The following is a 135,929-nucleotide window of genomic DNA, read 5'->3' as shown; positions in this document are numbered from 1 at the left end:
GTGACATGTTCCTGATTCTCTCCTCTAAATCCTTGATTCTTCTGTTCTTTTCCTCCAGTTCTGATTGGTGTTTAGCCTCCATGTACATGTACAGAGTGTAGCAGGTTCTGTTCTGATCCATCATTTTGACTATTTCTGCTACAAGTTCTGTCGTCTGCTTGGCGTTATCAATTTTCAAAGCATCATAGATTTTATACCGCCCTCCGCATATCTTGATCAGTTGCTTTGTGTCTGCATTTTGTTCCACAAAGTCAACTGCAGTTTTATCAACTGGAATGTTATCCTGTCTAAACAGGACCATGAAAAAGTAATTGACTCGTGAGCTGAGAATCTTCTGGATGGCCTCCAACTCTCCTTTGTCTTCATCAGTGAGTGGACCCAAAGGTACGACCAGGAGGAAAGCATGGACTCCAGAGTCACAGAGAGAGACACAGTGGAAAGTCTCACGCATCACTTCCTCCTGAGTGAGATGTGTTCCATACAGAGCAGGCAGCTCGATGAGGGTGACAGGCCGACCACACACCTCTCCTTCTCTCTTCACACACACTGAGGAGGAGCTGGACTTTGGACTGGACTCTGTCTGACCCAGTATGGCATTGGCTATAGAAGTCTTCCCGGCTCCTCTTCTGCCACACAGAACCACGTTCAGTCTCTGAGCCTTTGGTGTCATGGTATCATGTGTTGTCTCTTCATTGGAGGTGAGGTATCTCCATTCATTCTCCTCTACCATCTTTTCTATCTTTTCAGTTAACTCTTTGTGGTCACTTCCTTGTTTGTACATTTCATGATGCCTTCCTCCACATTCTTCGATCATTTGTCTCAGATGAGGATTTCTTGTGACTCCCTTGCGGTGAGTAATGATCACCATTGAGTACTTGAAGGTTTCTTTACCAAATATGCTCAGGATCAACTTGAATGTGTTTCTGTTCTCCTCTGTGAACCCCTCAGGCTTCAACACCAGCAGGACCCCATGAGGCCCAGGAGCAGAGAGGGACTTACATTTCTCCATCTCCTCCATCAGGGACTGCACAGTCAGACGTGGAGCAAAGAAGTCTGGAGTCTTTACAACAGTAACAGACTTGCCATTCACCTCCCCACTGGCTGAATCACATGGCTGTTTATAGTTGAAGAAATGAGCAGGCCTAAAAGCCTCTTTCTGTAGGATCATGTTACCCACTGTACTCTTCTTGTCGTCATTCTTCCCCAGAAGCACAATCCTGAGTGAAGACACTGTAAAACACATGTACACATTGATTAGTATAAGGATATACATATGAAACATAATGTAGTTGACCTGTTAACCAAATGTTTATACTGGAGGATTGTCCCTGTTGCGAATTAACAAAGCTTGACTCCCAATACTTGTTGTAAAAAAGCTTGACAGTAGTAGTCAGTAATATTGAGCCAGTACAGTTCCAGAATGTTATTTTGCTCAGTGATTTCCGTGGAATCCCTCACATTGTACTCCATTGCGTCACGTTTAATGGCCACAATACGGCAAATCTCTGCACTAAGCATGTTGAGCATCATTTCTTTTTGTATCCACCAGAGGGAGCAATGACCTCAAATTGATAGATACTGTTGGTTTATGAACTGTGAACTCATACCACATTCTAATCGATAAAAGTATTAAAACAAAACAATGACATGAGCATTATACTATAAAGTACAGTAGGACCTCAGAGATACAAACACGTTGGGAATGGAGGTCGGCAGAATATTGAAATGGTGAATAAGTCATTAAGAAACCTTTTCTATATTTTCTTTCAACGTCACGTCTACTTACACAGATTTTGTACCATCTGTCCATTTTGAAAAACAAAAATAATGAAAGTAATGAAAATGTGTCCTAATGACAAATCCTTCTGAGCTGTAGCTCTCCCTCTTAATTAACAAATAGTTGTATTATGGTGTTTAACTACTACATTTTACCCACATTTGTCATGTCTGCTTAATGGCTTCAGTCTTTCTTCCTTAAGTGATACCAGTCCTGAAAAAAAGTTGACATAATCAATTTCAGTGACTTCCTCTTCGCAGTCAATTTAAACCAGTCATAATGAAACAGAAGTTAATTGTCAGTTGTATTCAATGCTCATCTCATTATAACTTATGTCAGTGTTCTGTATACTTACCAATTTCTCTAATTTTCTCCCATTTGTCCAATTGTGCTGATTCACCTTGTTCCAAAATATCCTTTCCAAGTTCTTCCTCAGAGGAAGATTTGAGGCTTCCATCAGTTTTACTCCTGTTGATTTCCTCTTTCCCTTGTAACATGCCACTTGAACTATCTTCAAATATCTCACAGGTGAGATAGTCTCCTCCATTCTCCTTTACAATCTTGTCAATATCTGCCATAAGTTGAGTGTGGTCACTGAGGTGCATGAGGTGCTGCCTCCCTCTACAGGCTCTGACCATCTGATTCAGAGGGTGATCCTCATCCATGTGTCCCCTCTTGTCTTCATGAGTTGTCAGTACCATTGAGTAGTCAAAGGACCGGTCACTGAGGGTGTCTAGGATTGTCCTGATTCTGTCTCCCTCTTCCTGTGTGAACTCCTCAGGCTGCAGCACCAACAGGAACACATGAGGTCCCGGTTTAGACAGAGTGACACAGCAACGCAGTTCCTCTGAGAGTTTGTCATGTGAGATGTGAGGGTCTAACAGGTCTGGAGTGTTGATTACAGCTATGTGTCTTCCCTCCACCTGACCCCTGGCTCTCTCACAGTGGTTTTGTACAAAGTTGGGATCAAATGCCACTGTGTTCAGGATGAAGTTCCCAACAGCACTCTTCTCAGAGCCATTCTTGCCGAGCAGCACAATCCTTAGCTCTGTAGGACTTTCAGACACTGTAACATAAACACCACCACAACCTTATTTAAAATGTCTGCTGGAAAACATTGTTGAAAATGTTGACACTAACATTTTTGTTTGCTTATCTTTCAGTATAACACCATGAACATTACGCACCATATTACAACATAACAACATCAATCCACAACTACAATCTAGAGAAATCAAAAATCAGTTGAAATAAATCAGGTTGATATTTTATTGATCACTCACTCTTTGGGGGTAATTCCATACTGTTGCGTTTCTGGGCCCCTGGATTTGAGACTGAAAACACATCAAATTAACACAAGCATCAGTATTTTGTAAAGTTGTTAATGTTGATTGTTGCTTGAATTGAATATGTGGAACTCAGGGTAGTATTAAATGAGTGATTTAAAGACTAACTGAAAAAAATTTTTTAAAGAAAAATGGAACAATTACAACCACAAATAGGTGCTAAGTTGCATTTTAAAAAATCAGTCCAGGTACTCGTGAGGGTTTGAAAGTTAAAATGTATGGGCTAAAACATTATTCAAATACACCAACGCATATCAGCTTCATCAGGTCAGACACCCTGATTCCCCTCCAAGAACACCTGTGGTTCTTGTAGAATACCTGAAGTGCTCCTGCTACTTATTTTCTTCTGAAATCATTTTTTATTGAGTAGCTGTGTAGGTTATCGTTAAGCTAACTTTATGTCATATAAACATTCTTGTGAAGACAACATTTGTAATAAGAAATAAATATTTTTTTGTAAAAATGTAACCTTAAATTAACTAGGCAAGTCAGTTAAAATCTAATTCTTATTTACAATGACGGCCTACCGGGGAACTGTGGGTTAACTGCCTTGTTCAGGGGCAGAACAACTGATTTTTGCCTTGTCAGCTCAGGGATTTGATCCAGCAACCTTTCAATTACTGGCCCAACTCTCTAACCACTAGGCTACCTGCCACCCCATTATAAAATCCATGTACACAAACAACAAGTGTGTGGTTAGAATTGGCAAAAAACACACATTTCTTTCCACAGGGCCGTGGGGTGAGACAGGGATGCAGCTTGACCCCCACCTTCTTCAACATATATATCAACAAATTGGCGAGGGCACTAGAACAGTCTGCAACACCCGGCCTGACCCTACAAGAATCTGAAGTCAAATGTCTACTGTTTGCTGATGATCTGGTTCTTCTGTCCCCAACCAAGGAGGGCCTACAGCAACACCTAGATCTTCTGCACAGATTCTGTCAGACCTGGGCCCTGACAGTAAATCTCAGTAAGACAAACACAATGGTGTTCCAAAAAATGTCCAGTTGCCAGGACCACAAATACAAATTCCATCTAGACACTGTTGGCCTAAAGCACACAAAAAAACGATACATACCTCGGCCTAAACATCAGCGCCACAGGTAACTTCCACAAAGCTGTAAACTGTTAGGATTTATGTTTATGCACTATAGCCTGCTAGCATATTGTTTGAAGATGAATATTGTTTTGTTACACACACACACACACACACAAACAATACAGATGTAGGTGTGTAGACTGACCAACATTGAGTGACAGGCCATAAAAGCTGTGGTCAAGCTGGAGAGGGGAGGGGTGCATCTCTCTAGGCCAACCAGGGAGTTAGGACACTGATCAGTACCATATTAGGAATTGTTTGAGTGAAGAGTCAAGGGGGAGACACAAGACGGAGCTAATCTACCCAGCAACCAGATGTGGACAAAGGAAAGGGGCTTGGACAAATCCGGGTGCCCCCAAAGGCGGAGTTTTAAACCGTGCTCAGCCTCTACTATGATAGGCCAACAGACGCGTTGGAACTACGTCATCACGGTATAAGAACAGCTGTTTACGTACTTCCTGCCAGTTCTCTGATCTACCCTGCGCGGAGATACAGTGAACCCGTATATACGAAAATTGCATTTGCCATTCATTGTTTGCGGTAATTAAACATAATTAAAGAAAGTTAGCAGACCTTGCTTTTTATTTATCCTGACACCGGATGTGTTACACGCAGCGTTCACAAAACGAGCTGAGAGACAAGGCAAGAAGGGCCTTGTATGCCATCAAAAGGAACATCAAATTCAACATACCAATTAGGATCTGGCTAAAAATACTTGAATCAGTTATAGAACCCATTGCCCTTTATGGTTGTGAGGTCTGGGGTCCGCTCACCAACCAAGAATTCACAAAATGGAACAAACACCAAATTGAGACTCTGCATGCAGAAATCTGCAAAAATATCCTCCGGGTACAACGTAAAACACCAAATAATGCATGCAGAGCAGAATTAAGCCGATACCTGCTAATTATCAAAATCCAGAAAAGAGCAGTTAAATTCTACAACCACCTAAAAGGAAGTGATTCCCAAACCTTCCATAACAAAGCCATCACCTACAGAGAGATGAACCTGGAAAAGAGTCCCCTAAGCAAGCTGGTCCTGGGGCTCTGTTCACAAACACAAACAGACCCCACAGAGCCCCAGGACAGCAACACAATTGGACCTAACCAAATCATGAGAAAACAAAAAGATAATTACTTGACACATTGGAAATAATTAACCCCCAAAAAAACAAAGCAATGTAGAATGCTATTTGGCCCTAAACAGAGAGTACAAAGTGGCTGAATACCTGACCACTGTGACTGACCCAAACTTAAGGAAAGCTTTGACTATGTACAGACTCAGTGAGCATAGCCTTGCTATTGAGAAAGGCCGCCGTAGGCAGACCTGGCTTTCAAGAGATGACAGGCTATGTGCACACTGCCCACAAAATGAGGTGGAAACTGAGCTGCACTTCCTAACCTCCTACCAAATGTATATTAGAGACACATATTTCCCTCAGATTGCACAGACCCACAAAGAATTAGAAAACAAAGCATATTTTATTAAACTCCCTATTGGGTGAAATACCACAGCGTGCCATCACAGCATCAAGATTTATGACCTGTTGCCACAAGAAAAGGGCAACCAGTGAAGAACAAACACAATTGTAAATACAACCCATATTTATGTTTATTTATTTTCCCTTTTGTACTTTAACTATTTGCACATCGTTACAACACTGTATATATACATAATATGACATTTGAAATGTCTTTATTCTTTGGAACTTCTGTGAGTGTAATGTTCACTGTTCATTTTTATTGTTTATTTCACTATTGTTTATTATCTGCTTCACTTGCTTTAGTAATGTTAACGTATGTTTCCCATGTCAATAAAGCCATTAAATTGAAATTGAGTGATGCAGCACAGGCAGCTGAGTCACGTTGACAGAGCAGCACGGGTGCACGTCGTGACAACTTTTTTACTTCGCAAAGCTTGCGAAGCAGACTAAGTAGATCAAGCCGGGGTATGGGGTTAAAGAAGTCAATGAGAGAAGTGAAAAATGATTCCTTAGCTGTTCCTTTTCTCGAAATCTAAAGGCACAACGTAGATTCGAGCCGATGTCTTAATAAGTATTTGAACATGTATTTACTCCAACTTCGTGAAAGTGACAATCTGGCAAGTTTTTATTTTTGTCAAAACTACTTTATATCAAAGGAGTGCCTTTGAGTTGACGTCCTGCACATGCGCACAGACGACCTTTAGCCCCAATGACTTGTTTCTGCGCACGAGCTTAGCTTGCAAACGTTGCCATGAAATCGCCTACAAGTGTGATCAGGTATTTCTATTGGATAAGGAGTTTTAGCCTATCTTGATACTATGCTGTCTTAGGCGGTACAGTGAGCTGGTGACACCGGGAGTTACTCAACTGAATCCATTCAACCGAAATGTGTCTTCCGCATTTTAACCCAACCCATCTGAATAAGAGGTGCGGGGGCTGCCTTACCGACATTCGTCATTTTAATTCCATTTTACATTTATTCTATATCTCCTAACTTTTGCCACACGCGGAGGCTCTATGACTGTAGCCTGTTGCCGCTTTGATGTGTAATTGGCAGCATAAATTAAAAAATTCTCTCTCTACTGCAGCAGTCGCGTTCGGATCTGTACGGGCGCTTCCGGACAAATCAGTTAAAATTACACCTACAGAACCGTGACAATCTTATCAGTTCCGACACAGACCCGTGCCATTTAGATTATTAACATTCAGGTATTACATTTTTATAAATAAACTGTAAAACAATAATATGGTGCCTGCCTGATGATGGCCTTCTCCAGAACCCCTTGTTTGAGATATTTCCGGTAAATGATTTTCCAAAGATACAGCATAGAGTGTTGTAGGCCATACTAGACGAAGAGCAGTTGCCCAATATGCGCCCCAAAAAATAATATTTTGCCAGTTTGGCAAATTCAGTTAGAAATGTAGGCCAACAATATGAATGATACGTTACAAGATTTGATGAACATCAGGCCAATATATATATATATATTGTTGAGGTTTTACTGCTCTTACCTTCGTCTCTGAATGATGCAGAGTCCGCCATTTCATAGTTAAAATGTCTGCACTGTGACAGATAAATGTGAAAGTGAAAGTTGCAGGAAAACATGTGCCTCCTACGTGTTAAAATGACAATTTGTGGAGAGACTTCAATCTACGTGTTGAATATGTTTACAAACCATTAACTTGCGCATTTGTAACCAGAATACCAATAAGACTGAATGTTCTCCACCTGGCAGACAGTGCATTCGGAAGGTTTTCAGACCCCTTGACTTTTTCCACATTTTGTTACGTTACAGCCTTATTCTAAAATGGATTAAATCGTTGCCTCCTCATCAATCTACACACAATACCCCATAATGAGAAAGCAAAAACAAGTTTTTCTACATTTGAGCAAATTTATCAAATAAAAAAACCTTAAATATCACATTCACATAAGTATTCAGACCCTTTACTCAGTACTTTATTGAAGCACCTTTGGAAGCGATTACAGCCTCAAGTCTTGGGAATGATGCTACAAGCTGGCATACGTGTATTTGGGGAGTTTCTCCCATTCTTCTCTGATCCTCTCAAGCTCTGTCCGGTTGGATGGTGAGCATCACTCTAGGAAGAGTCTTGGTGGTTCCAAACTTCTATTTAAGAATAATGGAGGCCACTGTTTTCTCTGGGACCTTCAATGTTGCAAAAGAAATGTGGCACCCTTCCCCTGATCTGTGCCTCGACACAATCCTGTCTCGCCGCTCTACGGACAATTCCTTCGACCTTATGGCTTGGTTTTTGCTCTGACATGCACTGTCAACTACGGGACTTTATGTAGGCAGGTGTGTGCCTTTCCAAATCATGTCCAATCAATTGAATTTACCACAGGTGGAATCCAATTAAGCTGTAGAAACATCTCTTTAGCCGGAGCTAAATTTCGAGTCTCATAGCAAATGGTCTGAATACCATTGGTCTGAATACCACAGTAAATGTGTTATTTCAGTTTAATATTTTTTAAATAAATTTGCACACATTTCTAAAAAACAGTTTCTGTTTTGTCATTATGGGATATTGTGTGTAGATTGATGAGGGAAAAAAACGATTTAATCCATTTTAGAAGAAGGTTGTAACGTAACAAAATGTGGAAAAAGTCAAAGGGTCTGAATACTTTCCAAATGCACTGTACTTTAAATTGCATACCCAAGTCATCTAAGTGAATTAAACCCAGCTCATTTAGCCAGCTTGCAGTTGAAAAAAAACACATACAAACATTCTGCCTCTTTCCAGTTGAAGCTTTTGAGAGTGTTTTGGCAAACATTGTTCAACAAACAAAAACAGTTTTTATTGTACAATTCAAATAAATGTTATATTTGATTGATATTGGGCCTATACTGTGCACATCCCCAATCCCACATCAAAGTAATAAGCTAAATTACTTGATTTGATGTTACTCTGAAGTGATTTGAGTTGGTCAGGTAGATCAGGCTAGGCAAAACAAAAAACTGTAAAGACAGAATGATAAAATCTCCAATCTACAGTACCAGAACCTAGAGTACAGTATATAGTGTTATTATAAAATGGTCCATCGCTACCATGGCGGACCCGAGAACCCACGCCACAACGCCACCAACTCCAGGAACACTGTCAATACCACTGATCCAGAAAACACAAGGCATTTCTAGGTCAGGACTGACAGTAGCCTACAGAATACAGGAAGGCAGTACTGATTCTAACCAAACCATCTACTACAGTATTTCAATTATAAAAGTTGAATGTTATGGATAGACATTATACATTGAGAATGATATGGAGATAGTAACCATAGTTACATATGAAAGGGTCAGGGGAGGTTGTTACTGTCACGCCCTGACCTGAGATCTATGTTTTCTTTATATTTTGGTTAGATCAGGGTGTGACTAGGGTGGCTACATTAGTTTTTGTATTGTCTAGGGTTTTTTGTAAGTCTAGGTTTTTGTAGGTCTAGGTATATGTATGTCTATGGTGGCCTGATATGGTTCCCAATCAGAGGCAGCTGTTTATCGTTGTCTCTGATTGGGGATCATATTTAGGTAGACATTTTCCTTTTGGTGTGCGTGGGTTCTCGTCTATGTGTAGTTGCCTGTCAGCACTCGTTTGTATAGCTTCACGTTTCGTTTTGTTATTTTGTACAGGTATCCTCTTAAGCTCTGTCAGGTTGGATGGGTAGGGTTGCTGCACAGGTTCTCTTTTGAGGTATCTCTCTTCCGGGCTCTGGCTGGGCTACTCAAAGAAATTCAGAGACTTGTCACAAAGCCACACCTGCGTTGTCTTGGCTGTATGCTTAGGGTCGTTGTCCTGTTGGAAGGCGAACCTTTCTCCCCAGTCTGAGGTACTAAGCACTCTGGAGCAGGTTTTCCTCAAGGATTTCTCTGTACTTTGCTCCGTTCATCTTTCCCTCGATCCTGACATCCCCACAGCATGATGCTGCCACCACCATGCTTCACCGTAGGGATGGTGCCAGGTTTCCAGCACGTGGCGCTTGGCATTCAGGCCAAAAAGGTCAATCTTGGTTTCATCAGACCAGAGAATCTTGTTTCTCATGGTCAGAGTACTAAGGTGCCTTTTGGCAAACTCCAAGTGCTGTCATGTGCCATGTGCCTTTTACTAAAGAGTGGCTTCCGTCTGGCCCATCCACCATAAAGGCCTGATTGGTGGAGTGCTGCAGAGATGGTTGTCCTTCTGGAAGGTTCTCCCATCTCCACAGAGGAACTCTGGAGCTCTGTCAGAGTGACCATCGGGTTCTTGGTCACCTCCCTGACCAAGGCCCTTCTCCCCCTGATTGCTGGCCAGCTCTAGGAAGAGTATTAGTGGTTCCAAACTTCTTCCATTTAAGAATGATGGAGGCCACAGTATTCTTGGGGACCTTCAATGCTGCAGACATTTTTTGGTACCCTTCCCCAGATCTGTGCCTCGACACCATCCCATCTCGGAGCTCTACGGACAATTCCTTTGCCCTCATGGCTTGATTTTTGCTCTGACATGCACTGTCAACTGTGGGACCTTATATAGACAAGTGTTTGCCTTTCCAAATAATGTCCAATCAATTGAATTTACCACAGGTGGACTCCAATAGAGTTGTAGAAACATCTCAAGGATGATCAATGGAAACAGGATGCACCTGTGCTCAATTTCGAGTCTCATAGCAACAGTCTGAATACTTGTAAATGTAAATACTTTTTTTTTTTTTTTTTTTTTTTTACATTTGCAAAAATGTCTAAAGACCAGTTTTCACTTTTTCATTACAGGTTATTATGTGTAGATTGATGAGGGGGAAACAATAATTTAATCCATTTTAGAATACGTCTGTAATGTAACAAAATGTGGAAAAGGTCAATGGGTCTGAATACTTTTAGAATGCATACATTGCCCATTCTCATATTGCTCATTCTGACATTTTGTAATTTCTAGTTTTTAAAACTTTTTGGATTATGTGTGTATTCTTATTGTATTGCGATGACCTAAGGGCTACATTTCAATTACATGGTGCGTCTTTTGTCCTTATTCTACGTTTAAGGTCAATTTATTTGGTTTTTCCACAATTCATTACATTTTAAAATGTAAAATCAATTTAATCTACATTTAAGATCAGTATGTGGGTGGGCATATGGCCTCTATCGTGGATCATCGCTACCACAACAAACTGCATAGAATATTAGACAGACATGGTTACTCAAAGGGTTTGGTCACTGATCTTTATCATTAAAGAATCTAGGGATAAGAGAGCTATCAGTCGATTATGATATTTGCTCTGATCAGTTCTTAATTTGAGCCGAATCCTGCCGGAACAGGATCTGAAACTTCTCCGTTTTGGAATTCCGGCACCTATTTGCCTAGATCCGGGTACCTCTCTGGCATGACAAATAATTGTCACTGTTTGCAATGTAAAAATTCAAATGAAATCGATCAGAGTTGGGCTATATCAAGTTGCCTCCTTGTTAATTATCATGCCCACTAAAAACCATATTTTAAAAATGTAGATTTTCAGCCAACGCTTGGATATTGTGGGAATTCATTCAGGTTGGGCAGGGCCTGGGTTTAAGTTTGTGCAACATGGTAGCCCATGTTTGACTGACGTATGACCATTGTTATGGTGAGAGAGGTGTGCCATGTAGAGGCCATCTCTGTAACAAATGCGCTGAGAGTCGGGAAGCAAGTACAGGGAGTGAATCTTTAATAAATTAACAGAACACAACACAACACAACACAACACAACACAAGGAACACGATCATAGCACTGACATGAAACAGAGTCAATAACACCTGAGGAGAGAACCAAGGGGAGTGACAGATATAGGGAAGATAATCAAGGAGGTGATGGAGTCCAGGTGAGTGTCATGAAACAGAGTCAATAACACCTGAGGAGAGAACCCAAAGGGAGGGACAGATATAGGGAAGATAATCAAGGAGGTGATGGAGTCCAGGTGAGTGTCATGAAGCGCTGGTGCACGTGATGATGGTGACAGGTGATAATCAGCAGCCTGGTGACCTAGAGGCCGGAGAGGGAGTATATGTGACAGAACTAGTATTAGATTCTATTATGATCGCTCTCTGCTCCGAAAGAGATGAGCCTGAAACTCTTTCTCCATCTCTCCAGAATTGCACTTCATCATTTATTTAAATTAATTAAATATGAACACTGTGAAAAAGTACATAAACAATCCCCAGACAGCACCTCCCGGAGTCAACTTAAAGCAGCCAAAACCAAACTGAATTTGGACTATACTCGGGAGATAAAAAAAAAAAGGTTTTCCTTACTAAACAGAAATACCATGAGTATAGCAATAGGCCTAGTAGATTGCTTGCTTATCAATTTAAAAAAAGAGCAGTCAGAGCGTACACTCATAGCTATCCGAACAGCAGAGGACGAGGTCACATATGACCCAAAAAAGATCAATTGAACTTTTCATGATTTTTACTGCAAACTATATATCTCTGAGAGAAAACATACGGCGGCAGAACTCCATTCCTTCCTAGAGGGAATCTCGCTACCTAAACTATCAGAGACCAACCAAGAAGATCTCAACTCCCCCTTCACTCCTGAGGAGGTCCTGAAGGTAATTACGGAGTTCTCCCAGACTCAATGCACACAGCTCGCATTACAGTATTGCTCAAAAAGACAAGGACCCTCTATCCTTCTCGTCCTTCCGGCCCATTAGCTTGTTGGATTTCGACTACAAAATAATTACCAAATTGCTCGCCGAAAGACTCTCTTCATCCCCAAATAATAAAAGCGGACCAAACGGAATTTATTAGAGACAAGTGCTCTTCTGATAACATTCGCCGTCTTTTTGATATTATTGATCAAGTAAACGCACAGAAGACCCCTGTCCTGCTGCCTTCACTAGATGCTGAGAAGGCGTTCGACAGGATGGAGTGGAGCTTTCTGTTCTCAGTCTTAGAAAAGTTCAATATGGGCCCAAACTTTATTAAATGGATTAAGTCCCTATACTCTCATCCAAATGCCACGTTGACTACTAATGGGCTGAACTCTGACAGATTCCCTTTGGGACGGGGCACAAGACAAGTATGCTCGCTGTCCCCCCTGCTCTACTTGTTGGGGGCGGAACCTCTGGCAGAGTTGATAAGGAACAATCCAAGTATTATGGGTGTTTCTGCAGGCGGCCCGCAGCTCTACATATCCAACCCTGAGAAATCCCTCCCATTTTAGACACAATTGCTCAGTATGGCAAGTTTTCAGGATATAAGATACATTTTTAACAAATCCACTGTTTGCCCTCTCAATCTTACACTCACCAGCTCTATGAAGACACTCTGTCCGTTCCAGTGGAAGACACAGGGGTTTCAATACCTTGGGTTCTTTGTAACACTAGATCTGAATAGCCTTTTCAAGGAAAATTAACTTCCACTCCTGGATCGAATCAAGAACGATCTCCAAACCTGGATCTCCCTCCCAATTAGCTTAGTCGGAAGAATTAATGTCATCCGTATGAACATCCTCCCTAGACTGAACTATTTATTTCAGATGCTCCCATGCTATCTCCCAGTTTCCTTTTTCAAAACAACCAACCAAAGCATCACCAAATTTATATGGGGCAATAAAAAACCTAGGATCAAGTTCTCCACTCTATCGAAACCTGAATCTAAGGGTGGTCTTGCCCTTCCCTCACTTCGATTGTACTACTGGTCTGCCCAAATCCACAACATGCTAACATGGATCCCAAACAGACAAGAGTCAACGTTTTTTTTTTTTTTTTATATCTTCAAATTAGACATGTCATTTCCTCATTTACTTCCAAGAAGAGGTTTAGAGCTCAGCTGAATGAAGTTGAAACCCTTGTTGTCACAGCACAATCCATTAAATGCAAAATATCTTATATCTATAGACTCCTTTCTGAGAAAGGAGCCTCCTAATCTGGGAAAAGGACCTTGGTCTGACTATCAGTGATGAGTTATGGGCGGAGGTTTGCGACAGGGTATACTGCTCCTCTACTAATATAAAAATGAAAGAATCTAATTACAATTTCTGTACAAATTTTATTACACTCCAATGAGACTCCATAGAATGAAAACAGACATTTCTCCTAACTGTAAAATATGTACCTCTGAAAGTGGAACCTATATGCATGTATTTTGGAGCTGTAGAGAGATTGCCAGATTTTGGCAATCTATACATACTGCTGCACAGAAAATACTAGATGTACAGTTTGATATGACCCCGTGTCTCTATCTTCTTAATGCCCAGCAGGACTTTGTTCTTGACCCTGACAGAGAAAATGTGTTTATGACTATTACATACTTTGCTAAGAAATGTATTCTTCTATTGTGGGCTTCTAATACTTCTCCTACATTTAAAATGTGGATTGACCAGATTGTTGACTTTCTCCCTCTTGAAAAGCTCACTTATGACCTCCACAAGAGACAGCCCAAGTTTGATAGACTCTGGTCTCCACTACTCAACTATATTTCAAATTGGACGGAGTGAATGGGGTGCTTAGGGAAATGAGCAGATACATGTGTGTAAGGTGCTGTAAAATCGAATTATTTGCTTGTCATCTCAGCTACGGCTGGAAATAGCTAATGAGAACCTTGATGGTGCTGCTGCAAGTTTTTAGATATATATATATATATAAAAAAAAAAATTTGTCGTCATTTTTATTATCATTGTTAGTTATTATTATAAAAAAAATTTGTCTGTCTCTTCTGTGAATGTGGAATGTGTTTTGTTGGTTGATTGAAAAACAAGAAAACTTAAATAAAAATGAAATATGCCCATTTGTTTTGTTTATTTTCCTTGTTATAGAATTGCACTGTTATGTTATATATAGCAAATAATGTTGCATATCTATGACACATTGTAGGCGGTAGAGCGAAGGCAGGAACACATCTGCTTTTTGAACAGACAGTAGACCTAGCCCACTTCACCCACAATATCTAAAACCAACCAAATCTGTTCGGGAACATCGATATTGACATGTTTTCACAACTAACCTTATTTCATTAAACTGTTGAGAGCCCCTCTCTCTGCACGTCTCTACCCGCTGGAGAAAGTTATAAAGCAGAGCGAGAGAGAACGCGATGGAAGTGGTGAGATATTCTATAAGGTCAGCCTATTAATTATTCAAAACTAAAAATATGCCCTATTATAACTGTATACTAACCATGTACTTTCTCTCATTTGTGTGGTATTTAAAAATATTTTGCTAATGTCGCCAGTCATGTAAAAGGAAGTAGAATTGCCTAACCCATGCAATGTTTATTAGCTGGTTATCTGCAGCCATAGCTGCAGGAAGTAGGGGTGCTGAAGGTTCTCCCGCACCCCCTGAAAAATCAGAATACAAATGTTTTTTTATAAACAACCATTTCTTTATTTTTTGTAGTGCACTGGACCTTTAATAATCATTTCACATAGTCTACTATACATTTCACATAGTCTACTATACATTTCACATAGTCTACTATACATTTCACATAGTCTACTATACATTTCACATAGTCTACTATACATTTCACATAGTCTACTATACATTTCACATAGTCTACTATACATTTCACATAGTCTACTATACATTTCACATAGTCTACTATACATTTCACATAGTCTACTATACATTTCACATAGTCTACTATACATTTCACATAGTCTACTATAAAACATTCTATTTTCACACACCCAATCAGAGTACTATTTAGAATGCAAGAACCGGTATTCAGACATGCCCCTGGACTACAAGAAATTGAGATTTGGGAACAGTTGTTAACTGAATGAAATAAATCAATAATTAACAGATGTGTTATGTCTCTTTTGTCTTTTATTCTCTGGTTTGAACAGCACAGAAACAGATATAGCATCAGGATATATAAAGCACAGTCACGGATATAAAAGTTAAACATATGAAATCAACAAATAAAAGCAAGACAGTGGCTGCTAGTACAGACCAGGAAGGCAATGAGTGTGTATGAAATCTGTAATCATACTAAATACTATTTATAATGGTCTGTTAAGTAAAAAATGAATGCAGTAAGCAACAAATATAAACATACTAGGATCATACATACTAGGCTCATACATACTAGGCTCATACATACTAGGATCATACATACTAGGATCATACATACTAGGATCATACATTCTAGGATCATACATTCTAGGATCATACATTCTAGGATCATACATTCTAGGATCATACATTCTAGGATCATACATTCTAGGATCATACATACTAGGCTCAAACATACTAGGCTCATACATACTAGGATCATACATTCTAGGATCATACATTCTAGGATCATACATTCTAGGATCATACATACTGAGAATGTGTTATCTAATGCAGTGGTTCCCAATTCCGGTCCTCAAGTACAACCAGAAGTAGGACCATATTTCTGTGGCCCACAGACAAGTACACCTTATTCTACTTGTCATCTTATCACCAAGCACTTGACAGGTGTTAATCAGGTGTTTTTGTCCGGGGCTACAACAAAAATGTGTACTGGGGGTACTGGGGTTGGGAAACTGATAGAATGCCCAATTGTGTTGTTTACTGCCATTCATTCTGGTACAACACGTCCCCTAATCTTATTTGCAGCTGTTGTCAAACACACCAGGGTCTGAAAAGATGATTCCCTTCTTCAATATCATGCAGTGAATTCTTAGCCGACATGTGAATGACATCCTAGCATTTAAAACATTTGCCGTGACCAAATACCCACACTTGCGTTCTACATAGTAGGCTTTTAGTGTATGTAAAGAGAGTTTTATAGTATGTTGTAATTTCAAACATCGAGTATGCTTAAATGCCAGGATGTCATACTCATTTGGCCTTTTCATCTAGTAGAATTCACTGCACCCTATTGAGGAAGAGAATCGTCTTCTCACAAGTGTGTTTGACAACAGCTGATAATCAGAATAGGGGACGACCTCTTCAAAAATAAACCAAGGGAGGGGAACAATCGCGATTGTCCATTAGATGAAGCCTTCTCAGTATGTATAAGTATGTTGATATTTGTTGCTTTCTGAATGTGTTTTTACTAAACAGCACGTTCTATCTAGTATGTAGTATGATTAGTACACAGCATATCGTTTTAGTAATTAGTAGGCAAGACATTTCACATAGGCTACTATATTAATTTCTATTTTTGCATACCCAAACAGCCTACTATTTAGGATGCAGGTACAGGTGTCCGGACTCTGACAATTTCTCTGGGAAAGTACAGGTGAACATTCTGCACATTTGTAGTTATCGTTCTATAGCTGTAGCAGTTTAAACATGTGATTGTTAAAGGAATGTGGAGCAAAGATCTTAATATTATACTATTTCAGCTTTTACACCATCGTCATCCTCCTCCTCATCATCATCATTACTGTCCAGTAGGTAATGACATTTTATGTACTATGTTGTATTTACATACAGTATATTCATTTCCGTCAGTAATGTTGTTAGGGGGTGCATGTTATTACTATCTTCAAAACTAATCTATGTTTTAGGGCAGGAAATATCATAGGAGAAACCCTTCAATATCAAAGGGTTAAGCCTTATTTGAATGGGTAGTTAAGACTCTCACAGTATACTACATTTGCTTGATGGATTTCCCAAGTTTTCCATCTCTGCTTTCTGTTTTGTCTCCAATTCCTCCATTTTATCAGTCAGTGCTTTTTCATTATGACCATATTGACCCTTTAATTTATCAGTCTCCTTTTTGTGCTTTTGCATAAGTTCCTCCTTCTCTTTTTTATATTTCTCAAACTTTTCACTTTTGTAATTTTTTCTAAAGAAGTTTAATTCCTCTGCTTGTCTTCTGGCCTCTTGTTCATATTTATCCTTCTTTTCTTTGGTTTCCCTTTCGTGCTCTGCCTCAATTTCCTTCCATTTCTTCTCTTCTTGTTCTCTCCTGACTTTATCTTCCTTCTCCTTCCTCCTGTTTTCTTCTTCACGTTCTTGTTGAAATGTTTCCTCCAGTTTTCTTAGTCTTAGTCTCTCCTCCACTCTTTGATTTACATCCTCTTGAAATCTTCTTTCCTGTTCCTCTCTACATTCTCTCTCCCACTGCTCTTGTTGCGTTGTCATTTTGTCTGTCAACTCTCTCCTCTTTTCTTTAAAGTCTTGTTCAATTCGGTCTCTTTCTTTCTGCTCTATTTCTCTCCTCTGCTCTTCTGATTCTTTCATGTTTATTCTCTCTTGTTCCCTCTCTCTTTCAAATTGCTCTCTCAATCTCCTCTGTTTTTTCTCTTGTTCTACAAGAGTTTCTACCTCCTTCTGTCTCAGCCTTTCTTCTTCCTGTTGTCTGTCTCTTTCTTTCTTCAACTGTTCCTCCCATTCCTCTTTTTCTCTACACATGACCTCTTGGAGTTCTGTTTGACCTTTCTCTGCTTCCTCTATTTTGCTTTGCCACTCTTGTCTTACTTTCTCTTCCTTCTTTCTCGTCTCATCCTCTTCTTTCTCTCTCCTTCTAATTTCTTCCTCCTGTTCCCTTTTTAGTTTAGCAAACTTCCTTTCTTGATTTTGAAGCTGTTCTTCTCTGTCTTTCTCTTCTATTCTCAGTTTATCCATCCTCATTTTATATTCTTCTTCCTTTTCTCTTTGGAGGTTTTTCAACTTTATTTCCATCTTCTCTTTTTCTGAGTCCCATATTTCTTTTTTCAACTTTTCATCTTCTTTCCTTTTTTTGTCCTCCAATTCTCTTTCTTCCTTCTCTGCTTTCTCCTTGTCCTCATGTTCTTTTCTAATAGCTTCCTCTCTCTCTCTCAACAGTTTTTCTCTCAGCTGTCTTTCCTCCTGAACTTTCAATCTCTCCTCGTCCAACTTTGACTTCATCTTTTCCATGTCTGTTTCATGGCTAACCTTCAGTTTCTCCATGTCAGCCTTTATCTCCATCTCTCTCTCCTTCAGTATTGCTTCCTGTTTTTGTTTAATGGCTGCCTCTGCCTCCTGGAACATCTCATTGGTGTAGAAACTGCCCTTGTTCATGGACACCATTTTGTTAATCTTCTTAAGAAGCTCAGTGACCTGTGTGCGATTCTTGTCTCTGTTGTTGAAGACATGGAATCTGTCTCCACAATCTCTGATCAGTTTTTTCAGTTTGGCATTCTTGCTGTTCCCAATGTAATCTTGAATTGATTCATTTTCCAAGTCATCTCCTCTAGTAAACAGAACTAAGCAAAACATTCCTGCCCGTGGACCAAAGGTTTTCTCTATGAGGTCCAAAGTGTCCAGCTCCTCTTGTGTGATTCTCCCAATACTCAACACTATGATAAACACATGGGGTCCAGGAGCTGACAGGGAAACACATTTCACTATCTCTTGCTGAACATCTTTATTAGACAATGTTGTGTCAAAAAGTCCAGGTGTGTCCACCACAGAAACTGTTATTCCATCAACTTTGCCGACTGCCTTCTTGCAAACTGTTGTCACAGAATCAGTGCTGGATTTAGACGCAAATTCTTTTCTGCCCAGGATAGTGTTTGCAGAGGCGCTCTTCCCATTTCCAGTTTTCCCAATCAGCACCACCCTTATGTACTCTGTGCTGGAACACTCAATTTCAGCACCTACAAATTAAACAATAAATTATAATAAATTAATGTTAATTACTGCATAAATGTATACTCAAATCAAAACAGAATGGTCATACTGTAAAATCATTGTTTTCCCAATCACTGCCCAATATTTGTTCCTCCCTGTGTTCAACAATCTCACCTTGTGACATGTTCCTGATTCTCTCCTCTAAATCCTTGATTCTTCTGTTTTTGTCCAGTTCTGATTGGTGTTTAGCCTCCATGTACATGTACAGAGTGTAGCAGGTTCTGTTCTGATCCATCATTTTGACTATTTCTGCTACAAGTTCTGTCGTCTGCTTGGCCTTATCAATTTTCAAAGCATCAAAGATTTTATACCGCCCTCCGCATATCTTGATCAGTTGCTTTGTGTCTGCATTTTTTTCCACAAAGTCAACTGCAATGTTATCCTGTCTAAACAGGACCATGATAAAGTCATTGACTCGTGAGCTGAGAATCTTCTGGATGGTCTCCAACTCTCCTCTGTCTTCATCAGTGAGGGGTCCCAAAGGTACAACCAGGAGGAAAGCATGGACTCCAGAGTCACAGAGAGAGACACAGTGGAAAGTCTCACGCATCACTTCCTCCTGAGTGAGATGTGTTCCATACAGAGCAGGCAGCTCGATGAGGGTGACAGACCGACCACACACCTCTCCTTCTCTCTTCACACACACTGAGGAGGAGCTGGACTTTGGACTGGACTCTGTCTGACCCAGTATCACATTGGCTATAGAAGTCTTCCCAGCTCCTATTCTGCCACACAGCACCACGTTCAGTCTCTGAGCCTTTGGTGTCATGGTGTCATGTGTCGTCTCTTCATTGTAGGTGAGGTATCTCCATTCATTCTCCTCTACCATCTCTTCTATCTTTATAGTTAACTCTTTTCCTTGTGTGTACATTTTGTGATGCCTTCCTCTACATTCTTCAATCATTTGTCTCAGATGAGGATTTACTGTGGCTCCCTTAGAGTGAGTAATGATCACCATTGAGTGCTTGAAGGACTCTTTACCAAATATGCTCAGGATCAACTTGAAAGTGTTTCTGTTCTCCTCTGTGAACCCCTCAGGCTTCAACACCAGTAGGACCCCATGAGGCCCAGGAGCAGAGAGGGACTTACAATTCTCCATCTCTTCCATCAGGGACTCCGCAGTCAGACGTGGAGCAAAGAAGTCTGGAGTCTTTACAACAGTAACAGACTTGCCATTCACCTTCCCACTGGCTGACTCCCATTGCTGTTTATAGTTGAAAAAAGCCTTTCTCTGTAGGATCATGTTACCCACTGTAGTTTTCTTGTCATCACTCTTCCCCAGAAGCACAATCCTGAGTGAAGACACTGTAAAACACATGTACACATTGTTTCATATGCATATCCTTATATTAATCAATGTAGTTTACCTTTTTACCAAATGTTTACACTGGAGGATTGTCCCTGTTGTGAATTAAACAAAGCTTTTCTCCCAATTCTTGTTGTCAAAAAGCTTGACAGTAGTAGTCAGTAATATTGAGACAGTACAGTTCCAGAATGTTATTTAGCTCAGTGATTCCTGTGGAATCCCTCACATTGATAGATACTGTTGGTTTATGAACTGTGAACTCATACCACTTTCTAATGGGTAAAAGTATTCAAACAAAACAATGACATGAGCATGATACTATAAAGTACAGTAGGACCTCAGAGATACAAACACGTTGGGAATGGAGCTCAGCAGAATATTATAATGGTGAATAAGAAACCTTTTATATATTTTCTTTCATAGGTCACGTCTACTTACACAGGTTTTGTACCATCAGGATAGACATTTTGAAAACAAAATAATGAAAACGTGCCCCATGATAAATCCTTCTGAGCCGTAGCTCTCCCTCTTAAATACCAAATAGTTGCATTATGGTGTATAACTACTGAATTTACCCACATTTGTCATGTCTGCTTGATGGCTTCCGTCTTTCTTCCTTAAGTGATACCAGTCCTGGAAAAAAAGTTGACATAATCAAATTCAGTGACTTCCTCTTTGCAGTCAATTTAAACCAGTCATAATGAAACAAAGTTAATTGTCAGTTGTATTCAATGCTCATCTCATTATAGATTATGTCAGTGTGCTGTATACTGATACATTTCTCTCATTTTCTCCCAATTGTTAAATGTTGCTGATTCACCTTGTTCTTTTCCAAGTTTTTCCTCAGAGGAAGATTTGAGGCTTCCATCAGTTTTACTCCTGTGGATTTCCTCTTTCCCTTGTACCATGCCACTTGTATTTTCAAATACATCACAGGTGAGATGGTCTCCTCCATTTTCCTTTACAATCTTGTCAACATCTGCCATAAGTTGAGTGTGGTCACTGAGGTGCTGCCTCCCTCTACAGGCTCTGACCATCTGATTCAGAGGGTGATCCTCATCCATGTGTCCCCTCTTGTCTTCATGAGTTGTCAGTACCATTGAGTAGTCAAAGGACCGGTCACTGAGGGTGTCTAGGATTGTCCTGATTCTGTCTCCCTCTTCCTGTGTGAACTCCTCAGGCTGCAGCACCAACAGGAACACATGAGGTCCCGGTTTAGACAGAGTGACACACCAACGCAGTTCCTCTGAGAGTTTGTCATGTGAGATGTGAGGGTCTAACAGGTCTGGAGTGTTGATCACAGCTATGTGTCTTCCCTCCACCTGACCCCTGGCTCTCTCACAGTGGTTTTGTACACAGTTAAGGTCAAATGCCTCTCTTTCCAGGATCAAGTTCCCAACAGCACTCTTCTCAGAGCCATTCTTTCCAAGCAGCACAATCCTTAGCTCTGTAGGACTTTCAGACACTAACATAAACACCACCACAACCTCAGGGCCTTTGGATTTGAGACTGAAAACACATCCAATTAAATCAGTATTACATGAGCGATTTGAAGACAAACTGAAATCATTTTTTGAAAAGCAAATGGGAACAATTATAACCCCAAATAGGTGCTAAGTGGCATAAAAAAGTCAAAGTCCAGGCACTCGTGAGAGTTTGAAAGTTAAAAACCCACTAATGTATGGGCAAAACCGTAATTAAAATACATCATCAGGTCACCCTGATTCCCCTTTAAGAGCAGCTGTGGTTCTTGTGGAATACTTGAAGTGCTCCTGCTACTTTCTTCTGAAATCATTTTTTTGTTGAGTAGCTATGTAGGTTTTCGCTAAGCTAATTTAATGTCATGTCAACGTTATTGTGAACAATTGATCAAATAATAAATAAAATATTGTGCTGGTTCCAATTCAAAATCAAATTGCAACTATTTTTTGCATCAGCTTTTTGGGTACACTCAAGATTATGTATTTTTATGTATAATATATTTTACTTTTAATGTTTCTCAAACACTAATATATTAAGTCCAGCATAAAACAATGGCTAAGATCCAACTTAATTGTATCAAATCCAGAACTGTTATTGTACATTAGATCTACTTAATCTTTCCCAGTGGTTTTGCTATCCGTTCATCATGATCCATTACAACTCATAGCACAACAAACTGTTTGATACTAATATACAAATGTGCTTTTGTTTCTTCAAACATGCAACATTGTTTAAAAGTATTGTAATGTAAAAAAAAATATATATTACCCACAATCCTCTGAAAACAGTTTTTACAGTTTACAATTCCCACCAAGTGGACTAACCCTATAGGCGCAATGCAGAATGTTGGCCTTTCACGCCAGTGACCCAGGTTCACTTCCTTCCCCTCCCTGTCGTTCGCTACATTGGTGTCAGAAGTGGAATGACAGCCGTAACATGTGCGGGGACTGACTAGTCAAAGCACGGGAACATGCCTTCCCATTTGAAGGGGGCAGTTTCGCGAGTCTTGATAAATGAGCCGCATTAAAATCCCCACATCTGTCTGACAGTTATCAGGAATGATCACAAAGCAATACTTCTTTATGATCTTCTATGTAGGATGTCAGAGTACAAAAATCGGTTAACCACCTAACTGAGGAACTAAATTTAACCTTGCGCAATACCCTAGATGCAGTTGCACCCCTAAAAACTAAAAACATTTGTCATAAGAAACTAGCTCCCTGGTATACAGAAAATACCCGAGCTCTGAAGCAAGTTTCCAGAAAATTGGAACGGAAATGGCGCCACACCAAACTGGAAGTCTTCCGACTAGCTTGGAAAGACAGTACCGTGCAGTATCGAAGAGCCCTCACTGCTGCTCGATCATCCTATTTTTCCAACTTAATTGAGGAAAATAAGAACAATCCCAAATTTATTTTTGATACTGTCACAAAGCTAACTAAAAAGCAGCATTCCCCAAGAGAGGATGGCTTTCACTTCAGCAGTAATAAATTCATGAACTTCTTTGAGGAAAAGATCATGATCATTAGAAAGCAAATTACGGACTCCTCTTTAAATCTGTGTATTCCTCCAAAGCTCAGTTGTCCTGAGTCTGCACAACTCTGCCAGGACCTAGGATCAAGAGAGACATTCAAGTGTTTTAGTACTATATCTCTTGACACAATGATGAAAATAATCATGGCCTCTAAACCTTCAAGCTGCATACTGGACGCTATTCCAACTAAACTACTGAAAGATCTGCTTCCTGTGCTTGGCCCTCCTATGTTGAACATAATAAACGGCTCTCTATCCACCGGATGTGTACCAAACTCACTAAAAGTGGCAGTAATAAAGCCTCTCTTGAAAAAGCAAAAACCTTGACCCAGAAAATATAAAAAACGATCGGCCTATATCGAATCTTCCATTCCTCTCAAAACATTTTGAAAAAGCTGTTGCGCGGCAACTCACTGCCTTCCTAAAGACAAACAATGTATACGAAAAGCTTCATTCTGGTTTTAGACCCCATCATAGCACTGATGGGGTCTAAAAGGCCACAAATGTGCATGTGTCTGCTCAAACGGTCAGGAACAGACTCCATGAGGGTGGTATGAGGGCCCGACGTCCACAGGTGGGGGTTGTGCTTACAGCCCAACACCGTGCAGGACGTTTGGCATTTGCCAGAGAACACCAAGATTGGCAAATTCGCCACTGGCGCCCTGTGCTCTTCACAGATGAAAGCAGGTTCACACTAAGCACATGAGCACATGTGACAGACGTGACAGAGTCTGGAGACGCCGTGGAGAACGTTCTGCTGCCTGCAACATCCTCCAGCATGACCGGTTTGGCGATGGGTCAGTCATGGTGTGGGGTGGCATTTCTTTGTGTGGCCGAACAGCCCTCCATGTGCTCGCCAGAGGTAGCCTGACTGCCATTAGGTACCGAGATGAGATCCTCAGACCCCTTGTGAGACCATATGCTGACACATGCACATTTGTGGCCTGCTGGAGGTCATTTTGCAGGGCTCTGGCAGTGCACCTCCTTGCACAAAGGCGGAGGTAGCGGTCCTGCTGCTGGGTTGTTGCCCTCCTACGGCCTCCTCCACGTCTCCTGATGTACTGGCCTGTCTCCTGGTAGCGCCTCCATGCTCTGGACACTACACTGACAGACACAGCAAACCTTTTTGCCACAGCTCGCATTGATGTGCCATCCTGGATGAACTGCACTACCTGAGCCACTTGTGTGGGTTGTAGACTCCGTCTCATGCTACCACTAGAGTGAGAGCACCGCCAGCATTCAAAAGTGACCAAAACATCAGCCAGGAAGCATAGGAACTGAGAAGTGGTCTGTGGTCACCACCTGCAGAATCACTCCTTTTTTGGGGGTGTCTTGCTAATTGCCTATAATTTCCACCTTTTGTCTATTCCATTTGCACAACAGCATGTGAAACTTATTGTCAATCAGTGTTGCTTCCTAAGTGGACAGTTTGATTTCACAGAAGTGTGATTGACTTGGAGTTACATTGTGTTGTTTCAGTGTTCCCTTTATTTTTTTGAGCAATGTATTTTACTGGTGCACAAAATGAACCGTTCATCAACATCAACACTGAGTGTTCAAAGAACAAAATCATCAAAACATGATTTTCACACAAAAACAAAAACATAATAATGAATATTTACTGCAAATCAGTGTGACTTCTGCTGTTGCCTTTCAGAGACCAGTTCAGAAATGCGCGGCTTCACCTTGGCAAGTGCCACTCTCATGTCATTTTCGCAACAAAGTCTGTTCCTTTTCTTCGTTTTTATGTCCAGCATCCTCGAAAAGGATTGCTCGCAAAGATATGTTGTAACAAACGGTATGAAAATCTCCAGAGCTTTCTTAGCAATAACAGGGTACGTTACCATTTGTTGACACCAAAACGTTGAACGCGTTGTTGTTCTGAAGAGTTGCTGTTGAACCTGGCTCTGCTGAATTTCAATGATTTCATCGAGGTATTCATCATCGACATCTGTTGTCTCAACACTAAACGTGAACGGCTGTCTCACCCATGCTGGATATGACTCTCTTGTAGGGAAGTATCCGTCGAGAGACTTTGCAAGCTCATCTAAGTGCGTGGCAATTGCTTGCTTCAGTTCCGCGGGTACAGAAATGTCTCCGATTCCAGATACATCTTCGATCTTACTTACACAGTCGTCCAGCAGGGGAAAGTTTGCGAAGTTATCGATCTCTGTTCGTCGTTTCCATAACGGTAGATTTTTTTGAAAAGCCTTCAGGTTTTCCTCCGCTTCGATGATGTTGACTCCACCGCCCTGCATCTTTTGATTGAGATGATTGAGAGCTGCGAAGATATCAGCCATGTACGCTAAAATGAGAATGAACTCAGAATTTTTGAAGCAATCTGCATGACAATGTTGGTGCTCTTGCAAAAACAGGGCTAATTCCACACGCACGGCAAAAACACGATTCAGCACCTGTCCCCGGGATAACCACCGAACGTTAGAATGGTACAGAAGTACCTCGAATTCAGAGCCCATTTCTTTACACAGCTCACTGAAGATGCGGTGCCTCAGAGCACTAGTTCGCACATAGTTCACGCATTCCACTACAATTTTTAATACTTCTGCCAGTTTTGGAGGCAAGGTTTTTGTTGCCAACGCATGCCTGTGCAGAATACAATGCGTAACAATGATGTGTGGCGCATCGGCTTTCACTAGCGCACCAAAACCAGACTTTCTTCCCAGCATGACTGGAGCTCCGTCCGAACAAACTGCAGAAACCATATCCCATGAAAGATTGTTGTCTTTGAAGAAGTCATCCACAAGTTTCTTCACATCGGCTGCCTTAGTTGTTGTTGTAAGAGGCTTACAAAATAAAAAATCTTCCTTTATCACGTCGTCTTTCACATAGAGCACGAATACAGCAAGCTGGCTTAGATTGGAAACGTCTGTGGTCTCGTCGAGTTGAAGGCTGAATTTTGCCGGGCTTGAAATCAGATCTGCAACTACTTGAGCCAAGATGTATTTGCTCATGTCCTCTATTCTGTCGCTGATGGTGTCATTTGAAAGAGGAATGTGGGATAACTTAAATTCAGCCTCTTTTTCCAGCATGATATTCGCTATCTTCAACACAGCTGGTTTTATGAGTGTTTCACCAATGGTGTGTGGTTTGTTATTTTAGTTAGGTCAGGGTGTGACATGGGGAATGGTTGTGTTTTGTTGGTTTTGGGTGTTTTTTATGGTAAAGGGGTTGTTGTATAGTATATGGGTTTGTGTGGAGTACATGTGTCTAGTGTTGTCTATGTATGTTTAGTGGTCTAGGAGAGTCTATGGTTACCTGAATGAGTTCCCAATTAGAGACAGCTGATTTCGGTTGTCTCTGATTGGGAGCCTTATTTAGGGTAGCCATAGGCTCTCATTGGTTGTGGGTAATTGTCTATGTCAGAACGTTTGTAGCCAGTGTGTGTAAGTGCACAACGTTATTTAGCTTCACGGTCGTTTGTTGTTTTGTTCGTTTTGTTAAAGTGTTTCGTGTCGTGTTTATTTTCGTCATCTTTAAAAATAAAAGAAGATGGCTTACTTTCCAAAAGCTGCGTTTTGGTCCATCAATCCGCCACACGATCGTGACAGAATTACCCACCATCGGACCAAGCAGCGGAAAACAAAGCAACAGCAGCAATGTCAAGACTCCTGGACGTGGGAGGAAATTCTAGACGGGAGAGGACCCTGGTCACAGCCAGGGGAATATCACTGCCCCAAGGCAGAGATGGAGGCAGCACGGCGACACGGGAGGAAGCCCAAGAGACAGCACAAAATTTTTTTTGGAGGGGGGCACTTGGAGCAGTCGGCGAAGTTGAGGGGTGAGTCTGAGTGGGTCGAGGAGTTATTGGACAGATTGGAGGAGAGTGAACGAAGGGGAGATTATGAGACATTCGAAGAGTTGTTGACGAAATTGGAGGAGAGTGAAGAGAGAGAGCTGTTGGTTTGGCAGAGTATGCAATGCATTCTCCCTGAGGAGCGTATTAGCTGTCCGATGCCACCTGTGTCAGTTCCTCGTACTCAGCCTGAAACTTGTGTTAAAGTTCCGGAACATTTGATGCCGGCTATACACACCAGGTCTCCAGTACACCTTCACAACCCGGTGTGTCCTGTTCCTACTTTTTGCACTCATCCTGAGATGCATGTCCCCAGCCCTGTACCACTAGTTCCGGCACCAAGCACTAGGTCTAAGGTGCGTCTCCAGAGCCCTTTACGCACTGTTCCTGCTCCCCGCACTAGCTTTGAGGTGCGTGTTTCCAGCCCATTACCACCAGTGCCTACACCACGCATCAAGCTTCCTGGGTGTCTCCAGAGCCCTGTTCTTCCTCCACGTACTAGCCCTGTGGTGCGTGTCTCCAGCACATTACCACCAGTGCCTACACCACGCACCAAGCCCTCTGTGTGTCTCCAGAGTCCTGTACGCACTGTTCCTTCTCCCCGTACTCGCCCTGATGTGCGGGTCCTCAGCCCGGTACCACCAGTACCGGTACCACGCACAAGGCCTATAGTACGCCTTGAGAGTCCAGTGTGCCCTGTTGTTGCTCCCCGCACTAGCCCTGAGATGCGTGTCCCTAGCCCGGTACCACCAGTTCCGGCACCACGCACTAGGCCTAATGTGCGTCTCCAGGGTCCAGTATGCCCTGTTCCTTCTCCCCGCACTAGCCCTGAGATGCGTGTTCCCAGCCCGATACCACCAGTGCCGGCACCACGCACTAGGCCTAATGTGCGTCTCCAGGGTCCAGTATGCCCTGTTCCTTCTCCCCGCACTAGCCCTGAGATGCGTGTCCCCAGCCCGGTGCCACCAGTCCCGGCACCACGCACCAGGCCTACAGTGCGCCTCAGCCGGCAGGAGTCTGCCGTCTGCACAGCGATGACTGAACTGCCCGTCTCCCCAGCGCCATCTGAGCCATCCGTCTCCCCAGCGCCATCTGAGCCATCCGTCTCCCCAGCGCCATCTGAGCCATCCGTCTCCCCAGCGCCATCTGAGCCATCCGTCTGCAATGAGCCTGCAAAGCCGCCCGTCTGCCATGAGCCTGAAAAGCCGCCCGTCTGCCATGAGCCTACTGAGCCGTCCGCCAGACAGGAGCCGCTAGAGCCGCCAGCCAGACAGGAGCCGCTAGAGCCGTCCGTCAGACAGGAGCTGCCAGAGCCGCCAACCAGACAGGATCTGCCAGAGCCGCCAACCAGACAGGATCTGCCAGAGCCGCCAACCAGACAGGATCTGCCAGATCAGTCAGCCAGCCATGAGCAGCCAGATCCGTCAGCTAGCCATGAGCAGCCAGATCCGTCAGCTAGCCATGAGCAGCCAGATCCGTCAGCTAGCCATGAGCAGCCAGATCCGTCAGCTAGCCATGAGCAGCCAGATCCGTCAGCCAGCCATGAGCAGCCAGATCCGTCAGCCAGCCATGAGCAGCCAGATCCGTCAGCCAGCCATGAGCAGCCAGATCCGTCAGCCAGCCATGAGCAGCCAGATCCGTCAGCTAGCCATGAGCAGCCAGATCCGTCAGCTAGCCATGAGCAGCCAGATCCGTCAGCTAGCCATGAGCAGCCAGATCCGTCAGCTAGCCTTGAGCAGCCAGATCCGTCAGCTAGCCATGAGCAGCCAGATCCGTCAGCTAGCCATGAGCAGCCAGATCCGTCAGCTAGCCATGAGCAGCCAGATCCGTCAGCCAGCCATCGGCCGTCCCTCAGTCCGGAGCTGCAGTCCCTCAGTCCGGAGCTGCAGTCCCTCAGTCCGGAGCTGCAGTCCCTCAGTCCGGAGCTGCCGTTCCTCAGTCCGGAGCTGCCCCTTATCCTGGTGCTGCCCCTTATCCTGGGGCTGTCTCTTACCCTGGTACTGCCCCTTAGTTCGGAACTGCCCCTTACCCTGGTACTGCCCCTTACCCTGGTACTGCCCCTTAGTCCGGAGCTGCCCCTTAGTCCGGAACTGCCCCTTAATGCAATGGGGTTAATGTGGAGAGGGGTCATTTTGAGGAAGCTAAGGAGGTGGTTAGGGATTGTGGTGACGTGGGGACCACGACCAGAGCCGGACTCGCCACCGTGGATGGAAGCCCACCCAGACCCTCCCCTAGACTGTGTAATGGTGCGCCCGGAGTTCGCACCTTAAGGGGGGGGTTATGTCACGCCCTGGCCTTAGTATTCTTTGTTTTCTTTATTATTTTAGTTAGGTCAGGGTGTGACATGGGGAATGGTTGTGTTTTGTTGGTTTTGGGTGTTTTTTATGGTAAAGGGGTTGTTGTATAGTATATGGGTTTGTGTGGAGTACATGTGTCTAGTGTTGTCTATGTATGTTTAGTGGTCTAGGAGAGTCTATGGTTACCTGAATGAGTTCCCAATTAGAGACAGCTGATTTCGGTTGTCTCTGATTGGGAGCCTTATTTAGGGTAGCCATAGGCTCTCATTGGTTGTGGGTAATTGTCTATGTCAGAACGTTTGTAGCCAGTGTGTGTAAGTGCACAACGTTATTTAGCTTCACGGTCGTTTGTTGTTTTGTTCGTTTTGTTAAAGTGTTTCGTGTCGTGTTTATTTTCGTCATCTTTAAAAATAAAAGAAGATGGCTTACTTTCCAAAAGCTGCGTTTTGGTCCATCAATCCGCCACACGATCGTGACACTCTCTCTAATTATCTCTTTCTCTCTTTCTTCTTTCTCTCTCTCGGAGGACCTGAGCCCTAGGACCATGCCTCAGGACTACCTGGCATGATGACTCCTTGCTGTCCCCAGTCCACCTGGCCGTGCTGCTGCTCCAGTTTGAACTGTTCTGCCTGCGGCCATGGAACCCTGACCTGTTCACCGGACGTGCTAACTGTCCCAGACCTGCTGTTTTCAACTCTCTAAAGACAACAGGAGCAGTAGAGATACTCTTAATGATCGGCTATGAAAAGCCAACTGACATTTACTCCTGAGGTGCTGACTTGCTGCACCCTCGACAACCACTGTGATTATTATTATTTGACCATGCCGGTCATTTATGAACATTTGAACACCTTGGCCATGTTCTGTTATAATCTCCACCCGGCACAGCCAGAAGAGAACTGGCCACCCCTCATAGCCTGGTTCCTCTCTAGGTTTCTTTCTAGGTTTTGGCCTTTCTAGGGAGTTTTTCCTAGCCACCGTGCTTCTACACCTGCATTGCTTGCTGTTTGGGGTTTTAGGTTGGGTTTCTGTACAGCACTTTGAGATATCAGCTGATGTAAGAAGGGCTATATAAATACATTTGATTTGATATGTGTTGATATATCTCAGATACTTGTGTTGTCCTCTGTGTTTGTTTGTTGCTTGTGTTGGTGAAGTGATGATGTCAGACAACACTGTGCCACAGAGCGAGTCACAAAAAAACACTTCAGGGCAAATAAATCTGATCTCACCATTCTGACCGTTTTTACCTGATTTCAAAACATCTCTGAATGTGATAGAAATCGTATTTGAGCACATGCTGTTTGGCTTTTAAGACCGAGGGGAAAAGGTTGAATTTGTATCACATTCATAGATGTTTTGAATTCAGGTAAAAAAATATTTGGGTCACTTCCAACTGATAGTCTGAGCAAGGCAACAGTTAAAGCCTTTGCTAAACTGGTTAGACAGCTAGTGTAATGACTGGATGCATATCTATGTTGCTTACAGAATCTGATGAAAATGGAAACGCCACCCTGATCTTATGGGCAGGGCGCAGCTTGTGAGCCTCCTCCACATTCCAGACCCTTCTATGACAGGCTCTGGAACATTCAAGCGCTGCAGCCACAGTCAACTAGCAAGGCTGCGGTTATTGCCACCTGGCAATGTTGAAAACACAAAAATGCTACAGGCATTTTAGAAAACAAATAATAAATAAATAGCTAGCAACATTACGACTCCAGTAAATTAGTTAATGATGGATCTTTAACAGTGATTATGCAACAAAGTAAATTTAGCCACTGTCACGAACGTGAGGAGAGACAGACCAAGGTGTAGCGTGCTCTGAGTTCCACATATTTTATTTTGTGAAACTTTGAACAAAACAAATAAAGCAACAACAAAACATAACATAAGTGGTGCAACTAGCACACACACAAACAATATCCCACAAAACACAGGTGGGAAAAAGGCTACCTAAATATGATCCTCAATTAGAGGCAACGATTACCAGCTGCCTCTAATTGGGAACCATACTAGGCCCAACACATAGAAATCTAACAACAGAACAAAATATAGAAAAACAACATTGAATGCCCACCCCAACTCATGCCCTGACCAAACTAAAATAAAGACATAACAAAGGAACTAAGGTCAGAACGTGACAGCCACCAATTTAACCCCTAACTATGTTGCAAATGTAAAGTACAAGGCATACCTATTGATCATTATCACATGTGGATACTCAGAGACATTAAAATATGTATATTTTTATGAATAAATAGGAAGTTGCATCATAATTCTGGTATTAGGTAATGGGCTATAGATTGTGTTTTTATGTATATATCAATATTTCCCCAGCTATTTATATGGTCTTTGAAGCATTACTGGTTCATCGACTGACGTCAAATTCCATTGTTGCTTAATAGAATGTTGAAAGTAATTTTCAAACCTAAGTATATTTTTTTAGGTGTTACATTTTTATAAATATAAAGTGGAAAACAATAATATGGTGCCTGCCTGGTGAAGGCATTTCTCCAGAACCCCTTGTTTCAGATATTTCCTGTAAATGTATTTTCCAAAGATAGAGCACTGAAGCATAGAGATTGAGGTAGACCATACTCGACGAAGAGCAGTTACCCAAGATGATCCCCCAAAATATATATATTTGCCTGTTTGGCATATTGAGTTAGACATGTAGGCCAACCCTATGAATAATACATTACAAGCATTTATGAACATCAAGCCAACAGATATATTTCTAAGGTTTTACTGCTCTTACCTTTGTCTCTGAATGATGCAGCGTCCGCCATGTCATTCTTCAAATGTCTGTACTGGGCCAGATAAATGAAAGTGAAAGTTGCAGTAAAACCTGTTCCTACCTGTTAAAGGGGGTTGTGGAGAGACTGAAATCTACATGTTGAATTTGTTTGCAAACCACTAACTTGAGCATTTGTAATCAGAATAACAATAAGACTGAATGTTCTTCTCCTGGCATACTTTAACTTGCATGCCCAAGTCATCTCAGTGAACTAAACCCAGCTCATTTATCCATTAACAAGTAATCTCATTGAATTAAACCCAGCCCATTTAGCCATTAACAAGTCATCTCAGTGAATTAAACCCAGCCCATTTAGCCATTAACAAGTCATCTCAGTGAATTAAACCCAGCCCATTTAGCCATTAACAAGTCATCTCAGTGAATTAAACCCAGCTCATTTAGCCATTAACAAGTCATCTCAGTGAATTAAACCCAGCCCATTTAGCCATTAACAAGTCATTTCAGTGAATTAAACCCAGCTCATTTAGCCATTAACAAGTCATCTCAGTGAATTAAACCCAGCCCATTTAGCCATTAACAAGTCATCTCAGTGAATTAAACCCAGCCCATTTAGCCATTAACAAGTCATTTCAATGAATTAAACCCAGCTCATTTAGCCATTAACAAGTCATCTCAGTGAATTAAACCCAGCCCATTTAGCCATTAACAAGTCATTTCAGTGAATTAAACCCAGCTCATTTAGCCATTAACAAGTCATCTCAGTGAATTAAACCCAGCTCATTTAGCCATTAACAAGTCATCTCAGTGAATTAAACCCAGCCCATTTAGCCATTAACAAGTCATTTCAGTGAATTAAACCCAGCCCATTTAGCCATTAACAAGTAATTTCAGTGATTTAAACCCAGCTCATTTAGCCATTAACAAGTCATTTCAGTGAATTAAACCCAGCTCATTTAGCCATTAACAAGTCATCTCATTGAATTAAATCCAGCTTTTGGCAAACATTGTTAAACAAACAAAAAATGTAATTGTAAAACTCAAATAGTTTTTGAATTATAGTTCAAATAAATGTTATATTCAATTGATATTGGGCATATACTGTACACATCTCCAATCCCACATCAAAGTAATTAGCTAAATTACTTGGTTTGATGATACTCTGAAGTGATTTGAGTTGGTCAGGTAGATCAGGCTTGGCAAAACAAAACTGTAAAGACAGAATGACAAAACGTCTCCAGGTATATCAAGACTGTAAACTCACCTTCACAATGAGAAGCTTCCTCCACACGGTGGCACCAGTAACCAGAGAAACCTGGGTGGTGTGCTGAAAGTTTTGAGTGCCAAAATAACTGTTTCTTGCATAAAAGGGGATACCTTTTGTATAATAAACAATACCTCTCTGTGGCTTTATCTGGAAAACAACTGTATGTTTTTAAATATATTTTTAAATGGTGTCATTTACATTTTGGAGTAAAAGGTTGTGACTATTGACTCCTAAAGAATGCTTACATTGCCTCAGACACCAACCAGTTTAGTCATCTACCAAATTCAATATATTGGTGCCTGCATTTTGTCAAATCTGAGAAAAAGTTGAAAGAACAATATTTTCTTTCGAGGAAAGGAGATAAAATACTACGAATAGAGCAGAGAATATTTGGAATCAATTTCACACTTCTGTGAAGACTAAATGCTCTGAATTATGTTATTACGATATTATTATGATAAGTTTCTAGCAGCATCTCACAATGAAAAACATTTGTAATTAATCATCATGGTTGTTGTATTTTGTAGTAATTATTGTCTGGTATTGAATTGTCGTCTTAAAATACAGCCGCATGGGAAATGCTTGAAGCTGGAAATACAGCTATTTGTCAGGGTGTGTTACCACATAGGAATTCCAGTGCCAGAGAAGAAGTAGAACAGAGATCATTCCTTTGTGACATCACACCAGAGACAGAGCAATAGAGATAATGATGCTTCCTCTCTGCTGTAATGTCAAGTTGGAATGTGTCACATTGATCATTCAGTGTGTTTTTCCTCTGTTGAGATGATTGAAATTGCCTTCATATGTGTGTCATTCAGTTAAACGCCCCAAACAAGGTGGGGCCTAGTTTTGCTAGAGCTGTAACTATAACCAGTGTGTGTGTGTGTGTGTGCGTGTGTATTTGTGCAGGTGTGCGTCCGTGTACACCATATAAAGAGGAGATATGACCACAGTGACACACAGTTGGCAGACAATACTTCTGATTAGCCCTACACCAGCCAAACACAATATGTGCCTTAAAAAAATAAAACTATTCTAGGTATCTTGTAGAACATTAGTAAATACTGCATGTTGGATATACCTCTATGTAGTGTTATTATAAAATTGTCCATCGCTACCATGGCGGACCCGAGATTCAAACCCAGACCGCAACCTACTCCAGGAACACTGTCAATACCACTGATCCAGAAAACACAAGGCATTTCTAGGTCAGGACTGACAGTAGCCTACAGATTTCAGGAAGGCAGTACTGATACTAACCAAACCATCTGCTACAGTATTTCAATGATAAAAGTTGAATGTTATGGATAGACATTATACATTGAGGATGATATGTAGATAATAACCATAGTTACATATGAAAGAGCCAGGGGAGGTTGTTACACATAGTGGCTTTGTTAATGTGAATAGGAGAGAGAGAGGAGAAAGTATAGAAGAATGTGATGTCATGCGATTGAAGAAGAGTTGTGAGTTAGGCCGTGGGTTGTAGAAGAGTTGTGAGTTAGGCCGTGGGTTGTAGAAGAGTTGTGAGTTAGGCCGTGGGTTGTAGAAGAGTTGTGAGTTAGGCCGTGGGTTGTAGAAGAGTTGTGAGTTAGGCCGTGGGTTGTAAAAGAGTTGTGAGTTAGGCCGGGGGTTGTAGAGGAGTTGTGAGTTAGGCCGTGGGTTGTAGAAGAGTTGTGGGTTGTAAGAAGAGTTGTGCAGGGCTCTGAATACTTATGCAAATAAGGTATTTCTGTTTTATTTGCACTGTGATGGTGCCGTCTTGTGAAGGTGCCGAGGATCGCTGCCGTCTTTTCGGCTTTTAACCAACCGTGCTATTTTGTTACTTTTTTCGCATTGTTTGTAACTTATTTTGTACATAATGTTGCTGCTACCGTCTCTTATGACCGGAAAGAACATCAGAACAGCGATTACTCACCTCGAATTGGCACTCACCAGTGTGTGTGCTCAGTCTGCTGACAGTTTTAAACGCAGGTAGCAAGCAGTGGAGAATGTAATGACTACCTGAACCCAGTGTTTGTGCTCCGTCTGGTGACAGTTTTAAAAACAGGTAGCAAGCAGTGGAGAATGTAATGACTACCTGAACCCAGTGTTTGTGCTCCGTCTGGTGACAGTTTTAAAAACAGGTAGAATGCAGTGGAGAATGTAATGACAACCTGAACCCAGTGTTTGTGCTCCGTCTGGTGACAGTTTTAAAAACAGGTAGAATGCAGTGGAGAATGTAATGACTACCTGAACCCAAAGTGTGCTTCTGGAAACCTGTGGAAATATGCCCTACATTGCAGGTGTCGTCTTGTAAACGTTTGGTTTCTGGTGTGTTTCTGCTGGTTAAAAGAGTTAGTAGTCCAATCTTAACGGAGATGACTCTAAGGCTACTATAAATTTACTGCTCACTGAAAGCATGGCCATGTCCGATTACCCCTACTTGTATTCTAAATAGTAGACTGACTGGGTGTGTGAAAATACAACGTTTTATAGTATGTTCATTTGTTTGTATGTCCTGGATATTACGAAAGTTGATTCTGGGTCCTGTACTTTTTACTGTTTACATTAACAATAACAACATTAACTAAATTGTAACCTGCACTAGTACAGTGCATTTGGAAAGTATTCAGACCCATTGACCTTTTCCACATTTTGTTACGTTACAGCCTTATTCTAAAATGGATTCAATTGTTTTTTTTACTAATCAATCTACACACAATGCCCCATCATGACAAAGCAAAAACCGTTTTTTAGAAATATCACATGTACATAGGCATTCAGACCCTTTACTCAGTACTTTATTGAAGCACCTGTGGCAGAGATTACAGCCTCCAGTCTTCTTGGGTATGACGGTACAAGATTGGCACACCTGTATTTGGGGAGGTTCTTCTCTGCAGATCCTCTCAAGCTCTGTCAGGTTGGATGGGGAGGGTTGCTGCACAGGTTCTCTTTTCAGGTCTCTCTCTTCCGGGCTCTGGCTGGGCTACTAAAAGAAATTCAGAGACTTGTCACAAAGCCACACCTGCGTTGTCTTGGCTGTATGCTTAGGGTTGTTGTCCTGTTGGAAGGCGAACCTTCACCCCAGTCTGAGGTCCTAAGCACTCTGGAGCAGATTTTCATCAAGGATCTCTCTGTACTTTGCTCGGTTCATCTTTCCCTCGATCCTGCCACTGAAAAACATCCCCCCAGTATGATGCTGCCACCACCATGCTTCACTGTAAGGATGGTGCCAGGTTTCCTCCAGACGCGACGCTTGGCATTCAGGCCAAAAAGTTAAATCTTGGTTTCATCAGAACAGAGGATCTTGTTTCTCATGGTCTGAGAGTCCTTAGGTTCCGTCTGGCCCATCTCCATAAAGGCCTGATTGGTGGAGTGCTGAAGCGATAGTTGTCCTTCTGGAAGGTTCTCCCATCTCCACAGAGGAACTCAGGAGCTCTGTCAGAGTGACCATCAGGTTCTTGGTCACCTCCCTGACCAAGGCCCTTCTCCCCGATTGCTGGCCAGCTCTAGGAAGAGTATTAGTGGTTCCAAACTTCTTCCATTTAAGAATGATGGAGGCCCCGTTATTTCTTGGAGACCTTCAATGCTCCAGACATTTTTTGGTACCCTTCCCCAGATCTGTGCCTCGACACCATCCCATCTCGGAGCTCTATGGACAATTCCTTTGACCTCATGGCTTGATTTTTGCTCTGACATGCACTGTCAACTGTGGGAACTTATATAGACAAGTGTTTGCCTTTCCAAATCATGTCCAATCAATTGAATTTACCACAGGTGGACTCTTATAGAGTTGTAGAAACATCTCAAGGATGATCAATGGAAACAGGAGGCACCTGTGCTCAATTTCGAGTCTCATAGCAACAGTCTGAATACTTGTAAATGTAAATAAGTTTATTTAAAAAAAAAAAATACATTTGCAAAAATGTCTAAAGACCAGTTTTCACTTTTTCATTACGGGGTATTATGTGTAGATTGATGAGGCTGTAATTTAGAATAAGGCTGTAATGTAACAAATGTGGAAAAGGTCAATGGGTCTGAATACTTTTAGAATGCATACATTGCTCATTCTCATATTGCTCATTCTGACATTTTGTCATTTCTAGTTTTTTTTAAACTTTTTGGATTATGTGTGTATTCTTATTGTATTGCGATGACCTAAGGGCTACATTTCAATTACATCGTGCGTCTATTGTTCTTAATCTACGTTTAAAGTCAATTTATTTGGTTTTTCCAAAATTCATTACATGTTAAAATGTAAAATCAATTTAATCTACATTTAAGATCAGCATGTGGGTGGGCATATGGCCTCTATCGTGGATCATCGCTACCACAACAAACTGCATAGAATATTAGACAGACATGGTTACTCAAAGGGTTTGGTCACTGATCTTTATCATTAAGGAATCTAGGGATAAGAGAGCTATCAGTCGATTATGATATTTGCTGGGATCAGTTCTTAATTTGAGCCGAATCCTGCCGGAACAGGATCTGAAACCTCTCAGTTTTGGAATTTTTGGAGTTTTGCCTGGATCCGGTACCTCTCTGGCATGACAAATAATTGTCACTGTTTGCAATGTAAAAATTCAAATAAAAGCGATCAGAGTTGGGCTATATCAAGTTGCCTCCTTGTTAATTATCATGCCCACTAAAAAACATATTTTAAAAATGTAGATTTTCAGCCAACGCTTGATATTGTGATAATTCAGGTTGGGCAGGGCCTGGGTTTAAGTTTGTGCAACATGGTAGCCCATGTTTGACCGACGTATGACCATTGTTATGGTGAGAGAGAGAAACGTGACATGTAGAGGCCATCTCTGTAACGAATGCGCTGAGTCAGGAAGCAAGTACAGGGAGTGAGTCTTTAATAAATTAACAGAACACAACACAACACAAGGAACACGAACAACGCACTGACATGAAACAGAGTCAATAACACCTGAGGAGAGAACCCAAGGGGAGGGACAGATATAGGGAAGATAATCAAGGAGGTGATGGAGTCCAGGTGAGTGTCATGAAGCGCTGGTGCACGTGATGATGGTGACAGGTGATATCAGCAGCCTGGTGACCTAGAGGCCGGAGAGGGAGTATATGTGACACTCTCTCTCACAGAACTAGTATTAGATTCTATTATGATCGCTCTCCTTCTCTCTGCTCCGAAAGAGATAAACCTGAAACTCTTTCTCTAGCATTGCACTTGTTAGGATTTATGTTTATGCATAATAGCCTGTTAGCATATTGGTTGAAGAGGAATATTGTTTTGTTACACACATACACAAACTATACAGAGGGGGGGGTGTGTGTAGGTGTAAGGACTGACCAACACAGGCCATAAAAGTTGTGGACAGTCTGGAGAGGGGAGGGGTGCATCTCTCTAGACCAACCAGGAGTTTAGAATACTGGACAATACCATATTAGGAACTGTTTTAGTGTAGAATCGACAGACCCAAGACGGAGCTAATCTACCCAGCAACCAGATGTGGACAAAGGAACGCGCCAAGGGGCTTGGACAAAGGGCCAGCAAAGGGGGACAAAGGGCCAGCAAAGGGGAGGAAAGTCTAAACCAAGCCCAGCCTCTACTGTGATAGGCTAACAGACGCGTTGAAACTACGTCATCACAGTATAAGAACAGCTGTTTACGTACTTCTTGCCAGTTCCCTGTTCATCCTGCGCGGTGATACAGCGAACCCGGATATACGAAAATTGCATTTGCCATTCATTGTTTGCGGTAATTAAACATAATTAAAGAAAGTTAGCAGACCTTGCTTTTTATTTATCCTGATACCGGATGTGTAACACGCAGCCTTCACACACTTCATCATTTATTTAAATTAATTAAATATGCCCATTTGTTTGATTTATTTTCCTTGTTATAGAATTGCCCTGTTATGTTAGATATATTTAGCAAATAATGTTGCATATGACACGTTGTAGGCGGTAGAGCACAGGCAGGAACACATCTGCTTTTTCAACAGACAGTAGACCTAGCCCACTTAAGCCACAATATCTAAAACCAACCAAATCTGTTCGGGAACATCGATATTGACATGTTTTCACAACTAACCTGATTTCATTAAACTGTTGAGAGCCCCTCTCTCTGCACATCTCTACCCGCTGGAGAAAGTTATAAAGCAGAGCGAGAGAGAACGCGATGGAAGTGGTGAGATATTCTATAAGGTCAGCCTATTAATTATTCAAAATATAAAATATGCCCTATTATAACTATATACTAACCATGTACATTCTCTCATTTGTGTGGTATTTAAAAATATTTTGCTAATGTCGCCAGTCATTTAAAAGGAAGTAGAATTGCCTAACCCATGCAATGCTTTATTAGCTGGTTATCTGCAGCCATAGCTGCAGGAAGTAGGGGTGCTGAGGGTGTTGCAGCACCCCCTGAAAAATCAGAAAACAAATGTTTTTTTATTTTATAAACAACCATTTCTTTATTTTTTTTGTAGTGCACTGGACCTTTAATAATCATTTCACTTAGTCTACTATACATTTCACATAGTCTACTATAAAACATTCTATTTTCACACACCCAATCAGAGTACTATTTAGAATGCAAGAACGGGTATTCAGACATGCCCCTGGACTACAAGAAATGGAGATTTGGGAACTGATGTGTTGATATTTGTCTCTTGTGTCTTTTATTCTCTGGTTTGAACAGCACAAAGACAGAAATAGCATCAGGATATATAAAGCACAATCACGGATATAAAAGATAAACATATGAAATCAACAAATAAAAGCAAGGCAGTGGCTGCTAGTACAGACCAGGAAGGCAATGGGTGTGTATGAAATATGTAATACTAAATACTATTTAGAATGTACTGTTAAGTAAAAAATGAATGCAGTAAGCAACACATATTAACATACTAGGATCATACATTCTAGGATCATACATACTAGGATGATACATTCTAGGCTCATACATACTAGGATCATACATTCTAGGATCATACATACTAGGATCATACATACTAGGATCATACATACTAGGATGATACATACTAGGCTCATACATTCTAGGCTCATACATACTAGGCTCATACATTCTAGGATCATACATTCTAGGATCATACATTCTAGGATCATACATACTAGGATCATACATACTAGGCTCATACATTCTAGGCTCATACATACTAGGCTCATACATACTAGGCTCATACATACTAGGCTCATACATACTAGGATCATACATTCTAGGATCATACATTCTAGGCTCATACATACTGAGAATGTGTCATCTAATGCAGTGTTTCCCAATTCCGGTCCTCAAGTACAACCAGAAGTAGGACCATATTTCTGTGGCCCACAGACAAGTACACCTTATTCTACTTCTCATCTAAATCACCAAGCCCTTGACAGGTGTTAATCAGGTGTTGTTGTCCGGGGCTACAACAAAAACGTGTGCTGTTGGGGGTACTGGGGTTGGGAAACTGATCGAATGCCCAATTGCGTTTACTGCCATACGTTCATTCTGGTACAACACGTCCCCTAATCTTAATTGCATCTGTTGTCAAACACACCAATGGCTGAAAAGATGATTGTCTTCCTCAATAGCATGCAGTGAATTCTTAGCCGACATGTGAATGACATCCTAGCATTTAAAACATTTGCCGTGACCAAATACCCACACTTGCGTTCAACATAGTAGGCTTTTTGAGTATGTAAAGAGAGTTTTATAATATGTTGTGATTTCAAACATCGAGTGTGCTTAAATGCCAGGATGTCATACTCATTTGGCCTTTTCATCTAGTAGAATTCACTGCACCCTATTGAGGAAGAGAATCGGCTTCTCACAAGTGTGTTTGCCAACAGTTGATAATCAGAATAGGGGACACACTCTAATAAACCAAGGGAGGGGAACAATCACGATTGTCCATTAGATGAAGCATTCTCAGTATGTATAAGTATGTTGATATTTGTTGCTTTCTGAATGTGTTTTTACTAAACAGTACGTTCTATCCAGTATGTAGTATGATTAGTACACAGAATGTTGTTTTAGTACTTTCACATAGGCTACTATATTAATTTCTATTTTTGCATACCCAAACAGCCTACTATTTAGGAAGCAGGTACAGGTGTCCGGACTCTGACAATTTCTCTGCGAAAGTACAGGTGAACATTCTGCACATTTGTAGTTATCGTTCTATATCTATAGCAGTATAAACATCTGATTTACATGTCAGGACCCGGTGCGAGAAACAGTCACTAATAATCGTCAGAACCCAGAAGATGAGGCAGACACAGCAGTACTAGAGATGGTGGTTTAATAAAAGAACAAAATCTTCAGGCAAATAAACTAAATCCACAATGTCCAAAAATAAAGCCAAGAGGCACAAAATGGAAATCCTCCAAAATACAAAAGAAACTCCACAAAGTGGTAAAAAACAGCAGGGAAAAACAAACCTCAAAAGACTACTCAAATAATACACAAGAACTAAACCAGAGAACCTCTGGAAAATCCAACAAGAGAAATATCTGTATAAAACAAGGCTGGGGCTGGGTGCTAACTTACAAACACTGAGCAAGGAACTGAGGAACACACAGGGTTTAAATACTAACAAGGGAATGACCTACAGGTGCAAACAATAATTAGAGCAAGAAAAACAAAAGGTACAAAAAAGGTGCAATGGGGACATCTAGTGACCAAAACACGAACAGTCTTGGCCAAAACCTGACAGCACTGTTGTTAAAGAAATGTGGAGCAAAGATCTTAATATTATACTATTTCAGCTTTTACACCATCTTCATCCTCCTCATCATCATTACTGTCCAGTAAGTAATGACATTTTATGTACTATGTTGTATTTACATACAGTATTTACATATTCATGTCCGTCAGTAATGTTGTTAGGGGGTGCATGTTATTACTATCTTCAAACTAATCTATGTTTTTGTGCAGTAAATATCATAGGGAAAACCCTTCAATCTCAGAGGGTTAAGCCTTATTTGAATGGGACAAGTATAACTAATGCACATTGTCATGTAGTTAAGACTCTCACTGCGTAGTACATCTGTTTACCACTTGTTTAGTGATTCCCATTACCATTGTCATGTTTTCTATCTCTACTTTCTGTTTCTCCTCGAATTCCTTCAATTTATCAGTCAGTGCTTTTTCATTATGACTATATTCACCCTTTAATTTATCAGTCTCCTCTTTGTGCGTTTGTATTAGTTTCTCCTTCTCTTCTTCATGTTGATCCAATAGTTTTTGGAAGTCATTTTTATATTTCTCTTTAAAGTTATTCATTTCCTCTGCATGTCTTCTGGCCTCTTGTTCATATTTATCCATCATTTCTTTTGTTTCCCTTTCATGCTCTTCCCGCATTTCTTTACATTTCTTCTCTTCTTGTTCTCTCCTGACTGTATCTTCCTTCTCCTTCCTCATGTTTTCTTCTTCACGTTCTTGTTGAAATGTTTCCTCCAGTTTTCTTAGTTTTAGTCTCTCCTCCACTCCTCGATTTACATCCTCTTGACATTTTTTTTCCTGTTCCTCTCTACGTTCTCTCTCCCACTGCTCTTGTTGCATTGTCATTTTGTCTGTCAACTCTCTCCTCTTTTCCTCAAAGTCTTGTTCTATTCGGTCTCTTTCTTTCTGCTCTATTTCTCTCCTCTGCTCTTTTGATTCCTTCATGTTTATTCTATCTTGTTCCCTCTCTCTTTCAAACTGCTCTCTCAATCTCTTCTGTTTTTCCCCTTGTTCTACAAGAGTTTCTACCTCCTTCTGTCTCCTTAGCCTTTCTTCTTCCTGTTGTCTGTCTCTTTCTTTCTTCAATTGTTCCTCCCATTCCTCTTTTTCTCTACACATGACCTCTTGGAGTTCTGTTTGACCTTTCTCTGCTTCCTCTATTTTGCTTTGCCACTCTTGTCTTACTTTCTCGTCCTTCTTTCTCCTCTCATCCTCTTCTTTCTCTCTCCTTTTAATTTCTTCCTCCTGTTCCCTTTTTAGTTTATCAAACTTCCTTTCTTGATTTTGAAGCTGTTCTTCTCTGTCCTTCTCTTCTTTTCTCAGTTTTTCCATCCTCATGTTATATTCTTCTTCCTTTTCTCTTTGGAGGTTTTTCAACTTTATTTCCTGAGTTTTTATCTCTTTTTCCATCTTCTCTTTTTCTGTGTCCCATATTTGTTTTTTCAACTTTTCATCTTCTTTCCTTTTTTTGTCCTCCAACTCTCTTTCTTCCTTCTCTGCTTTCTCCTTGTCTTCGTGCTCTTTTCTAATAGCTTCCTCTCTCTCTCTCAACATGTTTATCTCTCAGCTGTCTTTCCTCCTGAACTTTCAATCTCTCTTCCAACATTGACTTCATCTTTTCCATGTTTGTTTCATGTCTGACCTTCAGTTTCTCCATGTCAGCCTTTATCTCCGTCTCTCTCTCCTTCAGTATTGCTTCCTGTTTTTGTTTAATGGCTGCCTCTGCCTCCTGGAACATCTCATCGGTGTAGAAACTGCCCTTGTTCATGGACACCATTTTGTTAAACTTCTTAAGAAGCTCAGTGACCTGTGTGCGGTTATTGCCTTTGTTGTTGAGGACATGGAGTCTGTCTCCACAATCTCTGATCAGTTTTTTCAGTTTGGCATTTGTGCTTTTCTCAATGTAATCTTGAATTGATTCATTTTCCAAGTCATCTCCTCTAGTAAACAGAACTAAGCAGAACATTCCTGCCCGTGGACCAAAGGTTTTCTCTATGAGGTCCAAAGTGTCCAGCTCTTCTTGTGTGATTCTCCCGATACTCAACACTATGATAAACACATGGGGTCCAGGAGCTGACAGGGAAACACATTTCACTATCTCTTGCTGAACATCTTTATTAGAGAGTGTTGTGTCAAAAAGTCCAGGTGTGTCCACCACAGCAACTGTTATTCCATCAACTCTGCCGACTGCCTTCTTGCAAACTGTTGTCACAGAATCAGTGCTGGATTCAGAATCAAATTCATCTCTGCCCAGGATAGTGTTTGCAGAGGCGCTCTTCCCATTTCCAGTTTTCCCAATCAGCACCACCCTTATGCACTCTGTGCTGGAGCACTCCATTTCAGCACCTAGAAATTAAACAATAAATTAATGTTAATTACTGCAGAAATGTATACTCAAATCAACACAGAAGGTTCATAGTGTTAAATCATTGCTTTCCAATCACCCCCCAATATTTGTTCCTCCCTGTGTTCAACAAACTCACCTTGTGACATGTTCCTGATTCTCTCCTCTAAATCCTTGATTCTTCTGTTCTTTTCCTCCAGTTCTGATTGGTGTTTAGCCTCCATGTACATGTACAGAGTGTAGCAGGTTCTGTTCTGATCCATCATTTTGACTATTTCTGCTACAAGTTCTGCCGTCTGCTTGGCGTTCTCAATCTTCAAAGCATCAAAGATTTTATACCGCCCTCCGTATATCTTGATCAGTTGCTTTGTGTCTGCATCTTGCTCCACAAAGGTAACTGCAGTTTTATCAACTGGAATGTTATCCTATCTAAACAGGACCATGATAAAGTCATTGACTCGTGAGCTGAGAATCTTCTGGATGGTCTCCAACTCTCCTTTGTCTTCATCAGTGATTGGACCCAAAGGTACAACCAGGAGGAAAGCATGGACTCCAGAGTCACAGAGAGAGACACAGTGGAAAGTCTCACGCATCACTTCCTCCTGAGTGAGATGTGTTCCATACAGAGCAGGCAGCTCGATGAGGGTGATAGGCCGACCACACACCTCTCCTTCTCTCTTCACACACACTGAGGAGGAGCTGAACTTTGGACTGGACTCTGTCTGACCCAGTATGGCATTGGCTATAGAAGTCTTCCCAGCTCCTCTTCTGCCACACAGCACCACGTTCAGTCTCTGAGCCTTTGGTGTCATGGTATCATGTGTCGTCTCTTCATTGGAGGAGAGGTATCTCCATTCATTCTCCTCTACCATCTCTTCTATCTTTATAGTTAACTCCTTGTGTGTACATTTTGTGATGCCTTCCTCCACATTCTTTGATAATTTGTCTCAGATGAGGATTTCCTGCGACTCCCTTGTGGTGAGTAATGATCACCATTGAGTACTTGAAGGCCTCTTTACCAAATATGTTCAGGATCAACTTGAATGTGTTTCTGTTCTCCTCTGTGAACTCATCAGGTTTCAACACCAGCAGGACCCCATGAGGCCCAGGAGCAGAGAGGGACTTACATTTCTCCATCTCCTCCATCAGGGACTGCACAGTCAGACGTGGAGCAAAGAAGTCTGGAGTCTTTACAACAGTAACAGACTTGCCATTCACCTTCCCACTGGCTGACTCACATTGCTGTTTATAGTTGAAAAAAGCCTTTCTCCGTAGGATCATGTTACCCACTGTAGTCCTCTTATCATCACTCTTCCCCAGAAGCACAATCCTGAGTGAAGACACTGTAAAACACATGTACACATTGATTAATATAAGGATATGCTTATGAAACAATGTAGTTGACCTTTTTACAAAATGTTTACACTGGATGATTGTCCCTGTTGTGAATTAACAAAGCTTGACTCCCAATACTTGTTGTCAAAAAGCTTGACAGTAGTAGTCAGTAATTTTGAGCCAGTACAGTTCCACAATGTTATTTAGCTCAGTGATTCCCGTGGAATCCCTCACATTGATAGATACTGTTGGTTTATGAACTGTGAACTCATACCACATTCTAAAATAATAGGTAAAAGTGATAAAACAAAACAATGACATGAGCATGATACTATAAAGTACAGTAGGACCTCAGAGATACAAACACGTTGGGAATGGAGCTCAGCAGAATATTATAATGGTGAATAAGAAACCTTTTATATATTTTCTTTCATAGGTCACGTCTACTTACACAGGTTTTGTACCATCAGGATAGACATTTTGAAAACAAAATAATGAAAACGTGCCCCATGATAAATCCGTCTGAGCCGTAGCTCTCCCTCTTAAATACCAAATAGTTGCATTATGGTGTATAACTACTGAATTTACCCACATTTGTCATGTCTACTTGATGGCTTCCGTCTTTCTTCCTTAAGTGATACCAGTCCTGAAAAAAAAGTTGACATAATCAAATTCAGTGACTTCCTCTTTGCAGTCAATTTAAACCAGTCATAATGAAACAAAAGTTAATTGTCAGTTGTATTCAATGCTCATCTCATTATAAATTATGTCAGTGTGCTGTATACTGATACATTTCTCTCATTTTCTCCCAATTATTAAATGTTGCTGATTCACCTTGTTCTTTTCCAAGTTCTTCCTCAGAGGGAGATTTGAGGCTTCCATCAGTTTTACTCCTGTGGATTTCCTCTTTCCCTTGTACCATGCCACTTGTATCTTCAAATACATCACAGGTGAGATGGTCTCCTCCATTCTCCTTTACAATCTTGTAAACATCTGCCATAAGTTGAGTGTGGTCACTGAGGTGCTGCCTCCCTCTACAGGCTCTGACCATCTGATTCAGAGGGTGATCCTCATCCAAGTGTCCCCTCTTGTCTTCATGAGTTGTCAGTACCATTGAGTAGTCAAAGGACCGGTCACTGAGGGTGTCTAGGATTGTCCTGATTCTGTCTCCCTCTTCCTGTGTGAACTCATCAGGCTGCAGCACCAACAGGAACACATGAGGTCCCGGTTTAGACAGAGTGACACACCAACGTAGATCCTCTGAGAGTTTGTCATGTGAGATGTGAGGGTCTAACAGGTCTGGAGTGTTGATTACAGCTATGTGTCTTCCCTCCACCTGACCCCTGGCTCTCTCACAGTGACTTTGTACACAGTTAAGGTCAAATGCCCCTCTTTCCAGGATCAAGTTCCCAACAGCACTCTTCTCAGAGCCATTCTTGCCGAGCAGCACAATCCTTCGCTCTGTAGGACTTTCAGACACTGTAACATAAACACCACCTCAACCTTATTTAAAATGTCTGCTGGAAAACATTGTTGAAAATGTTGACACTAACATTTTGTTTGCTTTTCTTTCAGTATAACACCATGAACATTACACACCATATTACAACAAAACAACATCTATTCTATTCTCTACACAGAGAAATACAAACTCAGTTGAAAAAAGTCTGATATTTTATTGGTCACTCACCCTTTCCGGGCAATAATTCCACACTTTTGCATCTCTGGGCCCCTGGATTCGAGACTGAAAACATCAAACGTACACAATCATCAGTATTTTGTAAAGTTCTTAAAATTGATTGTTTACTTATTTTCTTCTGAAGTATTTTTTTGTTGAGTAGCTATGTATGTTATTTTTAAGCTAATTTAATGTCATATCAATGTTATTGTGAGAAAAAAAATCGAATAAGTATTGTTATAAACAGCTTTGATGAATATGTCAGGGTTTCTAAACTTTGAAGGTACAGGATTGACGGGCGTGAATTAATATAATTCAGGTTGACTGACAACCCATTTCCTGTACAGCTGCTGCTAACGTTAGCTACTGTTCAAGACGACAAGAGCAGTTTTCACTGGTCAGCCCATACCTTTAGCTGTTGTCAACAATAAAACTTCATACCTGATATTGATCTGGTAAAAAGTGCCTTTGTACTAGGATTCTGAAGAGAAATTCTAACAGGAGGGAGGTGGATGCTAACTATGTAGCTAGATAGATAGTGTAGCGATCCGCGCTATATGAGCCACATTACACTGTAAAATATATTATGCTAGTTCCACATAAAAATAATTTGGCAACTATTTGCATCAGCTTTTTGAGAATTTCCAACATTATGAATTTTTTAAATATAATATACTTACCTTTTAGTGTTTGACAAACACTAATATTTTAGTTAAGTCCAGCATAAAAAATGGCTCAGATCCAACTTAATTGTATCAAATCCAGAACTGTTATTGTACATTAGATCTACTTCATCTTTCTGATTAGTTACTTTCATTGATAGTGTTTTAGTGTTTAACATTACTTTATGTACACTATGTCATCGCTTGACTTTTTTATCCACTTCAGCAGGAATTGTTGAGCACAGTGCTCATTCCACTAACAGGAGGTAAAGCAGTGTAGCTTGACCTATTTGCCTCTGTCAAGAGTGGAGCACATGACCTTACTAATGGTGAGAATGGGTGGTCTCATCACTGAATGTCAATTTGTTCGACAGTTTTGATATCCATTCATCATGATCCATTATACCTCATAGCACAACAAACTGTTTGATACTAATATACAAATGTGCTTTTGGTTCTTCAAACATGCATACAACATTGTGTAAAAGTATCGTATAGTTAAAATAAAAATCTCCACAATCCTCTGAAAACAGAGCCACATGGCAAGTTGTTGAAATAACTTAAAATTCTTAAGTTTAAAGGAAACATTAGGAATATTGAGTAAGTTAAACACTATTTACCTTGTAGTTGTTTAAATTATGAATTCATCTTATGTGGAATTATTATTTGTATTTATTTGGTTGGTGAATTGAAGTAAAGTACTAATTATATTCAAGTAAAAATGACAACTACATTTTTTTATGTCAAAACATTTTCAAGTATAATTTACTAACCACCTGAATCCTTTTTTTACACTGTACAATTCCCACCAAGTGGATTAACCCTATTGGCGCAATGCATAGTGTGTTGGCCTTCCACGCGAGAAACCAAGGTTCACTTACCCCAAATAAGGCAAATGACACATCCAGGAAGTCTGTAGCTCAAAACCAATTACTATATACAGTACCAGTCAAAAGTTTGGACACACCTTCTCCTTCCAGGGTTTTCTTTGTTTTTACTATTTCCTACATTGTAGAATAATAGTGAAGACATCAAAACTACAAAATAACACATATGGAATCATGTAGTAACCAAAAAAGTGTTAAACAAATCAAAATATATTTTATATTTGAGATTCTTCAAAGTAGCCACCCTTTGCCTTGATGACAGCTTTGCACACTCTTGGAATTCTCTAAACCAGCTTCATGAGGTAGTCACCTGGAATGCATTTCAATTAACAGGTGTGCCTTGTTCAAAGTTAATTTGTGGAATTTCTTCCCAAATTGCGTTTGAGCCAATCAGTTGTCTTTTGACAAGGTAGGGGTGTTACGGATACAAGTATTCTGTTTATCCTGTGTGTATTTATTTTCTCTCCTTCTCCCCTACTCACAGGTAACAATCATCATTCCCCAATCAGTCATCAATCAGTCGCTAATCAGAAGACACCTGCACCTTTTCTCCTACCCAATCACAGTTCCTTTCCCTTGGGTTAAAAACCCTGTCAGTTGTTTTCTCTGGAGCTCGATCTCTTTGTGTAGCAATCTCTCTGTAAATGCCATATGTCTGTAGAGCTCGTGTGTGGTTTAGCACCTACATGTCACTTTGTCCCCACCTGTGAGTATTGCGTTTGTTATGGTGTTTGAGTGTTTGTTTGATAGTGGGAAAAGGGGGTAACTAGACAGTTCGCCCATGGGCATACACTACCCGTAGGTAAACTTTGTTAAATACACTAGTTAGAACTGGGTGGACCACCCACTGTATTTTTGGTTAGTTAGTTAGCTGTTGTTGAAATAGGCTAGTCTAGCTTAGGGGTGTTTTTGGATGCTCATTTCTTTCCTTGGGTCCAGCTCAGCCCCTTTTCCTGCCCCCCCCCCCCTCCCCCCTCCCCTTTTCCGTGTGTTTACTAATAAACCCGGAGTTTGACGGTAGATTTAAGTTGTCGTGGTTATTTGTTCTCACTTATGTTTTCACTATTATAATTTGCACAAGTTGTGTTACGGGTCCCATTACCCCCCCTAGACTGTCGGGCCAAAGGGATTCGTAACAAGGGGTGTTATATAGAAGATAGCCCTATTTGGTAAAAGACCAAGTTCATATTATGGCCAGAACAGCTCAAATAAGCAGAGAAATAACTGACCGTCCATCATTACTTTAAGACATGAAGGTCAGTCAATTCTGAAAATTTCAAGAACTTTTAAAGTTTATTCAAGTGCAGTCGCAAAAACCATCAAGCGCTATGAAGAAACTGGCTCATGAGGACCGCCACAGGAAAGGAAGACCCAGAGTTACCTTTGCTGAAGAGGACATTAGAGTTACCAGCCTCAGAAATTGCAGACAAATAAATGCTTCACAGAGTTCAAGTAAAAGACATCTAAACATCAACTGTTCAGAGGAGACTGTGTGAATCAGGCCTTCGTGGTCGAATTGCTTTAAAACCTCTTGGCGCACGAATCCCTTTAACGGGATCATTTTCCTAAACAACCGCTGAATTGCAGAGCGCCAAATTCAAAAAAAAATTGGCCAACAGAAACCTTTTTTATTGTAAATCTCAAATTGCTATGATGTATATTGCAAATACTGTACACATCTCCAATCCCACATCAAAGTAATTAGCTAAATTACTTGTTTTGATGTTACTCTGAAGTGATTTGAGATGGCTAGGTAGACCAGGCTTGGCAAAACAAAACTGTAAGGACAGAATACCAAAATGTCTCCAGGTATAGTATATCAAGACAGTAAACTCACCTTCGCAATGAAAAGTTTCCTCCACAAGGTGGCACCAGTAACCAGAGAAACCTGGGTGGTGTGCTGAAAGTTCTGAGTGCCAAAATAACTGTTTCTTGCATGAAAGGGGATACCTCTTGTATAATAAACAATACCTTTCTGTGGAAAACGGTATGTTTTAAAATATATATTTTTTAAATTGTCTATACATCCTTGGAGTAAAAGGATGTGACTATTGGCTCCCAAAGAATGCGTAAAAGTGTGTGTGTGTATTCGTGCAGGTGTGTGTCCATGTACACCATATAAAGAGGAGATATGACCACAGTGACACACAGTTGGCAGACAATACTTCTGATTAGCCCTACACCAGCCAAACACTATGTGCCTTAAAAAATATATATATATTCTAGGTATCTTGTAGAACATTAGTAAATACTGCATGTTGGATATACCTCTATGTAGTGTTATTATAAAATGGTCCATCGCTACCATGGCGGACCCAAGAACCCAGGCCACAACGCCACCTACTCCAGGAACAATGTCAATACCACTGATCCAGAAAACACAAGGCATTTCTAGGTCAGGACTGACAGTAGCCTACAGAATACAGGAAGGCAGTACTGATTCTAACCAAACCATCTACTACAGTATTTCAATTATAAAAGTTGAATGTTATGGATAGACATTATACATTGAGAATGATATGGAGATAGTAACCATAGTTACATATGAAAGAGTCAGGGGAGGTTGTTACACATAGTGGCTCTGTTAATGAGAATAGGAGAGAGAGGAGGAAGTAGAGAAGAAGTCATGTGATTGAAGAAGTGTTGTGCGTTAGGCCGTGGGTTGTAGAAGGGTTTTGCGTTAGGCCGTGGGTTGAAGGGTTGTGGGTTAGGCCGTGGGTTGTAGAAGGGTTTTGCATTAGGCCGTGGGTTGATGAAGTGTTGTGCGTTAGACCGTGGGTTGATGAAGATTTTTCATTAGGCCGTGGGTTGAAGAAGGGTTGTGAGTTAGGCCATGGGTTGTAGAAGGGTTTTGCATTAGGCCGTGGGTTGATGAAGTGTTGTGCGTTAGACCGTGGGTTGATGAAGATTTTTCATTAGGCCGTGGGTTGAAGAAGGGTTGTGAGTTAGGCCGTGGGTTGAAGAAGGGTTGTGCTTTAGGACGTGGGTTGAAGAAGGGTTGTGCTTTAGGAGGTGGGTTGAAGAAGGGTTGTGCTTTAGAACATGGGTTGAAGAAGGGTTGTATATTAGGACGTGGGTTGAACAAGGGTTGTGCTTTAGGACGTGGGTTGAAGAAGGGTTGTGCTTTAGGACGTGGGTTGAAGAAGGGTTGTGCTTTAGGACGTGTGTTGAAGAAGGGTTGTGCTTTAGGACGTGGGTTGAAGAAGGGTTGTGCTTTAGGAGGTGGGTTGAAGAAGGGTTGTGATTTAGGACGTGGGTTGAAGAAGGGTTGTGCTTTAGGACGTGTGTTGAAGAAGGGTTGTGCTTTAGGACGTGGGTTGAAGAAGGGTTGTGCTTTAGGACGTGGGTTGAAGAAGCGTTGTGCTTTAGGAGGTGGGTTGAAGAAGGGTTGTGCTTTAGAACGTGGGTTGATGAAGGGTTGTGCTTTAGGAGGTGTGTTGAAGAAGGGTTGTGCTTTAGAACGTGGGTTGAAGAAGGGTTGTGCTTTAGGAGGTGGGTTGAAGAAGGCTTGTGCTTTAGAACGTGGGTTGAAGAAGGGTTGTACTTTAGGATGTGGGTTGTAGAAGGGTTGTGCTTTAGGATGTGGGTTGTAGAAGGGTTGTGCTTTAGGACGTGGGTTGAAGAAGGGTTGTGCTTTAGGACGTGGGTTGAAGAAGGGTTGTGCTTTAGAACGTGGGTTGAAGAAGGGTTGTGATTTAGGACGTGTCTTGAAGAAGGGTTGTGCGTTAGGCCGTGGGTTGAAGAAGGGTTGTGAGTTAGGCTGTGGGTTGTAGAAGGGTTTTGTGTTAGGCCGTGGGTTGAAGAAGGGTTGTGCTTTAGGACGTGGGTTGAAGAAGGGTTGTGCTTTAGGACGTGGGTTGAAGAAGGGTTGTGCTTTAGGACGTGGGTTGAAGAAGGGTTGTCCTTTAGGACGTGGGTTGAAGAAGGGTTGTGCTTTAGGACGTGGGTTGAAGAACGGTTGGCCTTTTAGGACGTGGGTTGAAGAAGGGTTGTGCTTTAGGACGTGGGTTGAAGGGTTGTGCTTTAGGATGTGGGTTGAAGACGGGTTGTGCTTTAGGATGTGGGTTGAAGAAGGGTTGTGCTTTAGGATGTGGGTTGAAGAAGGGTTGTGCTTTAGGCCGTGGGTTGAAGAAGGGTTGTGCTTTAGAACGTGGGTTGAAGAAGGGTTGTGCTTTAGGACGTGGGTTGAAGAAGGGTTGTGCTTTAGAACGTGGGTTGAAGAAGGGTTGTGCTTTAGGACGTGGGTTGAAGAAGGGTTGTGCTTTAGGACGTGGGTTGAAGAAGGGTTGTATATTAGGACGTGGGTTGAAGAAGGGTTGTGCTTTAGGACGTGGGTTGAAGAAGGGTTGTGCTTTAGAACGTGGTTTGAAGAAGGGTTGTGCTTTAGGACGTGGGTTGAAGAAGGGTTGTGCTTTAGGACGTGGGTTGAAGAAGGGTTGTGCTTTAGGACGTGGGTTGAAGAAGGGTTGTGCTTTAGGACGTGGGTTGAAGAAGGGTTGTGCTTTAGGACGTGGGTTGAAGAAGGGTTGTGCTTTAGGACGTGGGTTGAAGAAGGGTTGTGCTTTAGGATGTGGGTTGAAGAAGGGTTGTGCTTTAGGCCGTGTGAGAAGGGAGACAAGTCAGCAATTAAGTTATGAAGTCACATCCATATTCATGTGAAATGTTTTCCTCTGAGTTTTCTCTAGTGTTCGATACTAAACATTGTGGTGCCTCACAGCAGGCTAGCAAACACATAAGTGTCGGAAGGTCCTGTGGAGATTTTCCCATATTATTGCTAGTGCTTTTCAAATCTATTTCCACTCATAAACATTCGCTGCAGCAGTGAAGAGGGGGAAAGCAGCCTAATTGGTTTTGCTGGTGTTTTTTTTCAGTGCACTTTGCTTCAGTGTTTTGAGGCCATTAAAGGGATAGTGTTCTCCAAAATCAAAGTTTATCCAATGTTTTCAGATCAAAATAGTAACCTAATGGTGAGATGAGTCTCGTGTCCCCACACAATATGTTGTGTAGGTCCAACTCCAAATGAATGAGAAAGATATGCGCCATCTTAAACAGGGGTGGGCAACTCCAGTCCTCGGGGGCCTGATTGGTGTCCCACTTGTTCTCCATCCCTAGAAAACACAGCTGATTAATCAATTAATTGGAGTCAGGTGTGTTAGCTGGGGCAAAACTGTGACACCAGTCAGGCCCTCAAGGACTGGAGTTGCCCACCTCTGGTCTAAAATGGCCACCTTTCAGCTATTTTCTTTCTTTATGTATCAAGGTAAAACGAATAATGCCAATAACCTCTAGTAACATCAACCATGTCCACTGTGCTGATTGGCGGAGGATCCGACCAGTTCTGAAGATGGGGGTGTGTATCTACCTATTTTTCATGACTCACCCGTCACATTGTCCAATGGAGCGCCCCTGTTCTAACAGACAGTATTGATGATGGCTGTCAGGAGAACTGATCAGACTTGACTGTGCACTTCTTTCAATCATTAGCTGCGTGGCACAGAGTCTTTCAAACACAATCAAGCTTTGAGGAACATTGAGGCGCTCTGACAGCCCTCGTCATCGATCCTATCCCACTTCGGTACGCCTGTCTGCCAACGATGGGCAACTTAGGGGTAACAGTAACACTATCAGATAGTGTAGAGAGCAGATGAGAACGAGGGAAAGAAAGTGTGTGTGTGTGTCAAGTCAAATCAAATGGTATTGGTCACATACACATGTTCAGCAGATGTTATTGGTCACATACACATGTTCAGCAGATGTTATTGGTCACATACACATGTTCAGCAGATGTTATTGCAGGTGTCGTGAAATGCTTGTGTTTCTAGCTCCAACAGTGCAGTAATATCTAACAATTTCACAACAATACACACAAATCTAAAAGTAAAAGAATGGAATTAAGAAATATATAAATAAATATTAAGACGAGCATGTGTTGGTGCACTTGCGTGCATGTGTAACCAAGAATTTAGCTTGTTATTCACTTGCCAACTCCACTCAAGTATTGTGGTGCAGATTCTAGCTGACTTGCATTGGTCGTTCCTCCCTAAGTCATGGCCTTGGAGGCCGGAGAAGACCTAGCGTTAGCTTGAGTCAGCATTGGGGCTTCGTTTGTGCTGACTTTACCTCTGCAAGTCCTCAGCACCCCATGAGACCTTATAGGAATATAATTAGCTCAAACAGGGCTAGCTAGGTTTGGTAATGAGGCTAAACACAGGCAGTTCAAAGGCTTCAGCTCAGAGAGATAACACAGTGTTTTAAACCCCAGGATACCTGGGTTTCAAACCCTGGTCGGTCACATTAACCAATTGAAATTAGCCTTTGTATACGTTCATCAAAAGGCAATATTAACTTGAACGGAACAGTGTCTGTCTGAATGTTTCTGCAGTTTGAGATGCAGTACTGTACATTTACATTCAGTACACGAATGAGTAGAGAGTAGCGGACAGCGAGAAATCTATTCATCAAAGTTTAATACAAGATAAAATCCCATAGCCTCAACAAGAGAATGTGAACAAAGTTTCTTGGTTCACTTGTCAAGATGCTGATTCAATCTCAAACGTTTACATTTTTGGGGCGAAGGATCCCAACAGATACAGAACAAGAATGTCAATGTGGACAGAGATGAGAGTTTTCTCGGTGCTTCACAGTAGCTGTCTGTCTCAGCCTGTCAACAACACAGCTACAGTCTGACAGCAGACATTAGACTGCTGAACTATCTGTCTCCTAAAGCTCCATCTAAAGTAACATAAGTGGGCCTCCCGAGTGGCACAGCGGTCTAAGGCACTGCATCGCAGTGTTGCGGCGTCACTACAGCCTGGGGTTCGATCCCAGGCCGGGGGTGCTTTACTTGGCTCATCACGCACTACTGACTCCTTGTGGTGAACTGTTTATCTGCAGGCTGACATCTGTCGTCAGTTGAACAGTGTTTCCTCTGACACATTGGTGCAGCTGGCTTCTGGATTAACTCCCATTGGGGAGTTGCAGTGATGGGACAAAATCGTAATCATGAAAAAGGGGGTAAAATTACAACAACAAAAATTATAATAATAACAAAAGTGTCGGGGTAGGTGGAATCTGCTCTGAAGACTACCATTAATTTGTGTTGACTCATGTTCCATTTGTTCATGTGCATTTAGCTACTCACCAAAAAAATAAGAAAAAATGCAGAGCAATGTTTTTTATTTTTTTATTTTTTTTATTTTTTTTTATTTCACCTTTATTTAACCAGGTAGGCTAGTTGAGAACAAGTTCTCATTTGCAACTGCGACCTGGCCAAGATAAAGCATAGCAGTGTGAACAGACAACACAGAGTTACACATGGAGTAAACAATAAACAAGTCAATAACATGGTAGAAAAAAAGAGAATCTATATACAATGTGTGCAAAAGGCATGAGGTAGGCAATAAATCGAATAATTACAATTTAGCAGATTAACACTGGAGTGATAAATCATCAGATGATCATGTGCAAGAAGAGATACTGGTGTGCAAAAGAGCAGAAAAGTAAATAAATAAAAGCAGTATGGGGGGTGAGGTAGGTAAATTGGGTGGGTAGTTTACAGATGGACTATGTACAGCTGCAGCGATCGGTTAGCTGCTCGGATAGCAGATTTTTAAAGTTGTTGAGGGAGATAAAAGTCTCCAACTTCAGAGATTTCTGCAATTCGTTCCAGTCGCAGGCAGCAGAGAACTGGAAGGAAAGGCGTCCAAATTAGGTTTTAGCTTTAGGGATGATCAGTGAGATACACCTGCTGGAGCGCGTGCTGCGGGTGGGTGTAGCCATCGTGACCAGTGAACTGAGATAAGGCGGCACTTTACCTAGCATAGCCTTGTAGATGACCTGGAGCCAGTGGGTCTGACGACGAACATGTAGCGAGGGCCAGCCGACTAGGGCATACAGGTCGCAGTGGTGGGTCGTATAAGGTGCTTTAGTAACAAAACGAATGGCACTGTGATAAACTGCATCCAGTTTGCTGAGTAGAGTGTTGGAAGCTATTTTGTAGATGACATCGCCGAAGTCGAGGATCGGTGGGATAGTCAGTTTTACTAGGGTAAGTTTGGCGGCGTGAGTGAAGGAGGCTTTGTTGCGGAATAGAAAGCCGATTCTTGATTTGATTTTGGATTGGAGATGTTTGATATGAGTCTGGAAGGAGAGTTTGCAGTCTAGCCAGACACCTAGGTACTTATAGATGTCCACATATTCTAGGTCGGAACCGTCCAGGGTGGTGATGCTAGTCGGGCGTGCGGGTGCAGGCAGCGAACGGTTGAAAAGCATGCATTTGGTTTTACTGTGAGCAATCCGAGTTGTAAACTGTGAAACAGGAATACACCGATGGGGGGAGGCAAACTGATCCCTACTGTGCACGTATTCAAAAGTATTCAGAACAGTTATTTTGCTTGTTTCTGTGTTTTTATAGTCTGTTCAGAAACATATTACCCAGCGCAAAGGCTCAGCACCAGATGTCATGATCGACTACCAGATGGTTGCCAGATGTCCTGCTAACAACATTCTTGACGTTGACCAACTGTCGGAGGAATTCTCTTTCTTTTTAACACGTTTAAAACGTTCATGCAATTGTGACCCCTGCCCCTAGCGTTTTGTTTGGGAGACGCCCCCCCCCCCCCCCACCACCACCACTACTGCGTACACACACTCAAACAGGTACTCAAACCTCTGTGTGTGTGTGTGTGTGTGTGTAATTTGCATATAGCCTGCAACGTGGCAGCAAAAACTACATTTCCATTCAACAATGGGAAAGAAAATGATATTCAATGTTATACTGTATAGCAGTTCTGAACTTAGCGTGGGGTTTGAGGTTTGATAAAACAGTGTGTGACAGGTCTCAAGAGAATGGTGACAGAACATGAATCAGCCTGCCCTGAATGGAGGAACACTCTGAAACGATCAACATCTCAACTTCCATTGAGCCAGCTGCCAAGAAGATGATTATTTTCAAGATTCGATTTAAGATGGAGCTCCAGCTCGCTGCTTTTTGAAATCTATAAAAGATGAACTCAGTTCTTTTCATCTGTGACATGTGGGAGAGGAGGAGTGAGAGACAAGAGGGAAAGAAGAGGCGTAGAAAATAATAATAGATTCCGGTTCTGAAATTCCGATACTAACCCGTACAGAATGACATGTAAGGTAACTTTAAAGTAGCTGGGTTCATGTGTGATATGTGATTTGAAGAAAATACTTTATCAGCGTTTGATTGAGCTTGCCTGGCTTAATGGAATCCAATGGAATAGTTCCCAACAACTGCAAACCCATCTGCCACTCCAGGCATGCTCAATCAAATGCTCAAAATATTAAAAACAAAAATCAAATACTATTTGAAACCATGGTTTGCTGTATGCTCACCCAAACTCTTTGAAAGAGTATGTTAATGGTGGTATGGTATTCTAGATACAGATACAAAGTGCAGACAAGTGGATGCAGGATAATGGTGGTATGGTATTCTAGATACAGATACAAAGTGCAGACAAGTGGATGCAGGATAACTTTGTCAGTTCTATCAGTAACGCCTTTGTCACCTTTTATACAGAACTCTGGTCACATGACACATGACACTTTATAGGCTTGTTGTGAAGAGAATTACTAAATTACTGCATTACTAAATACTGCATTACTGAATTACTAAATTACTGCATTACTGAATTACTGAATTACAGCATTACTAAATTACTGCATTACTGCATTACTAAATTACTGAATTACTGCATTACTGAATTACTACATTACTGAATTACTGCATTACTAAATTACTGCATTACTGAATTACTGCATTACTAAATTACTGCATTACTGAATTACTGCATTACTAAATTACTGAATTACTGCATTACTGCATTACCAAATTACTGCGTTACCGCATTACTAAATTACTGCATTACTGAATTACTGCATTGCTGAATTACTGCATTACTAAATTACTGCATTACTAAATTACTGCATTACTGAATTTCTGCATTACTGAATGTAGCAGATTTTCAAAGCTACTGGTTTTCGTCATTATATTCCACCTCTCTCTGATCATATATATTTTAATTCATTCTATACGTTGTGTCTGTTAGTGTTTTAGTACATTTGCAACATTTTTATATTAAAATAATAATTATAGTTGTACTCACTACTCAGCTCGCAGTTACTACTTTAACACAGTGAAGAACAACATTAAAAACATTCTCTCTTTACAATGTGTGTACTTTGTTAAATTCCCCTCATATCTAGGCCAAAGCAAAGAAAATTCCTTTTCCAACTTCTACAGAACTTAAATTAATCAAGAGCTTAAGAACTCTTAAGTACTCTTCAGGGTTGAGCAGAGCTCTGTGCATCTCTACTAATGTGTCCTGGGGCACAACGGGTTTCATATAGAACTTTAAACACTCTTTCCCCATTAAACTTCTGCATAATGGTGAAAGAATCGCAACATAAATATGCATGCATGTTTGTACAGAAAGATCTTGTTTTGTACACATTTAAAAAGGTATTGATGAAAAGAAATAAAATGGAGATATCCATTCTATAAATACTATTTCTAGGAGCAAAATAAGGCCAGTTGGCCAAATGATCTCTTAAGGCAAGGCCTTTGCATACTAATTTACCAAGCCAATAGTTTGACACTAGGAAACCCACACCTCTGTCCTTCCCTCTTGTAATAAACTAGTGTAATTTAAGAGTCCCTAAGGCATGACAGCTAATTCCACTTCGCTCGACTACTGTATTGATTCACAGACTGTCTACTCCTACCTGATTTACATTGAAAACAACAATCTCTCTCTTTTCCAAATGAAAAACCAGGGGACACTGCTCGACAATAGAGGAAAGAACATTGAGATATTTTTTATTTTGTACACTCATACAAATTCATGACTTTGTGTAAGTGTTATTTCAGAATGTTGGCAACTTAAATTGTTTACTTAGTTCAGTATTATTTTTGATTGCTGCAATGTCAACATGCTGCTGACACACTGGCACTCTAATCACAGCACAAACACAAGGTCAAATTTGTATCTCTCAGAGACATCCTCATGAACGGCTAGGCTTTATCTCAGAGGACTAACACAGTCTTGTGGAGTGGCACAGGAGACCCTATAAGGGCAAAAGGTGAGACCCAAATGCAGACACAGGAGGCAGATGGTTGAGCTACGATATTTTTTATAACAAAAAGGGGTAGGCAAAAGGCAGGTCGGGGACAGGCGAGAGTTCATAAACCAGGTCAGAGTCCAAACAGTACCAAGCGATAGGCAGGCTCGAGGTCAGGACAGGCAAGGGTTCAGTGATCAGGTCCGAGTCCAAACAGTACAAGGGGATAGGCAGGCTCGAGGTCAGAATGAGCAGAGTGGTCAGGCAGGCGAGTCCGGCGTCAGGACAGGCAAGGGCCAAAACCAGGATGGCTAGGAAGAACAGAGACTGGGAAAAATAGGAGCTAGGAAAAATGCTGGTAAAGTTCGCAAAACAAGACAAACTGGCACAGAGAGACAGGAAACACAGGGATAAATACACCGGGGATAATAAGCGACACCTGGAGGGGGGTGGAGACAAGCACAAGGACAGGTGAAACAGATCAGGGCGTGATAAGAACGCCACTTGGCGTCCTACCTGGGCGCATGCCTGGTTGACCGGGGTGTCGGCGGCGGAAGTCGTTGATAAGTGCTGGATCCGTGACAGACCCAGGTTTCGAAACAGGTTAATGTGAGAGCAGACTAAAAGCTCTGACCAGATGGGCAACCATATCGACAGAGTAATGAAACAGATGGATGCACACTCCACCAGTCAGGAGGAGTCCAGACACCTATCTGAACTCTCTCTGAATCAACCATTCACCTCACATAGGGCCTGATTCAGACTTGAGATAAGTAGATTTCAAATGGACTTAAGTCAATTTGAAATCTACTTAACATGGACTTAAGTAGAACATTTAAAAAGATTTTACTTAAGTCAAATATTTTTAAATGTTTTACTTAAGTTCATGTTAAGTCAACTTATCTCAAGTCTGAATCGGGCCCATACCGACTGAACAAGGAGGATAGAGTAGTGCCCAAGTGTCCCATTAATGTATATAATGCATAGAATGTAAGGCTCTTGGTATTTTATCAATAAAAAGCAAAGACATTTAGGCAACACTTTATTTGTCCTGTTTCCACTGGTTATTGCCTGGAATTTACTAGAAAATGACTTTATATGGCAACAGTGGATCCTTTGAATCTAAATTACTATGATTTTGTCTTAGCGGTGTCTGTTTCTGTGGACAACACAGCACACAGGAGGCTGGTGAAAGGAGGAAACGAGGGAATTATTTCCCATCTATCAATCAGTAGTAAATAATAATACTTTTTTTTAAAGAAACCGGCAGACATTGTGGCTCCCTATAAGACCAGATTTGCCTCCCTCTTTCTTAGATACATGTCCATTGATGTGGTGTCAGACAGAGTATGCTTGGCAGACATGCTACTGTTCATTTATCAGTTTATTTCTCAGGAGCCCTGCCAGGCAGTACCATAGAATGACCATGTGCACTGAACAGAGAGTGACTATCAATGATAGAGCCCATTTCTATCACACTCCCTTCATAATGACAGTGTTGGCTGCTGTCCCTGGTGCTGAAATCAGCCTCCATCTCTTGGTTTGTTATAAAGTTGAGGAATTGGGCAAGAGGAATGTAACCACTCTCTAATTCATAGATGGAGACAAGGACAGTCCGAGGTCAGTGTGATAGTTTTAACCATATTTAGAAGTTATACACTGTTTGTTTAGCCTCCAAAGACATTGGTTCCAACCAATGGATTTGGCTAACACAAATCACACTATTTGGCACTTATACGAATACATTTGGCTTGAGTCTAGTTCAGCTCCAAATTCAGGAATATATAATTGCAATGAACAACACAATAAAAGTTGAGAACTACAGGCTACCAGTGCAGTGGATTAATAAAAAAAAACGTGCCGATGCTTATCACATGACCAGCTAGCGGCAGAGTGAACGAGAGCGCGCGCGAGGGAGGCAGAGTTATCCGGTACACAAACCTACACAACGTCATCCTCCCTCCGCTTTACGCCCAATTTATTTTTTAATTGAAACATTTTTCTCCCACTCGGTGAGTACCTTCTTCATGGCATTTTCCTAAGCATATTTTTGTCCTCTTTTCCTCCTTGTCTTGTTGTTCAGACATGAGAAATTTTGGTTTTACTGGTGGGTTCTAATTTTCTGAATGCAATGATTGGAATGTTGGATGCACAGAATTCAGCCTCTGGAATATACGTGCTTGCGGAGCTCTTGATATTTTTCATCCCTGAAGCAGTTGTACTCCGACACTCTTATCCCCGGTTCTTTCTTTCTTTCCTTTTCTCTTGTCTTATTTTGGTGTGGTTTTATTTGCTTCTTGTCTTTGATCTTGCTGTGGTCTTCAGGTCTTTGAGATGGGATTTTGCTTTTCAACTAGGTGAGAATTTAACTTTGCTTGGAGTTATTTTTTTTCGTGTACTTCATGTTATTTTTGTTTACAATTCCTGTCACTTTTTTTCACCTGTTTACGATAGGCTATAACAGGATGCTAGACAGATATTGAATGAATCCAAGTAATATTTCTACTCATTTATTGTTGCAGCTAATTTCTACTGAGTGGAAGCAGGCATACTTTCACACTGTTGACGTTGTTATTCACTGTTTGGAATTCCTGAAGGAAGTCACTCACTGCACTGGTATTTTGTGGAATCCAATCATGATATCTCAGGGAGTTAAAGCAGAGGCTCAGTTAAAATCGTGTCTGTGTGTGTTTGAGTGTGAGGGCTTTCTGCAGTCATTCAATATGCAAATGTATGCTGAAGGTCTCTGCAGGTCCCCTAATGATACATTTGATTAATGATGTGACCTTGACATACAGACTGGAAGCTTTAACACACAACCTATATGCAGGCTGATATATAGCCCAACTATGGACAATAACCATTCAAAAACATCATTTATATCTGTCTACCTGTATTGATACTTACAAGTTTAAATACATTTACAGGTGTCAAACCATGACTCATTCAAGCAGGACCCAAAGGATCGCTTTACAAATTCCTCAGCTAATTTACAAAGGCCTTTAGCTCAGTGGGCTAACGGGGTTTAGAGGCATATGGGCAACCTGGGCTGAATATCCACTCAGTTCCAAAATAACTAAACAAGGGCCTAATCTACTCAGACTCCTCCATACTGACAACATTGGACGCTGTCATTGGTCCAGAAACCAGCCTCCATCTCTGGGTTTAATAGGTGGGTGAATTGTTCAATTGGTATTTATTATGGATCCCCATTAGCTGCTGCCAAGGCAGCTAATAGCTACTCTTCCTGGGGTTTATTATGGATCCCCATTAGCTGCTGTCAAGGCAGTAGCTACTCTTCCTGGGGTTTATTATGGATCCCCATTAGCTGCTGTCAAGGCAGTAGCTACTCTTCCTGGGGTTTATTATGGATCCCCATTAGTTCCTGTCAAGGCAGCAGCTACTCTTCCTGGGGTTTATTATGGATCCCCATTAGCTGCTGTCAAGGCAGTAGCTACTCTTCCTGGGGTTTATTATGGATCCCCATTAGCTGCTGTCAAGGCAGTAGCTACTCTTCCTGGGGTTTATTATGGACCCCCATTAGCTGCTGTCAAGGCAGTAGCTACTCTTCCTGGGGTTTATTATGGATCCCCATTAGCTGCTGTCAAGGCAGTAGCTACTCTTCCTGGGGTTTATTATGGATCCCTATTAGCTGCTGCCAAGGCAGTAGCTACTCTTCCTGGGGTTTATTATGGATCCCCATTAGCTGCTGTCAAGGCAGTAGCTACTCTTCCTGGGGTTTATTATGGATCCCCATTAGCTGCTGTCAAGGCAGTAGCTACTCTTCCTGGGGTTTATTATGGATCCCCATTAGCTGCTGCCAAGGCAGTAGCTACTCTTCCTGGGGTTTATTATGGATCCCCATTAGCTGCTGTCAAGGCAGTAGCTACTCTTCCTGGGGTGCAGCAAAAATTAAGGCAGTAATATACATTATAATACAACTTTTAAACATTAAAATACATTTTACAACATATTTCACAATACATTAAGTGTGTAACCTCCGGCCACTACTGTACTACAACACTATCCAGGTGTACGTGTCTGTAGAGTGTATGTTATGTGTATGTTAGTGTGTGATCCATGTGTATGTGTGTGTATAGTGTGTGTGTTGTGTGTGATTGTCCCTATGTGTATGACTCTTCACTGTCCTCGCTATTTCATAAGGTGTATTTTTATCTGTTTCTTTCTTCCAGATTCATTGTTTGTATCAGTTACTTGATGTGGAATAGAGTTCCATGTAGTCATGGCTCTATGTAGTACTGTGCACCTCCCATAGTCTGTTCTGGACTTTGGGACCGTGAAGAGACCTCTGGTGGCATGTCTTGTGGGTTATGCATGGGTGTCCGAGCTGTGTGCATTCAACATGTCAATACTTCTTATAAAACAAGTAGTGATGAAGTCAATCTGTCCTCTACTTTGTGTCATGAGAGATTGAAATTCATATTATTTGGGTTAGCTCTACATACACAGCCAGCTGGGCTGCCCTGTTCTGAGCCAGTTGTATTTTATCAAGTTTTATCAAATTTTATCAAGTCCCTCTTTGTGGCACCTGACCACACGACTGGGCAGTAGTCCAGGTGCGACAAAAGTAGGGCCTGTAGGACCTGCCTTGTTAATAATGCTGTTAAGAAGGCAGAGCAGCGTTTTATTATGGACAGACCTCTCCCCATCTTAGCTACTGTTACTCCAAGCAGTTTAGTCTCCTCAATTTGCTCAATCTCCACATTATTCATTACAAGATTGGAGTTGAGGTTTAGGGTTTAGTGAATGATTTGTCCCAAATAAAATGCTTTTAGTTTTTGAAATATTTAGGACTAACTTATTTCTTGCCTCCCATTCTGAAACTGACTGCAGCTCTTTGTTAAGTGTTGCAGTGATTTCACTCGCTGTAGTAGCTGATGTGTATAGTGTTGAGTCATCAGCATACATAGAAACACAGGCTTTACTCAGAGCCAGTGGCAGGTCATTAGGAAAGATTGAAAAAAGTAAGGGGCCTAGACAGCTGCCCTGGGGAATGCCTGATTCTACCTGTGTTCTTTTGGAGAGGCTACCATTAAATCATTATTTTTTCTATTTAACCAGGCAAGCCAATTAAGAACAAATTCTTATTTACAATGACGGCATACCCCAGCCAAACCCAGACAACGCTGGGCCGCCCGCCCTATGGGACTCCCAATCACGGCCAAATGTGATACAGCCTGGATTTGAAATAGGGACCTCTTGCACTGAGGTGAAGTGCCTTAGACCACTGTCCCACTCGGGAGCCCAAATAACACCCTCTGTGATCTGTTAGACAGGTAACTCTCAATTCACAGTATAGCAGGGGGTGTAAAGCCATAACACATATGTTTTTCCAGCAGCAGACTATGATCGATAATGTCAAAAGCTGCACTGAAGTCAAACAAAAGAGCTTCCACAATCTTTTTATTATCAATTTCTCTCAGCCAATCATCGGTAATTTATGTAGGTGCTGTGCATGTTGAGTCCCTATAAGCGTGCTGAAAGTCTGTTGTCCATTTATTTACTGTAAAATAACATTGTATTTGGTCAAACACAACTTTTTCCAAAAGTTTACTAAGGGTTGGTAACAGGCTGATCGTTCAGATATTTGAGCCAGTAAAGGGTGCTTTACTATTCTTGGGTAACATAATGACTTTTGCTTCCCTCCAGGCCTGAGAGCACACACTTTTTTGAACCTTACACATTGAAAAGATGGCAAATAGTAGTGGCAATATCTTCCACTATCATCCTCAGTAATCTTCCATCCAAGTTGTCAGACCCAGGTGGCTTGTCATTGTTGATAGACAACAAGATATATATTTTTTCACCTCTTCCACACTCACTGTGTTTAGTCACATGATTTCTCAATTTGCAGTTTGGCTATCGGTTATCCAGCCAGACTTATTTGCATCATCCCTCTCAACCATAACATATTTAAATTCCTCATCAATCCATAGGGATTGAATAGTTTTTACAGTCATTTTCTTAATGGGTGCGTGCTTATTAGTAACTGGAGAAAGCAATTTCCTAAATGTGTCAACTGCAGCGTCTGGTTGCTCCTCATTAAAAACCACAGACCAGCAAATATCATCAACATAGAAATCACTACAAAACCTCTTGCAGGACCTCTTATACACAATATTAGGTCCAGCTTTTGGAACTTTGGTTTTCGTAGATAAGGCTACCATATTGTGATCACTACATCCAATGTAATTGGACACTGCTTTACAGCAGATTTTCTTTTAAATATGTGATCAATACATGTGGATGATTTCATTCCTGTGCTGTTTGTAAATACCCTGGTAGGTTGACTGATAACCTAAACCAGGTTGATGGCACTGGTTACAGTTTGAACCTTTTTCTTGAGTGGGCAGCTTGATAAAAGCCAGTCAATATTTAGATCATCCAGGAAATATACCTCTGTTGAAATTACATACATTATCAAGCATTTCACACATATTACCCAGATACTGACTGTTAGCACTTGGTGGTCTATAGAAATTTCCTACAAGAACGGGCTTTAGGTGAGGCAGATGAACGTGTAGCTAAACACAGTGAACTTCCTATTAGGGCACACCGTCTCGATGCTAACAGTATGACTCTGGTTCATAGACACATGATTACTGCATACAATAGCTATAGAGGCATTCAGGGGACTTAGAGGAGGCATTCAGGGGACATTCAGGGGACTTAGAGGGACATAAATAAAGTTACTTACATTGTGACTTCCAACGCTCCTGGGACAATGTACATTTGCTGCAGCACTACGACAACTCAGCGACACAATGGTAGGGATTATCTGAGCAAGGCTTAGGCCTGATGTGCGAGGGAGCCCGAGAGGTATGGGCTTGTGGTAGAGATCCCCTGAGCTGGACCCTCAAGAGACAGGGTAGAGGAAGAAGGTTGCAGGAATCTCTGAAAGCAGGTGGGGGAAACTGTTATCAGCAGGATGAGATCCCCCCCCCCCCCCCCCCCAAAGCCATTACAGCCCCATTCTCCAAAGGCCTCTGCCTTGCGCTGGGCTTACGGTGTGTAACGTGCCTCCACTGGGATGCAGGATCGATAAGGGGGATTAGGAGGTTGGGGTAGGACGGGAGGGGTGGGTGAGATGGGAGGGGAGAGGGGAGAGGGGACTTCACTAGGGAGGGGGTCTTTTCAGGGCAGCCCTGGCCAGTCAGTCAGAGAGTGGCAACACGGTGTTGAGGCAGTGGCATGACATCTAGGCTGAGGAGTAGAGAAGGAAAAGCTCTTAGAGTGGGACCTATCCGGGATACACTGCAATGTCTCAATTTACTTACTCGTCCAGCTCAGACATATATTCCTCAATAAGCTGACAGTTTCCACATTTTAATTTTGGCCGTACAATATTATCCTGGAACTGTGCAAAATAGGTGCAGGTCCTACATGGGATGAAACGTTAGTCTCTGAAGGTGGTTAGAGACTAGAATCCAGCCAGCACTAGGACCCACAATAAACACAACCAAGGCACAAAACTCACCAGCATAACAACAGCAAGGAGAGAGTGGTGACTTACTCAATAAGATTAAATGCTGGGGGCCATCAAAACAGCAATGTACCAGTATGATAGCCAGGAGAGAAGCACCTTGGAGGGGATGTAGTTTCTAGTACAGGCCGGTGGAAAGCTGGGAGCGTGGCAAGCGCTACACAGAGTCCAGAACAGTAAATCCAAGTGCAGTTCAAGTTTGGCAATAGTCCAAAAACATCCAAGGCACAGACGACCTACAACAACTCAAGAAAGCTAGCTAACTATGCTAAGAAATCTAGTGTTAGAGAGCTACGCACATTGGGAACAACTAGCGAATAACTAGCCAGCTGAAGAAAGCAACGTGAGCTAAGCTAGTTAATGTTAGCTAGTTGGCCACAGGCTTGACACCCAGTTTCGCTTCGTTTTTGTATTCTAGGAGCTGAAAAAGTCTCTCCCTTTTGCTGATGTTGAGGTGAAATAACCAATGACCATTGGATTATGTTCATGAATGCACCTCAAACTTTATTCAGGCTGTAACTCATAGTCATTCAGTTCAGAAAACAGGCTATGATCGGGGTCTGATCACTCCGGCTTCATCCATAACGACAGCATTAGCCACTATCCTTGGTGCTGAAACCAGCTAGGAGTTGGTTCCCCTCCTTTTTTTCAGGCTTGACTGAGCCCAACTTAAGACAGGCTGATATTGGACAGATGGGATGCCTTTTGAAAACCATTTCACCATTCAGACTGGGAAGGTCAGATAATAGATGGAGGAAACGAAGCATGAAATATGCTTTATATGCTATCAATACTTAGCCATCTCTCACTGGAGACTGTCTGGGAGTAGGGAGACTGACTGACTGGTTCTACATCTCTCACTGGAGACTGTCTGGGAGTAGGGAGACTGACTGACTGGTTCTACATCTCTCACTGGAGACTGTCTGGGAGTAGGGAGACTGACTGGTTCTACATCTCTCACTGGAGGAAGACTGTCTGGGAGTAGTGAGACTGACTGACTGGTTCTACATCTCTCACTGGAGGGAGACTGTCTGGGAGTAGGGAGACTGACTGTCTGGGAGTAGTGAGACTGACTGACTGACTGGTTCTACATCTCTCACTGTAGGGAGACTGTCTGGGAGTAGTGAGACTGACTGACTGGTTCTACATCTCTCACTGTAGGGAGACTGTCTGGGATTAGTGAGATTGACTGACTGAGTCTACATCTGATATGGCTACTGTGAGAAACCAGATCTTGATAGCAGCTTGCCCCTGAACAGTAGGACAGTAGTACTGAACAGTAGGACAGTAGTACTGAACAGTAGGACAGTAGTACTGAACAGTAGAACAGTAGTACTGAACAATAAAGTAATTCGACCATTATCCTGTTACAGATAAAGTAATCAGACCATTTCCCTGGAAGCCGATAAAGCAAATTTAACCATTATCCTGGAAGCAGATAACGTAATTAGACCATTATCCTGGAAGCAGTTAAAGTAATTAGACCATTATCATGTCTGCAGTTAAGTAATTAGACCATTATCCTGGAAGCAGATAAAGTAATCAGACCATTATCCTGGAAGCAGATACAGTAATCAGACCATTATCCTGGAAGCAGATACAGTAATTAGACCATTATCCTGGAAGCAGATACAGTAATCAAACCATTATCCTGAAAGCAGATACAGTAATTAGACCATTATCCTGGAAGCAGATACAGTAATCAGACCATTATCCTGGAAGCAGATAAAGTAATCAGACCATTATCCTGGAAGCAGATACAGTAATCAGACCATTATCCTGGAAGCAGATACAGTAATTAGACCATTATCCTGGAAGCAGATACAGTAATCAAACCATTATCCTGAAAGCAGATACAGTAATTAGACCATTATCCTGGAAGCAGATACAGTAATCAGACCATTATCCTGGAAGCAGATAAAAATAATTAGACCATTATCCTGGAAGCAGATACAGTAATCAGACCATTATCCTGGAAGCAGATAACGTAATCAGACCATTATCCTGGAAGCAGATAACGTAATCAGACCATTTTAGTTTGTTTTAGCATGCATGGGCTCTTCCACTGACTGCAACTATGACCAACTGGTATTAAACTCAAGATTGAGTTAGCCCACTGAGTTAAAGACTAGATAGTTCTGGGAACTAGTCTCAGGCATGGTTACTCACCCAATGAGTTACTCATTCCCCATACCACTTCCACTGCACAACTCTGTGGCCACTTGCACCATTGCCTGACCTTTGACCTTAACTCCAACCTCCACACAGTTTCCCAGTGGAACAATGTACCAATCCCAAATCTACCCTTACTTCCTATCCTTCCTACTCCCTATGTACTTGTGGACATCTGAGAGGATTTGACAGGTATAAGCAAATATGATAACACCCCCCCCCCCCCCCCCCCCTTGTCTTCTGATTGGCTAGGTGAAGGTATTGCCATAATGCTTATACCAATCAAATCTTCTCATTTCTCCACAAGTGTATACACTCTTAGAAAAAAAGGGAACCAAAAAGGGGACAGCCGAAGATTTGTGATTGGGCCCAGAATGACACTTGGACCATACAGACCGGGAAGTGTACATATTTTACTATCAGCATATTACTTACAACTTCAATGACCCATTTACTTTAGCCGGGTGGTGGAACGAACTAAGCTGTATTTGGCATCAACACAAGGGGAATGAAAAAAAAGAGAAATATCTTGGTGCCTGACTTTTTCCACATTTGTTGCATTACAGCCTTATTCTAAAATGAATTGAATTGCTTCCCCCCCCCCCCCCCCCCCCCCCCCATCAATCTACAAACAATATCCCATAATGACAAAGCAAAAATAGGGTTTTAGATTCTTTTTTATTAAAAATAAATACTGAAATTTCACATTCGCATAAGAATTCAGACCCTTTACTTTGTTGAAGCACCTTTTGCAGCAATTACAGCATTGCATCTTCTTGGGTATGACACTACAAGCTTGGCACATCTGTATTTGGGGAGTTTCTCTCATTCTTCTCTGCAGATGCTCTCAAGCTCTGTCTGGTTGGATGTGGAGCGTTGCTGCACAGCTATTTTCAGGTCTCTACAGAGATGTTAGATCGGGTTCAAGTCTGGGCTTTGGCTTGGCCACTCAAGGACATTCAGAGACTTGTCCCGAAGCCACTCCTGCATTGTCTTGGCTGTGTGCTTAGGGTCGTTGTCCTGTTGGAAGGTGAACCTTCTCCCCAGTCTGAGGTTCTTCTACTTTGCTGCTGAAAAACATCCCCACATTATGATGCTGCCACCTCCATGCTTCACTGTAGTGATGGTGCCTGGTTTCCTCCAGACGTGACGCTTGGCATTCAGGCCAAAGTGTTCAATCTTGATTTCTTCAGACCAGAGAATCTTGTTTCTCATGGTCTGAGAGTATTTAGGTGCCTTTTGTCAAACTCCAAGTGGGCTGCCTTTTACTAAAGAGTGGCTTCCATCTGGCCACTCTTAACATAAAGGCCTGATTGGTGGAGTGCTGCAGAGGTGGTTGTCCTTTTAGAAGGTTCTCCCATCTCCACAGAGGAATTCTAGAGCTCTGTTGGTGACCATCAGGCTCTTGGTCACCTCCCTGACCTCTTGGTCATCTCCCCGACCACTCTTCCTAGAGCTGGCTGCCCGGCCAAACTGAGCGGGGGAGAACCAAACTTGGTTCCAAACTTCTTCCATTTAAGAATGATGGAGGCCACTGTGTTTTTTTGTACGCTTCCCCAGATCTGTGCCTCGACACAATCCTGTCTCTGAGCTCTAAGGACAATTCCTTCGACCTTATGGCTTGGTTTTTGCTCTTTTATGCACTGTCAACTGTGGGAACTTATATAGACAGGTGTGTGCCTTTCCAAATCATGTCCAATCAATTGAATTTACCACAGGTGGACTCCAATCAAGTTGTAGAAACATCAAGGATGATCAATGGAAACAGGATGCACCTGAGCTCAACTTCGAGTCTCATAGCAAAGGGTCTGAATACTTATGGAAATCAGGTATTTATGTTTTAAATTTATTATAAATTAGCAAACATTTCTAACAACCTGTTTTCGCTTTATCATTATGGGGTATTGTGATGTCATTATGGGGTATTGTGTGTAGATTGCTGAGGATAATAAAAACAAAATCAATTTTAGAATAAGGCTGTAACGTAACAACATGTGGGAAAAGTCATGGGGTCTGAATACTTTCTGAAGGCTCTGTATGTGAGAGCCTTCCTAGCTGGCTGCTGTGTGTGTGTGTGTGTGTTTGGTTTTAATATCCTTGTGGAGTCCTCACAATGATAGTAAAACAAGGAACATTTGTGGACATTCTGCCGGTCCCCACAAGGAAAAAGGTTTAGGGGGAAAGGTTATGGTTAGAGGTTAGGTAAAATAGGATTTTGAATGAGAATCAATTGTGTGTGTGTGTGTGCGTGCGTGCAGTGTGTGTGTGTGTGCATGTGTGCAGTATATGTGTGTGTGAATGTATGTGGTATATGCTTCCATGCCCTCAAGTAGACCCTCCCAGCCAGTTGACAGTAGTGCACAGCAGTAGGTTGACATCTGCTCAGTGTGTCCTTTACTATGGGCTCCTGAATGGCGCAGCGGTCTAACTGCTCAGTGTGTCCTTTACTATGGGCTCCTGAATGGCGCAGAGGTCTAACTGCTCAGTGTGTCCTTTACTATGGGCTCCTGAATGGCGCAGCGGTCTAAGGCACTGCATCTCAGTGCTAGAGGTGCTAGAGGTGTCACACCCTGGTTCGAGTCGAGGATGTTTCACAACCGGCCGTGATTGGGAGCCCCATAGGGCAGCCCACAATTGGCCCAGCTTCCGGGTCAGCGTTTGGCCGGTAGGCCGTCATTGTAAATAAGAATTTGTTCTTAACTGACTTGCCTAGTTAAATAAAGGTTAAATAAAATAGTGTGTTCTGTTGTGTCGAAATGTAAAACGTTGATATTCAGGCCATAAACCCAGTTCTCAATCCCTTGAAGATGATTGGCATCGCAAAGGCCTTTTGCGCCCTTGTCTCTCTCTCTGTCACACACTCCCTCTTTCTCTTGCTCTTTATCTCTCTCTTTCTCTCTACTACAGCATCCTCTACATCATCCTCTTGCAAGCATACACAGGCTGGGATAGGTAGAACAATTCTTTGATGAGGTCAAAAGAAACATGGTGTGCCTCAAAGGCTTTGGAACCGCTGGAGGTTAATACATTGTAAGGGCAATGTGTTGCCCCTACAGTATATCTCATTATCCTTGATTAGTTGAGTCAGGTATGATTGTGCTTGGCTACAAAAAAAAGTGTTCCCTTGAAGGTACTTCAGTGTACCAGTTAAGGAATATTACTCCAAGGCAATCCATATGTGCAGAAGGAGAGGTTCCACCATATAAATAGTTTAGTTAATAAATTAACTAGTAATTATATTTCTATGGGTTCCACTGGGTTCCATTGGACTGGGTGTAGAATGGAGCTGATGCTCCTATTCTTTAAATCCATTTTAAATCCATTTGAATGATTCAGCAACGCCTGCTGCTGTTGGGATATTAGCTGAGTCATTTATAAATGTATAGCTACAATAAGGGAACAGAACGAAAGAAGAGAGGGAGGAAGTTATGAAAAGGACATTGTTTACAAGGACTTGTGGGAAAAGCGGGCTAAAAAGAGAAATGACGGATTTAACTGCATTGCAGAAAACTCATGAAACATTCAACTCAATAAAAACTGAATTATCTAGTATAATACCCATGATAAATCACCCAGAAAGCATTTGGGCTGGTTTTCAACTGAATTATCTAGTATAATAGCCATGATAAATCACCCAGAAAGCATTTGGGCTGGTTTTCAACTGAATTATCTAGTATAATACCCATGATAAATCACCCAGAAAGCATTTGGGCTGGTTTTCAACTGAATTATCTAGTATAATAGCCATGATAAATCACCCAGAAAGCATTTGGGCTGGTTTTCAACTGAATTATCTAGTATAATAGCCATGATAAATCACCCAGAAAGCATTTGGGCTGGTTTTCAACTGAATTATCTAGTATAATAGCCATGATAAATCACCCAGAAAGCATTTGGGCTGGTTTTCAACTGAATTATCTAGTATAATAGCCATGATAAATCACCCAGAAAGCATTTGGGCTGGTTTTCAACTGAATTATCTAGTATAATAGCCATGATAAATCACCCAGAAAGCATTTGGGCTGGTTTTCAACTGAATTATCTAGTATAATAGCCAAGATAAATCACCCAGAAAGCATTTGGGCTGGTTTTCAACTGAATTATCTAGTATAATAGCCAAGATAAATCACCCAGAAAGCATTTGGGCTGGTTTTCAACTGAATTATCTAGTATAATAGCCATGATAGATCACCCAGAAAGCATTTGGGCAGTCACACAGAATGATGCCGAAGTTCATTCTGGGAAAAAATGTAGTTATTCTATTATGTTCTATCCTATTCTACAGTCAAATTTCAATCAAATGTATTTATAAAGCCCTTCTTACATCAGCTGATGTCACAAAGAGCTGTACAGAAACGCAGCCTAATACCCCAAACAGCAAGCAATGCAGGTGTACGTGCACCTGTGGCTAGGAAAAACTCCCTAGAAAAGGCCAGAACCTAGGAAGAAACCTAGATTGGAACCAGGCTATGAGAGGTGGGCAGTGAGTACCACATCAGGTTAGAGTGGTTCATCAGATGACCTCCGTTACACTCTTGCTTCATCAGACCACCTCCGTTACACTCTTTTCACACAATCTCAGTTCCCCGAAAAAAAAGCTTCCATCATGTATGAATTCTCCAGAGGTAAAAAGGTTTGAAGCTGGTAGAAAGTAATCATTTCAGCAGCTCCTCTCAGACCTACACGATGACTCACTTCTCTCACACATTGGATATGATGGAATACTACTGGGTCTGTATACATCTCAGAGAAGGAGTGCTGATCTAGGATCAGTTTTGCCTTTTAAATCCTAATGAATAAGAGGGCAAACCTGATCCTAGATCAGCACTCCTATTCTGTGACTCATTGTGAATTCGGCCCTTGGATTATTTACTCTCCTGGTTGCAGTTACTCTGTTACTTTTTATACTGACTATAACTGACTGTTAAATACGTTTTCCTGGTTGTTCAATTCTAATAATTTGCCTAATTTCAGTTTATTTGACAAACTAGCAAGTATAGCGTAGAGAAACATCTAAATCGCTGTGAAATATATTTTCCATAACCAAAAATATAGTATTTTTTTGTGGTTTGAATATGGTGTTCAGAACCGAAAGTAAAAGACACAAAAACGAAACTTAACGGGAAGCATAGAAGTAGCACACATAGAACATATCTACCGCATCTTCGACTTCCTTTGAATTAGAATGACAGATCTATAACATACATTTCTATGTGACTTTGTTCAGGTCACCCAAAAAGTTACATATTGCAGTTTTAATATGGTGGGATTTTAATACTTCATAATTATTTACTTAACCAAAAGTGGTCTGACCATGTCCATCTAACATTTCAAGAGTCCCCTGGACTGGTATACTATATGGTTTGTTATGGGCACAGACTGAGTGTGCTTCAATGTCCTCTCCCAGCGTTGCCTGTAGTCATATCATGCCTCTTACTGAAATAAGCTCTAAGGATCTGCAGACTCATGAATATTGTAAAGAATGAACCCCTTTGAAGTGTTCTTTCAATTATACTTCTTTCCCATACTGAGCTTTAGCAATAACATAATCTCCTTTACCCCTACTGAGTATAAACAATAACATAATCTCCTTTACCCCTACTGAGTATAAACAATAACATAATCCCCTTTACCCATACTGAGTATAAACAATAACATAATCTCCTTTACCCCTACTGAGTATAAACAATAACATAATCCCCTTTACCCCTACTGAGTATAAACAATAACATATCTTTACCCCTACTGAGTATAAACAATAACATAATCTCCTTTACCCCTACTGAGTATAAACAATAACATATCTTTACCCCTACTGAGTATAAACAATAACATATCTTTACCCCTACTGAGTTTTAGCAATAACATAATGCCCTTTCACTCGGATATGTTCCGTTAATGGTGAGTAATTATGGTGGGAAATAATGCTGAGTAACTATGTCTGAGCTCAGCTGAGATCCAGTTTTATACAGAAAGCTGTGTGAACAAAGGCTTCTCTTTTTCAGTTGTACAGTCATCACAGCATTACACAAAAACACTGACTCTCTCTCTCTCCATGTCTCTCTCAGTCACAAACAAGCTGAGTACATTCACTGTAAGGCCAATGTGAGTAGAAAAGGTTATCCTGTGATATATCAGGCAACTTCTCCTGACTAGGGCACTGAGTATTCCTAACCATCTGACTATCACTGCTAACACATCAACTAATGACAGCTACTGACCGTGAAAGGGGCAATCAGCAGTTGATAGATCCATTTTTGGACTTGTAAATTCATATGTACCTGTTGATTCTTGAAGAATATAACTTATAAATGCTTTATGAGATTAGTTCAACTGCCATACCCCATCAGAGCCCAAAATATAAGCTCAAGTTGAAAGTTTTATTAGTCGTACGTATGGGATACGCATGGTATACATCGTCCAAGGAAATGCTTACTTGCAGGTTCCTGCTCGACAATACAACAGCAAGAAATAATAAAATATAAACAAAATAAATGTCTCAGTAGAATAGAATAAACATTTTAGCATAAGTATAATACAGGAAGGCACAATTTATAGTCCAACATTTACTGTATTGGAGAAGGGGGGGGGGGGGCAGTGTATAAACTGGCCAATAGAATTAGAGTCTGGTAGCAGCAGTTGTATGTACAGTACCTGTCAAAAGTTTGGACACACCTACTCATTCCAGGGTTTTTCTTTATTTTTACTATTTTCTACATTGTAGAATAATAGTGAAGACATCAAAACTATGAAATAACACATATGGAATCATGTTGTAACCAAAAAAGTGTAAAACAAATTAAAATATATTTTCGATTTTTCAAAGTAGCTACCGCTTGCCTTGATGACAGCTTTGCACACTCTTGGCATACTCTCAACCAGCTTCTAGTCACCTGGAATGCATTTCAATTAACAGGTTTGCCTTGATAAAAGTTAATTTGTTGATTTTCTATCCTTCTTAATGCGTTTGAGCCAATCAGTTGTGTTGTGACAAGGTAGGGGTGGTATACAGGAGATAGCCCTATTTGGTAAAAGACCAAGTGTCATATTATGGCCAGAACAACTCAAATAAGCAAAGAGAAATTACAGTCCATCATTACTTTAAGACATGAACGTCAGTCAATACGGAAAATGTCAAGAACTTTGGAAGTTTCTTCAAGTGCAGTTGCAAAAACTATCAAGCGCTATGATGAAACTGGCTTTCATGAGGACCGCCACAGGAAAGGAAGACCCAGAGTTACCTCTGCTGCAGAGGATACGTTCATTCGAGTTACTTGTCTCAGAAATTGCCGCCCAAATAAATGCTTTATAGAGTTCAAGTAACAGACATCTCAACATCAACTGTTCAGAGGAGACTGTGTGAATCAGGCCTTCATGGTCAAATTGCTGCAAAGAAACCACTACTAAAGGACACCAATAAGAAGAAGAGACTTGCTTTATTTGACCAAGAAGGAGAGTGATGGAGTGCTGCATCAGATGACCTGGCCTCCACTATCACCCAACCTCAACCCAATTGAGATGGTTTGGGATGAGTTGGACCGCAGAGTGTAGGAAAAGCATCCAACAAGTGCTCAGCATATGTGGGAACTCCAAGACTGGTTGGAAAAGCATTCCAGGTGAAGCTGGTTGAGAGAATGCCAAAAGTGTGCAAAGCTGTCATCAAGGCAAAGGGTGGCTACTTTGGAGAATCTAAAATCTATTTTGATTTGTTTCACACTTTTTGGTTACTACATGATTCCACATGTGTTATTTCATAGTTTTGATGTCTTCACTATTATTGTACAATGTAGAAACACATAGTAGTAGATAGTAAAAATAAACTTTTGACTGGTACTGTATGTGTGTCTGGGTGCGTGCGTGCATTCATGACTGAGTGTATGTGTGCTAAGGTGTGGAGAATCAGAGCAGGTGGTCAGTCCAGGTTGTTTTACTCCAATGTTTGTAAATGAAAACAAACACCGTATAGCCTTAAAACATGGTTAAAACTACAATTGTGATATTATGAGAGTGGTTACATTTCTCCAGACCCATCCCATAGCTTTTTAGTGAAACAGGGACAGGGAGTTATTGTTTCAACTACTGATTGCCGCTTTAATAATGGTTACTGACCTCAGGGCCCCTAATGACTGTAATGAAGTGTCACTGGAGAGATTAGCTCTCTCCTACAATAGCTAGCCCAGTTCAGTGAACAGACAGACAGCTCTCGTCTCCTCCCATTAAAACCACTTATGACAGGACCCCTGGATGGTTGATTAGTCAGCTAATGGACTCACCACTGTAAACCTCAGACTGGAACTGTGACATGGCCAACAGAGTGAGTAGGTTTAGATTAGAGAGCAGAGCACATCTAATGCACTCTACAGTTCACACCTACTCATCATCTGCAACGTTCTATAGAGCAGGGGTCGACAACCTTAACAATCAAGGTTAGGTTCATTACCCTGGTCACAGATCAGTTTGTCTGTTTTTCTGTCTTGCTATTCTTTATATTCTGTGGCTGTGAAAAGCAGGATAACGTTGCCGTGTGTGACAGCTGAGGAGAGACGTGGCTGGTGAGAGAAATGGAGGAATGGAGTGAAAAGGGAGGATGGGATGGTGAGAATTGTGTGGAGAGAATGTCTTAGAGAGAGGAGATTAATTGTTGATAGGGTTCTCAGGCAGACTCTTCTTTGAGTGTGTGTGTGTGTGTTTGTGTGTGTGAGCTGGACTAGCACCAGACTCACAGCTCATGTTCTGCCTGCCACTCCAGTGGAATCAGCTGTTGATACCAACAGTTATCACTACAGTACTGTGAGAGGCTGTCATGCGTCTGCTGAGAGACTAACTAACTAGTTCCAATCAGAACTAGGAACAAATAGTTGAGATGCGCTTGATTTGGCTTCCACTGTCCTGTGGAGTAGTCCCAAAGACGCAAGCTCCATGCAAAATCAGACAGACCTCAGGGTGTTTTCACATATAGTCCTCTTAAAAAGAACCGATCTCAGTCGTCTTTAAAGTGAACTCAGTTCTCTTTGTGTTTACACTGCCCTTGACTTTGAATGAGGACTCACCTATTTTGTGGTCCGAGTCCTCTTTGCATTCACATTGCTATGTTTAGAATGGAACCAAGATCTTTTTCCTAACATTCACTCGATGCAATGTGGGTTTTTACAAAGTGCAGGACAAACCATACCATCAGATCGTGTTATCGGACAGCTAGATGTAATTTTGGAAGCAAATAGATTTCATTTAGTTAAAAGATGAGACATGGGAGAGTTCCGGTTTAGCATGTGAATGGAGAATAAACCCAGTTTAAAGCTCGTGGACGAGGCTCCTACGCATGAGTTAATTTAGCCAAATTTGTACTTTGCATTCCACTTCCTTACATATCATATATTTATTTGATTGATTGATGAGTTCGTAAGTTACCTTATTGATTCAAATGTCACACGACCTGAGGGGCAGAAGACCTGTAACTTAATGTTTCAACCGCGATGGCAAACGTGAATGGTAATAATGGAGCCGACTCCAGTCCAACTGTTATAGAGCCTCGCGCGGTCACACTCATGTCAGAATTCTTTGCGGATGTGCTGGGTCCGGCCATCTTTCCATCACCCCCGAAGCTGGACAGAGCCCACCGCACTGGTGGGCGGAGCCGACAACTCCAAGCCTAGAGTGTTTATCGTCTACGGTGACAAGGAGCACATCCTCCAGAGGCAGGGCAGAGACCAGCTACACTTCTGCACAGTGTTCATCTTTCCTGACCTCAGCTCGAATGTCTCCAAAAAAAGAGCTAAATTCCTCGATGTGAAACGCAAACTTCATGAGAAGAAAGGGAAATTCTCACTCCGCTTCCCTGCTCGTCTGCACATTGAACATGCCGGGGGGAAACCACAATTCGACTCCCACGAGGACGCCCAGCGTTGGTTCGACAGTCACTTCTGAGCTGTATCTTGGATCTATGACCTACTTTTTTTGCCAGGTAGCATGCATAGCCTAGCCTTTAAGTCGAAGGTATGTTTGACCTTTACGGCAGGGCATAAAAAAAATGTTCTCTCCTGTTGCTATTCCTTTTCTACTCGGCAGAAACACTAATGTTATTGGACTCTGATAAAAATGACTAATACTGTCTTGTGTGGTTGTCATTTAAGCTACACATTTGGGAGGTCCTTTTTATTTGGCTAGATGGCTAATGTAGTAATGCATAGATACAATTCCAGGCTTTTGCAGAACTTTCCTCTGTTTTTTTCTTTCTTTCTTTTCGTCTAGATACTTACTGAAGGACTTTCCACCACTTTACTCCATATTGATCATTCGTACATGTACAGACACTCACAGCCCCTTTTCTTTTTTGTAACATACAGTGGGACACTTATTTGGCCATCCTTAAGACACATTGTATACGTATTGCACTGATTGAAGACTCCCTGAGTCAGGGACAGTTCCGTTTTACTGTAATGGGGTGTTTGTTTTGTTGTTGACCTACTTTACCGTTTTGTGAATGCCTTTTCAAATGTATTTCACGACGGGTGCTATGGAGCCTCTCCGAGTTAGGATAGGAAGGTTTTCTGTTTATATACACCGAAGCTGCGCAAACATCAACCTGCTGTCTCCATTCGCTGGGGAAGGAGACTTTGGGTTTGGGTGGGAGGGGAGGGGGGGGGAGTGACCTTTTTCGGTCCTATTTTTGTAATATAATATTTTTTTATTTTATTTTTTCATCAGTTTTCTGTTATCTTTGCAAATGCTTGGTCAGTTTTCACAGCTTTTTCATTTCAATATTTTAGATGGCTAACAACGCTAAAAGTAGTACTATAGGTATGGCTAATCCTATAAAGTTTTTTTTATCTTGGCAATGAACAATCTTGTCAAGAGGTCTAGGGTCTTCTCTCATTTGAAAAAGCTAAAAGCAGATATGATATTTTTACAAGAGACCCATTTACGCATTAAAGATCACTCAAGGCTACAAAACTCCAAGTTTAGTCAGGTTTTCCATTCAGACTTTAACTCCAAAGCCAGAGGGGTTGCAATTTTGGTTAGTAAAAGAATACACCTCTCTACTACTAATGTTATTTCAGACAGTAATGGGAGATATTTAATCATAACTGTCACCATTTGGCACACACCTGTAGTATTGGTCAATGTATATGCTCCCAATTTTGATGATGTTGAATTTGCCAATGGGTTGCTGGGTAAAATCCCTTCTCTGAACACCAATCTTTTGATATTTGGCTGGGATCTGAATTGTGTTATTAGCCCGGCTTCAGACCGCTCCAACGCCAGAACTATGTCTCCCTCTGCTATGTCAAAGTCCTTCTCAGACTTTATGGTTCAGAATGGGTGTACAGATCCCTGGAGATTTCAGAATCCCCAGACAAGAGAGTATTCTTTCTTTTCACATGTACACCATTCCTTTTCTCGTATTGACTATTTCTTTATTGATCATAAGTTACTTCCAAATGTCACCTCTTCTGAATATTTACCCATTGTAATTTCTGATCATGGACCTTTATCCCTCGACATAGTCCTATTAGGACAAACTCGTACTCTTCTCAGGAGATTAAATTCTCTTCTCCTGTCTGATGCAGACTTCTGTAATGTTATCTGCACTTCTATTGATCATTGAATTTTTTCAAATCAGACAAGCTTATCCTCTCATTCTCTCTTATGGGAATCACTTAAGGCCTATCTTAGAAGATACATAATATTTATTATTCTTTTCATTTAAACAAAAACTCGGAAAGCTAAACCAGAAGAACTCACTAAAGTCATCCTTGACGTAGACCATCAATATGCCCTGACGCCATCTCCAGAGCTATATAAGCAACGCTTGAACTTACAATATGAATTCAATCTCTTGTCCACTACAGATGCAGAACGGCTACTATTGCGTTCACGTGTTACCTAATATGAACATGGCGACAGGGCAAGTCGTCTGCTCGCACACCAATTACATTTACATTTACATTTAAGTCATTTAGCAGACGCTCTTATCCAGAGCGACTTACAAATTGGTGCATTCACCTTATGATATCCAGTGGAACAACCACTTTACAATAGTGCATCTAACTCATTTAAGGGGGAGGGGGGGGGTTAGGAGGATTACTTTATCCTATCCTAGGTATTCCTTAAAGAGGTGGGGTTTCAGGTGTCTCCGGAAGGTGGTGATTGACTCCGCTGACCTGGCGTCGTGAGGGAGTTTGTTCCACCATTGGGGTGCCAGAGCAGCGAACAGTTTTGACTGGGCTGAGCGGGAACTGTACTTCCTCAGAGGTAGGGAGGCGAGCAGGCCAGAGGTGGATGAACGCAGTGCCCTTGTTTGGGTGTAGGGCCTGATCAGAGCCTGAAGGTACGGAGGTGCCGTTCCCCTCACAGCTCCGTAGGCAAGCACCATGGTCTTGTAGCGGATGCGAGCTTCAACTGGAAGCCAGTGGAGAGAGCGGAGGAGCGGGGTGACGTGAGAGAACTTGGGAAGGTTGAACACCAGACGGGCTGCGGCGTTCTGGATGAGTTGTAGGGGTTTAATGGCACAGGCAGGGAGCCCAGCCAACAGCGAGTTGCAGTAATCCAGACGGGAGATGACAAGTGCCTGGATTAGGACCTGCGCCGCTTCCTGTGTGAGGCAGGGTCGTACTCTGCGAATGTTGTAGAGCATGAACCTACAGGAACGGGTCACCGCCTTGATGTGAGTTGAGAACGACAGGGTGTTGTCCAGGATCACGCCAAGGTTCTTAGCGCTCTGGGAGGAGGACACAATGGAGTTGTCAACCGTGATGGCGAGATCATGGAACGGGCAGTCCTTCCCCGGGAGGAAGAGCAGCTCCGTCTTGCCGAGGTTCAGCTTGAGGTGGTGATCCGTCATCCACACTGATATGTCTGCCAGACATGCAGAGATGCGATTCGCCACCTGGTTATCAGAGGGGGGAAAGGAGAAGATTAATTGTGTGTCGTCTGCAATTAGAACGCAGTGCTGCTACCCGTCCGATTCCCCAAATTAAAGATTCCACTCATAGCTTGATTTCTGACCCTACGGGGATCAATGACACCTTCAAATCTTTCTATTGCTCCCTGTATACAGTTGAAGTCGGAAGTTTACATACACCTTAACCAAATACATTTAAACTCAGTTTTTCACAATTCCTGACATTTAATCCTAGTAAAAGTTTCCTGTCTTAGGTCAGTTAGAATCACCACTTTATTTTAAGAATGTGAAATGTCAGAATAATAGTAGAGAGAATGATTTATTTCAGCTTTTATTTCTTTCATCACATTCCCACTGGGTCAGAAGTTTACATACACTCACATAGTATTTGGTAGCATTGCCTTTAAATTGTTTAACTTGGGTCAAACGTTTCGGGTAGCCTTCCGCAATAAGTTGGGTGAATTTTGGCCCATTCCTCCTGACAGAGCTGGTGTAACTGAGTCAGGTTTGTAAGGCCTCCTTGCTCGCACACACTTTTTCAGTTATGCCCACAAATTTTCTATGGGATTGAGGTCAGGGCTTTGTGATGGCCACTCCATTACCTTGACTTTGTTGTCCTTAAGCCATTTTGCCACAACTTTGGAAGTATGCTTGGGGTCATTGTCCATTTCGAAGACCCATTTGCGACCAAGCTTTAACTTCCTGACTGATGTCTTGAGATGTTGCTTCAATATATCCACATCATTTTCCTCCCTCATGATGACATCTATTTTGTGAAGTGCACCAGTCCCTCTTGCAGCAAAGCACCCCCACAACATGATGCTGCCACCCCCGTGCTTCACGGTTGGGATGGTATTCTTCGGCTTGCAAGCCTCCCCCTTTTTCCTCCAAACATAACGATGGTCATTATGGCCAAACAGTTATAGTTTTGTTTCATCAGACCAGAGGACATTTCTCCAAAAAGTATGATCTTTGTCCCCATGTGCAGTTGCAAACCGTAGTCTGTCTTTTTTATGGCGGTTTTGGAGCAGTGGCTTCTTCCTTGCTGAGCGGCCTTTCAGGTTATGTCGATATAGGAGTTTTTTTGCTGTGGATATAGATACTTTTGTACCTGTTTCCTCCAGCATCTTCACAAGGGCCTTTGCTGTTGTTCTGGGATTGATTTTCACTTTTCGCACAAAAGTACATTAATCTCTAAGATACAGAACGCGTCTCCTTCCTGAGCGGTATGATGGCTGCATGGTCCCATGGTGTTTATACTTGCGTGCTATTGTTTGTACAGATGAACGTGGTTCCTTCAGGCATTTGGAAATTGCTCCCAAGGATGAACCAGACTTGTGGAGGTCTACAATTTGTTTTCTGAGGTCTTGGCTGATTTATTTTTATTTTCCCATGATGCCAAGCAAAGAGGCACTGAGTTTGAAGGTAGGCCTTGAAGTACATCCACAGGTACACCTCCAATTGACTCAAATGATGTCAATTAGCCTATCAGAAGCTTCTAAAGCCATGACATAATTTTCTGGAATTTTGCAAGCTGTTTAAAGGCACAGTCAACTTAGTGTATGTAAACTTCTGACCCACTGGAATTGTGATACAGTGCGTTATAAGTGAAATAATCTGTCTGTAAACAATTGTTGGAAAAATTACTTGTGTCATGCACAAAGTAGATGTCCTAACCAACTTGCCAAAACTATAGTTTGTTACCATGAAAAACGAGTTTTAATGACTCCAACCTAAGTGTATGTAAACTTCTGACTTCAACTGTACGTCTGAATTTCCATCAGATACTGCCAATATGACTACATTTTTGGGTGAACTGGAGACTCCCACAGTTGAGGCTGATACTGCAGATGACCTTGATTCTCCTCTCAGCCTTGAAGAAGTTATTCAGTCTATCAAGTCAATGCAGAGCAGCAAGGCTCCAGGGCCTGATGGGTTTCCAACTGAGTTCTTTAAGAAATTCTATACCAAGTTAGCCCCTTTACTTCTATCTATGTATAATGAATCAGTTGAACGTGGCTCGTTGCCATCTACCCCAACACAGGCTTCAATAGCGCTTCTCCTTGAGAAGGGGAAAGACCCCACTTCCTGTTCTTCATTTAGGCCCCTAAGCCTCCTTAATGTGGATGTAAAGGTGCTGGCGATGCGTCTGGAAGAAGTCTTACCAGGACTCATATCACAGGAACAAACCGGCTCTGTTTAACATTTTTTATTCTAAACAATTCTCCAACTCCCCTGAGGTGGTAATCTCCCTAGACGCAGAGGAGGAATTCGACAGAATTGAGTGGGAGTACCTTTGCTGATCTTAAATTTGGGGACAAATTTAGCTCATGAATCTGTCTCTTGTATACATCTCCCCAGGCCAGTGTCTGTACCAATGACACATGTTCTGATTATTTTGCCCTGGAACGTGGGACACGCCAAGGCTGCCCACTGTCCCCTTTATTATTTGCCGTCGCCATTGAGCCCCTTTCAGTAGCTTTCCGGGCATCCTCCTCTTTCCAAGGTGTAGCACGGGAAGGAGTTAAACATAGGTTATCATTATATGTAGATGATTTGTTACTCTATGTAAATAACCCTGTAACCTGTTTACCTTCTATCCTTCCTATTCTGGAGAACTTTGACTCCTTCTCCGGTTACAAGCTGAATCTCCAGAAAAGTGAGTGCTTCCCAATCAATCCAGCAGCGCTACAGTTCCAGCAGACAAACTTGCCCTTTCAGCTTAGCCACTCTGGTTTCATATAGCTTGGAGTGAACTAACTCGTTCATTACATGCTCTTTTTTCTGCAAACTCTACTCCCCTTCTTGCGCAAATGAAAACTGATTTTCCGAAATGGGGTAGCTTACCACTATCACGTATAGGAAGGATTAATGCTATAAAAATGAACAGTTTACCCAAATTGCTTTATCTATTTCAATCTATCCCATTGTTTTTACCAGTGTTTAGGTCAGCCAATCAGGCTGTTGCCACATTTATCTGGGGAGGAAATGTACCCAGAGTCAGTAGAGCAGAGATGCAAGTTTAGTGGAGGGCTGGCACTACCCAACTTTTTATACAATTACTGGGCAGCCAACTTTCAGAAATTGCCATTCTGGTTACATGCTCCATATACCCCATGGTGCCACCTAGAGGCACATTCTTGTATTTCTTCCTCTCTTCCTGCTTTACTCTGCTCTTCTCTCACAACATCCCCCTCTCGCTATACTCACAATCCTGTAGTGCTTTCCACACTTAAGATTTGGTACCAGTTTCGATGACATTTTAAATTCTGAATCTACTATGGGTCCTATTGATAGGAATCACTTATTCCCCACTTCTCTAATAGATCATGCATTCTCTTACTGGACAAGGAAAGGTATTAAGTCCTTCCAATACGTATATGTAAATATACTTTTTTCTAGTTTTTCAAACCTGGCCTCTAAATACTCTTTGCCTCCATCTCACTTTTTCCGTTACCTTCAAATTAGGTATTGTGTCTCCTCCCAATTTTCTGGCTTCCCTGCTCCACCCCATTGCCAACCCTGGGTTGGCATATTGGCTCTAATACATCGACTGAAAGCAGTCATTTCTCAGATCTATCTGTGTATTTTGTCATTGGACAAACACTCCACCAACAAAATGAAATCTGTTTGGGAATGGGAAATGGGTGTTGAATTTACACAGGAATGGTGGGATGAGGCGATTGATAGAGTACGATCCACTACATCTTGTGCTCATCTTGGTCTCATACAATTTAAGGTTTTACATAGGGTGCATTTTTCCAAATCCAGATTGAAATGAACCTGCAGCCTTGTCCCTTGAGAGCAGTCTTTGGTATTCCAGAAGAGTTGTTCTCCTTGGACCCCAAATATGCCGATACTGTTGCTTTTACATCCTTATTAGCTCGATGTAGAATTCTTCTCCAGTGGAAGTCTGCTCAGTCCCCTCTACTTCTCAATGGCTGAACGATGTAATGTTCTTCCTGAAGCTTGAGAAAATTAAGTATTCTCTTAGGGGTTCCAATGATACATTTGTTAGAAAATGGCAACCATTTATATCATACTTTAATGGCGTGCAGAGGCTCCCCTCTGATGAGATGCTTTAAGGTTTCCCTGTAGGCATTACCAGTAGTCATTACATAATAGGTACAGTCATCAATATAATGCTATCCAGTCCCAGCACGTTTGTCTAAGGTTTACTGATCATTTATTTATTTATTTATTTATTTATGTTTTTGTATTTTGAATCTGTATTGAGTTGTTTGTATATCACTCCCCCCCCCCCCCTTCAATTTCGAGGACCGAATTGAGGGGTGATGTGGGCTGGGTGATCAGGGTGGGTAGTTGGAAGGGGGTTGGGGGTGGTTGGTTGGTAAGAAACCGAGGTGGGTGGACTGAGGTAGGACAGGGACTAGGGGGGTTGGATGGATGTGTTGTATGGAGGGAGGGTGGTTGGTTGGGATATGGTAAAATCTTTATACTTACATTGATGTACATTTTGTAAAACTTAAATAAAAATATATATAAAAAAAGATGAGACATGGGCCTCCTGAGTGGTGCAGCGGTCTAAGGCACTGCATCACAGTACTAGAGGTGTCACTACAGACCCTGGTTTGATCCCGGGCTGTATAGAAACCGGCCGTGATCGGGAATTCCATAGGGCGGCGCACAATTGGCCCAGTGTCATCCGGGTTAGGGGAGGATTTGGCTGGGGGGGAGCTTTACTTGGCTCATTGCACTCTAGCAAACTCCTTGTGGCGGCCGGGCGCCTTCAGGCTGACCTTGGTTGTCAGTTGAACGACAAATTGTCGCGGCTGGCTTCCGGGTTAAGCTGGCGGGTGTTATGGATGCATGACTCGACTTTCCCCTCGCGAGCACGTTGGGGAGTTGCAGCGATGAGACAAGACCGAAATTGGGGAGAAAAGGAAGATTTTTTAAAAATTTGTATTTTATTTTTAATTAGACATAATTATAATCAGAAGATAATAAATATTAATAATATTTACATGTAAATATTATTGGTAAGAGAAAATATAGCAGAAGAATACTGCAGATTAAATAATGCTGTAATTGAAAATTGTACACTGAATGTAGGATACTGCCCCTTTAAGAGCTAGGCTTGATTTTGTGGGAAATGCTATCCGGGATCCTTCGGACGTCCCTACCCTAAATCCTAACCCTAACCCTTACCCTAACTTTAACCTTAACCCGTACATTAACCATTTTAAATATCAACTTCAATGGGGTAACATCAGAGGTGGGAGGTCCCAAAGATCCCGGATAGCAAAGACCTTGATTTTGTACTCTAGTTGTGATTCTATCCAAATATGTCATTTCTCACCTCACACTATTCCTACCCCAAAAACAGTTTATAAAGCTGTCAGCCTATAGATCACGTATGGCAAACAAATAATCTGAACATCGTGTCAGTACAAAACTCCACACATATTTTGGAATTTCTGTGCATCCTTGACAATCGCTAATCAATATCCAAAAACAGCACACGTTTTTTCCCCACGGACCTGCACATCATCATCTTCTGTCTGAGGGGTTATGTCAGGGGAAACAGTATTGCAGTAGTCTAGTGTGTGGTGCAGGAATAATGACAAGCGAACCTCGGAAGCTTTGTGTTCACATTGCCCCAAAAAAGGGAACCGGACCACGTAATTCAAGCGAACCGAACTCAGACCACCTCTCGAGATGGTCTTGGTTCGGTTCAGGGGCCTCTTTTGAGGGGTCTGACTTCCTTTGTAGTGTTCACTGCAGAAAAACTTAAGAGAAGCACACTGAGTTTGCAAACATTGTCTGAAAGGGACCAAGTGTGAAAACATCCTCAAATACTTGAAAGCATTGTGTTTTGTGAGAGCTTGATTGGGTGATCTCAGATTTCCAATGTATTCATAATGGCAAATAAACTTGAAATACTTTAAGTTGACCGTATCTGGCCCTGACCGTATCTGACCGTGACAATATCTGACCCTGACATCTTTTTTCTCTAATTTCAGCACGGTGTGGTAGGATGACTGGAAAGACTCTCTCTCTCTCTCACACACACACTCCCCCCCTACACAACCACCCACCCTACACACTCTGACGTCTCTTCTCTCCTCCTCGGTCAGTCGGTCAGGGTACAGTAGGATGACTGGTAAGACTCCCACCAGCAACGTGACCAACAAGAATGACCCACGCTCCCTCAACTCCAGAGTCTTCATCGGCAACCTCAACACGGCGGCGGTAACCAAGGCCGACATCGAGACCCTCTTCGCCAAGTACGGCAGGATCGTGGGTTGCTCCATCCACAAGGGCTTTGCCTTCGTCCAGTACGGCAGCGAGAGGAACGCGCGAGTGGCTGTAGCAAGAGAGAACGCCAGGGTCATCGCTGGACAGCCCCTGGGTAACTTCTTTTTTTTGCTCGTGGATTGCAGGCAAGGAATATGTTAGGTCTATATTGTGGTAAGAAGATAACTATTGAGTTGTTGTTGATATCACATCAGTGATTGTACTGTGCTTCTCTTCAGCTGTTCTACTGTTCTAGTGCCTCTCAATTGGACTCACTGTTGAGGCCTCTTGAATTCTTGAATGAATCATTAGTTCCAAAGGACAAGCTATTTCAGAGTGGATCCACTGATGCAGAGTACAAGAGAGTACATTGCATTCAGTATGAGTGGCGATTTTAGTATGTAAATCTTGGTGGGGCAAAATCACCACTTTTTTTTTTAGATGCATGCCAGAAAAGCCCCTACACAACACAACACTAAACAATACATGAATTGCACTATAACGGTGACAAACGGTGCCCACAAACTGTTGGCGGAGCCTTATGTAGGCCCCAACAGCAGAGTTTTCTTTTCAGCACCATGGAAGGAATCCTTACCACCGCTACACCTGGCTATCAGCGGAGCCTTGTCTGGCAGCCAAACAGTTCATTCAGCCTCATTTACTGCCTTTTTAAAAAACATAGCTGATATGGCTGACTTGCTTAAACAATTGTGATTTCTACTGACAATTGAGATGTACAAACTATGGCATAAGGGAACGAGGAGCAGATAAAAGGTAATCCGTAATTTTGATTAAGACATTAATGAGCGAGCTAGGACCGACGTAGTCAATATAACTATTTGTGACTATTTATGTATCAAAATTTGAAACTTTGTTTTTTACATTGGATAAAAGCAGAGATACAGAGCCAAAAAATGGTATATCATACACTGCATTTGAGGAACAATGGGAAAGTAATTCTGCTTTGAAATTTGATACACTTGTAACCTCAATTTTGAGAAAATAACCTCTGAATGTTTTGGTACCAACTGGAGAGCTCTTCTTTGTTTACACACATTCAGCATCGTTCACACCCTCTTAAGCTTTAGACTGACCCATCTCTTTAATTAGGGATCCCTTAAGCCCCACTCCCGCTCGAATCCCGGTAACGGGATTGATTTGACAACATCCAGTGAAATTGCAGCGCGCCAAATTAAAAAACAGAAATACTAATAATAAAAATTCATAAAACATACAAGTGTTATACATCAAAATAAAGCTTAACTTCTTGTTAATCCAGCCGCTGTGTCAGAATTTAAAAAGGCTTTACGGCAAATGCAGACCATGCGATTATCTGAGGACAGCACCCCGCATACAAACACATGAAAATCTGATTTCAACCAGGCAGGTGCGCGACAAAAGACAGAAATAGCGATATAATTAATGCTTTACCTTTGACGATCTTCTTCTGTTGGCACTCCAAAATGTTCCAGAAACATCACAAATGGTCCTTTTGTTCGATAATGTCCTTCTTTATGTCCCAAAAATGACCATTTATTTGGCGCGTTTGATTCAGAAATACACCGGTTTCAACTCGCCCAACATGCCTACAAAGTATCTAATAAGTTACCTGTAAACTTGGTCCAAACATTTCAAACACCGTTCCTAATCCAACCTTAGGTACCCTAAAACGTAAATAATCAATACATTTTAAGACGGAATGAACTGTTTATAATATCGGATAAAAACAACGTTTTTGGATGGACTCCAGGTCCAAAAGACTTGAGTCCATCTGAGTGACACATGGAAAGAATAGGACTACTTCTTCATTTCTCAAAAGAAAAACATCAACCAATTTCTAAAGACTGTTGACATCTAGTGGAAGCCATAGGAACTGCAACCAGATTCCTATTAAAAGAGCTTCCCATAGAAAACTAATGGAAAACACATTGACCTCAAAAAAAAAATCCCTGGATGGATTGTGCTCGGGGTTTCGTCTGCCAAATCAGTTCTTTTCATCCGGACGTGAAAATACTGCCCCCTAGCCCAAAGAGGTTTTAAGAGTTGATCCGAGCGTTCTGTCCGAACAGCAGCAGTCAAGCAAGCAACCAAGCTAATTGGCTAACATGCTAGCTACTTCCAGACACAAATGAGAGAACAGCTCAATGAACATTACTCGCCCAAGCAGTGCTGGTTAGGTTGTTTTATGTTATCCAGAGCGTTGGTGACTGTCTTCCGGCGCTGACAGAGATGGCCGCCTCGCTTCGCGTTCCTAGGAAACTATGCGGTATTTTGTTTTTTTACGTGTTATTTCTTACATTGGTACCCCAGGTAATCTTAGGTTTTATTACATACAGTCGGGAGGAACTACTGAATATAAGAGCAACGTCAACTCACCATCATTACCAACAGGAATATGACTTTCCCGAAGCGGATCCTGTGTTTTGCCTTCCACCCAGGACAATGAATCTGATCCCAGCCGGCGAACCTAAACAACGTCGCCGTAAAAGGGGCAAACGGAGCGGTCTTCTGGTCAGGCTCCGGAGACGGGCACATCGCGCACCACTCCCTAGCATACTACTCGCCAATGTCCAGTCTCTTGACAACAAGGTTGATGAAATCCGAGCAAGGGTAGCATTCCAGAGAGACATCAGAGACTGTAACGTTCTTTGCTTCATGGAAACATGGCTCACTCGAGAGACGCTATCGGAGTCGGTGCAGCCAGCTGGTTTTGTCACGCATCGCGCCGACAGAAACAAGCATCTTTATGGTAAGAAGAGGGGCGGTGGGGTATGCCTTATGATTAACGAGACGTGGTGTGATCATAACAACATACAGGAACTCAAGTCCTTCTGCTCACCTGACTTAGAATTCCTCACAATCAAATGTTGACCGCATTATCTACCAAGAGAATTCTCTATGATTATAATCACAGCCGTATATATTCCCCCCGAAGCAGACACATCTATGGCCCTGAACGAACTTTATTTGACTCCATGTATACTGGAAACCACATATCCTGAGGCTGCATTCATTATAGCTGGGGATTTTAACAAGGCTAATCTGAAAACAAGACTCCCGAAATTCTATCAGCATATCGATTGCGCAACCAGGGCTGGTAAAACCCTGGATCATTGTTATTCTATCTTCTGCGACGCATATAAGGCCCTCCCCCGCCCTCCTTTCGGAAAAGCTGACCACGACTCCATTTTGTTGCTTCCAGCCTACAGACAGAAACTAAAACAAGAAGCTCCCGCGCTCAGGTCTGTTCAACGCTGGTCCGACCAATCTCATTCCACGCTTTAAGACTGCTTCGATCACGTGGATTGGGATATGTTCCGCATTGCGTCCAACAACAACATTGACGAATACGCTGATTCGGTGAGCGAGTTCATTAGAAAGTGCATCCGCGATGTCATACCCACAACAACTATTAAAACATTCCCAAACCAGAAACTGTGGATTGTTGGCAGCATTCAGGGCAAGGTGACCGGAAACATGACCGAATACAAACAGTGTAGCTATTCCCTCCGCAAGGCAATCAAACAAGCTAAGCGTCAGTATAGAGACAAAGTAGAGTTGCAATTCAACGGCTCAGATACAAGAGGTATGTGGCAGGGTCTACAGTCAATCACGGATTACAAAAAGAAAACCAGCCCCGTTGCGGACCAGGATGTCTTGCTCCCAGACAGACTAAATAACTTCTTTGCTCGCTTTGAGGACAATACAGTGCCACTGACACGGCCCGCTACCAAAACCTGCGGACTCTCTTCACTGCAGCCGACGTGAGTAAAACATTTAAACGTGTTAACCCTCGCAAGGCTGCAGGCCCAGACGGCATCCCCAGCCGCGTCCTCAGAGCATGCGCAGACCAGCTGGCTGGTGTGTTTACGGACATATTCAATCAATCCTTATCGCAGTCTGCTGTTCCCACATGCTTCAAGAGGGCCACCATTGTTCCTGTTCCCAAGAAAGCTAAGGTAACTGAGCTAAACGACTACCGCCCCGTAGCACTCACTTCCGTCATCATGAAGTGCTTTGAGAGACTAGTCAAGGACTATATCACCTCCACCCTACCTGACACCCTAGACCCACTCCAATTTGCTTACCGCCCCAATAGGTCCACAGACGACGCAATCGCAACCACACTGCCCTAACCCATCTGGACAAGAGGAATACCTACAGTGGGGAGAACAAGTATTTGATACACTGACGATTTTGCAGGTTTTCCTACTTACAAAGCATGTAGAGGTCTGTAATTTTTATCATAGGTACACTTCAACTGTGAGAGAAGGAATCTAAAACAAAAATCCAGAAAATCACATTGTATGATTTTTAAGTAATTTATTTGCATTTTATTGCATGACATAAGTATTTGATACATCAGAAAAGCAGAACTTAATATTTGGTACAGAAACCTTAGTTTGCAATTACAGAGATCATACGTTTCCTGTAGTTCTTGACCAGGTTTGCACACACTGCAGCAGGGATTTTGGCCCACTCCTCCATACAGACCTTCTCCAGATCCTTCAGGTTTCGGGGCTGTCCCTGGGCAATACGGACTTTCGGCTCCCTCCAAAGATTTTCTATTGGGTTCAGGTCTGGAGACTGGCAAGGCCACTCCAGGACCTTGAGATGCTTCTTACGGAGCCACTCCTTAGTTGCCCTGGCTGTGTGTTTCGGGTCGTTGTCATGCTGGAAGACCCAGCCACGACCCATCTTCAATGCTCTTACTGAGGGAAGGAGGTTGTTGGTCAAGATCTCGCGATACATGGCCCCATCCATCCTCCCCTCAATACGGTGCAGTCGTCCTGTCCCCTTTGCAGAAAAGCATCCCCAAAGAATGATGTTTCCACCTCCATGCTTCACGGTTGGGATGGTGTTCATGGGGTTGTACTCATCCTTCTTCTTCCTCCAAACACGGCGAGTGGAGTTTAGACCAAAAAGCTCTATTTTTGTCTCATCAGACCACATGACCTTCTCCCATTCCTCCTCTGGATCATCCAGATGGTCATTGGCAAACTTCAGACGGGCCTGGACATGCGCTGGCTTGAGCAGGGGGACCTTGCGTGCGCTGCAGGATTTTAATCCATGACGGCGTAGTGTGTTACTAATGGTTTTCTTTGAGACTGTGGTCCCAGCTCTCTTCAGGTCATTGACCAGGTCCTGCCGTGTAGTTCTGGGATGATCCCTCACATTCCTCATGATCATTGATGCCCCACGAGGTGAGATCTTGCATGGAGCCCCAGACCGAGGGTGATTGACCGTCATCTTGAACTTCTTCCATTTTCTAATAATTGTGCCAACAGTTGTTGCCTTCTCACCAAGCTGCTTGCCTATTGTCCTGTAGCCCATCCCAGCCTTGTACAGGTCTACAATTTATCCCTGATGTCCTTACACAGCTCTCTGGTCTTGGCCATTGTGGAGAGGTTGGAGTCTGTTTGATTGAGTGTGTGGACAGGTGTCTTTTATACAGGTAACGAGTTCAAACAGGTGCAGTTAATACAGGTAATGAGTGGAGAACAGGAGGGCTTCTTAAAGAAAAACTAACAGGTCTGTGAGAGCCGGAATTCTTACTGGTTGGTAGGTGATCAAATACTTATGTCATGCAATAAAATGCAAATTAATTACTTAAAAATCATACAATGTGATTTTCTGGATTTTTGTTTTAGATTCCGTCTCTCACAGTTGAAGTGTACCTATGATAAAAATGACAGACCTCTACATGCTTTGTAAGTAGGAAAACCTGCAAAATCGGCAGTGTATCAAATACTTGTTCTCCCCACTGTATGTAAGAATGCTGTTCATCGACTACAGCTCAGCATTTAACACCATAGTACCCTCCAAACTCGTCATCAAGCTCGAGACCCTGGGTCTCGACCCCGCCCTGTGCAACTGGGTACTGGACTTCCTGACGGGCCGCCCCCAGGTGGTGAGGGTAGGTAACAACAGCTCACCCCGCTGATCCTCAACACTGGGGCCCCACAAGGGTGCGTTCTGAGCCCTCTCCTGTACTCCCTGTTCACCCACGACTGTGTGGCCATGCACGCCTCCAACTCAATCATCAAGTTTGCGGACGACACTACAGTGGTAGGCTTGATTACCAACAACGACGAGACGGCCTACAGGGAGGAGGTGAGGGCCCTCGGAGTGTGGTGTCAGGAAAATAACCTCACACTCAACGTCAACAAAACAAAGGAGATGATTGTGGACTTCAGGAAACAGCAGAGGGAGCACCCCCCTATCCACATCGACGGGACAGTAGTGGAGAGGTTAGTAAGTTTTAAGTTCCTCGGCGTACACATCACGGACAAACTGAATTGGTCCACCCACACAGACAGTGTTGTGAAGAAGGCGCAGCAGCGTCTCTTCAACCTCAGGAGGCTGAAGAAATCCGGCTTGTCACCAAAAGCACTCACAAACTTCTACAGATGCACAATCGAAAGCATCCTGTCGGGCTGTATCACCGCCTGGTATGGCAACTGCTCCGCCCACAACCATATGGCTCTCCAGAGGGTAGTGAGGTCTGCACAACACATCACTGGGGGCAAACTACCTGCCCTCCAGGACACCTACACCACCCGATGTCACAGGAAGGCCATAAAGATCATCAAGGACAACAACTACCCGAGCCACTGCCTGTTCACCCAGCTATCATCCAGAAGGCGAGGTCAGTACAGGTGCATCAAAGCAGGGACCGAGAGACTGAAAAACAGCTTCTATCTCAAGGCCATCAGACTGTTAAACAGCCACCACTAACATTGAGTGGCTGCTGCCAACATACTGACTCAACTCCAGCTCACTTTAATAATGGAAATTTATGGAAATTGATCAAAAATGTATCACTAGCCACTTTAAACAATGCCACTTAATATAATGTATATGTATATACTGTACTCTATATCTACTGCATCTTGCCATCTTTATGTAATACATGTATCACTAGCCACTTTAAACTATGCACTTTTATGTTTACATACCCTACATTACTTATCTCATATGTATATACTGTACTCGATACCATCTACTGCATCTTGCCTATGCCGTTCTGTACCATCACTCATTCATATATCTTTATGTACATATTCTTTATCCCTTTACACTTGTGTGTATAAGGTAGTAGTTGTGGAATTGTTAGGTTAGATTACTCGTTGGTTATTACTGCATTGTCGGAACTAGAAGCACAAGCATTTTGCTACACTTGCATTAACATCTGCTAACCATGTGTATGTGACAAATAAAATGTTATTTTATTTTATTTTATTTGAACTGTGCTGGCAGATTGTCCAATCGTAAATTCAGAGTGTACACTGGATGACTCTGACCGAGGAGTAGGGTTGATCTGAGCGTTCTGACCTCACAACAGCAGTCAAGCAACCAAGCTAACGTTGGCTAGCTTGTTAGCTACTAACTGGCTAACATTGGCTAGTTTGATAGCTACTTCCAGACACAAATGAACACCCCACTCGGACCATTTTAGTCACCCAGCGGAGCTGGTTAGGCTGTTTTTATACACTGCTCAAAAAAATATAGGGAACACTTAAACAACACAATGTAACTCCAAGTCAATCACACTTCTGTGAAATCAAACTGTCCACTTAGGAAGCAACACTGATTGACAATAAATTTCACATGCTGTTGTGCAAATGGAATAGACAACAGGTGGAAATGATAGGCAATTAGCAAGACACCAGAGCCCTGCAAAATGACCTCCAGCAGGCCACAAATGTGCATGTGTCTGCTCAAACGGTCAGAAACAGACTTCATGAGGGGGGTATGAGGGCCCGACGTCCACAGGTGGGGGTTGTGCTTACAGCCCAACACCGTGCAGGACGTTTGGCATTTGCCAGAGAACACCAAGATTGGCAAATTCGCCACTGGCGCCCTGTGCTCTTCACAGATGAAAGCAGGTTCACACTGAGCACATGAGCACATGTGACAGACGTGACAGAGTCTGGAGACCCCGTGGAGAACGTTCTGCTGCCTGCAACATCCTCCAGCATGACCGGTTTGGCGGTGGGTCAGTCATGGTGTGGGGTGACATTTCTTTGGGGGGCCGCACAGCCCTCCATGTGCTCGCCAGAGGTAGCCTGACTGCCATTAGGTCCCGAGATGAGATCCTCAGACCCCTTGTGAGACCATATGCTGGTGCGGTTGGTCCTGGGTTCCTCCTAATGCATGACAATGCTAGTGGCTGGAGTGTGTCAGCAGTTCCTGCAAGAGGAAGGCATTGATGCTATGGACTGGCCCGCCCGTTCCCCAGACCTGAATCCAATTGAGCACATCTGGGACATCATGTCTCGCTCCATCCACCAAGCCACGTTGCACCACAGACTGTCCAGGAGTTGGCGGATGCTTTAGTCCAGGTCTGGGAGGAGATCCCTCAGGAGACCATCCGCCACCTCATCAGGAGCATGCCCAGGCGTTGTAGGGAGGTCATACAGGCACGTGGAGGCCACACACACTACTGAGCCTCATTTTGACTTGTTTTAAGGACATTACATCAAAGTTGGATCAGCCTGTAGTGTGGTTTTCCACTTTAATTTTGAGTGTGACTCCAAATCCAGACCTCCATGGGTTGATAAATCTGATTTACATTGATCATTTTTGTGTGATTTTGTTGTCAGCACATTCAACTATGTAAAGAAAAAAGTATTTAATAAGAATATTTCATTCATTCAGATCTAGGATGTGTTATTTTAGTGTTCCCTTTATTTTTTTGAGCAGTGTATATATTTTGTTTAAACAGGTGGGGCTCAAAACGGGCTCTGCCCCACCTGCCCTGAATGACAGGTTGAATCATACGGATCTGAATACTGTCACGTGAAACATTTGCATTTCTAGAATGTCGACGTGCCACCACAGCTAATTATGAATGTGATACGAATGAAAATCTGGTACAAATGAACACACGTTTATCATAAAGGGCCATTTGATCTACAGCTGTATTAGCCCTGGAGTCATTTAAAAGCACAATATGTCATTTCAACAGCCTGACCCCTGCTCCATTGTTTGGTTAGCTGAGGGATCGAGCTGGGGAAATGTATGCAACCACTCTTTTACATATGGTACAGTATATCATTTGAAAATAACAGCAGGAAATATTCCAGATTGTGTATTTAATACATCTCTGAATGAGGAGAACACTATGGCCCATCACTGAACTTTAAACCAGGAATCCTTCATGGTGAAACGGCCTCGTCCGTTTGTGAGATTAAAACAACAAAGCTACTGCAAACAACAGTGTTTCCCCTCTGACATCATCGCACGTGTGATAGAAGAGCCCAATATGTACAGATTGTTGTTTTACCGTGCTGCACGATTCTCCTCAGCTCTGCAACTAAAACAATATGTACAGATTGTTGTTTTACCACGCTGCACGATTCTCCTCAGCTCTGCAACTAAAACAATATGTACAGATTGTTGTTTTACCACGCTGCACGACGCTCCTCAGCTCTGCAACTAAAACAATAACCAATATGGACAGATTGTTGTTTTACCTTGCTGCATGATAAAACAATAACCAATATGGACAGATTGTTGTTTTACCGTGCTGCATGATAAAACAGTAACCAATATGTACAGATTGTTGTTTTACCGTGCTGCATGATAAAACAATAACCAATATGGACAGATTGTTGTTTTACCTTGCTGCATGATAAAACAATAACCAATATGGACAGATTGTTGTTTTACCGTGCTGCATGATAAAACAGTAACCAATATGTACAGATTGTTGTTTTACCATGCTGCATGATAAAACAATAACCAATATGTACAGATTGTTGTTTTACCGTGCTGCACGACGCTCCTCAGCTCTGCAACTAAAACAATAACAACGGTGGTGGGGCGGCCGGTGGCGCTGTTTCCCCCTACTGCGGATTCCATCTTTAACCTTGCAGTCACACTGCACCCTCCCACTAACATAACACTATGGCTTCAGATAGATGGTAAGCAGGATAGAATATCAGCTGCGACCTTCTGGACTCTAGTTCATATTTAATAAGAGAAGAGGACTAGACAGGCTTTCTCATTTCTCATGCAGGAAGCAGGGAGCCAATCAATAAGTAATATGGTGAAGATGTATTGTAGAGAGAGAGAGAAAGAGCATAGAAGAAGTATGTGGTTTAATGCAGGGATGTGACAAATAAAAACAAATCTTTACAAATTAAACATTTATTTGCGGTTTTCTGTTAAAAAGAAAATAACATTTCATAAAATTCCACTTCAAATCCTATTGTGTGGTGTGGCAGTCACTCGTGTCTCTTCGTTATGTGTATTAGCGACTCACAACAAAAAAATGAAAGCAGCCAGGTGATCACAGTTCTTCTCCCTACATTCAAATCAAATCAAATTATATTTGTCACATACACATGGTTAGCAGATGTTAATGCGAGTGTAGCGAAATGCTTGTGCTTCTAGTTCCGACAATGCAGTAATAACCAACAAGTAACCTAACAATTCCACAACTACTACCTTATACACACAAGTGTAAAGGGATAAAGAATATGTACATAAAGATATATGAATGAGTGATGGTACAGAACGGCATAGGCAAGATGCAGTAGATGTTATCGAGTACAGTATATACATATGAGATAAGTAATGTAGGGTATGTAAACATAAAAGTGCATAGTTTAAAGTGGCTAGTGATACATGTATTACATAAAGATGGCAAGATGCAGTAGATATAGAGTACAGTATATACATATACATTATATTAAGTGGCATTGTTTAAAGTGGCTAGTGATACATTTTTGATCAATTTCCATACATTTCCATTATTAAAGTTAGCTGGAGTTGAGTCAGTATGTTGGCAGCAGCCACTCAATGTTAGTGGTGGCTGTTTAACAGTCTGATGGCCTTGAGATAGAAGCTGTTTTTCAGTCTCTCGGTCCCTGCTTTGATGCACCTGTACTGACCTCGCCTTCTGGATGATAGCGGAGTGAACAGGCAGTGGCTCGGGTAGTTGTTGTCCTTGATGATCTTTATGGCCTTCCTGTGACATCGGGTGGTGTAGGTGTCCTGGAGGGCAGGTAGTTTGCCCCCGGTGATGCGTTGTGCAGACCTCACTACCCTCTGGAGAGCTTTACGGTTGTGGGCAGAGCAGTTGCCGTACCAGGCGGTAATACAGCCCGACAGGATGCTCTCCATTGTGCATCTGTAGAAGTTTGTGAGTGCTTTTGGTGACAAGCCGAATTTCTTCAGCCTCCTGAGGTTGAAGAGGCGCTGCTGCGCCTTCTTCACAACGCTGTCTGTGTGGGTGGACCAATTCAGTTTGTCCGTGATGTGTACACCGAGGAACTTAGAACTTTCCACCTTCTCCACTACTGTCCCGTCGATGTGGATAGGGGGGTTGTTGGTAATCAAGCCTACCACTGTAGTGTCGTCCGCAAACTTGATTATTGAGTTGGAGGCGTGCATGGCCACGCAGTCGTGGGTGAACAGGGAGTACAGGGAGTTCTCTTTTCCCTCCACGTGTGGAGCCCACCTCCCATTAGACCTACAGAAATGACTGCCTGTAAAGACGTGTCTAACTGACGGTATGCACTAAACAAAACAGTAGACAAGATACATTCTTTGCCAAATCACGACAGCTTTAAAACAAATTCTAAATGGACTGGTTGATTACAGTAGGGAAATATGAGTTCCAATCACGAGCTGCAGTTAGGAATAATAAATGCGGCTCGTCTATTTTAGTCTTTTTTTGCTTAGTGCGCAGCTGTAGTGTGCCATGTAGATTAGGTTACACCCCCCCTTCCCTAAACCTAGGCAGGTTCCAGACTGAAATGCAACAAAAACATTGTTTTGATGAAGTCAAATTGCGTATTCATTAGTCTATAGGGGCCTACTTTGTACCATGTTTAACAAAAGCCTGCCCACCAAGTTTAAGCTCACAAATCAAACACTAACTCCCAGAGAGAGGGCCTGTCTCTAACTCCCAGAGAGAGGGTCTGTCTCTAACTCCCAGAGAGAGGGCCTGTCTCTAACTCCCAGAGAGAAGGCCTGTCTCTAACTCCCAGAGAGAGGGCCTGTCTCTAACTCCCAGAGAGAGGGCCTGTCTCTAACTCCCAGAGAGAGGGCCTGTCTCTAACTCCCAGAGAGAGGGCCTGTCTCTAACTCCCAGAGAGAGGGTCTGTCTCTAACTCCCAGGACCAGAGAGAGGGGTTTTCTACACTACCCTATTTTCTTCCACCTCTCACATCTGTCTCCTCCTCATCTACAACACACACACACACACACACACACACACACACACACACACACACACACACACACACACACACACACACACACACACACACACACACACACACACACACACACACACACACGTATAGAAGTAGGACAGGGTTAAAAAAGAGCAAAGCTGCAGAATAAATAGCAGATGCAGAGAATGACATTTTCCCAGATTACAAAAGGTGTGTGTGTGCGTGTTTGTGTGTCTGTGTGCTTATGTTCGTGATCATGATACTGCTGTGGGTTTGGCCAGCAGGTGAGGAGAGGCTTGAATGCTTGAGTGAATTTAATAGCCATATGAGAGACGGGGCTCAGGCTTTCTATTCATTCACTCAGGTTAATTTCACCAGCCAGGGCTCCATTTCCATCACAATGACTTTAAGTGGCATATGCAAATAATATACACATTCAATCATACTGGGGGAGCTAACAGGAACTGAGAGTATTTTGATCCAGATAAAGATATCTACCGACCCCAGATAGTGTGCCCCCTGTGATGCGTTGGGCAGACTGTACCACCCTCTGGAGAGCTCTGCCGTTGCGGGAAGGTGCAGTTGCCGTACCAGGCGGTGATACAGCCCGACAGGATGCTCTCAATTGTGCATCTGTAAAAGTTCCTGAGGGTCTTAGGGGCCAAACCGAATTTCTTCAGCCTCCTGAGGTTGAAGAGGCACTGTTGTGCCTTCTTGTGTGGACCACACTGTCTGTGTGGACCATTTCAGATCGTCAGTGATGTGTACGTCAAGGAACTTGACGCTTTCCACCTTCTCTACTGCGGTCCCCGTCGATGTGGATAAGGGCGTGCTCCCTCTGCTGTTTCCTGAAGTCCATGATCAGCTCCTTCATTTTGTTGGGTACAGACCCAGGGCCTGAGCTTAATGATGAGCTTAGAGAGTACTATGGTGTTGAAGCCTGAGCTATAGTCAATGAACAGCATTCTGACGTAGGTATTCCTCTTGTCCAGATGGGATAGGGCAGTGCGCAGTGCGATGGCGAGTGCATCGTATGTGGATCTATTGGGGCGGTAAGCAAAGTGAAGTGGGTCTAGGGTTTCAGGTAAGGTAAAGGTGATATGATCCTTGACTCGTCTCTCAAAGCACTTCATGATGACAGAAGTGTTACGGGGCGATAGTCATTTAGTTCAACTACCTTTGCTTTCTTGGGTACAGGAACAATGGTGGATATCTTGAAGTAAGTGGGGACAGCAGACTAGGATAGAAATAGATTGAATATGTCCGTAAACACTCCAGCCAGCTGGTCTGCACATTTCTGTCTGTAATAAAGCCCCTTTGTGGAGAAAAAATCATTCTGATTGGCTGGGCCTGGCGCCCAAGTGGGTGGGTCTATGCCCTCCCAGGCCCACCCATGGCTGCGCCCCTGCCCAGTCATGTGAAATCCATAGATTAGGGCCTAATTTATTTATTTCAGTTGACTGATTTCCTTCTATGAACTGTAACTCAGTAAAATCTTTAAAATTGTTGCATGTTGCCTTTATATTTTCGTTCAGTATACTTTTTGGACTATTCCATTCGTTCCATTGCACAAGACATGCTCAATAAAGTGGAAGTAAAGTTTTTTAACACCTGTGCCTCGAGGGAATCCCCTTTGAGCCAATGAGCAGTCATTTTGACTCAAACATTCTAGTCGAGTCTAAAATTCGAGTCTAATTCGAGTCGGAGTCTACAACCCACACAAGTGGCTCAGGTAGTGCAGCTCATCCAGGATGGCACATCAATGCGAGCTGTGGCAAGAAGGTTTGCTGTGTCTGTCAGCGTAGTGTCCAGAGCATGGAGGCGCTACCAGGAGACAGGCCAGTACATCAGGAGACGTGGAGGAGGCCGTAGGAGGGCAACAACCCAGCAGCAGAACCGCTACCTCCGCCTTTGTGCAAGGAGGAGCACTGCCAGAGCCCTGCAAAATGACCTCCAGCAGGCCACAAATGTGCATGTGTCAGCATATGGTCTCACAAGAGGTCTGAGGATCTCATCTCGGTACCTAATGGCAGTCAGGCTGTAGGTTGTAGACTCAGGTTGTAGACTCCGTCTCATGCTACCACTAGAGTGAAAGCACCGCCAGCATTCAAAAGTGACCAAAACATCAGCCAGGAAGCATAGGAACTGAGAAGTGGTCTGTGGTCACCACCTGCAGAACCACTCCTTTATTGGGGGTGTCTTGCTAATTGCCTATAATTTCCACCTTTTGTCTATTCCATTTGCACAACAGCATGTGAAATTTATTGTCAATCAGTGTTGCTTCCTAAGTGGACGGTTTGATTTCACAGAAGTGTGATTGACTTGGAGTTACATTGTGTTGTTTAAGTGTTCCCTTTATTTTTTTGAGCAGTGTATATAGAAAGAACAACATCTTACCTGCATGTGACTCTGTAGGTGTAGGAGGATTTCAAACAATGACTTTCTGGCAAAAATGATGTCCTCTTAAAACTGCTTATGACACATTCGGTTTGTGATATCAAAATTCTTACAACATATGTTTGTTAAATATACGTAATTAGGGGCCTCCCGGGTGGCGCAGTGGTCTAGAGCACTGCATCGCAGTGCTATGCTGCGCCACCAGAGTCTGGGTTCGCGCCCAGGCTCTGTCGCAGCCGGCCGCGACCGGGAGGTCCGTGGGGCGACGCACAATTGGCTTAGCGTCGTCCGGGTTAGGGAGGGTTTGGCCGGTAGGGATATCCTTGTCTCATCGCGCTCCAGCGACTCCTGTGGCGGGCCGGGCGCAGTGCGCGCTAACTGAGGGGGGCGGGTGCACGGTGTTTCCTCCGACACATTGGTGCGGCTGGCTTCCGGGTTGGAGGCGCGCTGTGTTAAGAAGCAGTGCGGCTTGGTTGGGTTGTGCTTCGGAGGACGCATGACTTTCGACCTTCGTCTCTCCCGAGCCCGTACGGGAGTTGTAGCGATGAGACAAGATAGTAATTACTAGCGATTGGATACCACGAAAATTGGGGAGAAAAGGGAATAAAAAAAAAAAAAAATAAAAATAAAAAATATATATATATATACGTAATTAAATATGTTAAATATACTTATTTAGGAAAAGTCAAGGACAGAGGGCGGCATGCCTTTTAAAATGGCAGAGATATTTGAATTCTAAATTCCTATTTAATCAAAACAACTCACTTCCAGTGTTAAAAGAAAACCTACTATTTGAACCCTGGTCTGATTGGAGTATGAGGTAAGATGGTCTTTGGTTTTAGTCATTTATTTCTGAAACCCAGAGGTTTTCTGCTTACCGTGTGCCATTCTGACAGGAGAGGAGAGCTCTGTTGTTTCTGTTATTATAACTACAGTACAGGACTGTGCATTGATTATTGTGTTTTGTTTGGGTGTAGGTTAGTATGCATTTCAAGTGTATTGTCCTGATTGAGGTTTGTATATTTCCAGTGACTTATGCAGGTTTGGCAGTAATTTATAGCATTGTGTTATCTTGAACCAGACTAGAGAAAATATCATAATTGTATACATATTCTTCCAACCCTTGCATATGTATCCATGAAAATGTTACTTAAATAGTTCTCTGCATCCGTATGATCAAGTTGATCGTTCTTATTCTGGATAATATACATTTTCTTGAATTGTAATTTAAACAAGTAGTTTCAAATCAATAGGAGGATAATGTATTATCTATCTCTACATGTCAGTCCACTCTGACATGGGTGATTGATTTGTAATATTACTGATTTTAGCAGTAGTAATACAGTTATACTAGCCTGGTCCCAGATATTTTTGTGCTGTCTTGCCATATAAGTTATACAGCACAAACAGGTCTGAAACCAGGCTACAGTTACTATTTACGTGAGTGGACTGCACTTTCCTAATGTGAACACTAGGTGGTGGTAGCGGAGTAGTTATGGAGGCTACCACAGCACTTGTCTCAGTTGTGAAGCACATCTTATTAAGATTCAACAGCTTCACGTTATCTTTCCTGAGAACACATCGTGATATCAGATATTTGTACTTTAAAGCGGGAATCCTTAAATTGGTTGAACTACCACGCCCGTTTGCGATATTACAACAACAAATACTTTTCTGCAAACAACTAACAGTTTTTCCCCTCGGACATCACTGCCCTCACGATAGAACAGCAGAATATATACTGCAAATTATTTTATCACGTTGTGCGACGCGCCTCACCTCCAACTCTTCAACAAAACAATAGCAACGGCCATGGATGGGGCAGACAGCTATTTCCCCCATTGGGGACCATCTTTAACTGTAACTAAACAGAATCTCATGTTGTGAATATAGTGGTTTCGCCAATCTTCTGTATTAGTATTATAATTCATCTGATAATATTTATAGTTATCCTCTCTTAAAAGATGCACTATGCAGAAATCACTCCAACATTTCCTGGTTGCAAAAATTCTGATAGTTTGCCTAATTTCCGTTTATTTGTCAAAACAAGCAAGTATAGTGTATAAGAATCATTCTAGCATCTAAACCATTGTGAAACATATTTTCCATAACAAAAAATATTGTATTTTCAGCTGGTGTACAAAACCAAAAGTAAAAGATTCAAAAACAAAACTTAAAAACGGGAAGCATAGAAATCACACATATAGAACAGATCTTCTGCTTCTTAGACTTGCTTTCCATGATAATTACAGATCTATAAGTCACATTGCTATGGGAATTTGGTTGGGTCGGCCAAAAAAGTGACATATTGCAGCTTTAAATTGTATAGAGAAAGATTAGAAATGTCTCGGTCTAGGGGGGAATTTATTTTTTGTTCAATGCTACATGAATGCCAGGACAGTCTAACTGAAAAGTTATACTACTTCAAGAGAATACAAATTGACTGGTGTAAAGTCAGTGGGCTATTGAAAGAGACAAGTTAGTAATGATGAGCCTCTTTTCTTGTGTGGAAGAAAAGGTCAGACGATAAAGATGTCATCCAGGAGAGACAGAGGCCTCTATTTTCACCCGGCTTCATTGTTCTTCCTGTGTGATGGTGAAATGAGCATGGATTTGAATCGTTTGCAACATTTGACAGTCATTCAAAAGATGGTCTCAATACACTGGGTACAATGAGTCTCCGGAGGTGTGGTTTGGGTATAGCCGGTTTCAAGAGGTCTAATCTTGGTCTGAAACTGGGTCTTGAGAGCTCTAGACAACTACAGACATGTGACCTTCTATTGAAGACCTTTGTTGGATGGTGTGGCCACTCCTACTTGGAACTGAATGTTAAGAAAACCAAGCATATGGCTATTGACTTCTACCAAGCATATGGCTATTGGAGCTCACTGACACCAATGAGGACTCTGATCAATGGGGAGCCAGTGGAGACCATTGATCAGTACAAATATTTTGGCACTTTCCTTGACAGCAAACTAATTTTAGGTCAATGTGGATGCAATGTGCGCAAAGGGAAATTGGTGCTTGTACTTCCTGAGGAATCTCTGCCGTCTCAGAGTGAATAAGACAATTTTCTACAGATCATTCATTGAGTCCATTTTAACATTCAACATGATCTGCTGGTTCAGTAATCTAAACCTAAAGATTAAGAACAGGCTGGGTAACATTGTGAAACTAGGTAGCAGGATCATTGGTACAAACCTTTCACTTGTATCAGATGAGTCATTCACAAGGCACAATCCATTCTGAGGGACTCCCAGCATCCCTTGTTTGATTCATTTATTTTTCTTCTCTACAGAGCGCAGGTCACAACTCTCCTTCATGCATGCTGCTATCAGCTTTCTCAATAAGATGTAGTAGTGTTTAGGTACAGACTGACCCTATTCATGTGTGTTTTAGAGGACTACTGTTATTTTTATGTATGTTTTGTTTGTTTTTTGGGAGGATAGATAGATCAGCTTTGATATTGCAGATAGATTGTAATTGTCTGCATAATTTGCAATCAACCATATATATTCTTTGTAAATATATACATTACATTACCAAAAGTATGTGGACACCTGCTTGTCGAACATCTCATTCCAAAATCAAAGGCATTAAACATGGAGTTGGTCCCCCTTTGCTGCTGTAACAGCCTGCACTCATCTAGGAAGGCTTTCCACTAGATGATGGAACATTGCTGCAGGGACTTAGTGAGGTCGGGCACTGATTTTGGGCGATCAGGCTTGGCTCAAAGTTGCCGTTTGAATTCATCCCAAAGGTGTTCGATGGGGTTGAGGTCAGGGGCTCTGTGCAAGCCAGTCAAGTTCTTCCACACCGATCTCAACAAACCATTTCTGTATGGACCTCGCTGTGTGCACGAGGGCATTGTGATCCTGAAACAGGAAAGGGCCTTCCCCAAACTGTTGCCACAAAGTTGGAAACACAGAATCGTCTAGAATGTCATTGTATGCTGTAGCGTTAAGATTTCCCTTCACTGGAACTAAGGGGCCAAGCCCGGACAATGAAAAACAACCCCAGACAATTTTTCTTCCTCCACCAAACTTTACAGTTGGCACTATGTATTCGGGCAGGTAGCATTCTCCTGGCATCTGCCAAACCCAGATTCGTCCGTCGGACTGCCAGATGGTGAAGCGTGATTAATCACTCCAGAGAACGCGTTTCCACTGCTCCAGAGTCCAATGGTGGCGAGTTTTACACCACTCCAGCCAATGTTTGGCATTGCGCATGGTGATCTTAGACTTGTGTGCGGCCATGGAAACCCATTTCATGAAGCTCCCGACGAACGTTTCTTGTGGTGACGTTGCTTCCAGAGGCAGTTTGTAACTCGGTAGTGAGTGTTGCAACTGAGGACAGACAATTTTTACGTGGTACATGCATCAGCACTCGGCAGTCCCATTCTGTGAGCTTGTGTGGCCTACCACTTCGCGGCTGAGCCATTGTTGCTCCTAAACGTTTCCACTTCACAATAACAGCACTTGCAGCTCTAGCAGGGAAGAAATTTGAGGAGGTGACCTATGACGGTGCCATGTTGAAAGTCACTGAGCTCTTCAGTAAGGCCATTCTACTGCCAATGTTTATCTTTGGAGATTTCATACACTATCAGCAACGGGTCTGGCTGAAATACCAGAATCCATCCACTAATTTGAAGGGACGTCCACATACACACAGTACCAGTCAAAAGTTTGGATACACCTACTCATTCTATGGTTTTTCTTTATTTTTACTATTTTCTACATTGTAGAATAATAGTGAAGACGTCAAAACTATGAAATAACACATATGGAATCATGTGGTAACCAAAAAAGTGTTAAACAAATCAAAATATATTTTATATTTGAGATTCTTCAAAGTAGCCACCCTTTGCCTTGACAACAGCTTTGCACACTCTTGGCATTCTCTCAACCAGCTTCATGAGGTAGTCACCTGGAATTACCTCTGATGCAGAGAATACCCTTTGCCTCGATGACAGCTTTGCTGTTTAATCTTTTGTTTATATTTTTGTTAGCTGCATGTATGACATATCTCCACCAATCCTATTTATGATATTATTTACAAAGATTATACTGGTTAAAAAAATAATCTTCAAAAATGTGTTTTTTAACAATTCGTATATTTGAGTCTAACGATAATATTTGTTCGGTCTTTTCTGGTAGATTAAACAAAAATTGCAACCAACTTTCTAGGCTTGTTTTTTTTTTAAGCGATATTTTGGACATTATTTCATTTTCAAATAACCGAAAGTGAGAGGTTGTAATCTGAATAAAGGGAAAAAGGCCATTCTTGAACATGGGGTGAGACATTCTTACTAATCTGCTAGAGAACCAGTTTGGATTTAAGTATAACTTTTGTATGACTGAAGCCTTTAGTGAGAGATCTAATGCTTTAATATTTAATCATTGCTGCCTTCCACATTCATATTCATTATATAAATAGGCCCGTTTAACTTTGTCTGGCTTGCCATTCCAAATAAAATGGAAAAATGCTCATATAATTGAATAAAACAAGTTGCTAAGTGTAGGCAAGGCCATAAGCAAATAGGTAAACTGGGATATGACTAAAGAGTTAAATCATGGTGATTTTTCCACAAATAGACAGGTATTTTCCTTTCCATGCAAGATCTTATCTATTTTTGCTAACTTGCTATTAAATTGTATTGTAGTGAGATAATTTCTTTGTTTTGGGATATTAACACAGAGTACGTCCACTTGACCGTCAGACCATTTTAATGGTAAACTATACGGTAATGTAAAGGTTGGATTTTCTTGTGATCAAATACGTAATACAGTACATTTATCATAATTTGGTTGAAATCCAGAGAGGTTAGAAAAAGTATCTAGATCCTCTATGAGGCTGTGGAGGGATCCAAATTATGGATTTAAAAGAAAACATTAAATCATCACCTTTGTTTTTATGCCCTGGATTTCCAGCCCCTTGATATTATTGTTATATCTGATTTTATTGGCCATAATTAATAGATATGCCGATAGTGAACAACCTTGTTTAATACTTTCAAATCAAATCAATGTTTATTTGTCACGTGCGCCAAATACAACAGGTGTAGACCTTACAGTGAAATGCTTACTAACCAACAGTGCAATTTCTAAAAGGTATTAGGTGAACAATAGGTAACTAAAGAAATAAAAACAACAGTAAAAAGACAGTGAAAAATAACAGTAGCTTGGCTATAAGAGTAGCGAGGCTCTATACAGGCACCGGTTAGTTGGGCTGAGAAGTAGCCATTATTTACTATTTTACACCTAGGGTTACTATACACAACTTTAACCCATTGTATAAGAGATTCTCCAAAATGTAAATATTATATGTCAATTCCAGTCATACTTTATCAAAAGCCTTTTCAAAGTCAGCTATGAATTTAAGGCCTGGTTTCCCAGATTGGTCATAGTGTTCTATTGTTTCCAGTCTTATATGATCCTCAATGTATCGTCCATGTAAAACAGCAGTCTTATTAGGATGAATAATATACGACAATACCTTTTTAATTCTGTGTGCTATGCAATTTGCTCGAATTTTTGCATTACAACACTGAAGTGTAAGGGGCCTCCAATTTTTTTAATGGACTGGATCTTTATATTTACCACTTGGGTTCTGTTTCAGTAATAATAAAATCAGAACTTCTTGTCGAGTATCTGATTATCTACCATTTGTACAGGAGTGGTTAAAACATGCTAATAACGGTCCTCTGAGTACATCACACAAGGATTGGTATACCTCAACTGGTAGGCCATCCAGCCCTGGAGTTTTCCCAGACTTTAGGCTTTAATTGCATCAGGAAGTTCCTCCTCTGTAATTTGGCCTTCACATGAGTCTTTCTGTACAGCTGTTAATTTTACATTATTAATATTTTAAAAATCCTTACAATTAACTTTGATTAGTGGAGATGGAGACTGAAATGAAAACATTTTCATTAAAGTACTCCATCATCTGTAACAAGTTTCAGTAAATTATTTTTGGTAGCATTTCTACCGTATGTTGAAGATTACAAAATAATTTGGTGCATTTTTCCCCATATTACATTGTGTATATTGATTGTCATGTGTCCATTGATTAATCCACTCAGACTGTGTGTGTGTGATGCTGTATCCCCCCCCCCCCCCCCGGATCGGCTGTGCCATGGTACAGTCCAGGGAGGCACTGTGAGTCCTGCCTAGTACTGTCTGCAGTTCATTTCTGGGACTCCGACTAGAATAGAGCATCTCTACTTGCATGAAACCGTTTCCAGTTCGTGATGGCAATGTATAATAAGGGCAGACGCCGCAATCAAAGATGTGAGTAGTTATTCATGTTTCTATGTAAAGATGTGAGTAGTTATTCATGTTTCTATGTAAAGATGTGAGTAGTTATTCATGTTTCTATGTAAAGATGTGAGCAGTTATTCATGTTTCTATGTAAAGATGTGAGCAGTTATTCATGTTTCTATGTAAAGATGTGAGCAGTTATTCATGTTTCTATGTAAAGATGTGAGTAGTTATTCATGTTTCTATGTAAAGATGTATTAATTACATCATTATTGTATTTACAGTATTACATTATGTACAGTATTATTTGCACATTGTGCTTCTCACATTCGGCTTCTATATATATATATATACAGTATATATATATATTTTTTACAAACCAACCCTACAGCAAATCACTATGAAGATGTGTGTGTTGTGTATGAGGGTGAGACAGATGTGTGTGTTGTGTATGAGGGTGAGACAGATGCAACAGGTGGAAGAAGAGGAGCAGAATACAATAAAACCCAGACTTCCATCTCTCTCTCTCTCATAAACCTTCACCGTATTACTTATTGATTGGCTCCCTGCTTCCTCCATGAGAAAGTCCTCAGAAAAACACCTCAGAAAAACACATTAAAGGCTAGTATGAAAGGGATGGACCTCCTCTAAGTGGACAGACAGAGTATTGCCCCAGTCACTCAGTTACATCGTCACTCAGTTACATCATGCCCCAGTCACTCGGTTACATCATTAAAGTGACTACCTCAGGCAGTTGATTCCAAAAGAGAACTGAAGTGGAGACAACAGGCAAGTCAACAGTAATAGCAAATGAGATGATAACAAGAATTGTGTATGTACGTAAGGCAGGGGTTCCCAAACCTTTCTGACCCGTAATCTCATTTTGATATCCATGTAAAAGAAAATGATGTAATCAACGGCCAATGTTTACTTTTTTTAAAATTGGGGCTATGACAGTCTGTTACAAATCAGTCTGACAGTATTTCCATCTGAAGGAATTATGCATCAGAAAGGTATTGGGAAGTTCAGAAGATCATCAGGCAATAATGTTGTATGAGTTTCTGTGTAGAAAAGAATAACATCGATGATATTTCCCCCCCAGTCTGATTTAGTGCCTGGTCTTGTCCACTCTGTTCTAATGAGTCCTTGTGGGCATTGTAGAGGGAAACAGAAGACATGCATGAGTTCCTGAGAGTCTTATCTTTCAGTGATCAGGTCATAATATTTTGTAACTTTAAACCGAGCCACATTTTGTAGGAAGAAAACAGAAACCACTCTGTTTATTACAACCACATCTAGCGGCTACCGGAGGTTACCGACATATTTATTTTATCTGAATTTCCCATGTGGAGTCGCGACCACTAGTTTGTGAAACACTGATGTAAGGAGTGTTTTGGAATGTCATCATATGACTTGGAAGCCTAATTGCAGTTATAGTATATAGAGAGTTCTATTGAGCGGATTATTTTTGAAGTTTAGTGTTTTTTGGAGTTGAAATTACATAATATGCTTTAAAATGCCAAGGTAGTGGGCAGCCTAAGGCAGGGATTCAATCTGTATAGCGCTGTCGACAATGCGGCTTTAAAAGGCAATATTCCTGCGTTCGTGAAGACCGCATTCATAGTAAACGATGCATATGTCAGCTCAATCGGAGATTAACTTTTGATGGTGCATTGTCGAAAAAGGGCGATCGGATTGCAGTTACAGTGTTGACTCTATAGTTATATTGTGCAAAGCCAGCGGCCTTTTGACCTGGTATCTATAGGTCACTAAATCCATAGATGAGCATTAATTTAGTATGGATACTAGGAAAAGAAGCCATAGCTTGAAGTCAAAGTTATTTTATCTATTCAATCCAAGGCATGTTATCGACAAACACATAGCATTTGACCTTTAAAGGTGATTTACACTTCAGCCGGCATGCACAGCGTTTATTGGGAATGCGATCTCCGCAAACATCGGGTAAAATGCGCATCGTTGGCTATCTAGTGCAATGCTCTACAACGTGCCTTGGATTAAATCACGGCCTGTCTTGGCTCAGCATTAGGGGGGCTATACATTCATAAGAAAAAAAGTGCTTTTTAGAAACTAAATTGGATCTTCGCGGTCTTCATTGGAGAACCTTGTTGGTTCCAGGTAGAACCCATTCGGTTCTAAGTAGAACCCTTTCCACACAGGGTTCTACCTGGAACTAAAAAAGGTTTGTACCTGGAACCAAAAAGTGTTCTTCTGTTGAAGAACCCTTTCGGAACCCTTTTTTTCTAAGAGTGTAGGAGAGGCTCTTTCTGGCAGGTATGAGGTGCCGAACCCCTGTGCCAAGTTTGTCTGTGGAAAAACAAGTTTGCTCATCCCTATTAGCTATATGGAGAATAGACTGGTAGGGAGCGCCGATAGATACACTTGTAGAATATCAAATAGTAAAACAATAAAAACATTTGATCACAAAAAAAAGAAGCTCCGTTTTGCCAGTCTCCTGCATGATAAAGCCATATACTGAAGCATAGATATCAGCCATGCCCTTAAACAAAGATAACTCATACCTGGCTCTCCCAGACATCCAGACTTTAAAAGCAGTTATCTGATGGTATCTGTTACCAACGACATGAGAGGTCTCTTACACTCATTCAAATTCAAGGCACATCAAAACTAAAAAAAAACTCTATCATGAACACAATCTGCTGTTCACTCACTCAACTATACTTTATTGTACGTAGGCAAGAGCACGTAGCGAGTCCAATAGAGTTACCATACTGTAGTTTCCTAAAAGGGAGGCATAGACCAAGTGACTGTGAGAGCTCTCAGCAGCAGCTTTGATGGTCTCTAAAACACAGGCTGTTCCCTCCATTAAGGCCTGTGGACAGGGATAAGGATGGTTTGAAGAGAGTACAAGCTGATGTAGCAATGCTAATGCTGTACATTCTGCTAAATGGGGATGGTTTGGCACTTCAGATGTCCTTTGATATCCTTTTAGCCAAAATAGAACATTGTAAAAGGTCAGAGTTCAAATTGTATTTATATGCAGGTTCTTAAGTCGTGGCCATTGCTTAGCAACACATTATTCATGTGTGTACCTTGTCTTGCGCACACACACACACCCACATGTACTCTCTCACACACACACTCTGTCTCTCACCATATGCACACACTCTCTTACACAACCCCAAAGCACACAATTATATGATTAGTATAATGACTGACATCAATCACAGTACTGTGTGTTCCCTGGATGAACGGCACAGTGTTCACTTAAGAGTCCCACTCTTATCATTAGTGACCTCAGCAGGATTCCAGGGGAGAGCGTACTCTGTTGAGTGCCACTATCATTAGTGACCTCAACAGGAGTCCAGGGGAGAACGTACTCTGTTGAGTGCCACTCTATCATTAGTGACCTCAGCAGGAGTCCAGCTGTGTCTTTTATGTTATGGATGAGTTGTTCATCAAGACCCTCACAAAGTATGAATGTAAGAAAGGCACTGTGTGATCTACTGTAGCTGTCTCTGTGATGTAGCTGTGTGTGTGTGTGTGTGCATGCTTGTGCCTGTCTGTCCTATTACCTTGAGAGACCCTCAGGGCTCATAGGATTGAGCAGACAGACAGATGCTTCAACACTGATATCATCTCACTCCCCGACCAGTGTTCTGCCACTCTGAATGGGACAGGGGATGAGCTGTGAGTCAGTGCTGTCAGTGTGTGTGTGCAGATGTTTCCTTATCTGTTGTACTACTCTGTATTTATTCAGGGAAAAACCCATTGAGACCAGGGTGTCATTCCAAAAGGGTGCCCTGATCACAACAATACGACAACCAATACAATGTACAACAAAACAGCAATCGATACAAAACAGTTACATTCCTCAGCTGCTAGGTCTTCAATCAACACCCTAAACTGCCAGAGAGGCACCAGATCATCCAATTGTAATGAGTTCTGCAAATTGTTCCAGCAGTGAGGCGCATTAAAACTTAATTGCGGATTTACCTAATTCAGTGGAGACGCGAGGAAGTTAACTAACCCTGTGAACTGGTTTGGTAGCTCATGTCTTTATACTTCAATAAGGAAGTTAGGTAAGTCGTGAAGAGTGTGTAGTCGGGCTTTGTAAACAAAAAGGGAGAAATCAAGAGATCTATGGGACTTTAATGAGGACCAGCCAACCTTTTGATACAGGACGCAGTGATGAGTATTAAAACTGTCACCTAGTGATAAAGCGAAGGGCGCTATGGTAGACGGCATCCAAAGGTTTAGGAGAAATGGCTGCTGCATTCTGGTAAATTGAGTCACCATAGTCAAGAACTGGCAGGGAAGTTGACTGTACAATCTGCTTGCTGCTGTTTCGGGAGAGGCAAGATCTATTTCTGAAAAAGAAAGTGTTTTTTAAACATTAAATCCTTGTTAATCCAAAAACCCTGATATTTATAAAAATAAAAAAAACTCACCCAAATGAATAGCCCCGTTGGAAAATATAAATAGACTGTTTGAAAATGTGAATCACATTTTTATTTTCCGTACCCCAGTTTGGGAATACCTGTCCTCGGCTAATGAATTCTCCAAAAGATAACTGGAGTCAGGAGTCAGCTAACTTGGAGTCCAATCAATGAGATGAGATTGTGAGTTTTTTTATAGGGCAGGGCAACTCTAAACAACATCTCCAATTTGCTACAAAACTCACAATTTGCTATTCACAAGAAGCATTACCTGATGTGAACCATGGCTCGAAACAAAAGAGATCTCAGAAGACCTGAGATTAATTGCTGACTTGCATAAAGCTGGAAAGGGTTACAAATGTATCTCTAAAAGCCTTGATGTTCATCAGTCCACGGTAAGACACATTGTATATAAATGGAGAAAGTTCAGCACTGTTGCTACTCTCCCTGGGAGTGGCCGTCCTGCAAAGATGACTGCAAGAGCACAGCACAGAATGCTCAATCGGGTGAAGAAGAATCCCAGTGTCAGCTAAATCTCTGGAACATGCTAACAACTATGTTGACGAGGCTACGATATGTAAAACACTAAACCAAAATGGTGTTCATGGGGAGGACACCATGGAAGAACCCACTGCTGTCCAAAAAAACATTACAGCACGCCTGAAGTTTGCAAAAGAGCACTTGGATGTTCCACAGCGCTACTGGCTAAATATTAGGTGAACAGATTAAACTAAAGTTGAGTTGTTTGGACAAAACATTAAAAAAGGCACAAGCACACCAACATCAACACCTCATCCCAACTGTAAAGTATGGTGGAGAGAGCATCATGGTTTGGGGCTGCTTTGCTTGTATCATCGATGGAAAAATGAATTCCCAAGTTTATTATGACATTTTGCCGGAGAATGTACGGCTATCTGTCCGCCAATTGAAGCTCAACAGAAGTTTGGTGATGCAACAGGACAACGACCCAAAACACAGAAGTAAATCAACAGAATGGCTTCAACAGAAGAAAAAAATACGCCTTCTGGAGTGGCCCAGTTAGATTCCTGGCCTCAACCCGATTGAGATGCTGTGGCTTGACTTCAAAAGAGCGGTTCACACCAGACATCCCAAGAATATTGCTGAACTGAAACAGTTTTGTAAAGATGAATGGTTCAATATTCCTCCTGACATTTTCAGATATTACACGTTTCTAATTTTGACTTTTTCATTTCAAGTTAAAGTGTACTGTTAGCTAGCTCATTATTCATATCTCAGAGCCATTTGCTTTGCTAGTTATAGCTGGTTGGTTAGCTAACATTGAATCTAGTTGGTTAGCTACCTGCAGATTCATGCAGGGTAGAAACGTCATAAATTGTGATAATGGTTCATTGTTTAGCTAGCTAGCTACACGTCGTAACAAAATAATCCACTATGCAAGTATCCATTTCAATAGGGCGAGTAAAATGGTCAGTGAGCTGTTCTCTCATTTGTCTGGAAGTAGCTAGCAAGCTAGCCAACGTTAGCCAGTTAGTTTGGGTGCTTGACTGCTGTTAGGTCAGCTAGCTGTATGATCTGTGTAGTATAGTAATATTATTCATATCTCAGAACCATTTGCTATGCTAGTTATAGCCTAATGTTAACTAACTAACATTGAACCTGGTTGGTTAGCTACCTGCAGATTCATGCAGGGTAGTAACGTCATGAGTTGGGATTATGGTTTATTGTTTAGCTAGCTAGCTACAGGTCTTAGACTTGACACCATCAAAAAAATCACACATTGTGTCTGTCCTGTCTGACCACTTGCAATAAGCCTGATTTCAGTCAACCTTTGAATGAGTGTTTAACAGTGTGAAAGACCTTAGAAAGATCTATAAATAGGGCACCACAATGATTTTTAATCATCTAAGCAATTTAACACATCATCTAAAACAAGCGCAGCTGCTGAAACGGCTTTATGTCGAAGGTCTACAGCCAGACTGGTGCACATTAAGAATAGAGCGAGAAGTTAAAGTTATTAGCTAGCTGACAGTTGGCCATGGATTCTAAAAGTTTGTGTGTGGTCTGTGTGAAGTGTTCAGACAGTGATCCTGAAGCTGCTGTGTTTATGTTCCAGACATCAACATGGCAGGAGAACCGAGACCCTACAGGCCAAAGGTGGTGGGCTCCAAGAGGCCCCTCTCCTCTCTCTACAGGTCAGGGTCATAAGCATGGCCATAGAAATAGATTGTCATTCTGTGAGCAGGACACAACCATAGAAACACTCTGTACTACTCTATAAATAGAGTTGGCTAAAGGAGCGTTTCTCAAACCTTTTTTTTTGTGCCAGAGAGTGACAAGCTATGGCCACTTCCTTCTTGGAAGAACCACTTTCATTAAAACCACTTACATTAATAAACCACTTACACTAAAAACCCACTTACATTTATAAAACCACTTTCACTAAAACCCACTTTCATTAATACTAGCCCTTGAGTAGGGACAAAATCAGTGTCACCCAACCATACCAGGGACTGATCAACATCCCTTTTGTTTTGTCAGTGGCTTATTGCATGTACTTCTCTATTTCTGTCTTTACAGTGGCTATGAGTTTGACTACGACTATTACAGAGAGGATTTCTACAGCAGGTATGCAAATCATTCTGCTCTGTTCTATTCTAGTATTTTCTTTGGAAAACAATGTACTCCGCTTTACCTATTTAACTACTTCTTAAAACTTTTGCCTCGTCTCCCCAGGTTATTTGAGTATCATGGACGCGTGGTGGAACCCCCCATCCGATCGCCGATACCTGCCAAACGATCTCGTGTCGTGGTCCCGTCCCTGCGGCGAATCAAATCTTCCTTGCCGGTCAGGACCTGCTCTGACTCCTTTTCTTCTTCCAGACCTCTTCCTCCGTCCTCGCCTCTACCTCTCACTTCTGGGTCTTCAGCTGCAGGACCTATGTGTATGTCTAATACTCTAGTCACTCTGCCTGCCTCTGTCCTACTCTTTTTCCCTCTATCCTCCCCTCTCTCTGTCCTATCTCTGTCTTCGGCTCCGCTGTCCTCCCCCTCTCCTTTCTCTGTCCTCCCCTCTCCCTCCGTTCTCACCCCTATCTCTGTCCTCCCCTCTCCCTCCGTTCTCACCCCTATCTCTCTCCCCCTTCTGCACTGCTCTGTCTCCTACTCTTTGACAGAACTGTTTTGGTGAAGTCATAGTTAAGAAGCATATTCTTTTCAAGAAACATCATTTGTCTCTGTTTTTGTATATTCCCAGTAAAGACCGACCAGTTGGTAACCATCAAACAAGAGCTGTCCCAGATTAAGACCAAGATCGACTCTCTACTGGGGCGTCTGGAGAGGATTGAGAGACAGCATCGCACAGAGGCAGGTAAGAGTGTTCAGACTGTGTGTGTTCAGACTGTGTGTGTCCTGTTGTGTGAGTGTCAGACTAACCTCTAACCTGACCTCATCCTCTCTCTCTCATCCCCCCCTTCCCCCAGCAGCCCAGAGGAAACAGGGAGGAGTGTATAAGTGTCTCCGTGCCAAGACCGCGGACCCCCCCGGAGACGTGGAGGCGGGAGAGATGACAGACGAAGCCAACGAGGATGTCTTTGACGATGAAGGCACTAACGATATGGTGAGGAGGCCAAGGGGTATTTTTGTTATTTTATTAGGACCCCCCCCATTAGCTGTTGCAAAAGCAGCAGCTACTCTTCCTGGGGTTCCACACAAAACATGAAACATAATACAGAACGACAGAATACAGAACATCATTAGACAAGAACAGCTCAAGGACAGAACTACATAAAAAAATAAAAAAATGTCAAGTTAGAGGTTAGTCTGTCATCGTACATCTGAAGGCTTAAATGGGGTCAAATGACACCCTATTCCCTATGTAGTGCACTACTTTTGCCCAGAGCGTTATGTGGATGATACCTAAGCAGCATTATGAGTAAACCACTGTGTTGTTATACAATGGGTGAGTCTAATCCTGAATGGTTAAAACAGTATCACTGCTTACTGTGTTGTTCTTTTCTTCTTTTCAGATAGAAAACCACTTATCAGACATTGACAATTGAGAGAGGTCAGTTTATCACTCAGGTGACATGTTTGGTTCAATTTAAACGAGTTAATTAGAAGTGTTTATTATAAGTGTCAGTGTAAGGGCCTGTTGGTGTAGGCTTTTGTTCCAGCCAAGCGGTAGCGACGGGCATTCCAGATCTTTTGGCTCCGCTCACCTAAACGAGCCGTCTATTTGGATGAAAAAAAAAAAAAAAAAATAGCACATTTCATAGCAAAAAAATTTAACATTCCAAAAATTGAGCGTGGACCAGAATGAGGCTTTTTCCCCGACGACCTATTGTTCCTGCAGTGACTCAGGAATCAGCATCTTTAGGGAATGTTTTTACAACTTACCTCCAGATAATCATTGTCTGGAGCTCATAAAGCAATAGTAGGATCCTTCCACCAATTCAGTGCCTTTTGAGAAGAGTAAACTTGGTGCAGATTTAAATACATGTACATTTCACTTTTTTTTTTACATTCTGTCATAAAGAGCACATGTTCAACTTAATATAAAATGTTTCCATCTCAAGAGGTGAAAAAAAAACGTTTACTACAGGGTTGACGATTTCATTTTAAAATCAGCCATATATCCCTGTCTGATGGGGGAATGGAAGCTTACTGTGTGAAACAGGGGGGGGCAATTGAATGCAAGCTATAAAAAAAACACACATTGTTCAAAAAATGTCTAGCCTGTCTACGGTATCTATGGTTAACGTGTTATGCTCGACCCGCTCAGTTTTCCACCACAAAACACCAGAAAAATGTCCAAAAAGAATAGAAGCAGCTCACCTGCTTTTACACTGTCTATTTCTTTAGAAAATAAATATTGAAAAAGGAATAGTTTCACTATATTAAAATGAGAGTTCAGTTCACGTAACAGGGTTGACTTTAAAATGAGGAACAGACGTAAATTAAAATCACATGAAATCAATAATCATCTACAGAAATGACTTTGTAAAAGCAACAAAACAACTAGGGCTTCACAATGATGGTGACATTTTGGGGTTAAGTGGGTTAAAATCTTCCTAAAAGTCACAGCGGGTGCATAGAGGGATATGTAAAAATACTTAAATTTGGCACTTTAGCAAGTCTTTACTCAGGAGAGCCAAATGAGCGGCTCTTTTTACAGATGCAATTCGGTTCTTGAGGTTCACTAAAAAGATCTGTTCTTTCACCAACAACCCATCCCTACCAAGCAGTAAGACACCCGATAGCAATGATCAGCAAATCATAGTCTTCTGTCAAGACTTTTAAAAATCGGGTTTGTTATGGCTTGGTTGGCACAAAAGCCTGCACCTACACAGGCTCACTGCGGATAAGAATGGCCACCTATGCTGTAGATCCACAACCCGTTTGACTTAATATAATTAGTCTATAGAATGCAGGGATTAGCCTGGTCCCAGATATGTTTGTGTTGCCTTGCCGACTCCTATGGTCTGTCTTGCAAGAGCACAAACAGATCTGGTACCAGGCTAGGACTTTGGCTCCATAAGAAATTGCTGTGTTTTACTTGTCTTTATTTCAAGTTGAGAAGAACCCAAATAGGCAATCATTATCTTCTAGTTTAATTCACAGTTTTTCTAAATTGCCTGTCATTTTTGGTGTCTATAGCAGTAAAATGGCTGTTTTTCAGCAGTTATCTCTGATGTCTGTTGAGCATGTCAAAAAGACAAAATCTCTCCTTCCCCTTTTCCCTCTGCTGGTTCACATTGAAATGTCCCCTGATTTGTCTAATATTTTTGGGGGCAAAAAGCAGAGATTTTTTTTATATAATATTGGGGAAAACTCCCATTCTAAGGTTCTCCCTATTATGAAGAACCTAGTTTCAACCATTGCTTTTCGTACAGTTGATCAGGATGAGGATGTTGACGATGACAATAATAATTCATATTGTTTTGGCTATTACTGATCATGACAATGATGACAATAAGGTTCACAATTAATATAAAATCATCTTATTGTGTGTTGTTATGCTTCTTGTTCACAGGGAGGTAAAAATAAAGCCTCATTGGTCGTTTGAAGAACCAATAGAGAACATCAGGACCTGAATGACAAAATCAATGGAAAAAAGGAAAAGACTCTGAGAGAAAGACTCGTGGACCAGTGTGCTTGTTTGCCCATCAAGACACAACACTGTGTGCGTATTGATGCGGTACTACAATGTTGTACTTTAATTTCATACAATACATTTACCAGACTACTGTATTTTATTCTAGTCATCTAAGAAATGAGTTAATGCAGGGTGTGAAAAAGAGTTGCTCTCATTGAGTGTGGCTTACATGCACACAATAATGCGATTATTGTGGATAGTCAGATTAATATAATAGTTCAATTAAAACGTTTACATGCTTTGCAAGAGGAACGATTTCCCTAATAATCCTGTTTACATGGACACATATGAAAAGAAAATCGGCAATCAAAATAAATGTTCTAGTAAGAATATTTGATTCTGAGTTTGGACATTTAAAGTGTGTATTTGAAAACTACTTCTACTACGCATACATTCAGTAGCTCCGAACTCACTTCACTTGTGCTGAAGAGGGAGGCTCGCTTGGCTGGTGTTAGAAAATGTGCATATCAAACACACCCCTGGAACGCCGTTTAAGGTGTTTACATGTCCTAATAAATGGAAAGATTGCTCAGAAAACCTTTTTTTGTTTTTTATCGGCATATGCTTACTTTTATTTTTACCTTACACCGATTAAGATAAGCAGAGTAAGGTGGTTACATGACTATTGTATAATCTGTCTACTGTCATAAATCAGTTTGATATCGAATTATTAGTGTGCATGTAAACATACTCATTGTTCTCAGAGTAATAGTTCTGGTTTCAAGGTATTATCGTCTAAAACGTGAATGGCAAAATTCAGAAGAAATGGTTTGTGTTGGAATTGTGACTTTGCATTTTAATTTATTTGTTGCAACTGTTGTATGGCCACCTATGAAATGGGTTAGGGGACAAGACAAAAAGGTTTTAGAAATTACAGTCTCACAGGGAGCAGTTTTCAGATGTTGTTTGAAAATGGTGGACCACCTCAAAATTCTGCCATTTGCTTAATATTGGCACTAAAATGTGTTATTTAATAAACTACAGTACTAGTCAAAAGTTGACACACCTACTCATTCCAGGGTTTTTCTTTATTTTTACTATTTTCTACAATGTCGAATAATAGTGAAGACATCAAAACTATGAAATAACAAAAATGGAGTCATGTAGTAACCAAAAAAAGTGTTAAACAAATCAAAATATATTTTACATTCTTCAAAGTAGCCACCCTTTGTCTTGATGACATCTTTCCACACTCTTGGCATTCTCTCACCCAGCTTCCCTCAACCCATGTTCATGTCCAATGGCCGATGAGCACCGATATGTTTCATCTAGAATTTCTCTTCAAATGACAAGGATTACCCAGTAGATTGTCAACTTTACTCATGATGACGACTGCTAGCTAAGATTTTGAAAGTATGATGTTGACATGATCAGTCCATACAAAGCTACGGTAGATAGAACGTGATTTGACGTCATTTCTATCTGTGGCCAATGACCATGAGCCTTCTTGGATGGGCACTTCTAATGTAAATCAAATGTCAGCACCCAAGGGGCTTGAATTTTCAAGCTCTACCTTTAGATTTGGCCGAGACGTACTGTCCCCATGATTGACAGAAAACTGAGTCCAATTACAGCGCAACTAGAGAACATTACCAACCCGTACTCTTCGTATTTTCCGCTGGCTGCCCCACCACCACAGAAAGCACTGAGCTAGGCTGAAACACCTGCATTTTGGAGCTGCCTTAAGCAAAAAAGAGACCATGTTTGTATGGAGGCTTTATTAACTCAATGTTTTTTTAAATACCATTTTTACATTGTTTGCGAACTAATATGTGACACGTATCAATGCCAAAATAACATGCAATACAGGCAACCCCCTAATTTTTTAGAGCAAAAAATCGAATCCAATTTTATTTGTCACATGCGTCGAATATAGCAGGTGTAGACCTTACAGGGAAATGCTTACTTACAAGCCCTTAACAAACAATGCTTTGAGAAGTTAAGAAGAAAAACATGTTAAGTAACAAAAATTGTAAATAAGAGAAACAGATAATTAAACAGCAGCAGTAACAATAGCGAGGCTATATACAGGGGGTACCGGTTAGTCGAGGTAATTGAGGTGATATGTACATGTAGGTAGAGTTAAAGTGACCATGCATAGATAATAAACAGAGAGTAGCAGCAGCGTAAAGAGGGGTCTGGGTTGCCCTTTGATTGGCTAGTCAGGAGTCTTATGGCTTGGGGGTAGAATCTGTTAAGAAGCCTTTTATACCTAGACTTGGCGCTCCGGTACCGCTTGCCGTGCAGTAGCAGAGAGAACAGTCTATGACTAGGGTGGCTGGGGTCTTTGACAATTTTTGGGCCTTCCTCTGACACCGCCTGGTATAGAGGTCCTGGATGGCAGGAAGCTTGGCCCCAGTGATATACTGGGCCGTACGCACTACCCTCTGGGGTGCCTTGCGGTCGGAGGCCGAGCAGATTCCGTACCACGCAGTGATGCAACCAGTCAGGATGCTCTCGATGGTGCAGCTGTAGAACATTTTGAGGATCTGAGGATCCATGCCAACTCTTTTCAGTCTACTGAGGGGTAATAGGCTTTGTGGTGCTCTCTTCACGACTGTCTTAGTGTGTTTGGACCATGATAGTTTGTTGGTGATGTGGACACCAAGGAACTTGAAGTTCTCAACCAGCTCCACTGCAGCCCCGTCGATGAGAATGGGGGCGTGCTCGGTCCTCCTTTTCCTGTAGTCCACAGTCATCTCCATTGGTAGGATATACGTGATCGTAGCTCGTCTATTTTATTATAGATTGATTGTACATTGGCTAATAGGACCGATGGTAAAGGTAGATTACCCTCTCGGCGACGGATCCTAACAAGGCACCCGGATCTTTGTCCACGATACCTCCATCTCTTTCTCCTGGGGATGAGGGCCTTCCCGGGCTTCTGAAGTAAATCCTTCCCGTCCGACTCGTTGAAGAAAAAATATTCCTCCAGTATGGGGTGAGAAATCGCTGTCCTGATATCTAGAAGCTCTTTTCGGTCATAAGACACAGTGGCAGAAACATTATGTACAAAACAACGTGAAAAAACGTACACTTTAGCACAATTTGTTACGGGATTGTAAAACGTCAGCCATCTCCTTCGGCGGCATTCTCACAATGTGGGGCTCAAAACAGTTGCCCTGGATGATGTTGATAAAACGTTTACTTGAGACAGGAGAACAAGTGGAGACATAGGACGAGGTGGATAATTTTATAATAAGGCCGTTTTATTCAAGTGTAAAGATATCAGGCAAAAGCGTGCACGGCCCCTTTCTGTCTGATTCTTATGGAATCGTCGGAGAAGATACCCCTCTAAACAGTACATACAGATTATATAGGCAACAAGCAAAGTAGGTTGATCTTGTCGTCTGGCCTTCCGATTGGTCGATCTGGGTCGTGGGTAGTCCTGCTCGGACCTGATGTCGATGTTTCCATTGGCCCTTCCCACAGTTCTTTGTCTTAAAGTCTCATCCTTGAGCAGAATGCATGTGCGTCTGTTTTAACAGGGGCCTATTCATGGGGGAGGGATGAGTGTGTGGGTCTGTGGTTACTTAATAGGGTACAAAGTGTGGGGGTATATTGGGGGATGGGTGCATGTTGTGCCAAGTATAGCTTATGTTGAGAAGTGGTTAAAACAAGTTACCAGTATCTAATACAATTTCTTACAATGACGGGTTGCTACTGTTTACAGCTGTCAAATCCGCAAGCGGCTCGTTGCGTTACCTTATCGCGGAGACTTCCATTTGATGGAAGAGGGTGCAGCACCCTATCTACATTGACGGGACAGTAGTGGAGAGGGTGGAGAGTTTTAAAATCCTCGGCGTACACATCACGGACAAACTGAAATGGTCCACCCACACAGACAGCGTGGTGAAGTAGGGGCGCAGCAGCGCAACATGATCTCATGTTAAAATGTACATCTGCCTTCTGTACCCCTCCTGCTGCGTCTCTGTGTGTGACACAAGATCAAGAGGCGTGTTTGAAGGCTTGTCATTATTTTGACCAATCGTCTTGCGTACACAGATTTGGGTATTGTCACCATTCTGCCGCCTTGTAGAGCACACATTCTTTTGAAATGGCTGTGAACCTGGCTCATTAGAGCCACTTCCTCTTGATCTTGCAGACGTGTTGCTGTGCGTTTTGTTGCCAACCTTACTTTGCTAGCTGACAACTTTACGGTTTTTACTTTTTACTTTTTAATTACCGTTTATATTTTTTGTTTTTCACTCACAACTTTTTTCCCTCATTCAACTTTTTCACTCTGGACGCTTTATCTGGACATGGTTCGTCAGCACCTTCAACAGCCGAAGCTAAGTAGTAACATTAACATGATGCCTTCTAATTGCAGTCGCTGTACTCATAATATACAGGAGAACGGTCACCTTATGGCGAGGATAGCTGTGCTGCAAGCCCAGCTTCAGACGCAATCGTTAGGCAAGGGTAATTTCAGTGTAGGAAAGGATGAAACAGCGTCTGTGCCACCAGTAAGTACAGATAGTAGTATAAATCCCCCCGCACAGTCCCCGCAGCCGGACAACTTTCTCATGGCTTCTGGAGGGAAATGCTGTAGGAATGCTCAACTGGTGTCGCTCATTCAGCCGACAGAAACTTTCAACCGGTTTTCCCCATTAAGTAGCGAGTCGGAGTCTGAGGCCGAGTCTTCTCTTGTCTCTACTCCTCCCGTTACGGGGTCTGAGACGCCGAAGCTTCCCACCATTAGCTCTGACAAATTGAAAACCCTAGTCATTGGTGACTCCATTACCTGCAGTATATACACTGTTTACCAGGGGGCAGGGCTAGCGACGTTAAGGCTAATCTGAAGATTGTGCTGGCTAAAGCTAAAACTGGCGAGTGTAGAGAGTATAGAGATATTGTTATCCACGTCGGCACCAACGATGTTAGGATGAAACAGTCAGAGGTCACCAAGCGCAACATAGCTTCAGCGTGTAAATCAGCTAGAAAGATGTGTCGGCATCGAGTAATTGTCTCTGGCCCCCTCCCAGTTAGGGGGAGTGATGAGCTCTACAGCAGAGTCTCACAACTCAATCGCTGGTTGAAAACTGTTTTCTGCCCCTCCCAAAAGATAGAATTTGTACCCAATCTTTCTGGGACTCACCCACAAACAGGACCAAGCCTGACCTGCTGAGGAATGACGGACTCCATCCTAGCTGGAGGGGTGCTCTCATCTTATCTACCAACATAGACAGGGCTCTAACTCCTCTAGCTCCACAATGAAATAGGGTGCAGGCCAGGCAGCAGGCTGTTAGCCAACCTGCCAGCTTAGTGGAGTCTGCCACTAGCATAGTCAGTGTAGTCAGCTCAGCTATCCCCATTGAGACTGTGTCTGTGCCTCGACCTAGGTTGGGCAAAACTAAACATGGCGTTGTTCGCCTTAGCAATCTCACTAGGATAAAGACCTCCTCCATTCCTGCCATTATTGAAAGAGATCGTGATACCTCACATCTCAAAATAGGGTTACTTAATGTTAGATCCCTCACTTCAAAGGCAGTTATAGTCAATGAACTAATCACTGATCATAATCTTGATGTGATTGGCCTGACTGAAATATGGCTTAAGCCTGATGAATTTACTGTGTTAAATGAGGCCTCCCCTCATGGTTACACTAGTGACCATATCCCCCGTGCATCCCGGAAAGGCGGAGGTGTTGCTAACATTTACGATAGCAAAAAAAAATGCAGTTTTCGTCTTTTGAGCTTCTAGTCATGAAATGTATGCAGCCTACTCAATCACTTTTTATAGCTACTGTTTACAGGCCTCCTGGGCCATATACAGCGTTCCCTGAATTCCTATCGGACCTTGTAGTCATAGCAGATAATATTCTAATTTTTGGTGATTTTAATATTCATATGGAAAAGTCCACAGACCCACTCCAAAAGGCTTTTGGAGCCATCATCGACTCAGTGGGTTTTGTCCAACATGTCTCTGGACCTACTCACTGCCACAGTCATACTCTGGACCTAGTTTTGTCCCATGGAATAAATGTTGTAGATCTTAATGTTTTTCCTCATAATCCTGGACTATCGGACCACCATTTTATTACGTTTGCAATCGCAACAAATAATCTGCTCAGACCCCAACCAAGGAGCATCAAAAGTCGTGCTATAAATTCTCAGACAACACAAAGATTCCTTGATGCCCTTCCAGACTCCTTCTGCCTACCCAAGGACGTCAGAGGACAAAAATCAGTTAACCTGTCACGTTCCTGACCTTATTTCCTTTGTTTAGCCTTGTTTAGTTGGTCAGGACGTGAGCTGGGTGGGCATTATATGTTATGTGTTTCTATGTTGGGTTCATTGTATTAGCCTGATATGGTTCTCAATCAGGGGCAGGTGTTTTACGTTTCCTCTGATTGAGAACCATATTAAGGTAGGCTGTTCTCACTGTTTGTTTGTGGGTGATTGTTGCTGTGTCTGTGTTTGTTTCACCACACAGTACTGTTTTGTTTTGTTCGTTTGTTCCTACCTGTTCGTGCGTTCATGTTTTATGTTCTCAAGTTCAGGTCTGTTCACGTCGTTTTGTTATTTTGTATTTTGTCAGTGTTCTGTTTAGTTGGATAATTCATTAAAATTCAACATCATGAACATTCACCACGCTGCGCCTTGGTCCTCCTCTCTTCCACATAAAGACGAGCGTTACAGAATCACCCACCAAAACCGGACCAAGCAGCGTGGTAACAGGCAGCGGCAGCAGGAGCAGCGCAAGGAGGAATGGACATGGGAAGAAATACTGGACGGAAAGGGACCCTGGGCACAACCGGGAGAACTGGAGGCAGCTAAAGCCGAGAGGCGGTGGTATGAGGAGGCAGCACGGAAGCGAGGAACCACCTAACTGAGGAACTCAATTTAATCTTGCGCAATACCCTAGATGGAGTTGCACCCCTAAAAACTAAAAACATTTGTCATAAGAAACTAGCTCCCTGGTATACAGAAAATACCCGAGCTCTGAAGCAAGCTTCCAGAAAATTGGAACGGAAATGGCGCCACACCAAACTGGAAGTCTTCCGACTAGCTTGGAAAGACAGTATCGTGCAGTATCGAAGAGCCCTCACTGCTGCTCGATCATCCTACTTTTCCAACTTAATTGAGGAAAATAAGAATAATCCAAAATGTATTTTTGATACTGTTGCAAAGCTAACTAAAAAGCAGCATTCCCCAAGTGAGGATGGCTTTCACTTCAGCAGTAATAAATTCATGAACTTCTTTGAGGAAAAGATCATGATCATTAGAAAGCAAATTACGGACTCCTCTTTAAATCTGCGTATTCCTCCAAAGCTTAGCTGTCCTGAGTCTGCACAACTCTGCCAGGACCTAGGATCAAGAGAGACACTTAAGTGTTTTAGTACTATATCTCTTGACACAATGATGAAAATAATCATGGCCTCAACCTTCAAGCTGCAAAAAAATACAATTCAACTTCTATAAAATTAAATTTTTGTGTGTTGACCTTGTGACAAACTTGGTTAGCATTTGAATCTGTTTGCTCAACTACATTGTAAATAATTGTCCGTTTTAATTGTGCAATGTCTTTGATCAGTTGGAAGGAATGTCACGAACCGGCTCGAAGCCCGTAACAAAAACGGGAGACAACGTGGAGATAAGGAATAACAAAATATATTTATTAACTGAGGTAACCTATATACAAATAAACAATGGTGTGTGTGTGTAGTCAGTAATGTAAGTGAGTGGTTGGTTGCGTGCATAGATGTGATAATGAAGAGTGCCAAAGCAAACAAACAAACAAAACAGCCACAGAAATGCCACAACCAAAATCCAACAGTGTGTCTGCATGGAGTCTCCTCAATGAATGGGGAAGAGGTGTATTTATCCCGGGACACACCCGGGCCCAGGCAGACAGAGTGTGAGGGTCGTCACAGGGCCGACTCTCTTCTCTGTATAGATCAATGATGTCGCTCTTGCTGCTGGTGATTCTCTGATCCACCTCTACGCAGACGACACCATTCTGTATACTTCCGGCACTTCTTTGGACACGGTGTTAACTAACCTCCATACGAGGTTCAATGCCATACAACTCTCCTTCCGTGGCCTCCAACTGCTCTTAAATGCAAGTAAAACTAAATGCATGCTCTTCAACCGACCGCTGCCTGCACCTGCCCGCCCGTCCAGCATCACTACTCTGGACGGTTCTGACTTAGAATCTGAGAATATGTGGACAACTACAAATACCTAGGTGTCTGGTTAGACTGTAAACTCTCTTTCCAGAATCACATTAAGCATCTCCAATCCAAAATTAAATCTAGTATCAGCTTCCTATTTCGCAACAAATCCTCCTTCACTCATGCTGCCAAACATACCCTCGTAAAACTGACCATCCTACCGATCCGTGACTTCGGCGATGTCATTTACAAAATAGCCTCCAACACTCTACTCAACAAAATGGATGCAGTCTATCACAGTGCCATATGTTTTTGTCACCAAAGCCCCATATACTACCCACCACTGCGAGCTATACGCTCTCGCTGGCTGGCTCTCGCTTCATACTCGTCGCCAAACCCACTGGCTCCAGGTCATCTACAAGTCTTTGCTAGGTAAAGCCGTGCCTTATCTCAGCTCACTGGTCACCATAGCAGCACCCACCCGTAGCACGTGCTCCAGCAGGTATATTTCCCTGGTCACCCCCAAAGCCAATTCCTTCTTTGGCCGCCTTTCCTTCCAGTTCTCTGCTGCCAATGACTGGAACAAACTGCAAAAATCACTGAAGTTGGAGACTCATATCTCCCTCACTAACTTTAAGCACCAGCTGTCAGAGCAGCTCACAGATCACTGCATCTGTACATAGCCCATCTGTAAATAGCCCATCCAACTACCTCATCCCCGTCTTTTGTAGGTTCATCAGAGGTCCTGAAGAGTTTGCTGACATTTTGGACAGGTTGGGAGGTCCTTTCTTCATCTCTGGAGGTGGCAGTTGTTGACTGTGCCCTTCCACAGTCATCAACATGCTTTTTTAACCCTGAAGCTGTCTGACTGTGTCCTTCCACAGTCATCAACATGCTTTTTTAAACCCTGAAGCTGTCGAAAAATACTGTGACTTATGAGGATTTTGAAAAAGACCTGATGCCAAGCATCTCCTCATCCTACTCTGGGGTTGGTCCGTTTTGATTCAAAGCCCTGCAGGAAGACACAATGTTCATATCAGCTCCTGAAACGTTTTATAGAGCTTTTTACTGTTGTTTGTTATACTTTACACAGAGAATAGTAAACATTGATACAGTGATGCAGACACATTGATAAAGTGGCTTACATTTTGCATCCTAACGGTAAAAAAATCTAATCTGTACAATTTGAAAGATTAAAGATAGAGCTAGATTAAAGGTAGTGCTCACTACCTCATCAGTTCCCAATGGCATTGCAGGCAGTTGCATTCTAGATCCTATTGGAGGAGGAACCTGAAGCTGAGGGGCCAGTTCAAAGGCCTACCCTCCATATCCACTCCCATTATCCCTATTTAAAAGTCCTGTGTTGAAAAGTTTCCTCAAGGAAGTGCCTATGCAGTCAAGCAGCAGAAGAGAAATGTGCCTTTAGAAGCTCAGGGTAATTGGCTAATCCAAATTGATGGCCACAAACTAGCAGAGGAAAATAATTGCTGGTTGTAAATTAAAAATTGAAAAGGAGTTTCCAGGAAATTGTGATATTAATGCACTGCCTCATTTCTATATTGGATAAATGAAATAAGGACGTGAGGACAAATATTGAGTTAGTATGTGTTCTGGGTCCCTCTCAAAGAAACAAATGCTAATTGTGACTGACAAATCCTCTTTATAGATGGCAAACAATTTACCTTTGAAGCCAGGTGGGATTTTCCAACTGTGGGAAACATACTGTATTAGGGAATATTGTGTGGTATGTCTATCAGGTATGAAGGTAAGACCCAGATGCAGACAACATCGAATTAACAATGGTTTAATAATCCAACAGGGGCAGGCAATAGACAGGTCAAGGCAGGCAGGGGTCAGTAAACCAGAGGTGGGGCAACGGTACCGGACAGCAGGAAGAATGGTCAGGCAGGCGGGCTCAGAGTCCGGAAAGGCAAGGGTCAAAACCAGGAGGGCGAGAAAAAGTGAGACTGGGCACAGCAGGAGCTGAGACACAAAAACGCTGGTTGACTTGACAAACAAGACGAACTGGCAAGCGGAGAACACAGGTTTAAATACACAGGGGATAATGGGTAAGATGGGCGACACCTGGAGGGGGGTGGAGACAACCACAAAGACAAGTGAAACAGATCAGGGTGTGACAATATCAGAATTCCTATGTACTTTTTCTATGCCTGCACTACAAAGTGAACTGCAAGGCAAGTTACCCTCTAAAACTGAAACACAAGAAACTGAAATAAAAAAACTGAAGCTTCATCGGATGCTTGAATTTTTTATATATATCTACAACATATCCTCTCGATATAACTGCATTTACCCTGAAATATGTTTTCCACCACACCGAGGGACAAGGTGTCTCAAATGGCCAATCAATGTTAGAGGTGCCCTTGATAACAACAAGAAAAGGCCCATCGCTCCTCCAGCTTAACTCGACCTTCACCTGCCTGCGGCTCTGCTGGATCCACTTTGTGCTCTCGTTTTCTGCAATAAAGCGCCTGATGTATATTAACCGACATTGGTGTTCATAAGGTTCAGAGTCTCAAAGGTCTGATAGACAGATCCATCATCTGGTGAAAAAGTGGAGGTGTTTCTTTAACTGGGTCTGAGAGGAGCAGGACACCAGAGGCAGCAATGAAGTGAAAACAGATGGATTCTGAAAGCTGAAATTAATTAGGATTATTTTTTAAATTGTGTACAGGGTTCAGTACAGGGGCATCCAAACTGCCTGTGTGCACTCTGGGCTTGTATAATTCAACTGAACAGGTCACGCTACAAAACTGTTTGGAGGAATTAACACAGAGGCCAGGGGAAATCTGGGTGGACTAAAAGTCAAAAACCAGACAGAGATTTAAATGTAGCATGCCCATGGGTAAGGGGCCAGATCCAAGCCAAAGCAATGTTAGAAATTCAAAGAGGCATTATGTTTCTGACTTGTTATGTCTCACTTTCTGCTTAATTACCAAGTTACCTCAAACAGCCTGTCTGTTGAATTTAACATGACGTTTTAGGAAGGACAAGCCCTTCCGAGTAAACAACAAATTATGACTGTGTGCACTCCGCAGTTAGGAAGTCTTCTGCCTTGTACTGCAAGACATGGAAATTATAGCTCTAACGCTGTATAAATGTTCAAACAGTGTGGGACAGAGTGATAAGACATTACTCTTATTTTTCAGCCCTCTCTTATATTGAAATATGCAGCAAGGCCTTTGGCACAGTTCATTAATACACAAAGATACAGTATATCATGAATACATTATTTGGGGACTTTGAGAATATGTGACGGCGGGTAATTACAATGAACTGTGTATACTGTTGCATTAACATAATTTGATTAGATTTAGACTATCAAATAGGAGCCAGGAGGATATTTAAGGCCAACGGGTTAATTCAGCACCCAGGAGTCAGTGTTTCCTGTCACACGCTGAGGGATGAACATGTGAGCTATGTCTCAAGGCCTCCCCAGTGTTATAAATCTGACAGTACACGGGCAGTGCAGCCGTTTGACCCCTGAACTCTCCTGATGAGAGGGTGGTGTTTCAAGGAAATGATAAGGGCTTTAGCCCAGGGAATCCTGACACTGAATAAACGTGATGTAGTGTATTGTAACAGAAGCCAGATGTGGGGTCGCACCACTTGCACATTCCACTAACACCTTATAACAAACTTCCCTCAGAGTCCAAACATTTAATGAAGAAAATGGATAGTCTAGTGTGAAGGAGTCAGAGAGTGAAAAGGGAGAGGCCCATTTACATGTCTTAGTGTGCCCTACCAAGGTGACTGGCTTCAGTTGGTCTTGGGAGCACCTGATCCTGTTTGAGGCCCCCGGTCACGTTCCATCCCTGTCTCCCTACGCTGTGATGTGATGTCCTCATTCCGTGGCCTGGCTCAAATTGAAATCACAAGTTGCTTCAATGGCCGTTGCCTCTGTGTTCTGGGGGTCTGTGGAGAGCTGGCTGTTTCGGCAAGCCTATCCACACTGTTGCAGGGTTCGACCCCAGATTATTATAGCATAGATAACACTGAGGAATAAAAGGACCACAATCAAATCTTATTAGTCACATGCGCCAAATACAACAGGTGTAGACCTTAGTGAAATGCTTACTTATGAGCCCCTAACCAACAATGCAGTTTAAAAAAAAATACAGATAAGAATAAGAGATAAAAGTAACAAGTAATTAAAGAGCAGCAGTAAAAACAAATAACAATATATACAGGGGGGTGCCGGTACAATGGTCATTACGGTGCGTGATGGTCGTGGTGAGGGTGGTATTTTGAGTTTGCTTGTCTCATGATTGGTAGTTAGACGTACTTCACCAGAAATATATCTTTTTTAAACAGTCATGAAGAATACATTCAGCTGAAGTTGAAGTGACACTTTTCGTTATACTCTTTAGTTGAACTGTTCAGACGGTCTGTCTGCTCACTAGTGTAAAAGACAGCAGCATATCTTATTATTGACCATTTCTCACCTGTTTTACTGAGACAGTCAATGGGGAAAGGGCAAACTGTATACCCTTTCAAATTAAAGAACAGAATTGAGCGGTTATTGAACACCCTTTTCTAAAGGCTCCACAAGTAAACATCAGTAATGTTTGTTTACCATGCTTCTTCCTTTTTGTCCTTTGGATGTTAAAATCCTGATTTTCAAAGACAAACTCAAAAATGGTGATGACAGTTTTCACAGAACAGCATCTTAAGTAAAGCACTTCGGCAAATGAATACAACCTAGACAAGTTGTCAGACAATCAATGATTGATTTTACGTCACATTCACTCATTCTTTTGGGAGGTAAAATGCTTTGGAACTAAATCAGCCATATACAACACATTTTACAGAGGACCATGTGACTCACAGTTCAGCCTGTAGTTTCTTATTACAGTGATTTGCTTGTTGAATGATGAGTTTGAATGAGTGGCACTCAATTGTTCAAATTTCCATTGTTTTTGTAAATAACCTTCTTTAGCTAAAGCCAACTTATTTCTTTTGTCAGAAATCACAGTTTGTTTGTATCATAATAGATGGCACTTGTCTTATCAGTCAATTGCATGTTATTTGCAGTCAATTGCACCTCGGATAGGGGACTCCCAGACTCCGACCTGCCCTCAGTGTGAATGACTCAGTGAGAACTGCCAAAACAGCATTTGCTGTTACATGGAATCTATCAGCACTTGAAATTCTCTTGGAGATAGTTTGACCAATCCAAATACTAAAATCAATTAAAGTCTCAAACCCGGGCTTTTAAATATCTCCAATTATATCTGATAATATGGCAACTGTCACACTATAGACATTTAAGACGCTGAAAAAAGAACCTCGGGCAATGTGTGCACTTCCATGCCAGTCAATGGCCGTGGAAGCTGAACCTCAGGGACTGTGACTCCTTCATGATGGTGACCATAAGGACCTCCCCAATCAATGGCCGTGGAAGCTGAACCTCAGGGACTGTTACTCCTTCATGATGGTGACCATAAGGACCTCCCCAGTCAATGGCCGTGGAAGCTGAACCTCAGGGACTGTGACTCCTTCATGATGGTGACCATAAGGACCTCCCCAATCAATGGCCGTGGAAGCTGAACCTCAGGGACTGTGACTCCTTCATGATGGTGACCATAAGGACCTCCCCAGTCAATGGCCGTGGAAGCTGAACCTCAGGGACTGTGACTCCTTCATGATGGTGACCATAAGGACCTCCCCAGTCAATGGCCGTGGAAGCTGAACCTCAGGGACTGTGACTCCTTCATGATGGTGACCATAAGGACCTCCCCAGTCAATGGCCGTGGAAGCTGAACCTCAGGGACTGTGACTCCTTCATGATGGTGACCATAAGGACCTCCCCAGTCAATGGCCGTGGAAGCTGAACCTCAGGGACTGTGACTCCTTCATGATGGTGACCATAAGGACCTCCCCAGTCAATGGCCGTGGAAGCTGAACCTCAGGGACTGTGACTCCTTCATGATGGTGACCATAAGGACCTCCCCAGTCAATGGCCGTGGAAGCTGAACCTCAGGGACTGTGACTCCTTCATGATGGTGACCATAAGGACCTCCCCAGTCAATGGCCGTGGAAGCTGAACCTCAGGGACTGTGACTCCTTCATGATGGTGACCATAAGGACCTCCCCAATCAATGGCCGTGGAAGCTGAACCTCAGGGACTGTGACTCCTTCATGATGGTGACCATAAGGACCTCCCC

At 42.1% G+C, this 135,929-nt stretch overlaps 3 protein-coding genes across 7 annotated transcripts; 1 reads left to right on the top strand and 2 right to left on the bottom strand.

Moving 5' to 3' along the window:
• Window positions 1-14,940: 14,940 nt before the first annotated feature.
• LOC129824582 (GTPase IMAP family member 8-like) lies at window positions 14,941-25,882 on the bottom strand. Its single transcript, XM_055884274.1, has 6 exons — window positions 25,587-25,882; window positions 21,388-22,076; window positions 19,808-20,566; window positions 19,376-19,720; window positions 17,933-19,227; window positions 14,941-15,003 (listed from the first exon to the last, which is right to left on the bottom strand). Exons 1-6 carry the CDS (start codon window positions 25,880-25,882, stop codon window positions 14,941-14,943), a joined length of 3,447 nt encoding a protein of 1,148 aa, XP_055740249.1.
• A 16,828-nt stretch (window positions 25,883-42,710) lies between these two features.
• Window positions 42,711-57,770, bottom strand: LOC129824581 (uncharacterized). Its single transcript, XM_055884273.1, is given in 8 exon segments — window positions 42,711-43,958; window positions 43,960-44,747; window positions 44,885-45,128; window positions 45,177-45,648; window positions 45,650-46,088; window positions 46,915-47,559; window positions 52,200-53,898; window positions 57,741-57,770. Coding segments are annotated over 8 exon segments (5,565 nt in total).
• A 4,527-nt stretch (window positions 57,771-62,297) lies between these two features.
• Window positions 62,298-121,912, top strand: LOC129823716 (RNA-binding Raly-like protein). Of its 5 annotated transcripts, XM_055882660.1 has the most exons (10): window positions 62,306-62,401; window positions 62,715-62,746; window positions 89,065-89,339; window positions 117,585-117,663; window positions 118,049-118,096; window positions 118,205-118,413; window positions 118,725-118,838; window positions 118,954-119,087; window positions 119,497-119,534; window positions 121,503-121,912. In XM_055882660.1, the coding sequence occupies exons 2-9, from the start codon at window positions 62,724-62,726 to the stop codon at window positions 119,527-119,529; spliced, it is 915 nt and encodes a 304-aa protein (XP_055738635.1). In that variant the 5' UTR covers window positions 62,306-62,401; window positions 62,715-62,723; the 3' UTR covers window positions 119,530-119,534; window positions 121,503-121,912. The 5 variants fall into 5 exon arrangements, with proteins under 5 accessions (XP_055738639.1, XP_055738636.1, XP_055738638.1 ...); XM_055882664.1 differs by lacking the exon at window positions 62,715-62,746 and having other exon boundaries at window positions 62,298-62,401; XM_055882661.1 differs by having other exon boundaries at window positions 62,302-62,746; window positions 119,497-119,551.
• The last annotated feature ends 14,017 nt before the right edge of the window (window positions 121,913-135,929 follow it).

Source organism: Salvelinus fontinalis, chromosome 26 (assembly GCF_029448725.1).
Source record: "Salvelinus fontinalis isolate EN_2023a chromosome 26, ASM2944872v1, whole genome shotgun sequence".
Classification (NCBI taxonomy): domain Eukaryota; kingdom Metazoa; phylum Chordata; class Actinopteri; order Salmoniformes; family Salmonidae; genus Salvelinus; species Salvelinus fontinalis.
The sequence above is the reverse complement of the archived record's forward strand: the minus strand, read 5'-3'. Positions and strand labels throughout refer to the sequence as shown.

Coding starts and splice junctions, on each gene's coding strand:
- LOC129824582 (XM_055884274.1), bottom strand. CDS start 25,882: ATGGCTGATATCTTCGCAGCTCTCAATCATCTCAATCAAAAGATGCAG. Junction 19,721..19,807: donor CACTCAGGAGGAAGTGATGC/GTGAGACTTTCC, acceptor TCACTGATGAAG/ACAGAGGAGAGTTGGAGACC. Junction 15,004..17,932: donor AAAGGCTGAGACAGAAGGAG/GTAGAAACTCTT, acceptor CTGATTTTTCAG/GGGGTGCGGGAGAACCTTCA.
- LOC129823716 (XM_055882661.1), top strand. CDS start 62,724: ATGGGATTTTGCTTTTCAACTAG. Junction 118,414..118,724: donor TTCAGCTGCAGGACCTATGT/GTATGTCTAATA, acceptor GTATATTCCCAG/TAAAGACCGACCAGTTGGTA. Junction 119,088..119,496: donor ATGAAGGCACTAACGATATG/GTGAGGAGGCCA, acceptor TCTTCTTTTCAG/ATAGAAAACCACTTATCAGA.